At 41.6% G+C, this 144,179-nt stretch overlaps 1 protein-coding gene across 6 annotated transcripts; it reads right to left on the reverse strand.

Moving 5' to 3' along the window:
- Positions 1-15,884: 15,884 nt before the first annotated feature.
- LOC127574629 (sterile alpha motif domain-containing protein 12-like) lies at positions 15,885-118,485 on the reverse strand. Of its 6 annotated transcripts, none has more exons than XM_052023787.1 (6): positions 118,024-118,485; positions 83,258-83,433; positions 75,093-75,228; positions 58,064-58,204; positions 31,454-31,567; positions 15,885-20,641 (listed from the first exon to the last, which is right to left on the reverse strand). In XM_052023787.1, the coding sequence occupies exons 1-6, from the start codon at positions 118,034-118,036 to the stop codon at positions 20,619-20,621; spliced, it is 603 nt and encodes a 200-aa protein (XP_051879747.1). In that variant the 5' UTR covers positions 118,037-118,485; the 3' UTR covers positions 15,885-20,618. The 6 variants fall into 6 exon arrangements, 5 of the variants coding, with proteins under 5 accessions (XP_051879747.1, XP_051879748.1, XP_051879750.1 ...); XM_052023788.1 differs by having other exon boundaries at positions 31,454-31,564; positions 118,024-118,421; XR_007956939.1 differs by having other exon boundaries at positions 20,632-20,641; positions 58,039-58,204; positions 118,024-118,421.
- Between the last annotated feature and the right edge of the window lie 25,694 nt (positions 118,486-144,179).

Here is a 144,179-nt window from a genome sequence, read left to right on the forward strand (position 1 = left end):
TTCAGTGGAGGTGTCTGTGGTGATGAGGAGCGGTTTTCAGCTTGGGAGAATGACCTTCAGCAGACTGCAGAGGTTTAAAGTTTCAGAACAAACAACGCTGCACAGCCCTTGAGGTTTGTGACTGCAAATATCATTTGTTCCTTGGCCTAATGTTATCTGATTTATATTGGCAACTCTGTTAAACTGGTGCTGCATGAGGGTTGATATCATTTAGTGGTGCCTGTGCTGTGAAAAGCACATCAGATTTACAAGTATATCATTATGACTGAAGCCCCTGGCTGAATATCCAGAGTGATGCAGCCTGACCTGGAAATGGGTGCAATTGGATTCCACTTCAATCGTCCATTTTCAGTCACAGCACTGAGAACAACAATGCTGGATGATCTAACTCAGCCGTTGCTCCTTGCTGAATCCAGGCAGGGCAACAGATCATGCAGTGTAAATGGATTCTTCTGTTGAATGCTCAGCTTCAGAACTCACTGGCTCCTCCGTCTTCCAGCAGCTTGTCTGACCAGCTTTCACTCTGCTCCCTCGAGCTCTGCTGCATTGCAAGGGGAATGTCCACTAATATTGCCTTTCTGGGAGTAGGAGATGTGCAGAAGTTTAGGTCAGCAAAAAGAAACATGAGCACTTCCATAGACTTCCGCAATTCAAAACAACTACTGAAGACACCAAAACATAAGTAGACATGTGGCATCAGAAGCAGAACTACATCTAACCTGTAACTACCTGTATCCAGGTCTGGAGCCTATGGCAAGGTTCAGCTGTGGAGAGGCCATTAGCAGGACTGGTCAGTTATTAAAGGGTAAGCTGGTTTATTATTGTCACACGTACCGAGGTAGGGGCAGGCACAGTAGTGTAGCGGTTAGCGTAACGTTATTACGGCGCCAGCGACCCGGGTTCAATTCCGGCCACTGTCTGTAAGGGGTTTGTACGTTCTCCCCGTGTCCGCGTGGGTTTCCTCCGGGTGCTCCGGTTTCCTACCACATTCCAAAGACGTACAGGTTAGGGAGTTGTGGGCGTGCTGTGTTGGTGCTGGAAACGTGCGACGCTTTGCGGGCTGCCCCCAGAACACTCTACGCAAAGGTGCATTTCACTGTGTGTTTCGATGTACATGTGACTAATAAAGATACCTTATAGAGCGAAAAACCTTGTTTTGCATGCCATCCATACAGATCATCATATCAGTGCAGTGAGGTAGTACAAGGGAAAACTCTAACAGAATGCAGAATAAAATGTTACAGTTACAGAGAAAGTGCAGGCAGACAATAAGGTGCAAAGCCATGATGAGGTAGATTGTGAGGTCCAGAGTCCATTAGTACTGTTACCATACGTCATGATTTGCCTACTTCAGTGCATCCACTATCACCCCTATAAGCAAGTGTCCAGTAAGATTTGCACATGTTATGGAAACCATTCAGGTCCCAAAGAAGCAGATCTGATGCCCAAACAAAGGATGATACCAATCCACATTCTGTACTTTCAATCTGACTGGTGAATAGTTAACCCCTTAAACTTTAGCACCAACATGCAATTTTCATGTTCCTGCTTTATAAACGTATTCAAAATCCAGAAAGCAGTGGGTTTGGATTTATAATGTAATCAGAAACCTTGGACCTCTGTGTGAAAATTTGACATTTAATGTAAGCCTTCACTTCAATGCCTCCAAAACCACACCCCTCCATCCCAAAAGCACCATGAGATTTTTAAACTGCATTTCTTCTTTAGCTTTAGGATAAATAGAAACAATTTAAAAATAATTGTGTAGCTGTTTTTGATTTCAAAGGATTTAAAATATTTGGAGATTTAATTGGATTAATTTGTCTTTTGAATTTCATGTATTTCAATAATTGTTTAGTTTGATTGAAACACAAAATGAAAATTTTAGCATCCACACTCCAGAACCTGCACTTTAAAATGTTAAACCTTTGCTAAACCTATTGCATAAATTTTGTGGTTAAACTAAATATCAGCCATAAAGGTACTTTCCACTTACGAATCCAATTACCTGTAAAATCTCTTGAAGAAATCTAAATCTCTTGTTGAAAGCAAGTCATTAATATCCTGATTAACATTTCCATCTGTCAAAGGGAATAATTTACCTCATGGTATAATTATGTGATATAAAATACAGCCAAGTACTTTTTTGACGTGTTACTTTGGATTTTGAAGTTTTTCTCCACCATGCAGGATCCTTAATGTCCCGGAGCAAAACACAATCTGCTGGAGGAACTCAGCAGGTCGAGCAGCATCTGTGGGAGGAAAGGAATTGTCAACATTTTAGATCAAAACCAAACCTTGTGCAGGGTTTTGACCTGAAACGTCGACATTTCCTTTCCCCCCACAGATGCTGCTTGACCCGCTGAGTTCCCCCAGCAGATTGTTTGTTGCTCCAGGCTCCAGCATCTGCAATCTCTTTTGTCTCCTTAACGTCCTGGTTGAAGAACAGCTCAAAGAGTGCAGCAACAGTAATCTTTTTTAATTCTACCCTTCATGTGTATAGAGAAAACCTGCTGTTCTATTTGCGGTGCTGGGATTGAATTCCTATTGCCTTTATGGGTTTCTTTGTTGTTGTAACAAGGGCTATCACTCCAACTGGACAAAATTAACAACAGAACATCCTTCGCTGAAGGCAACCATTCTGAAACAACAGTGCTTGGGACAAAAATGTATCAAGGTGGTATATTGGTATTGATATTGGTTTATTATTGTCATTTGTACTGAGGTACAGTGAAAAACTTGTCTTACAAACCGATCGTACAGGTCAATTCATTACACAGTGCAGTTACATTGAGTTAGTACAAAGTGCATTGATGTATTGAGGTAGTACAGGTAAAAACAGTTACAGTACAGAGTAAAGTGTCACAGCTACAGAGAAAGTGCAGTGCAAATTAAGTGCAAGGTCACAACAAGGTAGATCGTGAGGTCATAGTCCCATCTCATGTATAAGGGAACCGTCAATAGTCTTATCACAGTGGGGTAGAAGCTGTCCCTTAAGGTCTGGTGGTACGTGCCCTCAGGCTCCTGTATCTTCTACCCGATGGAAGAGGAGAGAAGAGAGAATGTCCCAGGTGGGTGGAGTCTTTGATTATGCTGGCTGCTACACCAAGACAGCGAGAGGTAAAGACAGAGTCCAAGGAGGGAAGGCTGGTGTCCGTGATGCACTGGGCTGTGTCCACAACTCTCTGCAGCTTCTTGTGGTCCTGGGCAGAGCAGTTGCCGTACCAAGCCGTGATGCATCCAGATAGGATGCTTTCTATGGTGCATCTGTAAAAGTTGGTGAGAGCCAAAGGGGACAAACCAAATTTCTTTAGCCTCCTGAGGACATGTAATATGTAAAGGATATGAGGATATATGCGGATATGTAATTCTTAAAGTAACACTCAGAGTCATCTACACTTCACTGCTTCCCCCAAGAAAAGTAATAATCAGAACATTAACTATTGACATATACAACTATCTACAGATATGAACTCACACTAATAATTATTTGTAGAGATGTATCTATATACAGTTACAAATGTAACCAAACATACACTTACGCAGTTTCTCAGTCCTCCTGGTTATAAACTCTGGTTAATCCTGTTAATTGTCCTTGTTCCATTGTCTGTCACCCGCTTACATCAGTCTTCATCGTCGACTTCCTTTCATCCCGGCTCCACAGTTCTTTCCGGTCCTGAGGCAGCCGTGCTGTTCCCATTCCCGGAATCTTGGTTGGGATGAGGCCACTCTTGCCCACAACCTGTGGTCAGCTTCGTTGCTTCTGCTTCTTTTCTCAGCTGGTATTGTACACACGGTATGCACGGCTGTTCTCCATTCCATCAGAACATCCACCTCGGGTGTCATAAGCATCCTGCAGTCCTGCTGGGTTTGTGTTATTCATTGTCAATATGCTGTACCAAACCTGGATAAACAAAGACTGAAACCTCTACCTCCAAACCTGAATCAACTGTGGCATCTGTTCTAACGCAGATGCTGGAGCTGATTCACCCTCATATTCAACAAACACGTGGAGATTCCAGAGCCTGAAATTCTAATATCTGTGACATCCTTGAATGTTTCCTTGCGGTCAGCCGTCATCATCTTGTTTGGAAGATTCTTAACAAACAGTTTTCTGGAATCACTCTCTGATTGTTCTGCTGGTCTCCCTTCATGGCCTTCTCTGGTTTAATTGTGGAGCTTGAAGTTCTCCTTCACCGCCTCATTTTAAACAAGAAGGGAGAATGTTGGAAATGCCTTGCAGGTCAGGCAGCATCTACAGAGACCAAGAGACAGAGAGAGAGGGAGAAATAGATATATATAGAGAGATATAAAGGGAAACAGAGACAGTAAGAGGGAGAGAGAGAGAGAGAGAGAGAAATAGTGACAAGGATAGAGAGAGAGAGACAAAGAGAGAGATGGAGAAAAGAGAGAGAAAGAGGAAGAGAGAGACAGTAAGAAGGAGAAAGAAAGAGACACAGAAACAACAAGAAAGAGAGAGACACAAAAACAGAGAGAGAGAGAAAGAGAGAGCACAGAAATGGAGACAGAGAGTGAGATGGAAGAGAGAGAGAGGGAGAGACAGAGACAGAGAGAGTGATAGAGATATATATATATAGAGAGAGAGAGAGATAGTCAGTGAATGAGAGACAAAGAGACAGAGAAACAGAGAGAGGTCCGACAATAAGCAACAAAGGAGATATGCTACATTTGAAAGAGGTACAAGTAAATTGGCGTTTAGGTCTGTGGATGATGGCATGGGAAGAGTGAAATTTGCAGGAGTTGCATCCAGGAGTTGTTTGGGAAGGAGCTGAGAGAAAGGGATTTGGGAAGTGGAAGAATAAACTGAGCCATAGCAGAGGAAATGGTGTCTTCTGAATAGCAGCATTGCATCCTTGCCTGTCTGGCATGACAAGGTAGCAAGCATGTTACATGTGGGTACTCTCAGCTCTTCTCCTTCATGGGTAATACCTTGGGATTGGGATGACCTCCTGCCACTCCAGTTCTATGGGGTCTGAGGTGGTTAATGGGGCCAATATGGGAGCTGTAGACTCTTCCACAGTTGGGGCAGGGGGTGGCTGTTGGGACAGGAACACTCAGTCCTTAAAGGTACACTCGCAGTTACACACCATGATTTCCCAAACTATGTTGACTATTCTGTGAAGATGGTAAACTGTAAACAAGTAATCTATTACCTTTCTTTTCTGTGTTTTTTTACTTTATCAGAATAAATCTTTTATCCTTGCCACAAACGGTGTTTCTTCCAGGTGGTCTTCCATATTGAGGGGTGCTGATTCATCATTTGAGGGGATTGAGGGTGAGGAGGTGAGGTGATGAGGGAGGTCAGAGAGGTGGTGATCTATAGTGGTTTCACTCGGTGCCATAAGACATTAAGGGGTTCAGAGATAATGTCAAAGATCCCAGGACTATTCTCTTTTAGACCCATGAAACTGTGCCTCCACCTCTGGGCTGATGATGGAGGAGTTTGAGACATTGGCTGAGGATGTAATTCAGTGACTTTGACTGTATCAGCTGGTTGCTTTCCTAATATTGACACAGATTTTATCAGCGAGGACTTTGCAAGGTCAGCTGGACTCTGCTTGTCAAATCCAGTGCTGAGATTGTTACCAGGTAGTGTATCTAGTTTATTGTCACCATGAACAACAGAAACAGATTTATAAAAATAATTGGCATGTAGGACAACTTCATAGGGCAACTGAGTCAACCATATTGTGTTGGACTGGAGTAAGGAATGAGATTAGGAAGCAAGTTGGGTTTTTATGACTTGACACATACAATGCTGGAGGAACTCAGCAGGTCAGGCAGCATCTATGGAGGGAAATAAACAGTCGACGTTTTGGTTGGAATTCCAGCATCTGCAGAATCTCTTGTGACTCCATTTTATGACTTCAGGTAGTTTCATGGTCTATGTTACTGACACCAACCTTATTTCAGATTGCTATGATTGAATTTAGATTCCCCAGACAATGAGATAGGATTAAACTCCCATTACTGAGCCATTAGTCCAGTGACATTACCAAGTGAGGTTGTTTTCAAATATCTCCAGAGCTTGCCCCTCCCTATTCCTGTTCCCTCCTCCAGCTCACCGCCATTTGAGATCTCAGGGTTGATCTTTTACTCAGCTTCGGTTTCATCACTAATCCATCACGGCCCCATGTCTTCAGACATACTCATCCCTGCGCTCTGAGCCACATCTCCCAAGCCTTTCAGCTTCCTCTAGCTGTCTTTCCTTCCTCAGGATAACTGTTTGGACCCACCTCTTTGTCCTCATCTAATTTTTCACTTGATTCTAGATTTTGTTGGATTTTGTTCCTGTGAAGAATTTTGGGATGTTTTACTATGTCAAAGGAACAATATAAATGCAAGTTGTTAAATGTTGGCTTTCCCGATGTAGATCTTTGTACCTACTCTGTCTCTCTTAGACCTGTTAGTATCCCATACAGCTGTAAGAAGATCTACTTTCAAAATTCAACTCACATTTTGTCTTCCATAGGATGAGGGAAAATGCTCCGTTACTTCTTCTTGGCTTCTCACCGGAATTATTATTCTGGATGTTTACAATTTTCACCCAGCAACAGGTGGTAATTATCTATTAATTACACTGGGGCTCTTTGCTGAATTGCATTAAGCATTTGCAAATCTCTTGTGCGTTAGTAACCAGACCTCTGTAAAGGGTGCGACCTTTATAATCAGAGCACTGTAAAGGTTGCCTCCGTCTTGTATTCTACCATTATCTTGTATTCTAGCTTGTCCTGGTCCAACCACATAGATACCATGGCCAAGAAAGCTCACCAGCACCTCTACTTCCTCAGGAGGCTAAAGAAATTTGGCATGTCCCCTTTGACACTCACTAACTTTTATCAATGCACTATAGAAAGCATCCTATCTGGATGCATTGTGGCTTGGTATGGCAACTGCTCTGCCCAGGACCGCAAGAAACTGCAGAGAGTTGTGGACACAGCTTAGTGCCTCCCCTCCATGGATTCTGTGTATACCTCTTACTGCCTTGGTGAAGCAGCCAGCATAATCAAAGACCCCACCCACCCGGGTCATTCTCTCTTCTCTCCTCTCCCATCAGGTAGAAGATACAGGAGCCAGAGGGCACATACCACCAGGCTCAAGGACAGCTTCTATCCTACGGTGATAAGACTATTGAACGGCTCCCTTAAACGATGAGATGGACTCTTGACCTCACAATCTACCTTGTTGTGACCTTGCACCTTATTGTCTACCTGCAATGCACTTCCCTGTAGCTGTGATATTTTACTCTGTATTGTTATTGTTTTTACCTGTACTTCCTCAATGCACTCTGTACTAACTCAATGTAACTGCACTGTGTAATGAATTAATCTGTACAAATGGTATGCAGGACAAGTTTTCCACTGTACCTCGGTACAAGTGACAATAATAAACCAATTCCAATTCCAATACCATTTCCACTGTTGTTCAACGTTACAGCATTACATAGAGCTTGCAGCAGAGAAAACAAGCCACATGGTCCATCTAGCCCGAGCTCGCATTCATTTACCATTCCATTCCATCTACCACATCTGGCCTTCCAATCTATCTCCTCATCCTGTTTTTTCTTTATCTATCTAAATCCCTTTTGAAAGCATTTATGACATTTGCTTCCACCACGTGTGATGGTGCATTCCATATTCAGATCATTCTCTGAATAAAGAATTTCTTCTTACTTGTTATTGAGACTTTAAAAATCAGTTGATTAGTGATGCTCGGCTTTTACAGTGTTTCACAATGAAACATTCACTCATATCTACCAACTTCAACTCTATCATCATTTCAAAGACGTCTATCAATTACCTCTAAATCTTTTATTTAAAAAAGCCTGCCTGCTCCTCACTTCACTCCTTCCAATGGGCAGATTTTTTTCCTCTTTGAGCAAGTGATTAAGAAAACACACTGAAAGTCTATTTTAAAAATCTGGCTGTTTCTAATTGATAGAACTTTGTGAAAATGTCGCGGTTAGCATAACGCTACTACAGCGCCAGCGACCCGGGTTCAATTCCCGCCGTTGTCTGTAAGGAGTTTGTATGTTCTCCCCGTGGCTGCGTGGGTTTCCTCCGGGTGCTCTGGTTTCCTTCCACGTTCCAAAGACGTACGGGTTAGGAAGTTGTGGGCATGCTTTGTTGGCGCCAGAAGTGTAGTGACACTTGCGGGCTGCCCCTAGGACACTCTATGCAAAATACGCATTTCATTGTGTGTTTCGATGTACATGTGTCTAATAAAGATATGTTATCTTATCTAATGATAACAATGCATTTTGCTTAAAGAATATGTATTGATATTGGTATTGGTTTATTGTTGTCACTTGTACTGAGGTACGGTGAAAAACCTGTCTTGCTTAACAATCGTACAGATCAATTCATTACACAGTGCAGTTACATTGAGTTAGTACAGAGTGCATTGAGGTAGTACAGGTAAAAACAATAAGAAAACAGAGAACAACAAGTGTCACAGCTACAGAGGAAGTGCTGTGCAGGTAGACAATAAGGTGCAAGGTCACAACAAACTAGATTGTGAGGTCAGAGTCCATCTCATCGTTTAAGGGAACCGTTCAATAGTCTTATCATTGTGGGATAGAAGCTGTCCTTGAGCCTGGTGGTATGTGCCCTCTGGCTCCTGTATCTTCTACCTGATGGGAGACGAGAGAAGAGAAAATGACCTGGGTGGGTGGGGTCTTTGATTATGTTGGCTGCTTCACCAAGGCAGTGAGAGGTAAAGACAGAGTCCATGGAGGGGAGGCTGGTTTCCGTGACGCGCTGGGCTGTGTCCACAACTCTCTGCAGTCTCTTACAGTCCTGGGCAGAGCAGTTGCCGTACCAAGCCGTGATGCATGCTTTCTAAAAATTAAAGATGTGTAGAGATTACAGACCAATGTGAACATGTAATAGAATATCCTTGTTGCTGAGTGGAAAGTAAAACAGATCAGTAAAATTGCAGGCAGCAGTGGATGAACTTGAGTGTGGAGAAGTACCGTCTTCCTGAGAGAAGAGCAGCTTTGTGATCCCCTGAGTAACTGTCATGGAGCCTGAGCTTTCACTGCAGTGCTCACATTTTATAAGTCTGCTGGTTACCCTGCAACAGAAAGAACCAATGCATCTGCTTCTTTCCCTACGTACCTCCCCACCTGTTTAAGGTCTTAACCGACCTACGTCATTTTTCTGTTGAGTTGCTGGTTCTGGGGGAGCCCATCCCACCATGCGTGACCTTCCACCTAACTCCCCAAATTCATGTTGCAGGACCTCATCCCTCTTTCACTGTATGTCATTAGTACCATGACCTCCGGCTGATTCCCCTCCGCTTTCAGAAGGCCCTGCAGTTGTAGTGAGACATCCCTGACCCCCAGGGAGGCAACATACCATCCAGGAGTCTCGTTCACAGCCACAGAAGCGCCTGTCTGCTCCCCTCACTATTGAGTCCCGACCACTATTGCTCTCAAGGTCTATTTTCCAGCTGAGATAATCACCGTGCCACAGACTTAGCCCTTGCTGCTTTTCCCTGAGAGGACAGTCCCCCAGTAGTAGTCAGACAGTATTCCTGTTTGAGAAGAGGATGGTCACAGGAGACTCCTGTGCAAGCTGCCTGGACTTACTGCTCTCCCTGGTCACCACCATGGCCTTTCTGCCTGTGTCTCTGTTTGACCAGCTCACTCAATGCGTTATGCATAACATCGTCAGCATCACGAATGCCCCACGGTGAGTTCACCCACAGCTCCAGTCGGTCAGGAGCTGCAGACATGGTCACCGGGGACATTGGAAGTTTCCCTACTACCCCACATTCCACAGCTAAAGCATACCACGGGGCTGAGTTCTCCTGCCGTACCCTTGGATTAACACTCAGTTACTTCTTATAATTTGGAATACCACATTAGTGACCTCTCCCTCTTTAAAATACTACTCTGCTAATGATCTTTCTTCATAAACTTTATCCTAAATCCCTGAGTTAGAGAGAAAAAACACCACCTGACTGATGGTCACCAATCAGCAGCCGCTCATCGCGTCCCTACCAGTCCCGCTGGTGGTCTCGTGAGGTAGGTAAGTGAGTGCTCTCTTTTATCCTCTTCCTGCAGCACTGTTTTACTCCCAGGTTTGCTCTCTCTCTCTCTCTCTCTCTCTCTCTCGTTCTCTCCACTCTCACTGTGTAGGCCGTGCTGAAGCCTGGCACACTTTTATCCTCTTCCTGTCACACAGTTCACACCTTGGTTTGCTCTCTCTGTTCTTGGTATCACACTCTTCTCTTCCAACTTTGCTGTTCTCTTTTGGGCTGTGATTAATCTGAAGGTTTCTCTAGTCTTCAGTGATTCATTGCTTTTCCAACTATTTAAACCTCAGCTTGCACTCTAGGACAGTGATTCTTAGTGGCAGGGACTCAGGCTGATACGTATGGGGATCTAAGACAGTCTCACTGAGCACAACCCCCTACATACTTTAGTCCTGACACTTAGCCTGTTACTTCTTATCTTTGTTCATTATATGCACAGTTTATTTCTAGCACAAATGAAAATCTTTTTTTTGTGATAAAACTGGAAATGCTGGAAACACTCAGCAGATCAGGCCACATCTGTCCAAAGACAAACTGAATTAATGTCTCTGATAGAAGACCCCTCAGAACTGGGAGATGGGCACCAGGCAAAAGTATTATTTCTTTCCATCACCAATTGACTTTGAAAAGGTCAGTCTGGTGAAGTTATTTCCACCATGCTGGTAAACTGGGGATTCTATCATTCTGACCCAGTAACATCGAGTTAGTAAGTTAGTTATAAGTCAGGATGACGTGAGGCTTGGAGATAAACTTGCAGATGGCAGTATTCCATCTGCTTGCTGCCTTGTCTTTCTAGGAGGCAAAAATCATGAACTTAGGATGTGTTGTCAAGGATTTTGAAAAGAGCTACAATGAGATTCCAACCTGTAAATGTAAAGTAATTTCACCTAAGTTTATTTTGGATGCCTAGATGATCTGTGATTAAAAAGTTAATGAGCTAAAGAGCATAAAACCAGAACCCAGCGCTGGAGGAACAGCACGCTGACTGGGCCTGACCAAGCATGACAAGCGATAAACATCTGAGCTCTAAACTGCTGGGAAGTGCAATGCAGCTCATTTGTTTACTGTGAATTTTTCCCTTGGCCATGCTCTTGAGCTTTAACAGTCCACCGTGGAGAATGTTTTAGTCCAAACTCTCAAAGCTAGAATGCAGGAAGGTAGTTACAAATTATTTAGTTAGGTCAAGGAATTGTGAGATGTAACAAATGCATTTGCTTTATATGCAGAATAGTTGCAGTGCTTCCATTACCTTTGATCAATTCCTGATAACTTGTTATGTTTGGTTGAAGTCTGTGAAATAAGGTAGCTGGGCAACAACATCAGGCCAGATATGAATCATGCATTTTCTTCCCCCGCCTTTGGAAAAAAATTGAAGAGATACAAAGTGGGACCTTGTGTGGAAGATACAGATCTCCAGTTTGCACTTTGATTGTTACACTTTTGGTTTCCAGGATTGCTCCACAAGATTTGGCAATAAGGGCACACCCTTAAATGCGCAAAACTGGAGACAACTAAAAGTTCAGTCTGTAGGGAAACAAAGGACTGCAGATGCTGAAATCTTGATGAAAAAACACAATGATGCTGGAGGAACTCAGCAGGCCAGGCAGCATCCGTGGAGAAAAGCAGGTGGCCAACGTTTCGGGTCAGGACCTGTTCTCCCCGTGTCTTCGTGGGCTTCCTCCGGGTGCTCCAGTTTCCTCCCATGTTCCAAAGATGTACGGGTTAGGAAGTTGTGGGCATGCTATGTTGGCGCCGGAAGCGTGGCGACACTTGCGGGCTGCCCCCAGAACACTCTACGCAAAAGATGCATTTCACTGTGTGTTTCGATGTACATGTGCCGCAAAACATCATATGTCAGTGATAATAAATCTGATTCTGATGGCTAAGGTTTTCTAAGTCTGCAGTGAAAGACATCTCTAATCTTCTGCATGAAGAGCTTTAGCCACACCCGTGCATGTACAACTTGAATTAAGGTCATTAACACCCAGAATCTCCTGGTCCCCTGATCATTGCAGCCAGCCAATCCCATCACACATCTAAGGCTGCAGTGCTCCACACCCTTAGGAAGGGCATTGGTGCTCTTCACCCAAGGAGGAGAAACTTTAGCCCTCTTTTCCTGGTGCAGAGGCCATCAGACAGTGTGGGCACGTGGATCTGAGAGGATTGCAGGTATCTCAAAGGTTCACAGAGTGTAAACTCCCCCAAATGAAAAATAACACTGATGATGGAAATCTGAATAAAGCCATAAATACTGGAAAGAGTCATAAAATGAATCATGTGGCGAGAGAGCCAAAAGTTAACATTTCAGGACAATAACTTTTCATCAGAACCTGATGCAGTGATGGGATGCAATTCTGGTGCTTTGGGCTTCTCTTGAGGACCTAGAACTCGATGGAAATCATTACCATGACCAGAGCTCATGAACAACCAGGGGAGAATATCTCTGACGGATGATGCCATGTATCCATAGAATTCACAAGAGCGACTGCCCTCACTCATAGGAGGGCTGGATCTTTGGAGTTTGAAGCCAAGGCCCTTGCCTCCTGCCTGGAATTCTGCTTAGAGAAATTTCCACAGTGACAGCCCCAGGATCACCAGGAATGTGATTCCCATGCCTGCACTGCTTCAGTACACCCCGAATACTCTCCAGAAAGTGTTGGATATTCCTTCCTCATGTCCTGCATGCTTCACAACCTTGCCGTGTACAGAGTTCTGCGCTTAATTCCATACCCGGCAGGCACGGTAGTGTAGCAGTTAGCGTAATGCTTTACAGCGCCAGCGACCCGGGTTCAAATCCGGCCACTGCCTGTAAGGAGTTTGTACGTTCCCCCCGTGTCTGCATGGGTTTCCTCCGGGTGCTCCGGTTTCCTCCCACGTTCCAAAGACGTACGGGTTAGGAAGTTGTGGGCATGCTATGTTGGCGCTGGAAGCGTGGCGACACTTGCGGGCTGCCCCCAGAACACTCTACGCAAAAGATACATTTCACTGTGTGTTTTGATGTACATGTGACTAATAAAGAGATCTTGTCTGGATTTGAAATTCAGTGGCCAAGGTCTCACAATAAACGTGTGCCTTGGACGACGTCACCTACAGACACCTGCCAAGTCACAACAAACGTCTATGGTGAAGGCTGCACCAGATCATACCAAGCATGACGGCAAATGGTTTCCATCCTCGGGAAGCTCTGGAGCAGTGCTGCTTTTCCTCTCTGATTTCCCATAGGAGACATCATTTCCTCACCTTTAAACGATGCTCCACTTCAAGCAGCCAAATAGTCTTAATGGTTCTAACTTTATAAAGGCATAGCCTTATCATCAGCAGCTGTGCTTGAGATTTCCTCAGTAAAGGACCCTGAAGGAGAAGTGTTTTGACTGAAGCTTTTACACCTGCAACTGGGCTGCCATCTGCACGCAATTCATACGCTTCTGGTGGAAGCAGGAAGACCAGATTAGTGACTCACTGAACTTTGTTGTAACAGAATTAGCAGCTGGGTCGCTCTTCTATTTGCTAGGTTAGAGGGTTGTGGAGAGTTCTAAGGAATGTCTTAGCACATGGAGCAGCAAAGTGCAAAACTGTGGCAATCCTTGCCCTTGGCAACACTCCAACATGAAGACCATGCTTGCAATTGCATGGGGCCAATGTGTCAATAAAGCGAGGAATGGAGATAATGTAGATCCCAAGGCACTGGCATCTTTGTCTCCTCTCCAAATGCAGGAGAACCTGAAGAGCTTGTGGGAATTCCGATTCAGTCAGTGAGACTGGAAGTTAATGGATAATATACTTTAGAGGTAGTTACACTGCAGCCCAAGGAAAGACAAATCAGAGAAGGAATAGGTGACCACCAGGCAGAGGAAAGGAGGCAGGCAGATAGTCAGAGAAACCTCAAAGTGCATCTCACTCCAGAACAGTTTCCCTGTATTAGAAAATGCTGGGAGCTGATGCATCTCTGAAGAGCCCAGCTATAGCCAGACACCACACTGTGGTTGGCTCTGCTGCACAAGAAGGGAAGAGCATGTGTCCAAGGGCATTTGTTGGGGAATAGGGAGGTGCTAACGTGGTTGTATATGAGAGTCCTGGAAGGTGTGTTGGCTCACTGGTGTCTAGGTCAAGGATGTCACAAAAATGGTTGCAAGGCATTCCACAGGGGGAGGATAAACAGCCAGAGATTGTGGTTCACATTGGTACTAACTACATTGATATAAAAAGGCCCTGCAACATAAATCTAGGGAGCTGGCTGGCAGAATATAAAGCAGGATCTCCAAGGCTGTAATCTCTGGATTATTTCCAGTGCTGTGTGCTTGGAAATATAGGAATTAGAGGACAGGTGGCTGAAGTGATGGTGTAAGACAGAAGACTTCAGATTTCTGGATTGTTTCTTGGGAAGGTGGGACCTATACAAGCTGGCTGGGTTGCATTTGAACTGGAAAGGGTCCAACGTCCTTGGAGAGGTTTGCAAATGCATTGAGAAGGGTTCAAAACTAATTTTGCAAGGCAATGAGCATAAATTTTATGTATGGCGGGGGGAGGAGGGTTGGTGGGAGAAAACAAAGAAAACTCAGTCCAGTAGCAGAGCAGAAACAGGTGTGGTAAAGAACATGGGAAAACTGCAAGGCTAAATTGCATCTATTTTAATGCAAAGAGTCTGATTGGCAACACAGATAAATTTAGAGCATTGATTAGCACTTGGGAATACGGCATTATTGCAGTCACAAGAGACAAGACTGAAAGAAGGGAAGGGCCAGCAACTCAACATTCCAGGGTACAGAATGCTTAGGCATAGCAGGGGGAAATGTAAAAAGAGGTGGCATTGCAATGTTGATTGAGGAGTCCATTACTGCAATAAGGAGGGAAGGTATAGTGGGAGGCTTTTGAAAGGAGGCCATCAAGGCCTCCAAGGCCTCCTTAGAAACAAAAAGCGAGCACTACGCTTGGGCTATGCTAGAGTCAATGAAAGATAGAGCAGATACATAGGCAAATCACAGAGAGATACAAGAGTAATAAGGTTATAGTAGTGCAGCCTCCCTATTATTGACTGTGATTGCTTTAGTGTGAAAGGTTTAGAGAGAAAGTGCATGCAGGAGAGCCTTTTGAACCAGTATATGGATGGTGCAATTAGAAAATGGGCAGTACTGGACCTAGTCTCAGGGAATGTAACCAGGCAGGTGGTTGAAGTGTCAGTGGGAGAGCACTTTGGAGATAGTGAGCATAACTCTATAAGCTTCAAGGTTGCTATGGAAAAAAGGCAAGGATGTTCTGGAAATTAAGGTCCTGAATTGGGCGAAGGGGTAGGCTGATTTCAATATCATAAGAAAGGACCTGTAAAATTGGACAGGAGGAGCAGCTACTTGCAGGTAATTCTATATTCGACAAGTGGGTGATCTTCAAAAGTGAAACTGTGAGAATTCAGCACCAGTGTGTTCTTATACGGGTGAAAGGCAGGAACAGCAAATCTGAGGATGTCAAGGGATAGCCAGTGTTGGGTAAAGAAAAATGTTGAAGCATGTGCAGGATTAGTGAACTGAGAACAGGGGAGACCCTTCAAAGTATGGAGTGTCATAAGGTACTTGAAAAGGAAACTAGGAGGGAAAAGAGGAGTATGAAGTATCACCAGCAGACAATATTAAGGAAAATCACAGAACATTTAAAGGAGGATAACCATGGAGAGAGTAGGACCCCTTGAGAACCAATGGAGCAATCTGTGCATGGGGCTAGAGGATTAAGGGATGACGTCTTAAATTAATGGTTCTGTTTTCGCTGAAGATGTGTGAATATAAATGACAAGTATAAGTTTTGTCTATTGCAAGGAAACAACAAACTCACTGTCTGAATCACTCTACTTTACTTGAAATTAATGAATATTAATACATCTAAAAACAAATATTAAAATATTTGGTACTCTGGAAAATGCATATACAATATTAAATTCCAGCCACTCAACATGAAAAGAACTATTGATGCTAATTATAAATACTATAACCATTACATCTTTGTGAACATCACATTTTTATACATGCATAAATAAACAGTACATCTTTCTTCCTTCCTACAAACTGCTCTCAGATATTAATTTCTATTCCCAGAGCTTCACTGTTCTATTTCATCACTTTTTAGTTTGCACATATTTCATATAGTTATGTCATTGAACAGGATAAATTGCACCACAGTATTTTAAATCTTTGTTCAAATAAGACATTTACCAGAGCAATATAATTCTTAATTGGATTGAACAGTTTTCCAGTTTAATAGGAAAACACAAGGTGCTTTATTATATTAACAATTGGCATTAGCAAAACGTTATTTTAAAAACAGTCTGTAGCATAATGGTATGTCCTAGTGCACAAGAACAAACGCAGTTTGTCTTTCTGGAAACAAAATGCATACTTTCATTCGATAAACTTGCTATGATTTAATCTTTCGATGCTGTTGCCAACAGCTGTCCTGACATGCACTGTAAAGAAAAACTTAAACTACTATCTACCAATTTCATAGACCAGGAACTACAGCAACCAATTTCCAAGCAGCAACCGTGTTCATGTAGATGACTATTACAAAGTACTCAAGCAAAATTTTTCTCTATGAGATTACTGCTTGGTAACTATTTCTATGCATTTGTTCTTCGCTATAATGGCTATTGAAGAATTCTGTTAAAGAGAATAGTGAAAACAACTGGTAGAAAACTTAGAAACCGCTCATAACCCAAGATAGAAAAAAATCATTATTTTCATTTGTTCAGTGTACTGCAACTTTTGAAATTAAAAAGTTTAGAAATGATTATACAAACAGAAACCACAATTATTGTAGAATCTTTTTCAAAAGTGCAACTGTGTAAAAAATATTTTAGAGCCTGTTAAGTGTTCAGGGAAGTGGTCTAATTAACACTTCAAGTCATTATGTTAACAGCACCAATACTATAGGGTTAACAGAACACTGAGGTCACTTAAATTCACTTAAAATGAAGTGGTTAAGGAGACAACCAGAAGGAAAAGACAACAGAGGGGAGGTGGAAGCGAGGCAGACGATAGAGATGGTGGAAATTGGCTCTGAACTTAATCACCAATTTTCTTCAATTTTAACTTTTCAATCAAAGTTAGCAGATTTGAAATAACATTTCATATACGTGGTGGCATTATGGAATTTTTATTGGGCTTTCCATCTCAAATAAAAATTTCAATTAAATTTGAGAGTTCCTTTTTCTACTTTTGTTTGGGGTGCGGAGGGTAATGAAAATTCAAACTGTTAAAATTCTGGTAAGCCGTAAATGGAAAGATGATATTCAGCACCTTTGCCATTGCTTTTCAAAACAACCTGAGCTTTATCGGACTTTCAAAATCACTTTGTTGAATCTAATTCAACCTTTGAGTTAAAAAGAAACCATTGCCCAAAGTCATGATTCATGTCAACCTATGGTAACAGGTAACATACTACCAGTACATATTATTGACAATGATCACAAATAACTGATTTACATGTTTAGCTTTGGAGATCTCTATGACCCAACCCTGCAAAGATTGGCTATCTCAATTCTGAACAGATGGCTAAAACATGGGATGTTTCATACACAAGTCTGATGCTAGTGTGTTTAGCCATTGAGACATGTCAAGAATATTCATTTCACTTTTGGATTTAGCTCCTATATCTGTTCCTAATAACACTTACCCTTGATTTATGCATTAATTGCTTGGCTGAAGAATTTCATAAACTGCAGGTAAAAATTGGCAGTCTTTATCATTATTGAAATATTACTTTTCATCTCGTCAGGTTATTCAATAGGACTATATTCACATGGAGCAGCTCTGCACTCCTTTCCTCGGATGCTAGTATATCTTCAAAGGATGATTGGGGCGGCACGGTAGCGTAGTGGTTAGCGCGACACTATTACAGCGCCAGTGATCGGGGTTCAATTCCCGTCACTGTCTGTAAGGAGTTTGTACGTTCTCTCGTGTCTGCGTGGGTTTCCTCCGGGTGCTCCGGTTTCCTCCCACATTGCAAAAACGTACGGGTAGGTTAATTTGGGTTTAAAGTGGGCGGCGCGGACTCGTTGGGCCGGAAGGACCTGTTACCATGCTGTAAGTAAAATTTAAAAAATTTAAAAACTTAATTTAAATTTAAAATAAAATTAAAAAAAAAATTTAATTTATGATTTGAAATACACATAATTTAACAATGCGCACCATTATTAATGTATATGGGAACTAAAGTTGCTAAAATCCTTTTCCCTATGCAGTGAATTTTCTGGATAAAGCATTTGGAATGGAACAGAAATCATTGCTGTACAGTGTGCAACTGTCCCAAAAATAAAATGCCTCCTGTATCTGCCAAATTTCATAGGAGGACCTCAAATACTGTATGGAAAGAGGGAGCAGGAAGGATTTTCAATGTATTCACTGGTAGGGAGCACAATCTTGTTTAATAATTCCCAATGTCTGTTTGTTTTTTCTTTCTAGTATGAGCCAGGAGTTTCATTTCAAAGTAAAGTCAGAGGAGATGGAATTTAATAGTGCTAATTACCAATTGTATCTGCCAAATGCGCTTTATTTAGGGCGTGCTTTCAGATTATAATTGACCCACATTGTATATTGGTATATTCAACAGATCAAAGGAACGTAGGAACAAAATTAGGATATTTAACCTCTTGATTCAATCTAATCGTGGTCTGGTGTGAAAATTCGGGGAACAAAAATTCATCAGTCCCAGATTTAAAATTAACAGTTGACCTAACAGCAATCGACTTTGGTGAGAGTTCCTAATCTCTACCATCCTCTGTTTCCCAATTTCACTCATGAAAGATCTAGCTTTTTTTTAAATAATGCTTTCTCCCTGAGCAAAATATGCTTCTTAAAATGTGTTGTTCAAAAATGCTCAGTACTCCTAGTTTAGTCTAACCAAAGCTTTGCATAATTGTGGTGAAATTATCCCTTTATAGTCCAGTCTTTTCGATGTAAATGCCAATGTTCCATTTTGAAATTATCCATGACACTTCAATTAATTATCCAGATGCCACAGTCTTGCCATTTGTTCAATTTGTGAATAATCTTTATAAATTAATGTCCCATTTACACTGGTTATATTCTTGCTCATCTTCGTATCATTGGTAAACTTAGATATGTGTCTTTTGATCCATCATCCAATTTACATAAGTGCAGTTATTAATTCTAGCCTTCACACAAAACCTCGTGGTACCCCATTAGTTATATCCTGTCAATTTGAGTACCTACTTCAATCTCAGTGCTTTCTCCTGTGATTTGGCTAATTTCCTAGCCAGGTCAGTAAATTTTAGGGGTCATCCATATGCAAGTCACCACATGCAGATTATATTAAAGTGAAAACAAGAGAAAAACATTAAAGAGTAGAACTCTGTAATATACACTAAAAATACTTGAATCAAACAGATGGTTATTTGCAAGCTGATTTCATATGAATTATGCATACTTCAATTCAGAAAATAAATCCAAAATGCTAGACATTACCTTTAGACTATGGAGTAAATTAAAAATCACATTTATATATTGGATTATAACATTGCACCATATTGGGTGATTTACAGCTTGTTTAAAGAAGGAACACATTATACAGTTCAGTTTATGGTAGCAAGACTACACTCTTAACGACCTGCAGCAAGCATTTTAGGAAAAATTGATATTATTTACCTGCTGTCTATTTTTTGGATGGCATATTGCTGCAGACCAACACTTTTTTCACCACGTACGAATGACAAAATGTCATGCCAATTTAAAATAAATTGAAGTTTTCTGTTTTCGCTGTGCAATTTTACTTTAAGTAAATGTCAGTATAAATCCAAAGTTCTCCAATTCTGTTTATGTTCCCAGATGTTGCATCTAATTCAATGAAGTGGTTTAGATGATGGACTTCTCTAAAAAGCATAATGGAGAAGAGGAACACTGGGGATAAGTGACTAATCTGTATTAATAGTATGAACATGAATGCATGTTAAGGAAAGATTTTACACCCCGCAACTTCAGTTTGCAAAGTAATATTATGTCCTGTGAAAAACCCTGATTGCGGAGGATGGTATCACTTTGAATTCAACACTCCAACTATCATGCAGCAAGTGCAAAGGCAATAGCCACTATCCTCTCACCTGTGCTCCTTCCATTGGTTGGTATTTCTCTGCACACAGTCATTACAGAACTTCATTTTTATTATATTATTTCTAAAATAAGTATCAACTTCTGGCGTCAAAAGGAAGAACTTATGGGTGCAATATTTGAACTTCACACAAACTGAACCTTTATCACACAACACCACTGGGATAATCAAAGGTTTTTAGTTAAATATCTAACTGCTTAAAAAGATTGACCATTAAATAATCAAAGTTCTTAATGAGTCTTTGAATGTGGAAGGGTTGAACAATATACATGATGTACATTTGGGTCCCAAATTCCATCAGTTCTCAAAAGCTTCTGGAAGAATTGCTCAGAATAGTGGTTTTCCAGTAGTTGATAGCTACCATCCTGCAGTGGGAGCAGAGATTGGAAAGCCACAAGTTTTCTGTCCTTGTGTCAAGAATGAGAAACAAGAGCTTCAAAAACTTGAAGTTATGGCGAGTTTCCCAGAGAGGCTGCAGGAAGAAAAGAAAAAAATGAAGTCACATCCAAGCACAAAATATGGTAGAATGTATATGATCTAAACAGCTGAAGTTTAGAACAGAACTCAGGGCTAATCTCCTCTCCTCCCCCTCCCCATCCTTTATTCCACAGTCGACTGCCCTCTCCTACCGGATTCCTTCTTCTTCAGCCCTTTCCCTCCTCTACCGATCACCTCTCAGCTTATTATATCTTTTCTCCCTTCCCCATCCACCTACCTTCCTCCTCTCACCTGGACTCACCTATCCCCTGCTTGCGTGTGCTCCCCCCCCCTCCCCCTACCTTCTTATTCTGGCTTCTGCCCTCTTCCTTTCCAGTCCCGACGAAGGGTCTCGGCCCGAAATGTTGACTGTGTATTTCCCTCCAATGATGCTGCCTGACCTGCTGAGTTCCTCCAGCACTTTTTGTGTATTGCTCCAGATTCCAGCATCTGCAGAATGATTTGTGTCCCAGTGATAATGTGACAACTTACATTTGGGATTGGTATTGGTTTATTATTGTCACTTGTACTGAGGTACAGTGAAAAACTTGTCTTGCATACCGATTGTACAGGTCAATTCATTAAACAGTGCAGTTACATTGAGTTAGGACAGAGTGCATTGAGGTAGTACAGGTAAGAACAATAACAGTACAGAGTAAAGTGTCACAGCTACAGAGAAAGTGCAGTGCAATTAAGTGCAAGGTCACAACAAGGTAGATCGTGAGGTCATAGTCCATCTCATCATATAAGGGAACTGTTCAATAGTGTTATCACAGTGGGGTAGAAGCTTTCCTTAAGTCTGGTGGTACGTGCCCTCAGGCTCCTGTATCTTTTACCTGATGGAAGAGGACAGAAGAGAGAATGACCCAGGTGGGAGGGGTCTTTGATTATGCTGGCTGCTTCACCAAGACAGTGAGAGGTAAAGACAGAGTCCAAGGAGGGGAGGCTGGTCTCCGTGACGCGCTGGGCTGTGTCCACAACTCTCTGCAGTTTCTTGCGGTCCTGGGCAGAGCAGTTGCCGTACCAAGCTGTGAAGTATCCAGATAGGATGCTTTCTATGGTGCATCAATAAAAGTTGGTGAGTGTCAAAGGGGACAAACCAAATTTCTTTAGCCTCCTGAGAAAGTAGAGGTGCTGGTGAGCTTTCTTGGCCGTGGCATCTACGTGATTTGACCGTGGCTGTTGGTGATAGCATCTTTAACAAAATTATTCCAAATACACCAGAAAACTGCAGTGACATGATATCAGCAGGTTGGTGCGGGGGGGGGGGGGGTGGTGATGTACAATACTAAAACTTCCCCAAGCAGTGAGCTTCAATCATGATGAATTTAAAGGGGAAAGCCAAGAGAAGCTGAGTGTGGTGAACCTTTGTAATTCTCTTCCCTGGAACATTGTGGAGGCTGGTTCATTGGAGTATTTAAAGAGATAGATACAATTTTGAAAGATCAGGGAATTGAGAGCAGGTTAGAAGGGCAAGGCAGCCTACTCCTGCCCCTAGTTTCGAGTGTTCTTATGAATGTGCTGTCAGGAAGTGATCACAACCAGTCTGCTTTCTTATGGGAAATTCAAGTTCAGGCAAGCCAGAAGGGGAGGAATAAAGAGAAAAAAAATTAAACCATGATGTTCTTAATCATTTTTTAAATTTAATTTTTTAAAATAAGTACTCCTTATAATTTAGTCACCAAAGCAAAGTAAAATTCAAAATACTTTATTTGAAATAGTTCCTTTCATTAGGAAAGACATCAGATCTACAGTGTTCCATGTTTAGCATAAAAGCATTGGTGAAAAGTGATGTTATTTCTTAAAAATGTCACTTGGTTGACTGATGTCAGATTTAGGCAGTGGAGTTAAATGATAGAGTGATATATTTTCAGCAAGGTATCTTTGCTTTCGAATGTTCCTACTTCCTGTGCGTAACTGTAATTGTCAACGACACTCATCTCTAATTGTAAACCTATTAGCTGTTTCTTTCCTGGAATGTTATAATGTTATAAAATAGTGAAAAATAAAGAAATGAAGAAGTTTTTGACATGTTAAATTTTCCTACCCTCCTCCCTCTCCCCCCATGACAAGATGGTAGTCTTAATTTTGGTTCCTCTCAAACAAGCTTTATTTAAATAGTATCTTAAATTTAAATATTCCAAAGAAGAAACACAAACGTATTCCACAGAAACATAAACACGGTAGGCCTGGTTTTAAATGGCTCCTTCAGGAGATGAACCTCAATCTCTTTAAGATTTGGCTGTTGAGTTGAAGTGGCAGTTTATGAGAATATACAGTATTATAAAAGCCTGTGGCGACAAGGGCTGATGGCTAGAGGACTATTAAAGAGCTGACTGCCATTCATGTTGCTGCTAACAAGGCTGAGTGACATTTAAGAAATGGGACTTGATGTGACAGTCTCCCAACAAATAGATTATCTGGAATAGATAAATCACTGCCGAGTGTTCGAAGTGCTACATGCAGAAAGATCAACTTTTATTATTTACTTTCTGCTGGAGGTTTGAAGACAACTTTTGAAACTCATTGGTAGACTGTGTGACACTTTTTCCAAGACACCTACACTCTACCAACATTTATTCTGACATCTTTCACCTAAAAAGTGAAAGCTGTGGTACCCTAAGTTACCAAAGTTAGTGCTTGGTAATGAGAATTACACCAAGTGTGCTCAAGGTCTGCAGTGGCATTGGGAGGAGGAAATGAAAGCAGGTACAGTGACATCAGCTGCTCAAGGGAAGAGAGTGAGATGGCACCTTCTCCCTCCGGATCGAAGATCTTCTGAAATGGGATCTTCTATGTTATAGGAGAACCAGTGTACCTTCCAAAAGCAAATAATTACTGATGCTGGCCAGACAGCATCCGCAGAGAAACAGTTAACATATCAGGCCAATGACCTTTCATCATCTCACAATGTGGTCATCTCTACAGTGGAGAAACTAAATGCAGATTGTATGATCTCTTTGCAAAACAGATCTGTCCAGTCTGCCTGCACTTCCAGTTGCTCTTCAGTTTAATCCCCCTATCCCAATCCCATCTGTCCTGGGCCTCCCACACTGCTCCAGCAAAGCCTATTACTAGCTCAGGGAGCAGAATCTCAGCTTCCAGCTAGGCACCTCACAGCCCTTGAGACTCTACAGTGAATTAGATAATTTCTGATGCCCAATCTTTCCAGATGGCGTCAGAATCAGCGCGTTCTGAAGAAAAGTCACTCATCTGAAACTAATTCAGTTTTTCTCTCTCCACAGATGCTGCCTGACCTCCTGGTCAGCATTCTCTTTGATTTCACATTTTCAGGACCTAGAGTTTTCTGTTTCACAGCTTCACCGTTTTTTTGTTTTCTCTCTCTGTCCTACATACACATGTGAATTAGGAGCAGGCATGCAGTGGCATGCAAAAGTTTGGGCACCCCTGGTCAAAATTTCTGTTATTGTGAATAGCTAAGTGAGTAAAAGATGATCAAAAGGCATAAAGTTAATGATGACACATTTCTTTAATATTTTAAGCAAGATTACTTTTTTATTTCCATCTTTTACAGTTTCAAAATAACAAAAAAGGAAAAGGGCCCAAAGCAAAAGTTTGGACACCCTGCATGGTCAGTATTTAGTAACACCCCCTTTGGCAAGTATCACAGCTTGTAAACGCTTTCTGTAGCCAGCTAAGAGTCTTTCAATTGTTGTTTGGGGGATTTTTGCCCATTCTTCCTTGCAAAAGGCTTCTAGTTCTGTGAGATTCTTGGGCCGTCTTGCATGCACTGCTCTTTTGAGCTCTATCCACAGATTTTCGATGATGGTTAGGTTGGGGGACTATGAGGGCTGTGGCAAAACCTTCAGTTTGTGCCTCTTGAGGTAGTCCATTGTGGATTTTGGGGTGTGTCTAGGATCATTATCCTGTTGTAGAAGCCATCCTCTTTTCATCTTCAGCTTTTGTTTTACAGACGGTGTGATGTTTGCTTTCAGAATTTGCTGGTATTTAATTGAATTCATTCTTCCCTCTACCAATGAAATATTCCCCATGCCACTGGCTGCAACACAAGCCCAAAGTATGATCGATCCACCCCCGTGCCTAACAGTTGGAGAGGTGTTCTTTTCATGAAATTCTGCACCCTTTTTTCTCCAAACTTTCCTGTGTCCTCACCACAAAATTCAGCATCAGAAGTTTGCAAAGGAACATCTAAACAAGCCTGATGCATTTTGGAAACAAGTCCTGTGGACTGATGAAGTTAAAATAGAACTCTTTGGCCGCAATGAGCAAAGGTATGTTTGGAGCAGCAAGCTTGAAGGGCCACATCATCAACCCCTGTCCCTACTTATACTGCGTTTGTTAATACCACCATTATTGAAAGACTTTTGGAGCTTCATCTTGGAAGTTGATTGCAGTGGACAATATCTGTTCATCGGGAGAGAAAGGAATCTGGATGTAAATTAGAAGTCTGGGAAACTAACTGGAGCTGCAGCATGTCTGGCTCCAATTCATTCTGCTGGCATTCATTGGTACAGGACAATCATTAAACACCCTTTTGATTGTTTCATTTGTTTGGCGTGAAGTCCTGTGAGAAGTTTTACTACATTAAAATCGTTTTACATTAATACTATATTAATGCAAGTTGTTACATGTGATTATATAGAAAAGTACAAAATTAAGCTTCTTATAAACATTGTGACTTTTGAATTCTGTTTGAGGCCTAATAGTTAGCAAACATTTTAAAAAAATTGCAGGCTAGTTAGCCTTGCATTTGTAGTGGAAAACTACTTGAAAGCTATTCTGTAGAATCAGCTAATGTGCATGTAGTACAGATGTCATGACAAGTAATCAGTGTTGGTTTCAAAGTGAAGTGGATCACATCCAACTGATCTAGAATTTTTTTTTCCCTGGGGTAAACTGAACATGTACTTTGAACTAAATAGTGTGGAGTTGGGTTTGACGGCATGGAAAATTGTGGAAAACATTGAAGGGAAGGAGAGGTTATTAAAGTCTCCAGAATAAAAAAAACAGGATGGAGAGTTTAGAAATGGTTAGGAAACTTAACTTCAGGCAACGTGGGGATGTCTTCAGAATCAGTTTTATTATCACTGAGATATGCAGTGAAATTTGTTTTTTGTAGCAGCAGTATAGTGCAAAACATAAAAATTACTATGTTACCAAAAAAATAAACAAAATAGTGCAAGAGAGGAATAATGAGGTAGTGTTCATGGGTTCATGGACCGTTCAGAAATCTGGTGGCGGAGGGAAAGAAGCTTTTCCTGAAACATTGAGTGTGGGTCTTCAGGCTCCTGTACCTCCTCCCCGATGGTAGTAATGAGAAGAGGGCATGTCCCGGGTGGTGAGGGTCCTTAATGATGGATGTTGCCTTCTTGAGGCACCACCTCCTGAAGACGTCCCCGATGGCAGGGAGGGTTGTGTCCGTGATGGAGCTGACTGAGTCTACAACTCTCTGCAGCCTCTTGTGATCCTGTGCATTGGAGCCTCCATACCAGGCTGTAATGCAACCAGTCAGAATGCTCTCCACCGTACATCTATAGAAATTTGCGGTGAATACAGGATTGCTCTATTTGAAATGCACACAGAATATTAAACAAGGTAAATGAGTTTATAGCGCAGATTGAAATTGGCGGGTACAATGTCGTGGGCATCACAGAGACGTGGCTGAACGGAACAGAGCTGAGAGATAAACGTCCAAGGATACACATCCTGTTGAAAAGATGGGCAGGTGGGCAGATGGGGAGGGGTGGCCCTGTGGGTAAAAAAATGAAATAAATCGGTAGCAAGGAGCGATATAGGATCAGAAGATGTAGAATCTTTGTGGGTAGAGTTGAGGAACTGCAAAGGTAAAAAGACCCCGATGGGAGTTATGTACAGGCCTCCGAGTAGAAGTCAGGATGTGGGGTACAAAATACACCAGGAGATAGAAAAGGCATGTGAGAAAGGCAACATTACAGTGATCATAGGGCAGGCAGATTGGGAAAAATCAGGTCAGTAGTGGACCCCAAGAAAAGAAATTTATGGAATGGCTACGAGATGGTTTTTTCAGAGCAGCTTGTGGTGGAGCCCACCAGGGAACAGGCAATTCTGGATTTGGTGTTGTGCAATAAGGCAGACTTGACCAGGGAGCTCCAGGTGAAGGAACCCTTAGGAGGCAGTGACCGTAATATGGTAGAATTCATCCCGCAGTTTGAGAGGGAGAAGTTGAAATCAGATGTAACGGTATTACATGAGTAAAGGTAACTACAGAGGCATGAGGGAGGAGCTGGCCAGAGATGATTGGAAGGGGGCCCTAGTAGGGAAAACAGTGGAGCAGCAACGGCAGGAGTTTCTGGGAGTAATTCGGGAGACACAGCAGAACTTCATCTCAAGGAAGAAGCAGCACAGCCATGGGAGGACAAGGCAACCGTGGCTGATAAGTGACGTCAGAGATAGCATAAAATCAAAAGATTTTATATGGCATACAATATGGCAAAGATTAGTGGGAAGCCTTTAAAAACCAACACAGAACAACTTAAAAAAAACAATGTGGGGAGAAGGTGGGAAAATTGCAAATATATCATCGCTGTTTAAGGAGGGAGGCAAGCAAAAGACAGGAAATTCTAGGCTGCTTAGCCTGACCTCAGTGGTTGGTATGATTTTAGGATGAAATTTCAGAGAACTTGGAAGTATATGATAAAATAAGGCAAAGTCGGCACAGTTTTGTTAAGGGGAGATCTCATCTGACAAATCAGTTAGAATTCTTTGAGGAGATAACAAGCAGGTTAGACAAAGGAGAGTCAGTGGATGTTACTTACTTGGATTTTCAGAAGGCCTTTGACAAAGTGCCGGAGACGTGGCTGCTAAACAAGATAGGAGCCCATGGTTTTAGAGGCAAAGCACTAGCACGCGTAGGAGTTACTAGTATGGCTGACTGGCAAAAGGCAGGGAGTGGGGATAAAGGGGTCTTTTCAGGATGGCTGCCGGTGACTCGTGAAGTTCCACAGGGTTTAGTGTCAGGAACACAACCTTTCACTTTATACGTTAATGATCTGGATGAAGGAACTGATGCTTTGCGGCCAAGTTTGCAGATGATACAAAGATAGCTGGAGGGGCAGGTAGTGTTGCAGAGGCAGGGAGTCTTCAGAAGGACTTTGACAGGTTGGGAGAGTGGGCAAAGAAGTGGCAGATAGAATACAGCGTAGGGAAGTGTGGGTTTATGCACTTTGGTAGGAAGAATAAAGGTGTAGACTGTTTTCTAAATGGGGAGAGAATTCAGAAATTGGAGGTGTAAAGGGACTTGGGAGTCCTAGTGCAGGATTCCCTCAAGGTTAACTTGCAGGTTGAGTCAGTAGTAAGGAAGGCAAATGCAATGTTAGCATTTAAGAGGATTAGAATATAGAAGCAAGGATGTACTGCTGAGGCTTTACAAAGTGTTGGTCAGACCACATTTGGAATATTGTGAGCAATTTTGGGCCCCCTATCTAAGGAAGGATGTGATGGCCCTGGAGAGTCTACATGAGGTTCACAAGAATGATCCTGGGAATGAAAGGGTTAACATATGAGGAGCTCATGATGACCCTGGGCCTGTATGTGATGGAGCTCAGAAGGATGAGGGGGGATCTTGTTTAAACCTATCGAACACTGAAAGGCCTGGATAGAGTGGATGTGGAGAAGACGTTTCCATTAGTAGGAGAGTCTAGGATCCGAGGGCAGAGCCTCAAAATAAAGGGACGTCCATTTAGAACTGAGATGAGGAGGAATTTCTTCAGCCAGTGGGTGGTGAATCTGTGGAATTCATTGCCACAGAGGGCTGTGGAGGCCAAGTCATTGGGTATATTTAAGACAGAGTTTGATAGGTTTTAGTTTGGTTACTGGGTGAAGACGGGAGAATGGGATTGAGAGAGAAAAAATAATCAGCCATGATTGAATGGCGGAGCAGACTCGATGGGTCGAATGGCCTAATTCTGCTCCCATATCTTATGGCCTTATGTACACCATGATTTGCACACATCGAGTTCACAAAGCAAAACTGGGTTGCATGGAAGTAAAGCCAAATTAGCTAGCTGAATTGACAACCCGCCTGGGAAGAGGAAACAAAGAGGAATAATGAAATAGGAAAAAAGCCATCTGAGTAGTGACTAAATGAATTAGAAGAGTCCGTTTCAAGTCCCCTGCAATTTTGAATCTCTGGAGTTGATTTGGGAGGCAAGCAATTTATGAAATCCAGCAATGCCAGGCGATACTATAAAAAGGGTCAATAAATAGCACTCAAAAATTCAGAACTTAATCACACAGACAGATGAGCAATGTCAGATGAATTTTGCCTGCAGATGAAAATGTAATAGGTTGCCTTTGGAAATAAACGTGCACGATAAAACAATCCCATTTTCCACACACCACGACTGTAGACCAGGACACATCCATATTGGGTTACATCAATGACTGCTTTCCCATTAAGGAAGGCTACCACATTTTCTTAAATTGCCTCCTTTTGTTTTTGAAGTGATCATGGCAAATACTTCCATTCTGTTGCTGGACTTTCAAGTTAGTCATGGCAGGGTTGTAACATTTTGGGATTAACATACATTCTATGCATTAATTACGGTTCTCCTTCATCTTCCCTCAGGGTCGAGGATAATTGCTTCCACTGCAGTTCTGTGGGTCTGAGGTGGCTGATGAAGCCATTGTGGGATCCATAGTCTTCCAGAGATGGGGCAAGGGGAGCACAGCAGAACAGGTGTGTGGGGTGCATGGGAGGACGGGTACTCCTTTGCCATTTAGATTTGGCTTCTGCCTGCTCCAGACTCAAGGTTCTCAATTCAACCACAGATGTTCCTTCTTCATTTTGAGTGATCTTGGGCCAGGGATTTCAGTGAGTTGGTGAAAATGTGACATTTTTTTCCTGACAGTCTACAAGGAGCCCTTGAATAAAGTAGACCCAATTTGTTTGAGCTTTTTATGATTCACATGGATACGTCTCTATATGCACCATTCAAAGTTAGGAAAACATATACTTCACAGGTGAGGAACTGGACGATGGGGTGGGGACAAGACCCGTAGGAGGAGGACTGGAACTCAAGTTCAGTTGGGAAAAATTGAATGGGATAGATTTGTGGACAAGGATTTCCCACGTGGCTGCAGCAACTGTTGGATTGCGACTCGAACTGACACAGAGGGTAGCAATCACCAAAAGGTGAGCATGTGAGCTTAATGTAGGTAAATAACGAAAGATTCATTCCATCCATGGGCAAAAGCAGAATTAGGAAATAGAAAGCAAGGATTCTCATCAGCACAACTGAGAGGGGAGGAGGAAAGTTCTTGAGCAAAACACTTTTAGAAAACAGATTACGACAACTTTATTGCAAAGGAAGTTCAGAATCAGGTTTATTATCACTGACACATGACGTGAAATGTGTTGTTTTGCGGCAGCAGTACAGTGCAAAGACATAAAAAAATTTATAAATTAAAAATAAATAAATAGTGCAAAAAAAAAGGAATAATAAGTTAGCGTTCATGGATCATTCAGGAATCTGATGACAGAGGGGAAGAGGCTGTTCCTAAAATGTTGAGTGTGGGTCTTCAGGCTCCTGTACCTCCTCCCTGATGGTGGTAATGAGACAAGGGCATGTCCCAGATGGTGAGGGTCCTTAACAATAGATGCAACCTTCTTGAGGCACCACTTCTTGAAGATGTCCTCGATGGAGGGGAGGGATATGTCTGTGATGGAGCTGGCTGAGTCTATAACCCTCTGCAGCCTTTTGTGATCATGTGTATTAGAGCCCCCATACCAGGCTGTGATGCAACAAATCAGGATGCTTTCCACCGTGCATCTATAGAAATTTGCAAGAGTCTTTGGTGACGTACCAAATCTTCTCAAACTCCTAATGAAGTAGAGCCGCTGGCATGCCTTCTTTGTGACTGCATCAATGCGTTGGGCCCAGGATAGATCCTCTGGAGATGTTGATGCCCAGGAACTTGAAACTGCTCACCCTTCTCACCACTAACTCCTCAATGAAGATTGGTGCATGTTCTCCTGACTTCCCCTTCCTGAAGTCTACAATCAGTTCCTTGGTCTTGCTGACATTGAGAGGTTGTTGTTGCAACACCACTCAACCAGTTGATCTCTCTCACTCCTGTACGCCTCCTCATCGCTGTCTGTCTGAGATTCTACCAACAGTAGCGTCACTGGCGAATTTATAGATGGCATTTGAGCTGTGCTTTGCCACACAGTCATGAGTGCAGAGAGAGTAGAGCAGTGGGTTAAGCATGCATCCTTGAGGTGTGCCTGTGTTGATAGTTGGTATAAATTTGAAAATGAAGACAAATTCTTTGAGAAGGGGAGGAATAAACAGAGTTGGGAATAACAACTTCAGGGGCTAAATGAAACTTTTGGAAGTCTGAACTGAGGGAATGGTTCAGGATGATGTGTTTGAGAAGTCCTCTCAAACACCAAGCACATGACCTTTTGTATGACCTTTGGATTTAGTTCAGGTCAGTCTGAACTGCAGTTGACCCTGGAAACCTAAGTACAGATCAGCTCTAAAATGACATCACCAGTTGTCACTTTCAAAACGAGCCAATTCCCAAAATAGTCTCCAAGGAGAAAGTCAGCTTGAGCCTCTGGAAGCACAACTGACCGGGGAGCTTTACCATCCTTGTGAAGTGCAGAGTGATTCTGGTGATGGTTTATAGAATTATTACTAGTTACAGTAGTACATCTTTCTTCTGTTACTATTAATTGCAGACCAACCACCAGCTATTGGTTGAGGGAGGGTTTCCTGTTGTTGTTATTATTAACTATCAGCAAAATTTCAGTGAATTATCAGATTATCAAAGTTCCTCCCACCTCTGCGAATTGTTCCTCTGTCTTCGGGTTCCCCAGGTTCACCGCTCAGAGTTTCCCTCTTTTGCACACTGACAGATGGCCTCCTGGTTCTTGGCGTTTGTTGCACAATACCTGCTGGGTGACCACAAATAAATATGCTCAACTGCAGGGACTTAACTTTATAATAGCTAACATTTTTGGATGTTACGCAATCAAATATCATGTGATTGGATATCAAATCATTATACAAGATGTGCTCAGTACATCCAGTAAAGGTTCCACAGTTGGCAACCCAGATATGACAGGGAGGCTAGACAAGTACAAGGACAGAGAAGATGCTGCAAAAGAGTCTAGTGTAAGCATAACATGTTACCTCGGGCTTTACCTCACAAAAGAGGGCTTTCTTTTAAATGGAAGTCATTAATGATGAATTTGCATATCCCAAGATCAGCACGGTAGTGTAGCGGTTAGCTTAACGCTATTACAGCGCCAGCGACCTGGGTTCAATTCCCGCCGCTGTCTGTAAGGAGTTTGTACGTTCTCCCCGTGTCTGCGTGGGTTTCCTCCGGGTGCTCCGGTTTATTCCCACATTCCAAAGACGTACGGGTTAGGAAGTTGTGGGCATGCTATGTTGGCACCGGAAGCGTGGCGACACGTGAGGGCTGCCCCCCAGAACACTCCACGCAAAAGGTGCATTTCACTGTGTGTTTTGACGTACATGTGACCAATAAAGATACATCATCATATCATCAGTGTCAAGAATTCTGAATGCAAATCTACAGTTTTCAGGGACTGTCATTCCTTCTACATCTCACTTATTTTAAGGTTAAAAATGTTAAAAGTTTTATCCTTGGAAATAAGGGCAGACCATTCAAAGCAATGTGCAGTTCCATACTCAAGCATATTATAACATATATTCAAGTCAGGATCAAAGCATTGAAACAATGTTCTCAAAGTCTGTAAATCAATGGAGATGCACTGCAATAAATCTGAAACTGTACAGATAGGACAGCAACTGCATGAACAAAAACATTCAAATGTTTACAGAAGTTGAATGCTAACAGGTCTTGGTAGAAGGGAAGCAGCTTGCAAAATCCATCTCGTTGTAGGAAGCAGCAAAATTAATTGTATTTTGATTCAGTTCTTTCTGGAGACGGCATTATTTTCACTGGATTTATTTTAAGCAAGTAAACATCCTTTTCTTGGTAATGTTTCTCGTAAGGAAATATCTGTTTTTTTAAAAAAATTAATTCTATACTAATATGCTGTTCAAGAAAATGCCTGTTCAAAATAGCAAAGATTCTCTGTATCCACTTCATATTATACTTGAATCAGTACAGTATATTATTTCTATTTTGTTTGGTCAATTTCTGCAAAGATTTCAAATTATCCACTATAACTTTGGAAGAAACACATTTGAAACCTCAGGAAGATATTTATGTCATTTACATCAATTTTCCTGGGGCTTCAGCAACTCTTGCTGGATTACCAGGGTAGGATCCCTGCAGGAAGCCATCCTCTATAATTTCTGCTGCCTGTGTCTTGGTACATGATTTCTGTAGATTTGCTTCACATCTTATACAAATTGTGCACATCAAACCTTTGGTGCTTAAATGTCAAATTCTCACCAGTTAATTAATTATTTAACTCACTAAGCAAATCCATACCAATGTTTCAATAGTCTTAGTTGGGCATTACTTTTAAAACACTCCAACTTCCAGAAAACACAGCAGGGCAAAGATTTTACATCTCATCAAGAGGGCTGTTAGCAGCTACAAATTTCAATTTTACACATTTTCTATGTAACTGTAATTTGAAGTCAGCAATATTTTAAGTTGCAAAGCAATAGCTCTCAAAACAGAATTAAAAACAAAGGATTCTTCTTTGTTTTTGTAAAGAAAAAAATAAAATTATAGTGGCAAGGGACTAGGTGCAAGGATTTTGAAAGACCTTTCTTTAGTTGAAATTCTAAACTCCAAAGTCTACTCCTAAAGAATGAAACTAACCTGGACATTATCAAGAGAAAAGATCAATCAATTGATTAGAGCAAACACTCCAGCTCAAGTGGATTTTGTCCAAGAAGGTGAGGAATTTTCTGTGCCAAACAAATGCAAAAAATTAGTTGGAAATTTCTACTTTGAAGTTAGTTGTGATTCAGGAAGCTAATCTAAATTAAATTAGCTAATGGCTTTTTCAAATGTGTTTCATCAATTGTCCACAAGTATACATGAATATATGGTTAGATTTTTATCAAACACCTAGTTGGAGGTCGAGATATCTCTACACAAAAGGTAATTATTTTCAAACACTACCTGATTTTTATATTAATATTTATAAGCTTTGTTAGCACAACATAGTCAAATCACAGAAATGGTATTTATCTTCATGATGGAAAACTTGCCATTTTCCTTTAAATGAAGTAGTCTTGTATCTTGACAAGAGTGAAAGGACAACACCAAACAAGGTGCAGAGAACCTACCAACCCATATTTAAGAAATTACTAAGTAACAGCATGAAGAAATGAAATGATTGATTGGACTATCTTGAATCAAAGTCAATCAGTTAACTGTATTGTTTCTCTGGATGCCATTTCACACCAAATACAAGCAAGAATGCCCCCTACTGATCCTGCACAATTAGAATTTCAAAGAAAATTGCATAATTATGGACTTAATACTAGAAAATCCAGAGTGAGAAATTTAGCCAGTCCTGAGTCCATATGAAACAATCCTTCCATTTCCTATTTCATGGCATTTCCTTCATGATTCTTGCCTCTTCAATGCTCCTGTTAAGTGGTGAAAATTTCAGTTTGTCATCTAAACCATCTCCACAATTTGTTGAAGGAAGCCACATGCATTAAAGAAAAACTTGGAGTATTCATGTTAAAGCAACCAAGGCCAAAGTGGCATGAGAAATGCAATTTATTTTGGCAATGAAGATCAAGTGCAGAGGATTTGGCTATTTAAAACAGGTAAATAAAGTACCTGGACTTTGATTTTGAAAAATCTGGGGCAGAACAGATTTTGACCATTCCAAAAGATACAAAACTTTATTTAGGAAAGACGAGGGAAAGACAGGGGAAAAAATAATAGAAACTGGTTTTAAATAGTCCATATAGCTTCAATGTTAGTAACTCTCTTGCCAAATTAAATAGTGACAATGATAAATATCTTCTTCATGTTGAATGATTTATACTAATGATGTGATTCCTGGAATTGGTTTGAAATAGTTTATGAGATTCATTGTGAGAACTCAATTAATAGTACAATAAGTTTCCTGAAGCAGACTGGTTTAAAGACTGATGATATTAATTTATATTGATTGCCCTATAGGGCTTAGGGACTTATTTGAGACTTATGTCTTCAATATTCACCAAGTAAAATAGAACATACAAACCAAAAAGAACCCTGAAGTTGGTTTTCAAAGGAATACTAACAACAGCAGTTTCAACAACACTCAAGGAGCTCGACACCGTACAGGACTTAGCAGCCCGCTTAGGAGGCACCCCATCCACAACCGTTCACTCATTCCACCACTACAGGAGGCACCACAGCAACTCACGAAGACTCCTTAGACAACACCTTCCTAACCCATGACCTCTACCAGCTAGAAGGACAAGGGCAGCAAAAGCACGGGGAGCCCCACCGTCTGGAAGTTGCCTTCTAAGACACACAGCATCCCATCTTGGAAACACATCACCGTTCCTTCACTGTCGCTGGGTAAAACTCCTGGAACACCCTCCCTAACAGCATTGTGGGTATATCCACACCTCAAGGACTGCAGCAGCTCAGAGTGGCAACTCACCACCACCTTCTCAAGGACTATTAGGGATGGGCAATTCAATGTTGGTTCAGCCTGCAAAGCCCACATCCCTTGAATGAATAAAAAGGGTCGCTGTCAATTTGGATTTAACTGCCTTACACGAAAAGATGGTGCTAATTCATTGTGCTTTGATTTTATTTTGATTCAAATGATCATCAACTGCTTATTTACACCTTGTGATTGGTTCGATTCTGTCTGGATGCATGAGACAGATCAGTGCTGGGCAACTGGAAGCATTCCTTTCCAAAGGATAAACCTTGTGCTCGATTGAAGAGTAGCTCTTTAATTCATGTTACTGCGTGTGATTAAATGCTTGAAAAACGGATGAAAGGCACTGCACAAAAAGTTGGCAAAAGCTGTCATACAGTGAATGAAGGCTGTAATGTACAAGTCAGATCAGAATGGGCCACAGACCCTAATGTTTTCCTTGCTGTACAAGAGCTTCGTTGGGCACACAGCCAGAAATGGTCTCCCCAACGTGTCATCTGGCATTAGGCTCCTGCAGTCGATGTCACTTCTATAGGGCCACTTCCCCTTCGTCCTTTTCAACACACTTTTCCTTTGATCATCTCTCTTGTTTCTCCCCTTGATGTACGCCCTCAGGAAAGCCTGGGCTCATCTGATAGTTAGACTGCAGAATTGGTAGCAGACGACCCAGGTATGATACTTTGGCTGGTGTGCACTGTAAAGAAAACTATCCAAGTTTGTCCAGCCTCTCCTTATAGCTAATACTCTCCAATCCAGGCAACATCCTGGTGAACCTCTTCTGTATCCTCTCCAAAGCCTCCACATCCTTCCTATAGTGTAGCAACCAGAACTGCATAAAATACTCCAAATGTGGCCTAACCAATGTTTTATACAGCTGCAACATGACTTCCCAACTTTTATATTCATTGCCCCAAACAGTGCATGCTGTACGCCTCCTTTACCACCCTATTCACTTGTGTTGCCACCTTGAGAGCTACGGACTTGCACCCCACGATTCCTTTGTACATCACTGCTCCTAAAGGTCTTGCCATTTACTGTATGCTTTCTGAATAAGCTCCACTTGCCTGCCAAGCTTTGCAATCTTCTCCATTCAGATAACAGTCTGCCTTTAGATTCCTGTTAGCGAAGAGCATGACCTCATCCTTTCCCACATTAAACTCCATTTGCAATGCAGGCAAATGCAGGTCTTCCCAATCTAGTCTAACCACTGCTTTGTAAAGCTGTCACACAAATTCTACCCTCCATGTTCTGGTTCTGTCTACACATTTCATTTTCATTGATTTCTTTCTCTACCTGCTTGTTACATTTTCTATGCACATGGCCTCTTTGAGCAAGTCTCTTTACACCTTTACTTTTTCTATCACCACAACTTTGTGAGAAGTTTGATGCCTATTTTTTCAGGTCCACAGAGTACAACCTCATATTTTTAAGCTATGAACCGTATTTGCTATAGTTTTCCATTCAGTTAAACTATAAATATCTTTGTAATTCAGTGATTCCATCTATAATCCTGTCTCTCCTGATATACTAGCAAATTCTAGTATGTGGCTTTCTAATTTATTACCAGAGATACAAGAAATTCTACAGATGCTGGAATCTGGAGCAATACACCAAAAGTGCTGGAGGAACTTAGCAGGTCAGGCGGCATCCATGGAGGGAAATAAACAGTTGACGTTTCGGGCCAAGGACTGGAAAGGAAGAGGGTAGAAGCCGGAATAAGGTGGTGGGGAGAGAGGGAGGAGCACACGCAGGCAGGGGATAGGTGAGTTCAGGTGAGGGGGAAGGTAGGTGGGTGGGGGGGGGGAGATGTAATAAACTGAGAGGTGATAGGTAGAAGAGGCAAAGGGCTGAAGAAGGAGGAACCCAGTATCAGAGGGCAGTGAATAAAGGATGGGGGAGGGGAGGAGAGGAGATGGGCAGGTCATCAAGGTGGGGGAAGGGAGCCACAGGAATAAGGGAAGACAAAGGAGTGGGGGGGGGGGGAAGAAAGGGTGGGGTTACTGGAAATTAGAGAAATCGACGTTGAGACCATCAGGTTGGAGACTCCCAAGGCAGAATACAAGGTGTTGTTCCTTCAACCTGCGTCTGGCCAACAGAGTCATTTGCAAGTTTGGCGAACAGTTGACACAGATCTTTGTGGGACAACACCAGTCGTATCATGATGCTCAAAGCAGTTGCTCATAATTCCGGGTGGTACAGTTGCACAGCAGGTAGTGCTGCTGTCCTTCAGATCAAGCAACCCAAGTTTGATACTGACTTCCGGTGCGGTCTATGTGTAGTTATATCGTCTCAGTGATTATGCTGGTGTTGCCTGGGAGCTCCAATTTCCCGACTACTGTAAATTACCCAGACTGTAGATGGGCAGCATAGTATCAGTGGAGGTTGATGGGTGCATGGTACAGAATAGGTCTTGAGAACAAAGTAGGGGAAATGTGTTTCTTAGGATTGTTCCGAGAGTTGACATGTACTTAATGGGCTGAATGGCCTCCTTCCTGATTGTAAAGTAATACAAAATATGAAAGTCCCAACTTCCGCCACCTACCAATATCCTACACAGGTCAATAATTGGCCTTCAATTTCATGACCTTCAACTTTCACACAATTCAAAACAAAAAGAGAACAATACTTGGCACTTTCTTTAATTGAAAATTGTTCAAGGTTTATTCACTTAAGTTTCTCAATATTGCATTGTGTCCTACAAAAACAAAATGCAAGTCTGCATTTCAGAATAACTAAATAGGAACATGATAAAAAAAAACATAATTAGCCTTTCAGAATGGTCAAACCATGAGAATGACAAACCATTCTAATTATGCCCAGATACCACTGCAATCACCTGAGACTATGCAGAAGAATCCCGAACTGAAGTGTAAGATTTATGCACAGAGCTGCTTGAGCTTCCAATCTTTTATGCTGGTTCAAAAGTCATTCTGCATGCATGCAGTAATCCCTACCCTCAGTCTGCAGAAACTCACCAGTTAAACCTGAATTTCCATAGATTGCATATCATCCATAAGCATTAAATTCCATTGTCAATGTCCTGTAACAGACGTGACCAGCAGTCTGACCAATTTAAGTCAAGTCTGCTCTTGTACTGATGTCACTAGGTAACTTTAAATTCAGTTTAAATGCAAATCAGCCAACACATTTGAATCTCTGGAACTGTGAGCAACCATGAAGTTAAAGCACCGACTTTTCTGATTTTTCACTACTGCATTTATTTGGATACATTTTCAGATTAAATGAGTTTCATTTAGTAATGTCTGATCATGTTGTTTAATTGTGCTCATTCATGGGAATTTCTAAATTATTAAACTTGTGCAAATGTGTCTGCACAGAAACCTGGGCATAACTACCATCCATTGCATTCCCTGCATGGCAAACCTAACAGAAACTCCAGGCTCCCAACTATGATGAATTCAATAATAAACTTGTTTTATTTTGGGCAGTAGTTGAAAGTTGCAGAAATGTGATAAAAGAAGTATTGCTTGCTGACAGGCAGAAAATGCGTCATTGCCGCAAGGTAGCACAGAAAGAAATCTTTATGCCTAGGCCAGTTCCTCGTCACACCCATTTGCCAGTTCCTCCCTGTAACACGACAATATTTTCCTTTTCAAAATTAGTTCCAAATCTTTTCAGAAGTCACCACTGAACCCTCAGGCAGTTTATTCCAGGTCACAACTCACCAAGTAAACACTCCTACATGCTCTCACCAGTTCTTTTACCAATTACCTTAAACCAGCATCCTCTGATAACTGGTAATCTTACTATTAGGAATTTTTATTTGCTTTATTAAAACTACTTATGATTTGAACATTGCAGCAAATCTCTAAACTTTGTCTAAAGTACACCACTACCCACTTTTCCAATTTGTCCAGATGAATGAACCTCATCCCTGGTACTAGTCTGGTAGATGCTTTCTGGACCGTCTCAAAGGCCATCACCTAAATTCTAGCTCTGTGAATTTAACAGTACTCTGGCTGAGGCCCAGTTTGTTTTTTTAGAAAAAGGTGCAGCACAATCAATTTGTCATCAAGGATGTATCAACGTATAAACCAAATCTTCAAGTTCAAGGACATTTTCTTGTCAGGGAAAATGTATTGATTACCAGTTTTACATTCTATAAACCACAGAAAGGAACACAGGAAAGTACAGGGCCTGAAAAAGTCATGTTATTCAGATCAACACCAGAATATATTGATCACTCATTTTCTAGTGAAATGTTAAGCAATTGGTCTTAAGGTCATCAACTGTGATCACATTCCAAACATTCACCACCATCTATGTAAGTTACATTGGTTCCATGCATTCATCTTCCTTGTTCTATGTTTAACCACATCCCCACTGGCTTTGTGATCACTACAAAAAAAAATATAAAAAGGGATCAACATTACTTAAGAATCTTGTATAGCTGTGAGGACTGTTTCTGCTCTTAACCAGGGCAATCAAACTCAGTTTCCATTGTTGGTTCTCTTTTCCAATGCAATGTTCTCTCTACAATGCAGCAATCCCCCAATCAATGCCAGGATTCCCAAATATGATCGAACCAATATCTTGCGAAGCATCTGCGCAGCCTGCTATGACATTCATGAAGGCGAATGTGCAATTTCACTACTGCATTTCCTACTTCATAAACTATACCAGTGAGAAACACTTTGGGATATCCCAAGGTTGTGAAACATGTTATATAAATGCACATCTATCCATCTCTTTGCAGCTATTTTAACTATGCAGTGAAAGAACTGTCCACCAATAACCACAAAATCCTGATGCAGGATCTCAGTCTGAAACGCTGACCCTTCCTATGCCTCCATAGATGTTGCTCGACCCACTGAGTTCTTCCAGATGTTTGGTTTTTGCTCCAGATTCCTGCATCTGCAGTCTGTCTGTCCCCACAGAACCCTCCTCTGCTGCTGTATTGTGCACAGCAGCACCGTTTTTTGCTGTTGCTACATTTTCTCCTACAATGGTCTCATCTTTTGACTCTTTTCAGTGTTACGCTTTTTGGTACATGGAAGTTGTTGCCTTGGAGTAGCTCAACGTTCTGATTAATCCAAAATCCTCTACATCAACCTATATCATAGCTTTTAAATAGTGTTCCCTAAATTAACTGCCATCTGAGGCAAGGTATTGAGACACCTCTGACCTCAATTCTTTGTTTTTAAAACCTTGCCACTTGTTGAGAATACACATTCTCCTTAACAGCTCTGCCTTCAATACAATAATCCCAAGCAAACTTGTCACCAAACTCTGAGACCTGGGACTCAACAACTCCCTCTGTAACTGGATCCTTGACTTTCTTCATCAGTGCTGATTTCCAACTTCCACATCAGCTACCTTTTATAGTATTGGCCATTCCTGGGTAACAAAAAGGTTCTGTTTTTACAGAGGTCTGTATGTCGATTTTTGGTCTGTAAGGCGGGAAATACATGACTGATAAGAAAGACTGATAAGGGCTGTCAGAGGTTACAGCAGGACATAGGATGCAAAGTTGGGCTGAGAAGTGGCAGATGCAGTTCAACCCAGATAAGTGTGAAGTGGTTCATTTTGGTAGGTCAAATATGATGGCAGAATATAGTATTAATGGTAGGATTCTTGGCAGTGTGGAGGATCAGAGGGATCTTGGGGTCCGAGTCCATAGGACGCTCAAAGCGGCTGCGCAGGTTGACTCTGTGGTTAAGAAGGCATATGGTGTATTGTCCTTCATCAATCAGGGAATTGAATTTAGGAGCTGTGAGGTATTGTTGCAGCTGTATAGGTCCCTGGTCAGACCCCACTTGGAGTACTGTGCTCAGTTCTGGTCGCCTCACTACAGGAAGGATGTGGAAGCCATAAAAAAGGTGCAGAGGAGATTTACAAGGATGCTGCCTGGAATGCGAAGCATGCCTAATGAAAGCAGGTTGAGGGAACTCGGACTTTTCTCCTTGGAGCGATGGAGGATGGGGGGGGGGACCTGATAGAGGTATATAAGATGATGAGAGGCATTGATTGGGTGGATAGTCAGAGGCTTTTCCCCAGGGCTGAAATGGTGGCCACAAGAGGACATAGGTTTAAGGTGCTGGGGAGTAGGTATAGAGGAGATGTCAGGGGTAAGTTTTTTACTCAGAGAGTGGTGAGTGTGTGGAATGGGCTGCTAGAAACGGTCGTGGAGGCGGATACGATCGGGTCTTTTAAGAGACTTGGATAGGTACATAGAGATGAGAAAAATAGAGGGCTATGGGTAAGCTTAGTAATTTCTAGGTTAGGGACACATTCGGCACAGCTTTGTGGGCTGAAGGGCCTGAATTGTGCTGTAGGTTTTTCTATGTTCTAGTAAAAGTAGAGAGAGAGAGATGAAACTAGTTCTGCTGTTTGCAGGAATGAACATGTGTACATATGTCGGACTTTTGAATTCAGTGATATTTATGGGAGCTTGTTTATATGTAGGGTATCCTTAAGTCAGACCTTCGTAACCCGGGGTGACCTGTACTGAGTGAGATTGAAATGTTCTTGGATTTTGTGCCTGAGGAACTGAGTTCACTGTGCCTTTGGAGGTGATCTCCTAAGTTTTATGGCTTGCTTTGTTTAAATGTATGCTGACAGCATACCCTTCTGTGTATTTGATTACCAGCTTAATCATGTAAGTATTGCACCATGACAAGAATGACCGAACTATCGGTGCAAGATGTAATTTCTTTTTAAAAATAAAGCTGCACAGCTTTATTCTGTCAAGGTTAGTGTGGTAGTTTCATCATGCTGTAAACTTCCTCTCTCACTGTCAGTGCCAGATTATTAAGGATCTAAACCTATTACTATGTTTAACCTTGGGATGGGCGGGAAATATATACAATGCATTTAGCTATGACTGCAACTTTGTACATTTAAAAATAACTCTAGTAATACAAGAAAAAAATTATTGTTGGTGTTCTATTTTTAATGAATTAACTGATCATTGCATTGAATTTGTAATTATGCAACTTGTCATATGGGTACCTTATTATCGATAATAGATGCTGTCGATCCCGGTAGATGGTTCTGTTTAGACTTTCTTCCCTCTACTCTTTCAGTCCTGATGTGGGGTTGCAACTCAAAACATCAGCTATGCCTTTGCCTCCACAGATGCTGCTTGACCTCCTGGGTTCCTCCAGCCAGTTTGTTTGTTTTTGCTCTGTTTAGACGATTTTTGCAATTTGGTAAATGGCTTCACAGCAGGAGTTATTGAAAACACTGAAATGTCTTCTGCGGTGTTGATAAAAGTGATGCGTGTTAAGGGATAAATCATTAAAGTCAAAATTGATGAATAGGCATCTAGGCAATTTGGGCCAGTCGTGTTAGGAGTGTTGTGTTCTATCTTTGCAATTTCCTTTCTCTTTTGAATTGCTGCTTTTGCAATGATTTTAGGTTATAACATTTTAAATGAGATTATAATCAACTTTTAATATTTGTGGCAATATAGCTCTGGCAGTTTTTTTAATTTCAATTTTATGACTATTTTCTTCCCTCCCTCTTGAAGTCTTGACCCTTTGCTGTTGTATTTGCTGCAGGCAGTGGGCATCTCTGGTACACCATTTGACCTTTATCCTTGTGAATATCAAGGCCCCTTTGCTGCAAAATTTCAATGGCAAATTCAGTTTTGCAATTTCCAGCAGGAGAGGCAAGACAGTGAACAAGAACAACACTGTGTGTTTCTCTTCTACTTGGTGCAGTTACAGTGCTCCTTGCATACTTGAGGCTGAGGCAACTCTGCACAAAGAATTTGTCCCTCTGGCTAATTGCACTACATGACAATTGAGTTCATTTTCTTTCACATGCATTTTATTTTGATGGGTGAGGAGAAAGATGGGTTATTTTAAAGTGGTTTTGGAACCACATTATTTTATTATTGAGATAAATAGCCTTTAATGGATGTCAGGCATCCAGGGAATATTGTGCGGGGGGAGGGGGGGGGGGGGAAGAGGGTAGTCAGCTTTGGAATCATCTTGTCACATTAAATAAGTATGCAGCATATTGTAGTTTAAATGTTTTATTCTGTTTTTATTGTCAGTTTAAAAACAAAATTAACTGATCAAAAGGTAGAGGTTGATTTTATATTTGAAAGACCAGTGAATCTGTGCACTAAAGCTCACCAACCAGACTGAGTGCTTACTGATTGTAGCATCAAGTATCTGGAGAATGATGTGTGTGTTACATTAAAATGCATTGCTAGTAATTATCAAATGTATCTGTTCTTGCTAAGCCAATTTTTTCCCCCAAAAAATCTACTGATATAGATGTTTTGAAATTGCACTTGTCCAGGCTGACACTGAAACCTACAAATTGTATGAGCAAATACTGAAAAAGCCCTTTTGATTTGAACCGGCTAATCCCCTCAAAAGTCCAATACCCTATATGGCATAGTAGACCATTCAACCTATCAAGTCTCTGCCTGCTCTCAGTGGAGCAGTCTCTTTGGTACCTTTCCCCTGTCTTTTCCCATAGACCTACAAAATATTCTGTGAAGTGCCTGTTCTGTTTTCTTTTGAAAGCACTGCTTCTGTTCCTGCCATCCTTACAGACTGTGAAAGTGAGATCCTAACTATTCTCTGTATTTTTTTAAAAAATCCTTGCATCTCCCTTGTATCTTTTTCCTAAAATCCACACCCCTTGGTCTGCTAATCAGAGTGGCTTACACTTGCTTGCCCTAAATCAAACATGGTCTTTCACACCTGTCTGTAAAATCCTGTCAAACTCCTTTACTCCCAGGAGATAAATCACCAGGGAAACAAGGGACTGCAAATGCTGGAATCTAGATGAAAATCACTACGATGCTGGAGGATCATAGTGGGAGATCTGCTCTCCCCTCCTCCCCCACACCTGCCTATCATTATCTCTTACCTGCATCTGCTTATCACCACCTTGTGCCCACCCCGCCTCCCCTCTTTTGTCCACCTATCACTGCTCTGCTTTTCCTATCTTCAGTCCTGAAGAAGGGTCCCGACCTGAAACGTTGACCACCTGCTTTTCCTCGAAGTGTTTTTCCTCCAGCATCATAGAGAAAGCACCAGTTTGTCCAGGCTTTACAGCTGAAATCTTTCATCCCTAGAATCATTCTAGTAAATCTTTTTCTAAACCATCTTTGGGATATTTTGTATCTTTCCTAAAGTTGGGTGATCAAAATTAAATGTGATATTCCAGTTGTAGCTTAACCAGAGTCTTCTACAGGTTCAATGCAACTTCCCTTCTTGTACTCTGCATCATTTTATGAAATCTAAAATCCTGCATGCTTTATCAACTAGTCTCTCAACGTGCCCTGCCACTTGCAAGGATTTGTGCACATAAACACCCAAAGATAAGGCATTTACTGTTTGTCACTGAATGCCCTTTAAATGTCAGTTTTGAGAGATTTTAATCAGTATTTTGCATTCAGCAGCTGTGCCATTGTACAGCTAAAATTGTAAACTGTGATCACTTGCAGGGAAGTAACCAATACATTGAAGACACTGAAAGAGGATATGATCCTGAGATTATGATCAGTGTTCTTTAGGAAAGCATTATGATAGTTACTTTTATGCAAGGATTGGAGAGGATGAAATATGATAACTTTTTTTTAAACTAAATATGTCTGTCAGCAGAGTGTTATTGCTTGGCCTGCAGAACTCCGGCCAGTCGAGGACTCCAAGCCAAGAGCAGCTTTGCCATGGAGCAGCTCCTGTTGCTAGAGCTACTGAGGGTGTCCCCTTCTACCCGGAACCCCTCACCCTGCCATGTACCCACAGAATCATTCCACAGCACAAAGGCTTTAGCATGGTGGGGAAGAGGACTGGGACATCAACAGCCAAGAGGGGCAGTTCACATGGAACATTGATCTCCTAAGATATTGCAGTGTCATCCAAAGCATGCTGCCTTGTTTACGTTGAGAGTGCCACGTACAAAATCTTTAGAAAATGTTGACAATAGTACCTTCTCAAATTTATCCATTCTTATTCCTCTAGTAGCTTTAATGTTTGGAAACTTGTTTTTTTCCTCCTCTTGGTTAGTTAATTTAAGATTAAGATCTTTATCAGTCACATGTACATCGAAACACACAGTGAAATGCATCTTTTGAGCAGAGTGTTCTGGGGGCAGCCCGCAAGTGTCGCCACACTTCCGGCGCCAACATAGCACACCCACAACTTCCTAACCCATACGTCTTTGGAATGTGGGAGGAAACCGGAGCACCCGAAGGAAGAACATGCAGACATGGGGAGAACGTACAAACTCCTTACAGACAGCAGCCGGAATTGAACCTGGGTCACTGGCGCTGTAATAGCGTTACGCTAACTGCTATGCCTCCGTGCCTGCCCATAACATGTAAACAAAATATGTACTTGGTCGTAATAACATTGTATAAAATGAAGAATCGCCCAATACGGAAAGGTGTTACTTAAGAAATGGGAAGAGAAAGGTGAGTAAGCAGTGGAGGTTAAAGTTGCTGTTTTACTTCAAAAGATGTAAGTGATTGCTCATTATTTTAATGAGTGTGAAACAGATGACCACAAAGATTACAATACCGGTTTGACAGACTGTTGCTGACAGTGTCAGCCTCCAACACAATGATGAAGCAACAAACTGTGGACAGTGGGAATTAAATGAATTGAGATCGGGTTATGCGGATGAAACAAATGCAATTGAAGCAGACAAGAAGTGCTGGAGGAACTCATCGGGTCAGGCAGCATCTATGGAGAGAAATTAAACAGTTGACGTTTTGGGTTGAGACCCTTCATCAGTGGTTTTGATCAGAAGTCACTCTTGGAGTGATGTCCTTGGGTGTGTTGTGAAACTCGATTAAAGGTACGCATATGTTACTTGAGCATAATGAGCAATTGGATTCGTCACACAAGAAATTATTTGGGGATTTTGGAGTTGATCACACAGTTTAAATAATTTTTGTTCAGATCACATGGCTAAATTTGGGTAGCAATCATTATTGCTGCTAACCAAGTATTCATTAATTTGATGGAACAGAGAGTAAAAAAAACAATAGTTGTATTACTGGAACAAGCCAAATATTTTCTTGATTGTGGATTTGACAACATATTTATTGCATATTGATCACCTAACTTTTGTATTCAGATTTGTGAATTCCGAAGGTGAAAACTGTCAAATAGTTACTGGCTCGTATTCAATAAATGACTCTATTGATGCAAGCCTTCCTGACAATGATGAACAGCTGGGTTAGACATTTCTAATTGCCGTGGACAAACATATCACAAGGGTAGCATTATGCTGGGTCATTACAATGGTAATCAGGCACACCTAAATTGAATAAACCTACTTATTTACTACAATCCTTGTATTGTCTTTCTTTAAATTTAATGGGGATAACATTACTAACAACAACTATTCAAATAATGTTAATATTTTCTGGTTTCTGCAATTTGTGCCCTTTAGTACTTAACCTTCACATATATCTCTGTAAACAGACTTTCCACCGATGATATAATCACACATCCTTGACATCAAAAGTCTTGTCAGACATAAGATGGAGCAGTAGCACAAATTCCACAAAAGCCTTGTGTCAAAACTGCAGTGCAATTCAGCAAAGCCCGGAATAGCTGTCAAAAGATGTGACCCTCTTGTGTGACACCTAACTGAAAGCTGCGTCTCTTCAGAGCAAGATGAAACAACTGAAAACTGCCTTTACGGTGAAATTTTTGGACCCAATTCTTTAACAGTTTAAAATGATCAGTTTGCAGTTGCAGAGACATGAATTTGCCCTGAATGCAGTAGTTCCTGTCTTTATTCAGTTTCACTTTTTTATTTGAATATTGTGCCAGGAACGGATGCAAACGACTTGAAAATGCAAACGGTTTGCAGATGAATTGTAGAATCTAGATTTTTTATATCTAGATTCCAGCATCTGCAGATCTTTGTTTCTGTAGAATCCGAGACTTTGTAAGACAGAGGCTTTGCACTGGTCAATTGCCATGTGGGAGTTTTCAGTTATTAGCCTGTCTTCATCGCAGACACTGACATTCAGGTGTGTGCTGCTCAACTGGCTGCAGTTCACCCAGACAACTTGGAACCAAACTTTCCTGAGAACTCTTGCAATTCAAATTGTTTTTATAGAATAAGCCAGAGAAACCACCTGCAAAATTATGGCAATTTTAAAACAAAGTAGCCCTAGGTCAACACTCTAGAAGGTAAACACTTAGACTTTTCCTGACTTGTCATTTACCAGTTGTATTGGTTTATTATTGTCACTTGTACCGAGGTACAGTGAAAAACTTGTCTTGCATACCGATCGTACAGGTCAATTCATTACGCAGTGCAGTTACATTGGGTTAGTGCAGAGTGCATTGAGGTAGTACAGGTAAAAACAATAACAGTACAGAGTAAAGTGTCACAGCTACAGAGAAAGTGCGGTGCAATAAGGTGCAAGGTCACAACAAGGTAGATTGTGAGGTCAGAGTCCATCTCTTCATATAAGGGAACTGTTTAATAGTCTTATCACAGTGGGGTAGAAGCTGTCCTTAAGTCTGGTGGTACGTGCCTTCAGGTACCTGTATCTTCTACCCGATGGAAGAGGAGAGAAGAGAGAATGACCCGGGTGGGTGGGGTCTTTGATTATGTTGGCTGCTTCACCAAGACAACGAGAGGTAAAGACAGAGTCCAAGGAGGGGAGGCTGGTGTCCACGACGCGCTGGGCTGTGTCCACAACTCTGCGGTTTCTTGCGGTCCTGGGGAGGGCAGTTGCCATACCAAGTCGTTATACATCTAGATAGGATACTTTCTATTGTGCATCAATAAAAAGTTGGTGAGAGGCAAAGAAGACAAACCAAATTTCTTTAGCCTCCTGAGGAAGTAGAGGCACTGGTGAGCTTTCTTGGCCGTGGCATCTACGTGATTGAACCAGGACAGGCTGTTGATGTTCACTCCCAGGAACTTGAAGCTCTCAACCCTCCCAAACTCAGCACAGTTGATGTAGACAGGTGCATGTACACCACCCCCTTTCCTGAAGTCAATGACCAGCTTTTTCGTTTTGTTGACATTGACGGAAAGGTGGTTGTCATGACACCATTCCACTAAGCTCCCTATCTCCTTCCTGTACTCCGACTCATCACCGTTTGAGATACGGCCTACAATGCTGCTATCATCTGCAAACTTGTAGATGGAGTTGGAGCAGAATCTGGCCACGCAGTCGTGAGTGTATAGGGAGTAGAGTAGGGGGCTGAGGACGCAGCCTTGTGGGGCACCAGTGTTGAGAATAATCGTGCCAGAGGTAGTTCTGCCTATCCTCACTGACTGCGGTCTGTTGGTTAGAAAGTCAAGGATCCAGTTACAGAGGGAGCTGTTGAGTCCCAAGTCTCATAGTTTGGTGACAAGGTTGCTTGGGATTATTGTATTGAAGGCAGAGCTGTCAAGGAGAATGTGTATTCTCAACAATGGCAAGGTTTTAAAAATAAAGAATTTAAAGAAATAAAAAACAAAGAATGCTCTTTGGAATCTGAAGTTATAGCTAAAGTGCTTAATTGAAACAAAGTAATGGAAACCATTCTGCAACTGATGATATGGAATTGGATTCAGAAGTTTATTCAGTGTGGGAATATCTCGACCAATAATCTATTGTTATCATAAATTTAGCAAGTTTGTTAAGTATACTTTAACAATATCAGTAATATGTTACATGTATAATATACATTAAACTAAGTGACATTAAAAGTGATAAGAAATTAGGGAACACGATTGAATGTATGAGATTATGTCAATTTTCCCCAAACACTGAACTACCTTTTTCATGTGCAAACAATTACTATGCTCCCTAACCAATGGAAAAATGCAGATGTAAACCATGCATTTCTTGCAGGAGAATTATGACAGAAATTACAATGAACATTACCAATTACTTTAAAGTGAGTTCAACATTTGTAGTTTAATAACATTTATTCAAAGAGAAACTGTCTAGGCTTTTAAGGAACTAAAGAGAGTATGCATTCATTAAACACCTTTTGCATCCTTGAGAAATTTCAAGTATTTAAGTCCAATACAGACATCCCCCAGGTTACATAACAGTTCTGAAGAATGGAACCCTTAATTTCTCCCCAAGTTAGAAATGTCTGTTTTCTATGGTAACCCATATCATATTGCTTTACATACATTTGCTATATTTCTTTCATTTCATTGAATAATCACCCCAACACTACCCATAATAAAACTAATGGAATATATTCTATATCCAGTTATCAATGAATACCATTAAACATTATTATTACTAGCTTGAAAAATGCTTTCAAACATGCATAGGAGAATTTGTGCAAAGTCAGGTCATTTGTAACACAGGGAGCCCTTGTGATTGATTCTGAAGAACAATCACACCCAATTTACAGAGCAATGTCCCAGAAACAAAACTGCAGGGAGATCAATGATAAACGACCCCTTAAATTTTTGATCTGGATGAAATTTATGGAGATTTAATCTTACAAGACATTTGTTTGAGGTTTAAGAAAAAAAACTGGGAAAGTTTAATATGACTAGCCAATCTCTTGCTTGAAAAGGGCAGGTATGGTAGTGTAGCGGTTAGTGTAACGCTATTACAGCGCCAGCAACCCGGGTTCAATTCCGGTCGCTGCCTGTAAGGAGCTTGTATGTTCTCCCCGTGTCTGCGTGGGTTTCCTCTGGGTGCTCCGGCTTCCTCCCACATTCCGAAGATGTACCGGTTAGGAAGTTGTGGGCATGCTATGTTGGTGCCGGAAGCGCGGCGACACTTGTGGGCTGCCCCCAGAACACTCTACACAAAAAGATGCATTTCACTGTGTGTTTTGATGTACATGTGGCTTACGAAGATTTCTTTTCTAAATGGAAAAGTAGTAGCACTGGATTTGCTGATTCAGTAAAATGCAATTGGATTGTTTCTGCATATTTATGTCCAAAATTCAGTTGATTGACAGGAGGAAATATTTGCAGTTCTGCAGTGAAAATATTCAGTCTTGCATAAACAATGTTAAGTCTTGGATAAATTAACTGTGTGGACACGAGTTTTTTTATGCCTCTTATCAGCATAAGTACACAGTGGCACTTTTTCAATAAAAACAATGCTGAAATATTCTGCATTCTAACAATATTATTCAGTGTTGAAACTTCTATTAGTTGGTTTAGACTGACCACAGAATCTGCTTCAGTTACTGCTCAAAAAGAATCAAATCCACATAAAGTGAGAAGTGCATAGGAACAAAAGTAGTATATCTGCTTGAAGCAGGATAAAATGTTGGCACAACATTGTGGGCCGAAGGGCCTGTACTGTGCTGTAGTGTTGTAAGTTCTATGTATGTATATTTTGCAAATAAATACTAAACCAATCAACACCAATGGCAGCAAACAGCACTTGCAACAACCTACTGACCAATCCCCAGTCTGGGCTTTGTCAGGACCAGACCTCATCACAGTCTTGTTCCAAACACAGAGCAGAGCTGAATTCCAGAGGTGCATGAGCAACTACTCTCGACATCCAAGCAGTAGCTGACAGATTGTGGCATGAAGGCATCCTAGTAAAACCAAAGTCAATGGGCAACAAAGCGAAACCATTCCAGTGTTTGGAGTCACACCTGGAACAAAGGAAGACTGTTGTGCCCACTAAGTCAATCATCCCAGCCACCACAGGAGTTCCTCAGTGTAGGGTCCTAGGCCCAGCTATTTTCAGTTGCTTCATCAAGTCATAAGTGAGGAGGTTTGCTGATGACTGTGTAAAGTTCTGTTGCATTTGCAACTCCTCAACAAATGGCCCATATGCAGGAAGACCCAAACATCATGCAAGGCACATGCTGGTAAGTGACAAGTATCCTTCATGCCACAAAAGTGCCAGGCAAAGACCATTTTCAACAAGTTGTTGTCCGACCACCTACCCTTATTATCATTGCTGAGCCCCACCATCAATATCCTGGTGGTCACTAGACCAAATATTCAGCTGGATCAACCACACAGACAGAATGGCTACCGGACCAGGTCAGAGGCTACATATCATACAGCAGGTGACTTGCCTCCTGCCACTCCAAAGTCTTTCCACAATCTACAAGGTGCAAGTCAGGAGCAGAATGAAAAGCCCCTCACTTGGATGAAGATGTGGAAGGGTGGGTTAGTAAGTTTGCTGATGATACAAAGGTTGGTGGTGTTGTGGATAGGTTGGACGGTTGCCGTAGATTACAACAGGATATTGATAGAATGAAGACCTGGGCTGAGAAGTGGCAGATGGAGTTCAACCCAGATAAGTGTGAAGTGATACACTTCGGGAGATCGAATTTGAAGGCAGAATACAAGGTTAGTGGCAGGACTCTTAGCAGTGTGGTGGAACAGAGGGATGTTGGGGTCCACGTCCATAGATCCCTCAAGGCTGCCGTGCAGGTCGATAGGGTTGTTAAGGTGGTGTATGGAGTGTTGGCTTTCATTAGTCAGGGTATTGAGTTCAAGAGCCACGAGGTGATTTTGCAGCTCTATAGAACTCTGGTTAGACCACATGGAGTATTGTGTTTAGTTCTGGTCATCTCATTATAGGAAGGTTGTGGAAGCTTTAGAGAGGGTGCAGAGGAAATTTACCAGGAATGTTGCCTGGATTGGAGAGCATGTCTTATGAGGATAGGTTAAGTGAGCTAGGGCTTTTCTCTTCGGAGAGGAGGAGGATGAGAGGTGACTTGATAGAGGTGTACAAGATAAGAGGCATAGATCAAGTGGACAGTCAGAGACTTTTTCCCAGGACAACAATGGCTAACACTAGGGGACATAATTTTAAGGTGATTGGAGGAAGGTATAAGGGGGAATGTCAGAGGTAAATTTTTTTTAAAAACACAGAGAGTGGTGGGTGCGTGGAATGCACTGCTGGCAGAGGTTGTGGGGGCAGATACATTAGGGACATTTAAGAGACTCTTAGATAGGCACATAAATGATAGAGAAATAGTGGGCTATGTGGGAGGGAAGGGTTAGATAGATCTTAGAGCAGGATAAAATGTCGGCACAACATTGTGGGCCGAAGGGCCTGTACTGTGCTGTAGTGTTCTATGTTCTTTAATAGAAGAATGCAAAAAAGTAAAAAACTGGAACATGAAAAACATCAATTATTCTAGAGAAACAAACTATAGTATTTGGAGATGTGGTTTTAACTTTCCTGTAATAGCAAAGCTGATGAAATAGTAGTGTTTGTAAGTTATTGAAAGCCTGAGTTACCTGGCATGACTGAAATTAAGAAATAACAATGAAAATTCTTGACTTAAAATAGAAAGTGCTGAAAGTACTTAGCTGGTCAGACAGATTCAAAGGAGGAGGAAACAGAGCTAACGGGATGAATTGACCTGTCTGGCAGTCCTAGCCTTCTTTCACCTACATGCATACTCTGTGTGGACCATCTGATTAGTTTCAGCATGTTCTTGTTTTATTTTAGATTTCTAGCATCTGCAGGATTTTACTTTGCACACTGGTTTGCACCACCTTGTACGTACAGGAATATTCCCCAAAAGAATATAGATGTTGATTAAAATGTTCAACACTCAGATGTTTGTTTGGGTCAGACAAGGATATCAAAGAGTACATGGAAAAAATGGAGGTCAAATTATTTAAGTCTGATCATGGCCAATTTATTCCTTGAGTGGCAGAATGGTTGTGAGAAGTAAAGATTGTATGGTCCTCTCACCTATTTGTGGGAAATCTTCACACGGATACACAAAATCCATACATTCTTACACATCAGAGAGTAGGCATTTCAAATAGAGTTCCTTGGGTAGGAAATTGAGTAACCTAAAATTTGAAAATATTAGAGACAAAATTGAGCACAAGAAAAACAGAATCTCAAAACTGCAGAAGGAAGGTGAAGAGGTTAGAAGGGCTAAAACTGGCATAGAAAACCCAAATGATATAAAGGAAAGTAATAAGAACTTAATGTAAATAGTAAAACAAATACAAACAGAATAGGATTGTTCCTCATGAAAAACATAATAGTGAAATTTAACAATTGTTAAGGGGTTTTAAATATATTGAATTTTAAAAATCATGGAGAAATGATTTTAGCTTAGGAAAGGATACACTAGTGATCATAGGACAGGACTCTACTTCATGTACGACATAATGACCCTAGCAGGAGAGACCTGCTAGTCTCACAACAGAGTATGCCTGTCTCTAAAATGCCAAGGCTAAGTAACATTTCATATTAATTTTTTTTTGAAGATCTGAGGAATAGCCAAGGTCATGTGCAGTGTGTTCATCCCTTCGTTTTCTGAGAAAGTGGACAGAAAAAAAAAAATCACTTTTGCAAAACTGATCCCAGAGCGTGACAAGGTGGGATGAATTCAAAATTTCCCCACCTCTTAGGGGAAAAAAGTACATCCAGATCAACACAATGCAGGATTTGGGAGGGTAGCAGGAGACGGCTGCAAATGGTGAATTAACAAGAGACTATATTTTAAACCCAATGGCTCTAGACATTATTACACTAAAGGATTCATTTATCTTTGACAATTCATACAAGTTGTGGAATAGATGTACATCAAGCAAAGAAGGTTATCTGCCAAGGTTGATGTTATCCAAAAAATTAATAAAGATGATCCATTGAGTAAACCCTTTGAACACAATATGGTTAGAAAAAAAACTGGTTAAAAAAACCCCTGGTCTTAGTTTCCATTTAAAAGTTAAACAAAGTGAGAGGGAAGAGTTTTAATGCTGAGAAAGAGCAAATGAAAACTGGAGAAATCTTTAGAACACCTCATCTGTAGCACTGTCAAAAAATGCTCAAAAGCAGAAATACGTTGCGTAAAAACACTGCAATGTTCCTTAAATGTCAGAAACAATATTTGCAAATGCTTGCTTTACAAAAGAAAGAAACCTGGGACTCAACATGTTGATCATAGTCTTGACAACTTCTAATAATCATGATATATCATCAAGAATTGTTGAATACGTATTGTAACTTGATAATAGATTGTGAAATCCCTTACATTGCAGGAAAATACTAGGGTCAATTAACTTCTAATATATGGTGCTCTCTCTTGCATGCATCTATGACCCAGTCCCTTTACTTAGGCCAGTAACAAAGAATATGGTAAGTTAGGGATTCAGGGCGAGTTAGCCAATTGAATACAAACTTGGATTAATGGAAGAAAATAGAGAGTGGTAGTGAAATATTGTTATTCATATTGAAGGCCTGTGACCCGTGGTGTGCCACAGGAATTGGGACACTGTTGTTTGGCATCTACATTAATAATTTGGATGACAATGTAATTGGCATACACACACACACACACGAAATGCTGGAAGAACTCAGTAGGTCAGTCAGCATCTATGGAGGGAAATGAACAGTCGACGTTTCGGGCCGAGATCCTTCATCAGGACTGGAAAGGAAGAGGGCAGGCCACACACACACACACACACGCGAAATGCTGGAGGAACTCAGTAGGTCAGTCAGCATCTATGGAGGGAAATGAACAGTTGACGTTTCGGGCCGAGACCCTTCATCAGGACTGGAAAGGAAGAGGGCAGAAGCCAGAATAAAAGGATAGGGGGAGGGGGAGGAGCACAAGCTGCAGGTGATAGGCGAGTCCAGGTGAGGGGGGGGGGGAGGGACAGTAGAAGTGAATGATGTGTGAAGCTGGGAGGTGATCGGTGGAAGAGGCAAAGGGCTGAAGGAGGAATCAGATAGGAGAGGACAGTAGACCATGGAATAAAGGGAAGGTGGGCAGGTCATGGGGATAGGGGAGGGGAAAGAAGGTGTGAAGGGGCCACAGAGAAAGGGAAAACAAAGGGAGGGGGAAGGGAAACAGAGGGGGGTGGTTACTTGAAGTTAGAGAAATCAATGTTGAGATCTTACATGTATCTGGCATGGTAAGTTTGCAGATGATACCAAAATTGGTGGTGTAGTGGGCAGTGAAGGTCGTCTAAGATTACAACAGGATCGAGATGGACTGGAGAAGTGAGCCAAGGAATGGCAGATAGAATTTAACTCTTGACAAAGTGAGCAGTGTTGCAATTTGGTCAGTTAAAGCAGGGCAGGACTTGCATAGTAAATGGTAAGGCCCAGGAGGGTGTTGTAGAACAGAGACACCTAGGAGTACAGGTACACAATTCTCTGAAAGTGGTGACACAGGTAGACAGGGTGGTTAAGGCAATGTTTGGCATGTTTTCCTTCAACGGTCAGGGCATTGAGTACAGGAGTTGCGATGCCATGTTGCAACTGTACAAGTCGTTGGTGAGACTCACGGAGTATTGTGTGCAGTTCTGGTCACCCATCTACAGGAAGGATGTCATTAAGCTGGAAAGGGTGCAGAAAAGATTCGAGGATGTTATGAGGGCTTGAGTTATAAAGAGGCTGGATAGGCTGGGACTCTTCTCCCTAGAGTGGAGGCAGCTGAGGGGTCTCCTTATAGAGGTATACAAAATCACGAGGGGGTGTATACAAGGCAGATGGTCACAGTTTTTTTCCCAGGGTAAGGAAGTCTAAAACTAGAAGACATAGATTTAAGATGAGGGGGTAAATATTTAAGCGGGACCTGACGGGAAACTTTTCCCACACAGAGGGTGGTGGGTACATGGAACTAGCTGCCAGAGGAAGATGTAGAGGCAGGTACATTAACGATGTTTAAAAGGACAGTTGGGCAGGTACATGAATAGAAAAATGTTGAGAGGGATATGAGCCAAATGCAGGCAAATGGAACTAGCTCGGATAGACATATTGGTTGACATGGACGAATTGGGTTGAAGCTCCCGTTTCCATGCTGTTTAACTCTAGGACTCTATATTTCCCTTGACTTGAAGGTCATTTTCTTTACATACAAATACCACTTCCAAGTACATCTGGCTGGGATTTTTTTTTCTTACAAGGCTCTGCAGGTTCATAAAATACAAGCAGTACAAAGCCCAGAAGAGCCACTGGGCAAATTCCCAACTGTGCTGTCAGTAGCAGCGGAAAGGTTGCCACAAGTGGACTCGGCAACTATTAAGCATAAAACTATTGAGATAAAGCAGCTAGGGTTCGTGCTACTAATCACCACCATTCTGAAAGTGCACACTTTGGGAAGATGCACCCACAGAAACAAACAGCTAACCAATAAATTCCAAGAAAGATCACAAAGAGAAAAATAGGCTTTTAAGCAAAGTACCAGCTGTCTGTGGAAGTATATTGCAGCAAGTAGACAATGATTTCAGAAGGGAGAAGGGAAATTAAACTAGCAAGAAAAGCAAAACCTCTTTGTGGCTAATTTCCTTCCACATTTTCCAACAGACCTGATAATAGGCGGATGCTGAAAAGCTGACTGCACCATCGCGAAAAGAAAATCACAAGGCAAACCAAGCTGGGCTACAAAAAATCAGTCATTCAGAAAAAAATGTCAAAGTGTGGATAGATTTATTCTATTAATTATAAAATAAAATCTCATTGAACCAAGTATATATACAGACAATATTTTATGGACAACTATATTTCAAGTTTGGTCAAAAGCTTTGAATTTTATAGATCTTTCCCTGTTGACAAATCATTTGCACAAGTTCATCAGTCAACATTACCAAGGGATACTATTATCTTACTTCCCCCAAAGGCACAACTAAAAAATGCTAAAGCAGGCATTTGGCCAGAACAGCTGAGAAAGTGGGCTCCAAACTCTGCAAAGGCAAAATACCAGAACAATAAATCGTAATTGATCTGTCTCACTGGAATATTTAAAGTATTTTGGTTACTCTGCTACATTACCACCATATTTTACTGCTATACTTTAAGGAAAATTCAATATGTATCGATCAAATTATGCATTGACATAACTTAAAGTATGATTAATTTTCATGCAAATAAAAGTAATTAACACTTCAATCATTGTGAAATTGTTGAAGACAAAGGCAGCTAGAGATTGTTTATCTAAGTATTAATTTGTGGTGGCATTAAGATGAATATCACAATTCCTCAATCATATTTTAACTCTCAACTACCAATAAACATCCTTTATAACATGGTGGATGAAAATGATTGTACGCTAGCACTATCTTACTTGAATTTATAATTTCTACATATTAAGGCCAACTTGGTGAATATGATTCTTAAAGCTTCACAAACTGTTGCAATTGCTTTATTAATCTGACATTACACTTACTAATTATGAGACCCATCACAAATACAACTTCTCTACCATACTCTAACGTAGATAGGCAGATTTTTAAGTCAGAACGCAAATGGATATTTTGTATATGCTAATTCAAATACAATCTCTTAAATTAATATTGAATCTTTTAGAAAAAGTCAAGGCATTTCACATCAATGTATTCAGAAAATAACAGACCAAGCTAAAGAAGTCAAAAGAAGAGCAAATAGAGTTTGGTGAGAGACGGAGGTTTTAAGGAAGGTCAAGAAATGAGAGACAGAGCAAGGGCACAAAATGGAAAAATGCAATAGTGCAGGGTCTAGATATCTGTAGGTACAACTGCCCACAGAAAGTCAAAGGAGAGGGAGGGGTAAGAGGCTTGAGATGGAGGAACACAGTGTCACAGGATGGAGATGAAGTGTAGTACAATGAAGTTAGCAGTAAGATTTGGAGACAAAGGGGGAAATGCCACAATAGTTGAAGAATGTATTGGCAAAAGCATTTCAGATTGTCCATAATGAAACAAATGTTTCCGCTCTCTTCTACTGGCATTTCTCAAATATCCAAAAAAAATAGAGTATAATAACAGTTAACAAATGTATTTCTATGTATCCTAAAAGGTAACAAAATTTAGACAACAACACTAGTGTTATACTGAAACTTAATTTGACTGAAAACAACTGCACTTTTGTGCAAAGGACCAAAATGGTAGCTAGTAACAAGGACAAATATATATTTTAAAAGTTTGATTTGGCCAAATACCTCTATCCAAGCCTGTATTCTGTACCTTGAGTAAGTAATTGCAAATTTCGAACTTCTTCTCGGACTCTCAGGTGCAGGACTTGCTGCAGCACGTGCTGTCGTTGTACTTCTTGGACGATACCCATCCTTTCCAGCTTCTTGTCGGTCAGTCGCAGAAGCGCTCGACCTGAGAACATATAATTAACTTGTGTATTTATAAACAAATTGCAACTGGAATTGTTAAAGTTTGCACTAACAGAAAGCAGTCTGCTCAAGTTGTGAAGATTAAATTCACATCCTGTGACTAGCTTTACCCTGTTGAATTGCAAATTGGAAGTTCAAAATGATTCTCAACTAAAGTACAAACTGAAATTTTGAAAGCTTATTTTAAGAGAAAAGTCAGAGGCACACTTAAAACCATATTACTTTAACCCAAATTAAATTAAATTAAATTGAATTTTGATGTACCACTGCACTTATATTTGACCCTCCCCCCACCCCGCCAATGAACAATATTCCAATGCAAGATCAAATCTAGTATGCCTACTGGTCAGAAAGACTTTAGCATATTTTGTAAACATGCCTGATCATCAAGAATTTGAAAAAGATATGTCCCAACCATTAAAAGACAACACTTTGGGAACAGACAGTACCCCTGCTGAAATCTTAAAGCTCAATGTAGAGCTTTAGTCACAAATCCACAATCTCATTGTCCACTTCTTGGATGAGGAGGATATACCAGGAACCTCGGATGTCATAATTGTGACCATCTTCAAGAAATGTAATTGTCATAACTACACACAGGTGGCCATGCTGTCTACCACAGGGAAAGTCATTGCGGTGGGGGGGGGGGGGGGGGTGGAAATCCTTCCAAATCACCCAATAGCTGAAGAGCTGATCCCCAATTCTAGTGTGGATTCCGTCCATCTAGAAGCACAATGGACAATTATTACAGCACAACTACTTCAAGAGACCTGATTCAGGGTTTTAGTGGAACCTTATCAAATGCCTTCCCATTATATCCCTTTTATCTTCTGTTACATACTCAAAAAAAACACTCCTGCAAATCAAAACTCCCCAGGGAAAAAAAATGCACACCACCACACTCTGGAGCCCCATCAAGAGAAGGGATCACCAGGTAAACAGAGGAAAAGATACAAGGATGTGCTCAAAGCCACCTTGAGAAAAATGCAACATCCTCAATGGCCCTTTGGAATCCCTGGTCTATTACTGCTCAAAGTGGAGAAGGAGCATTTGGGATGGTATTGAGAATGTCAAGTGCCTGCATTGGGAGCACAGCATAAACGATGGAAGGAGCAAACCTCATGAACTGCCCAATCAACCACCTGATCAGTAGAACAGTCTGGAATCCTGCATTGGCCTTATCAGTAATCTCAGAACCCACAAACCCAAAGTGGATGCAAGTTATCATAGAATCAGAACAATACAGGCGCTTTGGCCCACAATGTTGTGCCGACCTTTAAACCTCGCCTGAGACTATTCCCCCCTCCCCCACATATCCCTCTATTCTAAATTCCTCCATATGCTTATCTAGCAATCTCTTGAATTTGACCAATGTACCTGCCTCCACCACTACCCCAGGCAGCGCATTCCATGCTCCAACCACTCTCTGGGTAGAAAACCTTCCTCTGATATCTCCCTTGAAGTTCACACCCATTACTTTAAAGCTATGTCCTCTTGTATTGAGTATTGGTGCCCTGGGAAAGAGGCGCTGGCTGTCCACTCTGTCTGTTCCTCTTAATATTTTATACACCTCTATCACATCTCCTCTCATCCTCCTTCTCTCCAAGGGGCTGCCCAAGAATAAACTACTTGTACATCAAAATTAATGTCTGCATCTTTGTGGCTATATTGTGAGCTTTACAAATCAAAACATACCAGTTTGGGAAGCTCACTCAATTAAATATGAAAGATTGGGATCTTGTTTGCAGTAACATTGAGCTGAAAGCTAGTTATGGAATTAACAACAAAAGCACTTCAGATTTAGGAAAATAAAATCAGCTGCAAATGCAGAAGCACTGGAAACAATCAATCAGTCAATGACAAGCAGCACAAAGCCTGGGATTGGTCCATCAGACAAAAAAAAAGGGACGTGGCAAAAGGTATCACCCATATGGTATTTGGCATAAGCAGCAAGTTTATTAAAGTTACATGGTTATGAACAGAACTGTCCAAAACTCTGTCACAAATTCCCACAGCAATATTTCCAACTTGCTGGACCTGATGAGTAAACCTGACCCTCCACTAAAGGTAGTTTAGTGGTTTATGTTAATTGAATTTATTAGAATTGCTGCCCTGGATCTGTAACAGTGCTGACTTCATTCATTTTGAATACAGTAATTTTCTTTGTTGCTCATGATTCATTTTATTTAGGGGGAAGATCAATAAACTCAAATAGCAAAGCAGCGCAAAATACAAACAGTGCATTTAAAAGTCACTGTAAATAATCATAAAATTTATTCAATAACCTGTTAAAGAATAGCTGCAACATAATCTTGTAAATAGCATCCAAGATTTATTAGTCAAAGAAAATTAAGAAAGGAAGATTACTGAATGGCAAATTCACTTTCAGCCTTTAATCTTTAAGGTCTATCGACTTCACAGTTTAACCAACGTGAGAATTTGATAGTTTGCAAGTAACCTGTCAGGATGTGGCATAATTTGCACAAATGGGGTGATAATTAGAATCACTTTTACTACAATTGTATGGCAAGGACAGATTTTTCAATTTAATAATTCAAAAGGCATTTGAATTTAATATCATCAGCATTATCTAGGGCTTAGGAAACTCATCTGTGAAATAGTGGATTGCTCGAGCTGCACAATCTTCACATTGCCCTTGGTGCTTACAACTGTTTTGAGAGTCAGTTTCTTCTAATGGCTATTGTGCAGTGTAGAGATGAGAATTTTGTATGGTTTCAAATGTTCAAAAGGGGACTGCAGATATTGGACAGGAGGATACAACAATCCCCAGTTATGCCATGTTTAGGAAAGATTTGCAGATGAATTTAGTAAATCTGGTATCAAAAAAGAAATGGAAAAAAAAAATCAGGCTGCTGAAATTTCCTAAGTCCAATTTGTTTGCCAGTTCTTCCAGGGGGAATCGTGTCATCTGACTAAGGCAGGACTTTGATCTTACAGCACCTGGTTGAGTTATTACTTATTCTTGGTTGCCTTTGGTGTTAGCACAGAATTTACAGCCAGTGACAAAGCCTCGGCAATTTCCACCAACCTGCAAAAATGCTACCCCAATATCCATTGGGATCTTGCATCTTCCATTACCTGCTGTTCGTGAGTGTCAGATCAGAGGGATCCTAGAGCCAACAGCTGTGATATCATCAGACTGGCTGAACACCAATCGCATTAAAGAATTATCAAACAGAAAAATCTTTATTTAGCACTCTGTATTTAATGTTAATTTAAAGATTTAAATACATGCACAACTAAACATTAAAATATTTTAAGAACCCTTTTATTTTGAAATCCTCATGCATGATGTTATTTTGAGAGCCAGGTAATTAGCTAAGCAGTAATTATGGTTTAGCAGAATATTAAAAACTCAGACTTCCTGCAAATAAGCACAAGATTTTCAAAGAAATTTACAGTGGGATGAATTTGCATAAAGTGAAAATCAATTCAAGTTATTTCAGTTGTTTGCACTGTAGAACATTTTAGATTTTCGTATCAAGTCAAATATATACAGAAATGCCAATGCCTTGCAAAGAGCGAGGACATTAGACACGACTAGCTTCACCATCATTACAAGTGAAATATCTTGGTCATTTTCTTGCCTTTGTTGCACAAATTTCAAGATCATAGCTGCCTTTATGAATGTGTCTAGATGTCCATCTTTTGTGCTAACTTTTTGATGTCTTTAATAGAACAAGAATAATAAAAGAGAAATATTAATTGGGCCCCATTTCATGAATGCCTTTTCAATCGTATAGTCATAGAAATTGCATAAAACTGACAGCAACTTGCAAGAGAAAGGCAAAATGTGTCATCTTTAATAATACCCTTCCACATTTCAGCCAAGGATGCGTTCGGCAAGACAGCTTTTAAAGATAACCTAATCATACCATTCCCAATAAGCCCGTTTATACAGAATAGGTTGACGAATGGGGTGTGTTGCATCCCTGAAGTGCAATGGAGAAATACAACTGAAAATGATAGTCAGTGCAAACTTGGTATACTTGTATAGCATTTAATTTTCAGTAAGCCTGAATTATTTGGCAGAAATTAAAGTTACTGCAACATGAATAGAGGATGTTATTGAATTTATCTTCCTAAAATCATCAGTACTGGCACAGGGTGAACAGAGTACTGAAAACTCCTTTAAACACAAGACTAATTTGGTGGAATTAGAAGCCATCTTCCTTTCAAAACCAAAAGTAGCATCAGGTTCTCAAGAAAAAATCCAAATCTTATCTGCAATGTTACAATGGTGTTGAATAAAATAATTTCTCTACATTGCTTAGTATCTCATAATCAGAAGATGGTTTTTGAATAGAGTATTTAGTCATCTTACCTTTTGAAGATTGTACTATTTTTTATGTCTTCAGGAATATATTTTTCCAATGAATGTGTGAAATGAACAGTATGGAGAGAGATTAATGAACTACTCGAGAGTCTTCAAACACAAGAAAGGAGGAGGTTTTATTTTATTGTAAGCATACATTATCTTCTTCTAAGAGAATTGTGTAATAAGATTAGCCAGCCTTTAGCGGAAAGCTCCCAGCTAATTAATATAACTACCTTCAATCAAGCATTGCATGATGTATATTTTTTCACCTATATTGTCAACCACAATTATGATCCCATTACTGCTGCAGTGTACCTTACAGTAATGGGATCATAATTGTGGCTGACATTGGAGAGTTACCACAGTTAGCTATCTGGTTATCCAAATCATCTACAAATATCCCCATGGATTCAAAAGGCCAAGAAACATTTTTTTAAAAATTGGTAAATTTTCAGTGTGGACCAATTTCCATGTGCTTAAAAATGTTAATTTTTCATCTATTATCCAAAAGAATATGTAAATAGACTCAAATGATCCATTTAAGGCAGGCATTTAACACAATTTTTATAAAAAGATTAGCCATCCCAACATTCATTCCACCACCCCCCCTCCATGCCTGAAATCTGTCAAAATTCATTGATGCCTAGTATTTTCCCTCTTCCCAATAAAGAACAACTGTCCCACTTTATTTTCAGGGCTTGATGCAAATATCCCACACAGCAACTAACAAATACATCTTCCTTTTTTCTTTTAAGGTCATAAAAACGAATAACTAACACAAATTTAGAAACCCAAATCTAGGCGTCCATGATGACTTTGGAAATATAGTCTTATCTCTGACACATGCTTCATTCTTTCATTGCCAAGCTACAAGACAACCCCTAATTCAATAGTTTGCCTGAAGGCAAAAAATTTAAAAAAAAGCAGAAGGATAAGGAAACAGCATCTTATAGCAAGCCACCAATTGTCTGGTGATTTGCTGGACATTTTCCACTATTCTTGAGAGGATGGAGAAGTACTAGATTTTGCTGAACATTGGTAAACTGGTTCACTATTGTCACATGTACTGAGGTACAGTGAACAACTTTGTATTGCGTGCCTTCCACACAGATCATCACATCAGTGCATTGAGGTAGTACAAAGGAAAAGCAATAACAGAATGCAAAATATATTGGTACAATTATAGAGAAAGTGCAGTGCAGGCAGACGAAAAGGTGCAAGGTCATAACGAGGTAGATTGAGGGGTCAAAGGTCCATTTTATTGAACACGGGGACCCTTCAATAGTCTTATAACAGTGGGATAGAAGCTGTCCTTGATTTGCTTTTGATACTTTATATACAGATGACATTTCAAAAGAACAAGCTATAATGTGTTGAGCAAAATCTAAAACTTTTACATCATATCAAGAATAGTACACAATATCCAGAAAATCCCCAGGACAAGGCTGCTCCAACATGTATGCTTTGACTGTAGCAGATGACTATATTGAGCCAATCTGGTACATCCAAAACCATTAAAAACTACAAGCCTCATCAGCATTGAAGACTTATGCCGCTGAGCCAGCTGCTTCCCAAAGATAAAATAGTTCAATAAAATTATGGTACCATTATTATCAAAGCAAAGAAAAAAAGATCAGCAATACCTCATCTCCCATTAACAATAAAGGGTACTTTCTCAGCTGAGTCAGACTTATCCTATCAGCTTTCTCTCATATGTAAATAGCCAAAGGTAGTCAGCAGTTGGACACTCAATGGTGATTAGAGTCAGAGCACTACAACATAGAAACAGGCCCTTCGGCCCATCTAGTCCATTCCGGCCTGATCTTTTGCCCAGTCCCATCTACCTGCACCCAGACCATATCCCTCCAAACCCCTCCCATCCAAACTTGTACCTATCCAAACTTTTCTTAAATGTTACAACTGAACCCGCAGCCACCACTTCTGCTGGCAGCTCGTTCCACACTCGCACCACCCTCTGAGTGAAGAAGTTTGCCCTCAGATTCCCCTTAAATATTTCACCTTTCACGCTAAACCTGTGTCCTCTAGTTCTAGTCTCGCCCAACTTGAGGGGGAAAAAGCCTGGATGCATTCATCCTATTAGGATGGCAGCTCATCAACACTGGTTCTGGTGAAACCAAAATTCACTCAGCCACAAATCTCACCATAAAACCCCCGACTTCATCTGATTCTTTTGCCAGTTATCTTATTCTGATTACTAACTCACCTAACAGTAGTCAAGGAATAGTACCAGAGAAATTGACGAGCTTGAAAATTGATAAATTCCAAGGACCCACTGATTTACAGTGTGGTGAAGAGATGCCTTTAGAAATAGTGAATGCTGTGGTTAAAATTTTCCAAAGTTCTGCTGATCGGGAAGTATCCTTCTGGGTCGGAGGGGAGCAGATGTGACCCAACTACTGAGGAAAGGAGGGAACTACCAACCTGTTCTCCTGACAGAAAGTGCTGCAATCTATAAGGAACAACGAGGGAAAAAAAATGTTGGGAAGAAAAATAGGATTGAGCAGACCCAACACAGATGTATGAAAGGAAAACCACATTTAACCGATTTCCCAGAGTTCTTTAAGGACGTAACTGGTAGAGTGGATAAAAGGGAAAACTAGTGGATGTGACGTATTTGGATTTTTGGAAGGCTTTCCATTAGGTTTCATACAGGAGGCTGATCAACAAGGTTAGAGAGGACATGGAATTAGGGCTCATATATTGACGTAGGTTGATGCAAAGTGTTCATTTAGGACCTTGCCCACATCCTCCACCTCCAAGCACATGTTTACCCTTTATCCTCGAGTGGTCCTACCCTCTCCCTAGTTATCCTCCTGTTCCTGATGTATGCATCTCATCAAAACAAGTGGCATTTTTCAAAAGACTAGATGCAGGACATATTTACCCCTGGCTGAGTCCAGAACCAGGGGCCACAATCTCAGAGAAGGCTGTTAAACCAGAGATAAGTGATTTCTTCACTTAGTGAACGGTGAACCTTTGGAAATCTTTAACCAGTGGGGTTGTTGTGTAATACAGAAGTGAGATTTCAGGTCGTTAAGGGAATCTTGGAACACGGGGACAGTGTCGGAAAATGTTGCGGAGATGCAAAATCAGCCATGATTTTAATGCATGGCAGAGGAGGCTTGAAGAGTAGGTGGTCTGCTCCCAGTTCTGGATGTTCTTAATGGAAATAATTGCTTGATCACAAAAGATCATTTTGAACAATGAGTAAATGGTTTAGTGTCATCTTTACAGATGAAATTATATCACAAGATATAACTGCTGAAACTGACTTAAATGGCTATGAAAATCAGTTCACCTAACACCTATCGAGTTGTTTTCCACCGCATCATATTTTGTTGTCTCCCCAGATATTGCACAACAAGCATCACAAGCCTGAGGTGTTTGGCAATAAGGAAAGCAGTCCAAGATGCAACGTGTGGTGGTGTTGTGGATAGTGTAGAGGACTGTCGAAGATTGCAAAGGGACATTGATAAGATGCAGAGCTGGGCTGAGAAGTGGCAGATGGAGTTCAATCCGGAGAAGTGTGAGGTGGTACACTTTGGAAGGACAAACTCCAAGGCAGAGTACAAGGTTAATGGCAGGATTCTTGGTCGTGTGGAGGAGCAGCGAGATCTGGGGATCCATACCCACAGATCCCTGAAAGTTGCCTCACAGGTGGATAGGGTAGTTAAAGCTTATGGGGTGTTAGCTTTCCTAAGTCAAGAGATCGAGTTTAAGAGCCGCAAGGTAATGATGCAGCTCTATAAAACTCTGGTGAGACCACACTTAGAGTACTGTGTCTGGTTCTGGTCACCTCATTATAGGAAGGATGTAGAAGTGTTGGAAAGGGTGCAGAGGAGATTTACCTGGATGCTACCTGGTTTGGAGAGCATGCATTATGAGGAGAGACTAAGGGAGCTAGGGCTTTACTCTTTGGAGAGGAGGATGAGAGGAGACATGATAGAGGTGTACAAAATATTAAGAGGAATAGATGGAGTGGACAGCCAGCACCTCTTTCCCAGGGCACCAATGCTCAATACAAGAGGGCATGTCTTTAAAGCAATGGGTGGGAAGTTCAAGGGAGATATCAGAGGGAGGTTTTTTTTTACCCAGAGTGTGGTTGGGGCATGGAATGCGCTGTCTGGGGCAGTGGTGGAGGCAGGTACATTGGTCAAATTCAAGAGATTCCTAGATAAGCATACAGAGGAATTTAGAATAGAGGGATATGTGAGAGGAAGGGCTTAGATAGTCTTAGGCGAGGTTTAACGGTTGGCACAACTTTGTGGCTGAAGGGCCTGTATTGTGCTGTACTGTTCTGTGTTCTATGTCTGGTAAAAAAAAGAATGATATGTACATAGATGTTTAGGCATTGCAGGATAAGACCACTTTTGAAACCAGTAAATATGAAGTGGGTTAAATTTAGTATCACGTGAAATTATACCAGCAATTCTTCACCTATGAGAATCTCCAATCTGATGGCACTTAAAGGAATTCCTGGCTTATTTTCAAAGGCTAATTAATTTAGTCATTTGATGTGGACTGATCTTTCAATGCATCCACAACTAAACACTCCCATAAGGAGTCAGCAGGTAGTTCAACGATGTAGCAATTCCTCAGCACTTATTTTAAAGGTATCTACATGAACAACCTGTTCTGGTTGGACCTGAAGCAAGGAGTTCTCTCCACAGATTTCAGAACATCTGAGAGGAATTAAGCTAGTGTGAATGGTCTAAATTCTGCCAAGAATTATCAGTAGTTACCTGTGTAACTGACATTTCCCTACACAACAAATAATTGTCCATAAAGTATGATTTCTGTGGGCAATGTGTTGTACGTTCTCCCCATGTCTGCGTGGGTTTCCTCCGGGTGCTCCGGTTTCCTCCCACATTCCAAAGACATACAGGTTAGGAATCTGTGGGCATGCTAAGTTGGCACCGGAAGCGTGGCAACACTTGGGGGCTGCCCCCAGAACACTCTACGCAGAAAGATGTATTACACTGTGTGTTTCAATGTACATGTGCCTAATGAAGATATCTAATCTAAATCTGGTCATGTCTTATCCCACAGGCAGGACAGACCCAGCAGAGGTAGGAATAGCTCTTGGAATCCTCCAAGACCAGACCTCATGAAGAATCATGGCATTGGGTTAAACATGGGCAAGGAATCCTCCTCCTGATTACCATATACCATCCTCCATCAGCTGCTTAAACAGTCCTCCATGTTAGACAACACCTGGAAGAAACACTCAAAATAGCAAAGGCAGAGAACGTGCTCTCGATGGGGGACTTCAATGTTCATCACCAAGAGTGGCTTGATGGCACCACTACTGAATAAGCTGGCAGAGTCCAGAAAGGCATAGCTGCCCAAATGCTTCTGTGGGAGGTTCCAAGTGAATCAACAGGGATAAACCAGCCGACTTCATTCTCACCAATCTACCTGCAGCAGATGCAGCTGTCAATGATAGCCTTAGTATATGTGACCATTGCACAGCTCTTGTGGAGATCAAGTCCTGTCTTCACACCAAGGACACCACTGATCCTGTTTGTGTACCACTACAATTATGCTAAATGGGATAGACTCAGAGCTGGCTGCTCAAAACTAGGCATGCATGAAGCAATGTGGATCACAGCAGCAACAGAAATGTACACCAGCACAATCTGTAATCTCATGGCCTGGCACACCCCTTGCTCTACCATCACTATCAAACCAGGGGATCAAAGTTAGTCCAATGAGTGCAGAACCCTTTGACAAAAGCACCACCAAATCTATCTAAAAGTGAAGTGCTAGCCCAGTGAAGCTGCAATACAGTAGTAGTAGGAACAGAGTAATAGTAATAATAATAATTTGGTAATGGTAGTAGTAGTAGCAGCATGTCTACCCACCGGCAAAAATAGCATGCCACAGGCAGAGCTAGGCAAGCTTACGGCCAACAGATCTGATTGAAGCTCTGCAGTTCTCCATCTAGTTATCAATGGTGGTGGACAATCAAACAGCCATTTAGAGGATAAGGCTTTATTGGCACTTCCTCAACCATTCATTCCCTCCACCAGCAGTACACAGTGTCTTCAATGTGTACCATCTACACAATGCTGTGCAGTAACTCACCCAGGCTACTCTGACAGCACCTCCCAAGAACAAGGGAAGCAGGCAGATGCAAACATCACCACTTATAGGTTCCCCTCCAAGTCACACCGTCCTGACTTGGAAATATATCACTGGGACTACAGTAGTACTGCAGGTACACCTTCACCCCAAGGCAGCCCACCACTTTCTTCCCAAGAGGTAATTAGGTTGCTGACCTTGCCACAGACACCCATATCCTGAAAAGTGAAAAAAAAATTCCACATGAAAACTGGGATCTCAAATTTACTGCCAACTGTCTTTCACATTTAATTTTTTTTTAAAAAGCATGGGTTCCACCAATGAAATCCTCATGAACTCCAATATGGGAGCACAAAGTTATGGAGGTGGCCCAGCATGAATGCTGGGGAATCCACTTGGATAACTTGCAGCAGGTTAGACTTGGTGCAAAAATAACATTGCTATTGCTTTGTATGGAGAGAAATGGCTACAAGGATTAAGGCAAGTTTTAGTTAGTATATAGTTCCTCAAATTGTTTCAATTTACATTCTTTAAAGGATTTAATTTTTAAAACTGTAATAGTTCAATTAATTTGTAATATTTTTGAAATTTTCAACTCTTTGGAGAGCATTGGTCCTGCACCTTGACCGAACCATCCATCCCTTCTGCAGACAGCTTTTACATGCTAAAGGCTATGCCATGACATAGATCATCATCAATGAGTTTGGAGCTGCCTCTCTCCAGTAAGTTCTCAATGGGGGATGAGAGACTTAAATAGAGCTTAGTATGGGGTTAATCATCAAGTGCTGGTGGCTTTCCACAGTCTGTAAAGTGCAGGCCAAATTTTTATTTAATTAGTTTTCAATACAGGATCTTCTTTTGATTCTTAAGACATTATTTGGTCATAAAATTCTAAGGACTCACCGTGATTATCATCTCATTGACAGTCTCAAGCAGAAAAGCACAGTTTTTGGTAAATAATTTAGTGAGTCCATGGGCTGGATCTTTGCGCACAATCACCCCCTGTCACCCTTCTCAGCCATACTTGGTTTTAGCAGTCCTGCAGGTTCAATCACCCTCAAGGGCCTGGCAATTATGGTTGCATCAAGAAATAACAGTTCACAAGTAGTAGATAAACCACAGGTGGCTCTTGAAGTACTCCAAAGGCCTTTGCTGTCAAAAGCTTTTGAAGAGGTTTTAAAATGCATATGACCAAATACTTCAAATAGATTTAAATAATTGAATTTTTAAAAATTACTTCAAAATTGATTGAAACCATTAAATACCAAAAAATAACCAAAATGGATGGGGCTGCACGACATACACCAACTATTCTGACATTAAATTGAAGGACCACATTCAAAGTGCATCTCACCCCCACCCCGCAGAGGACGTCTGTGCTCCACTTTTGGAATCAACAAGTGCAACAAACCGAAAGTTCAGATGGGCTGGCATTTCTGCCCTGCAATGGACAGGTGCAGAAGTCAGAACTGAGCTGACTTGTACACTGCGGTTAGTCGGTGGTTCTCTATGCCACAGCTAGCTGAAGATCACTATGGTTCAGTCAATTATTACCTTTTTGCCTTGCAGCATCATTGCTTTAGTTCACTGCCTTTAACCATCCCTCAAGCCTTCCCTTGCTTGCTTTTATAAACCGCTGCCCCCCCCCAAACCTTTGCTTTACCTCTGTACTTAAAATCCATTACAAACACAACTTCTTCCAGTTCAAGGTCATCACCCTGAAACGTTAACCATCTCTATCCACAATGCGACCAGGCCCGAGTGTTTTAAAATGGAAGCAGGCAGTTCTAAAGTTGAGCAAGGCAGTGGAAAAAAAGTCGGGGGAGGCTATAAAAGAAGATAGAAACCAGAGAAAACTTTATTAAATTATCCATCTTAACCTGTCAAGGGAAAGTCGAAAATGAAAAATTGTTTCACAGCATGAAAATATAGATTTAGTGGAACTCAATGCCATGTCAATTTTATGAATGATAGAATAATTATTGCAATACTATTATGCAGAATTTTAAAATAACACAGAGCCCAGGTACCTCAGTAGAATTAGGTACAGCATTTTTCATTTTGGGATATTGTGCAAAGAGAAACCTCTGCCCAGAAAGTGCATCATGTAAAGCTGTATCTTTTCAGTGCTAAACAATCCAAATATTGACTTTACCCGAAGTAAATAATGTGAGAAATCATTTCTGCTTAAAAAAAAAATCACACCAGTTATGGAATTAACCAGGCACTTCCAGTCAGGACCCTCATTAGCATGCCAGAAATTTTCTCTGTATCAGATGCACACTTAATCATAATCAATCATTGTTCAAAGCACATCTTAGCCTGTTATGACATAAATTGCAGCCCAAAGCTCCAGGCAAAGACAGTCAGCAAACTAGGAGTATAGCACACAGTATTTTTATTTTGCTTGCGATTTAAAAAGGACATTGGACGACCAAGGCCATTTCAGAACTGATTGCTTAAACACCTCCAAAAATCCAGTGTGCTTAAACCAGCAGGGAGTGCTTGCTGCATCATGTGGCCGCTGAGTTAATCAACCTTGGTGGCAATGCCGCTTGATGCACTTCATTACTGAAGGCTTCGAGATAGGGGTAGAAGACCACTGATGAAGGGTCAAAAACCAAAAGAGGCACAGAAATATCCATCTGCAAATAATCCATACACGCCATATTTTTTTAAAAAAAAGAAACAGATACTAGATTGAACAATGTCTTTGCAAGCTTAGGTTTAAGGCTGCATGACAACTCTGCCACATTCTTGTGTCTGGAACTGCTCTCTGGGGAGGGGAAGGTCACTGGATCATTAGAGGCAGCCGTCACTGACCCCTGCCATTAGCTGCTCACACAACATTACAGATCATGCAAGCTCTGTATTCATGGAGAAATAACTTCATTTACTTTTGGCTTCAACAAGAAAAAGGTGGCAGCATATCAGGCATTTGGCCAGTTTCCCCACAATTGCAGGCAGCCACCAACTTCACTCATGCACCCACAAGGGCTCCTTTGAATAACCCAGATGTCTTACATAGAATATAGAACAGTACAGCACAGAACAGGCCCTTCGGCCCACAATGTTGTGCCTCCTACCTACAGGATGCCCATATCTCTCCATTTTACTCTCATTCTTGTGCCCATCCAAGCCCCTCTTAAAAACCCCCAATGAATTTGCATATGAATTTCTCTTCATAAAACATTTTCATTACCTTAGTGTCCAAGGCATCGTGGCTCATAGAAAGGACTTCATGGTGAAAAACCACATTTTGACAACTGTTACGACTTCTTCACCTCTGCGGTAATCCACATGGCCTGACATTTTCAGCACTTACACCCAGCCAGAGGGATGGATCCAGTTAAAGGGCCGTCATCCCCTTCCAAGGCTTTTGACACCTATATTCATTACAACCACACCACCTGAGCTCCAATATAACAGCACCCCACTCAAGTTGGATAGAAGCAGAACTGCATCTTCTGGAGACCAGTAGCATCCTACAATATAGAACCATAGAACACTACAGCACAGAAAACAGGCCATTCGGCCCTTCTAGTCTGTGCCGAAACTTTATTCCACCAGTCCCATTGACCTGCACCCGGTCCATTACCCTCCAGACATCTCCCATCCATGTATCCATCCAATTTATTCTTAAAACTTAAGAGTGAGCCCGCATTTACCACGTCAGATGGCAGCTTGTTCCATATATGCGCAGTAAGTCCAGAGGCTCCAGCACAAAGCACTGCACACTGCATAACTTGGTAAAGAGAAGACGATAGCTGGTGCCAGAGGGAGAGCAGTCAGTGGATCTCAGCCCCAAGGCCAGCAAGTAGATGTAGAGAACTATTAGGAGCAAGAGGACAATGAAGACTCCCAGAAGGATGTGGCTGCTCAACATCAGCAACTTCCTCTTCCAGATGAATGTATGAGGCATCGTCTGGATGGGCAATTTTTTTTTAATTTAAAAATATTCAAGAGATGTGGGCTTCACAGGCTGAGCCAGCATTTAATTGCCCCTCCCTAGTTGCCCTTGAGGTGGTGGTGTTGGTTCTTGAACCACTGCAGTCCGAGGTGTGGGTAAAGCCACAATGCCACAAGGATAGAACTAACAAAGTCCCTTATAGGGAGATGCTTCTGAACAGTCTGCACAATCAGTAGCTACCACTTCCACAGTACACCAATAAGCACCAAGAAAACAAAGATGCTACATATTATGCCCCCATATACCACTCTGCAGGTCCACCTGCAGCATTTGTATCACATGAACAAATTAGTCCCTGCTCCAATTACTTTAACAACCTGCAACATTTCTACCTGAAGAATGGCATCTCCAGCTTTAAGTGATGCTGCACTGAAGGCCTTCTTTCTGTTCCTCACTGTTTTAGGCTAATGGAGATGATGGTGATGACATCTTGTTATCCTATATCTGGAGGCTTGGCATGTTTGCAAGAATACCTTTTTCTTCAAAAACCTCTCTTACTCAACCCAATATATTCTGCAAGGTCATGAAATTTCCTGCAACATTGTTCAGTTGAGAATGGACTCTTATTTCTGGAACACAACTCAAGGCTCCTCCTGCCAGGTTTTTATCATGGTGGCCCTGGTGATACACAGGATCTTCTTTCTGGTAAGATCTCACTGATGAGCACTTCAAAGTGCCATTCTGCACATCTGGGAGCTCTCTTCGTCTCCACTGCAACCACTCTGCTCAACACCAACCACAGTGTGTGATGCCACTGTCTAGTTGCCAAGGCAAGCGTGTCTATATGGGCTGGAATTTAGATGGGTTCCACTGGGAACTGTGCCTGTGATTTTTAGTGCTTCCTTCTGGGTGTGAAACATGCCAACACAATTGCACATTATTTTTAACAAATTTCGTAGTTTTTTTTCAGCGGGGGATCCCATTTAGTGTTAACATTAAAACTATCTTGGTACACAAAATAAAAGATGGAATCAATTTTTTAAAACATTTACCCCTTCAGGTAGAACTTGTTACTTTAAATGAATTTAGGCTATACACATTTTTCTTGATGTAGTCAACTGCATCCAGTAGGAATTAAGGACAAAATAGTTATACACAACTAACGCAGAAAGTCAGCTAACAGAACGTTATTATTTATTGCTAGGGGAATTAAATACACAAGTAGGGAAGTGATCCTTCAGTTATACTGGGCATTGGTGAGAACACACCTGGAATACTGTGTAGAGTGCTGGTCTCTTTATTTAGGGAAGGATATTAGTGCATTTGTAGCAGTTCAGAGGAGGTTTGCTAGACTAGTAGGTGGAATGGGCCAGTTCTGAAGGTTGGGTGGGCTAGGTTTGCATCATCAGAAGCTTAGAAGAGGGACAGGGGACTTGATTGCAACATACAAGATCTTGAGGAATCTTTAAAGGTTGGATGTGGAGAAGATTTTGCTCTCTCAAAACAAGGGCCATTATTAAAAAAAAGGATTGCACAAGACAGAACTGATGCAACTTTTGGGGTTTTCTTTTGTGTCACGAGTATTTAGGACTCTCTTCCTCAAAAGGGTGGTGAAAGCATGGACTTGGAATATTTTCAAGGCAGAGGTAGATAAGCAATGATGTGAATGGTTACCACAGACAGCTGGGAATGGGCTGGGGTTACAATTATATAAACCACGATCTTATTAAATGGTAGAGCAGGCCTGAGGGACTAAGTGACTTACTCTTGCTCCAATTTGCATGTACATGTGCTCAGCCAATTAAAAATGATGAAACAAATCACTCTTACCTGTGGTCTGGAAGCAGAAACTTGGATCAATGGATGCATAGAAGCAAAATTCATCTTTCATTCCTCCCCCCCCCCCGCCACCAAAGAATATAAATGCTTGATGAACTTGGGAGAAGTGTACATATGACTTCATTACAAGCAATTTCAGGAGAATACAAGGTCATTGCTGACAGTAAAGAGAAGAAGAACTCACAATATTTTAATCTGGGTACTTCAAATCTCAGAAACAGAGCAAACACAACAAAACTTCATTTTCAGCCAAAATATTTCCCATAATCATTATGTATAAATAATAAATGTGAATAATTTAATTAAAAGTGGCCTCTACTCAAAGCTGCCATTGAAACAGTAAAATACAAATTTAGATTGGGTGTATATCACCAATACAAAAGTACGATAAAATAGAGGCTACACACAGTTCTCAGTTTGTGTACTTAATTTCCATCATTACCGAATGCAGGGGAGTACAAGAAAAATCTTGCTAACAGCAACTCCTGGACAACCCAAGAGTGACCAAGAGGATCCCCTCAGCAAAAATGTTGGATGACCGGAAAGGAGCACTGGGTGAAAGAAAAGCTCGGGAACACGTACATGTCTTCAGATCATGAGGTACCTTAAATGATTTTTTTCTCTTCCCCCACCTCCCCCCCCACCCAACTCATTAGGATTTTTCTATTTTTACATTACCTGTTATATCATGTTGTTTGAAGGACTCACTGTAAGTCTGATACTGATTGGGACAGTGTTTCTTGAGCCATTTACAAACTTCCTGCTGAGTCCATAAAGCCACTGGTTTGCTTAGCTTCACTTGACCAGGGTTTGACTGGAAAAGAATACAAATTCCATGAATATTAATGAAAGTGTATTAAAACAAACACAACCTTTCTTCAAAGAGTTTAGCAACCTAACATTTTGCTGGTGTTCAAAAATTTACACCAAGCAGAACTAGCTTGAAATCATCTCCTTAGACAACTGTTTGTGAATACAAGTGGAGGGCCAACCCAACCTACAGAAACAGGATTATAATGAATATCAGAATAAATTAGATCATAAAACCAGATGCAAATTCCAATAAGAATGGAATTCTCCAAATGCCAATAATTGATCAGTATAAAGTAACTGAATAAATGTGCTTAAGTCATTCCAGTTCCTCAACTAACATACAGGGTTAAATGTTTACTTGGGTCTGCTCTATCTTCTCTAATAATTACTCACACAAGTTTCTACAAACGTAACAGATACAGTCCTAAGCTTCAAAGACTGGAACAAAAGCATTCGCACATACAGAAAAACGTGCATGAGACATAGCTAAGCAAGCTCTTCAAAGATAGTGAGGGAGCTGTTCCTGGACTCTTTAAATGCCTCTGCTGCATCCTGGGAATACCAGAATAAGCAGCATAACACACACGTATTTGCATTTCATTTGTGCACTGACAGCACATGTTTACAAAATGGACAAGACATTAGTGGACTTAAACTGTTGCAACTACACATGCCGAGCTTTTAGTATCCACTTTACAACATGCCAAAATTTGTTTTTACACAAAACATTTTGTAATGTTGTGTTATGGCATCATTACCCATGAAAGGTGATCATCTTGGAAATGAACAATTTATCTTGCAATCATTAGTTATCCTAGGTTATGCAAGAATATCCTTAGGAAGTCAGAGTCATTTTTCCCCAAACAGATCATATATGAAAAATGATATCCAAAACATTGATAAAGATTGCAATTGGTCTGCAGAAAGAACAAAGTTCAATATCTAAAAGGCTTCTCTCTTTGCCCCTCATTACTGCATTGGGTTAATCCAGAAGCTATGTAGAGAAAAATGCTATTAGAAAATATACAACCATAGGAAGTCATTAATTCCCACTCTGTATGGCATAATTTGAATAGCAATATTAATTTCTCCACTATGTTTAATATTCATGCAAAATTGCTTTCACACAATCACAAATTGGAGCCACAATCCAATCATTTGCTCACATTGTAAGTAGTGTGTATAAATATTTTAATTTTTTTTCAGAAACTATTAGGACATAAGAAGTACATTCATTATATCATTCTGAATTTTACAGAATAATATACTTCAAGAAAAAAATGGAGAAAGTATATTGGTGCAATCATACATGAGAAAGGATTTAAAAAAAATATATTTTTTAGATTTGATAGGGGTCCCAAATCCAAAACAAGCATTTGCTGGACCCAACTCTAGCAAATTGATTTCAGATTTACTCAGCCGGTAGTGAGCAAGTCAACAATGCACCAATGACTTTGGCCGCAGCACTATCACGGGGATTGCAGTTGGCTGCAAGACCAAGTAATTAGAAACCAAGTCTTGCTGCTCTTATTTCCCAGCTTCTGCTAGAACTGCATACCTGCATTTCAAATGAAATAAAGTTCATTTAATTGCCAAGATATATGAATGGTCACTCAAGAATAGTAATTCAAGCAAAATACTGATGAGTATCCCACAAACCATCACTTTCATCAGAAGTTAAGTGAAGATCAAAGAGACCTGGGGGAGTAAGTATTTTAATTTTAGTTGAAGATTGAAGATAAAAAAACATTTTCATAGCTTCAGGTCCCATAGGACCTTGCTATAGAGTACTGTCTAATGGAAATATTTGGAAAATTAGATTCTAGCAAGTGTTTTCAAACAGTGCCTCCAGAAAAAGTCATCCACTTCACATGATCAGAGTGGATTACAGGTATGAGGAAAATCTGTCTAGGATAGGATTTTGTTTTGAAACAAAAGGGGATGGAGGGAGACCTAATTAATATAAAATGATGAGAGACTAAGATAAAGAGAACCTTCTCTCCTTAGTAGCAAGCTCAGTAACCTGGGGGCACAGATACAAGCTTTATGCATGTTTTGTATAATTTGTTATTAAATTTCACTCCATTTTTAATGTTGAATAAATCATTTTTCTTTAAGCTTCAAATTCCGTGTGAAATTAAAAAAATGACGCAGAACAACAAATGCCTATGCTCAATAGAGATGGAATAATGCATTTAGCAGTACATTCTCATTAAAATCCAGAATATTAACATTTGGCCTGGTTATGTAACATGGTGATAGCTTTACAACATCAAAGAGGGCAGCTTTTACATTTTGCTTTCTCAAGGCATGTTTACAATTGGAAATTGGGCTTTTAGATCTCAAACTCGGTAAGTAGTTTCAAATCAAACTAACAAGCTATAATTAGGTTATCAACACTTTCTTCAGTATTCATTAAAACCAAATTTGTACTCGTGTATGCTATTATACAAGGCAAACTAATTATAGCACGATTGTTTTTACTATGAGAAGAGGAAACTATTATTTACATAATCAAAAGTGAGCATGCAATGTTATCACGATCTACAGAATTTCCTTGCATCATTATTGCGAGTTCTAGAGCACAACAATCACTTTGCCTGTTAAAGCTAGCAAAACACATTTTTGATCAAGTAGTGAGACTATGTAGAGAATAAATGCATAACCTGTCCTCAATTCGTGACAACTGGATGCCTCAGCAGGTTGTCAAACTTTATCAATTTGGATTCCATTTCTTGAGATACAAGTGTTAAATACTACAATGCTTTTCATTCTGAAATGTACAATTCAACCTTCAGGTCCTTAAAGTCATCCTTTGACACTCACCAACTTTTATCGATGCACCACAGAAAGCATCCTATCTGGATGCATCACGTCTTGGTAGGGCAACTGCTCTGGCCAGGACCGCAAGAAGCTGCAGACAGTTGTGGACACAGCCCAGCATGTCACAGACACCAGCCTCCCCTCCTTGGACTCTGTCTTTACCTCTCACTGTCTTGGTGAAGCAGCCAGCATAATCAAAGACCCCGCCCACCCAGGTCATTCTCTCTTCTCTCCTCATCCATCAGGTAGAAGATACAGGAGCCTGAGGGCACATACCACCAGACTCAAGGACAGCTTCTACCCCACTGTGATAAGACTATTGAATGGTTCCCTTATACGATGAGATGGACGATGACCTCACGATCTACCTTGTGTTGACCTTGCACCTTATTGCACTGGACTTTCTCTGTAGCTGTGACACTTTACTCTGTATTGTTATTGTTTTTACCTGTACTACATCAATGCACTCTGTACTAACCCAATGTAACTGCACTGTGTAATGAATTGACCTGTACGATCGGAATGCAAGACAAGTTTTTTTTAACTGTACCTCGGTACAAGTGACAATAATAAACCAATACATTTAAAACTTAGTGCAGTTTGATGTGGTATGGACTCAAAAGAAAAGGTGCTGCTTTTGGATCCAATTGCTTAGAAGTTGCAGAGCAGTCCACACCTACATGCAGCAAAACCATGACAACATTTAGGCATGGGCTGATATGTGGCAAGTAACATTTGTCCCAAGCACTGGTCATCTCTATTAGAGTCTACCACCTACCCTTGATATTTACAACTCTTCTCTCCCTTTTCTGGATCTCTCCATCGCCCCCTCAGGAGACAAACTATCCACCGATATCTGCTATAAACCCACCGATTCCCACAGCTATCCCAACTACACTTCCTCCCATTCTGCCTCCTGCAAGGACACCGGCCCCTTCTCTCAGTTTCTCCGTCTCTTCCATATCCATTCTCAAGATAAAGCTTTCCCTTCCAGTACTTCTGAAATGTTTTCTTTCTCAGGCAACTGTAGGGGATAGAGCCCTCACTCGCATTTCCACCATTTCCCTGACATCTACTCTCACACCCCTCCCCCCCAGTCAGAACAGGGATAGAGTTCTCTTTATCCTATCAGCTTCCACATCCAGCACGTCACCCTTCGCCATTCTGGCCAGCTACAACAGGATCCCATCCTCAGCCATCTACCCACCTCTTCCCGTGCTGCAACTCCCTGACGACTCTCCCCAACCACTCCTCCCAGTCTCCTGGAACTTTCCCCTGCAACTGTAGAAGGTGCAATACCTGTTCCTGCACCAGCTCCCTTGCCACCCTGGCCTACCCTTCCTATCCCCGTCCAGGTGAGGCAGCGATTCACATGCACCTCCTCTGTCTTGTCCATCACATTCAGTGCTATTGATACGGCTTGCTCTACATCAGCGAGACCAAGCGTAGACCAGGCGACTCTTTTGAGAAGCAACTGCACTCTGTCTGCAACAGCCATTGAGTTTTTAAACTGCATGTCACCAACTCCCCGTCCCATTCCCACACTAATCTGCCTGTCCTCAGGCTTCTTCATTGCTACAGTGAGCCAAATGCAAGCTAGAACACTACCTCTTATTCCCCTTGGGTAATCCACTTCCCAACGGTATGAGCATTGAATTTTCCAATTTCAGGTAACCTTTTATTTTCCTTTCCCACTCCTACCAGTGCACCTAGGCTCTCTACCCCTTTGTTTACCTGTCTCATTTTCATCTGCCCATCACCCACACACCCATCTGTGTTTTTCCCTCCCTGTTCCCTCCCTGATCTGGATCCACCTTCTCATCCCTACCTGTCTAGTTCCACTCACCACCTTTCAGCCTCTGTCCCTACCTTCCCCCTCCCCTTCCCCCCACCTGGCTCCAGATGCTCATCTTTTTATCCCTTCGTCCATTTCCACGTCACTCACCAGCCTCTGTGTATAACCTAACCCCTCCCGGCTCCGTCTGCCTATCATCTTCCACCTCAGCCGGTTCCACCCATCACTACCAGCCCCTGCATCACCCATCCCTCCTGCCCCTTCATACTGGTCACCTTTCTTCCACACTCTCAGTCCTAACGCAATGTCGACCATCCCTTTGCCTCCACAGATGCTGCTTGACCCACTGAGTTTCAAGCAGGTTCTTTTTAACCCTTGACATTCAATGGTACAATCACCGTCATTAAATGGGAGTCACCACTGCCCAGAAACTCAGCTGGACCAGCCACAAATACCAGCGCTAAAGGAGGAGGACAGAAGCCAGGCATCCTCCTGCGAGTGACTTACCTCCTGATAACCAAATGACATTCACTATCCACAAGTTAGAACTCAGGCGTGTAATGGAAAACACTCCACTTACCCAGAAGAGCACAGTACAAAAACCCTCAAAGAGCTTAATAAAATCCAGGACAAGTTAGCCCACTCAATTGACACTCCATGAACCAAACTAAAAATTCACTCGCTACCTCTGGCATAAAGTGGCTACAATAAGAGTCAACCAAAAATGCACTGCAGTTACCTGCCCAGGCTACCCAACAGCTCCCCTCAAATCTGCAGCCTTCATCACCAAGAAAGCAAGGACAACTGGTGCATGGGAATGCCACCATTTGCAGATTAATCTCCAAGTCCTGGCTTGGAAATATCGCTGGTGCTTCAGTGTCTAACTCCTGGAGCGTGCGGGAGTACTTTCACAAGGCTGCAGTGGTTCATGGCAGCACCTCACTACAACATTCTCTCAGGCAGTTTGGAAGGGGCAATTAATGCTGGCCTTGTCAGCAATGCTCACATTTTAAAGGTGAATTTTAAAAATTCCCTGGAAAGACCAAGAAACCATTCAGTCCACTGTGTCTGCACCAGTCCTAACAGAGCCACTTGGCTTTATTCCACCTTCCAGAAAGAGGTCTATAGCTTTGTCAGTCACTCATTTCAGATACACACTCAGGTACCTTTGTTTTAAATAATACAAGGTGGGTTTCTGCCTCTGTCCTTCACTGGTTGAAAAGATTTTTCCTCATCTCCCCTCTAATGTTTTTCCAGTTACTTTACGTCTATGTTCCCTGGTTCTTGACCTCTTTGGCAAGGAAAATAGATCCATTCTTATAGATCCATTGTCTTATGAGGTTGAGTGAGCTAGGGCTTTTCTCTTTGGAGAGGAGGGGGATGAGAGGTGACCTGATAGAGGTCTACAAAGATGATAAGAGGCATAGATCGAGTGGACAGTCAGAGACTTTTTCCCGGGGCGACAATGGCTGGCATGAGGGGGGCATAATTTTAAGGTGATTGGAGGAAGGTACAAGGGGAATGTCAGAGGTAAGTTCTTTACACAGAGAGTGGTGGGTGTGTGGAACGAAATGCCAGCAGAGGTTGTGGGGGACATTTAAGAGACTCTTAGATAGACACATGAATGATAGAAAAACGCAGGGCTAAGCGGGAGGGAAGGGTTAGATAGATCCTAGAGCAGGATAAGATGTTGGCACAACATCGTGGGCCAAAGGGCCTGTACTGTGATGTAGTGTTCCATGTTCTATTTATGTCCCCTCACTGTTCCAAAGAAAACCACTCGTGTCTCCAATCCTTTTCCCCCACAGCTACACTTTTCCAGTCAAGACATCTTCAAATGCACTTTCCACCCTATCCAGTCAAATCACATCGTTTCTGTAATGTTGTGACCAGAACTCGATATGTATGGAATCCTACAACACAGAAACAGGCCCTTCGGCCCACCATGAAAGTCAATCCCCCTACCATTATCTAGTCAGGACAATGTTTGCCAGCCAAACTAATATTCAGAGAATGGTAAATATTGTAATAGATGTGATCAGTTTCTACATTTGAAAGCTCTAAGTTGACAAACTTTCCACAAAACAGATGACCACATTTTTTTTTTAAAAAGGTGCTTTATCATGCTTTTACTCATGCACAATGTTCACCTGCTCTTTGTGCAAAAATCAAATGTGACCTTGGTTTACTTCTCTCCTCTTGAAAAGGGCAAAGGCACTAACCAAATATTTTCATTAAATAGAATCATAGGGTCAGTCACAGAAATGCATCCCTTTGGCCCATCATGCCCATGCCAAACTTTTTGTCCATCTTCACTGTTTGTCTGCATTAGGATCATATCCTTCCATGCCTTGCCTATTTAAAGTCTGTCTAAATGCCACTTAAAATGCAGTAATTGTATCCAATTCCACCATCACCTTTGGCAGCACGTTCCATATCAACCACTCTCTGGGAAAAACTTGCCCCTCAGATACCCTTAAAAACTCTTTCCTCTCACCTGTGCCCTCTTTTAGATACCCCTTCCAGGGTAAATCAAATCTTGTTTCCACATCTATACATCTGATAATCTTATATACTTCTATACCCCTTAGCCTCCGTAACTCCAGCGAAAAGAAGTCCAGCCTATCCAATTTCTTTCCATAACCAAATCCTCCAATACAGGCTACATCTTAGTGAACGTCTTTTGCACTCTTTCCACTTCAATCACATCCTTCCTATAATATAATGACCAGAACTGCACACAATACTCCAAATATGGCCCAACCAGTGTTTTGTAAAGTTGTAACATTACATCCCAACTCTCATATTCTATGCACCAACCCATGAAGGCAAGTATGCCATATGCCTTCTTCACCACACAATCAACCTACATTGCCACTTTCAGCAAATTATGGACATGGTTCCTGAGGGATCTCTGTTCATCAACATTCCTTAGTGCTGTATAGATCCCACCCCTTTTGACTTCCCAAAAAGCATCACCTTGCACTCATCAGGATTAAATTCCATCTGCCAATGCTCCACCCACTTTTTCATGTGATCTTTGGTCTGCTGTAGCCTTAGCCAACCTTCTTCACTATCCACAGATTGGGAAAAGAAACTTTACTGTAAAAGGCTCGGCAAATTTTAAGTTAATCAATTCTCTTCACTTTATCATATGAATCTCTGCTTGTGACAGATTCTGACTCGAGGCACGTGCTTTCTTCTCTTCAGTTAATACAGCAGCCTAGTTACCTCACTTACCAGTTTCAGAATAGATGGTAATTTTTAAATTCAGTTTTCCTAGATGTTGGCCAATATTAGGGGGTACAAGATGGATCATGCAAATAATTATTTGGCTAAGTACCCCATTTTCCAAGATCCTTGAATTTTGTTAGATAGAGGAATACTGAACCATACATCCAATTGCACTTACCCTCACCGATTCTGTGTCTGGCACGGGAAGATTCTTTGGAACGTTGTTTGATTCCACAATTCTTATTATCTTTTCATCATTTGAATTCAAGACCTCTGGATCACCAAGTACTTGTAGGCTTACATCTTCAGTACAAACGGCATGATCCACACCATTCTGGTTATTACAATGAACAGCTGTGAAATGGAAGTTTGAGACACAAGTAAACATTTCGATCTGGCTGCCATCACTGGAAAAGCAAGTTGTGTGAAAGTTAGGCTAAAAGAAGAAAAATCTCCATTGTGGAAATCTCTTCACATTCCTGCTTATAGGCATGGCAAAAGGGTGCACGAACACTGCAGAGACCAAGAAATCAAGACTTTTATTTAGTACATTTCAGAACCTCTGATTTCCCAGATGTTTTTACACTCTTTTAAGTCTAGGCACTGTTGTAATGCTGGAAATGCAACAAGCAATTTGATGACAGCATGTTCCCATGAATAGCAATATAATAATGGCCAAATAATCTGTGTTTAATGATGTTTGCTGAAATATTTATTAGCCAAGACACCAGGGATAGTTCCTGTGTTCTTCAAAGCAACATGACAACGTAAAATAAAAACAGATGCAGCCTTAGATTGGTATCTCATTCCAAGACACTCTTGCCATCTAGTTCCCTGTCTGTACTTTATGGAATAGTTTAATGTGAAACAATACAACATTAAGAGAGTATTGAACTGCCACTCTAACAAGAGTTATTTCCACATTCTCATCTTCTGTTTCAGTTTTCCTATGATTGTAACACCACACACTTTATAAAGGAACTTCCAGTTTGTGCTATTGTAATATTTAAGAAATAAATTAAATGGTCAAGTTTCCCACATATTCCTTTAAAGATTTAAGTGCTAGAAAGATGTTAATCTTGTCACTATGCTTGAGCAACAAGCAATTTAGAAATGCAAGGGCACAGAATGGAAGCAATCAGGTCAAGAAGTAGTTTAAAGCTCAATAATGAGGGGAGTTGCCCAGACACCACATTGTCATGTCAATTGTACAAAATTAAACTGGAATGCCAACTTAAGTAGGACAACCATCTTCTGAATTAAAGCCCTTTTTCATGATGGTCTCCAAGACTAATCTTGCCAACATCAGCTAGCAGAAGTAGCATTCCCATAAATACTTAATTGATATCCAAAATACTGAAATTTCAAGGCATCCTATCCTGGTGACACTCATGATCATACCCCTCTGCCATTTCCTTATTCTCCAATATCAGTTCTTGTATTGTTACAAGGGTCCACATGCCCACATTTGCTTTTGCTAATTTTTTCTTACATACCCTTGGAAGTTCCTACAGTTTTATATTGAGTTTCTCACTAATTTACTCACATATTTTCCCTTCATCAATTTTTCAGTCAACCCTTGTTGCAAGCAGATTTGAGTACAAGGTGCCTTGCATATGGCTTGGTGAAACTACATCTGGAATATTAGGTACAAATTCGTCTCCTTACCCAAAAAGGGAGAGATTTACTACAAAAGGGAGTACAGTAAAGGTTCACCTGTCTGGTTCCTGGGATGATGGGTTTACCACAGGAGGGTACATTGAGTAGGCTAGATTTCTATTCTTTGGAGTTTGGCAGAATGAGAGGTGACTTCATGGAAACATACAAAATACTCTGAACACTTAGAGTAGACAGAGGAAGGATGCTTCCTTGGCTGGGTAGTCTAGAATTACAGGTCACATTCTCAAAATGAAAGGTCGACCACGTAAAACTGAAATGAAGTGAAATTTCTTCAGTCAAAAGAGTGGTAAATCTTTGGACTTCTCTACCCTGGAGGACTGTGGGGGCTCAATCATTGAATGCATTCAGAAATGAGATTGACAGGTTTATGGATATTAAAGAAAATCAAAAGTATGTGGGGATAGGGAAAGAAAATTATCCTGAGGTAGAAGATCAGCCATAAGCTTGTTGAAGGGCAGAGCAGGTTCAAGGGGCTGAACAGTTTACTCCTGCACCCATCTTTTCTCAATTATTTCTTTGCTGGATCAGTCTGCATCAATTACCTGCCTTCCTCTGCACCTCTAACTCTTCTGTATACAGGGAATACTTTGCTCACATTTAAAAGGCTTGGCAAAGCACAAGATCTCACAAAGATCGAGTAAGTTACCAATCATAAAGTCGATACATATCCACATTGAGTAAAAGCATTTATCATGCTCACGTCAGTATTTTTATACATCTGCTCAACAAAAATGCAATACCACTATGCAAACAGAAATATTACCTCCAGTTTTGGAGCCAAATGTACATTACTTACAGATTTTAGATTGCTACAGACAATTTAGTGGTAATGCTTGAAAAGGAAAACCAATAAAGACATTGGTCTGGAATTAACAATGAGAATAACTGAAGCTACAGGTTCTCAATGTTATAATGCAGGAAAATGACAATTTCTAGAATATGTAGATTAAAAACTTGGACTCCAGAAGCTGGTATCAGGACCTTTCTGCTCCTTCACAGAGTGCAGGATCTGAAGGCTTTCTTCAGTACAGGCTGCACGGAAAATGACAATATATACAACTATTCAAATATAACAGAAATCACTGGTCCAAAATTTCTGCAAATAATTTGGCAGTTTCTAGCATAACTGTCAACATTTATCACCATAACTGCAAAGAAGTTTGGTCCTCCTGTCCAGTAATGTCCTTAAACTTCCGTATAGCTAATCACTGCTGTCAGGCCCAATGTGCTCCCAAGCTGGACTCCCAAGGAGTTTAAAAAGGTAGAATCTGAATTTCAGCAGTTTTGTATCAGTTACCTTGGGAAACCTGCCTGTTAATCCTATGAACAGTTAGAACTGATTTAGTAACGCCACTTACCGCAAAGAGGAATAGCCAAGGGAGACAGGCAAGTCTCAGTTGATTTACATTTCTTTGAATTGATCAATTTAAATGCACTTAATTTCTTTGTATTTCTAGTGTCTTATATGTTTATTTTTGTTTATTTAAAGTGAAAACTATGTTTAGTACTTTAGTTTTGCTAACATTTTTAATTCAAGAGCTTTGCACTTCAATAGCCAAGAAGCATGGTTTAACAAGCTGCAAAAGATTTCGGTATAATTTACATTCCTGAAAACTCTGCAGTGGCAAGGGCCTCGCCCATCAGATTGGAATCTGCCTTGTTCAGGAAGTTCATGCCAAGGAACTCATGGTCACAGCAGGGTAACTGAATGAGTGAATGGCAAGTTGCTCTGAAGAAATTCCAGGCTATTTAAATTTTGTTGAATGAGGCAAGTTTTAATAAACCATAATTACTGATCGACAATCTCTTGGCCCCAATTTTGTACGTACGGAATGTTTCCCCTCTAATTTCAAGTTTCCAGCTTCATCTTATGTGAAGGCTCTAATGTTTATCGCGCCATATATTAAATGCTTAAAAAAATATTTTAAGACCTTCGTTTTAAGCTTGCGGTTTGCTGTCAGGAATCCTCAATGCAACTGGCCCTCAGCCAGTTTTGTGACACTGTCACCAGATGTCAGAGATCCCTTGGAACTCGCACCACAGCGCTAAAAGTAGTATCTATGCGCAACTTTCTTCAAATAAGATAAAAGATTTCTTTATTAGTCACATGTACATCGAAACACACAGTGAAATGCATCTTTCGCATAGAGTGTTCTGGCGGCAGCCCGCAAGTGTCACCACATTTCTGGCGCCAACATAGCACGCCCACAACTTCCTAACCTGTACGTCTTTGGAATGTGGGAGGAAACCAGAGCACCCGGAGGAAGCCCACACAGACACGGGGAGAACGTATAAACTCTTTACAGACAGCAGCAGGAATTGACCCGGGTCGCTGGCGCTGTAATAGCACTACGCTAGCCAGCAAGCAACTTCACCACCGACTGCAAAACTGGTCCTCTCTGGCATTTTAAAAATCAAAACTGCAGCTTAAACTTCAGATGTAGGTCACGTTTTGCCAAGTAGAAAGTCAGTTCAGAACATTTTGAATCAAATACACTGCTGCCACACAGTGGCCAGAGATGGATTGACGCTCAACTCCTACTTCGATCACTGAAGGAGCACATGTTTAGAAAGAGCAAGTCATTAGAAGGAAAGCACTGGGTTGTGTTAAGACAGTAGAACTCCTAGACTGAAATAAAAACAGATTATAAACTAAATGAAAAGGTGTTCCACCAAAATATTTAACATTCAGTTTCAGATTATATTAGAGCAGGGAGAGGACATTATAGCTAATAGAAACAATAGATAATAAGCAAACACCGGACTTCAACCCATTTCTATTGCACCCTGTATTGATATCACAGAATCCCCAATCTTGTATTGATATTGCAAATGATAACTGAAATCACCAAATACATCCCACTACACTTCTGTGGACTGCAGCCAATTGAAACGAGTGGCCCTCAGCACAAACCACAACACGTGCCCAGACCCTGGTTGGTGAAGTGAAGTGCAGCAAGAGAAATCCCAATCCTGAATGTGTACATAGATTTACGTTTGTTCATTACAGGCTGTCCCCAGGTAACAAACGGATTCTGTTTTACAGACATCCATAAGTCGATTTTGTTCCAAGTTAGAAAATCAGGTGCAAGACAAAAGACCAGATAGAGATGAGTCAAGACAGATCAGGTGATAAGGAGCACGAGTGCTGACTGTTAACCAAGGAAACAGTGAGAAAGCAACACAAGCATGATAATGGGAAACAGCGAGCAGATTACCTGAAGTTGGAAAATTCAATGTTCATTCTAGAAGGCTGCTAAGTGACTAGATGGAAGATAAGCTGTTCTACTAGTTTACATTGAACATCACTATGGCAGTGGAAGACACCATAGACAGACAGGTCAGAAGGGGAGTGGGATTGTGAATGTAAGTGACCTACAAAAGCAGCTCAGGATCATCCATAAAACAGTCCCACTCCCCCATTCAGTGTTGCTTGGTTTCCCCAACAGAGAGGTGGCCACATTGTGAACATTTAATGCCGTAGACTAGATTGGAAGAAGTGCAAATGAACTACTGCTTCTCCTGGAATGGTTGTTTGGGCCCCTGGGTGGTGGGAAGGGAAGAGGCAAATTGACAGGTCCTGAAGATGAGGCAAATTGAAAGGTGCCGTGGGATGAGGGTAGTGGGTGGGAATGGAAGACCGGATTAGGGAGTCACGAAGTGAGTGGTCCCTGTGACATGCGGGAAGGGGAGGAGAGGGAACGATGTGACCAATGGTGGGATAACGTTGGAGCTGGTGGAAATTGTGAAGGATAACACGCTGAATGCAAAGGCTAATGGGGTGGAAGGTGAGTGTCAGGGGAATACCCTGTTCTGTCCCGGGGAGAGGCGGTGAGGACAGAAGTGCAGGAAATAGAAGAAAAGTTGGAGAACTCCACCCACTACAGAAGAGAGGAAGCTACTTTTCAGAGGTACCAGAGCGAAAGGACACAATCACTAAAGCAAATGCGACAGAGACAAAGAAACTGGGGAAAAGGAATGCTGTCCTTACAGAGAACAGGGCGAGAGGATGTGTAGTCAAGAAAGCTGCAAGATTCCATGTTGGTAATAGATGTTAATGGCTAGTCTATCTCCTGAGATAGAGGCAGAGATCCAAAAAGGGGGAGCATCAAGGATAGTCCACAAATGTGGGAGCAAGGTGGAAGATAGCAGGAAAAGGTGATGAAATTGTTAAGTTCTGTATGCCTGCAGAATGCTGCGTCAATGCACAAGAGAAAAAGTTGGGGGAAGTGGTCCCAAATCAGCCTGCAGCAAGGACTGCTCAATGTACCTAACAAAAAGACAGGCACAGCTAAGGCCCATGAGAGTTCCCATTGCTACACCATTAATCTGGAGAAAGTGAGTGGAATCGAAGGGAAAGTTGTCGAATGCAAGAACAAATTCACCAATAGAATTAGCTTGTTGTGGGAGTGGAACTGGTTGGGCCTCCATCTGAGGAAGAAACAGAGTGCCCTCAGACTGTCCTGATGTGGGATAGAGTTGTAAAGGGATTAAACATTCATGGTGAAGATGAGTCATTTGGGACTAGAGGATTGGAAGTTGGCAAAGCGGTAGTGAGAAGAGCCAAAAGCTGCCGCCTCAGGCATGTTCTGAAGCAGAAGCCAAGCCTGCAGCAGGGTAAACTCACATCAATGAGGTGAGGAACCATGCAACTTTTTAAATAAACTTTTAAAACAGGCCATCACCTGAAAGAGTCATTCATATCAAAAATGTCCTCAGAATTCAAGTCAACAGGTAAGTGTGTACAACAGTTACGAGTTCTTTTCCTCCCCAACCTGTTAAGCTCAGTCCTTCCCAAAGTTTTCTATGAAAACTGATGACAAGGAACAACTAAACTAACAATATATGGACGATCTAGAGGGAGACATTTGCATCAATTCATTATCACCAGTATTTTCTTATGATAACAGGGGGTGTTGTGTTTTGGGGCTACAGTTTAGAACAACACGAAAAAGAAATAGTGGGTGGGATTGATCACCTTTATGGGCAGGTATGGTAGTGTAGCAGTCAGCGTAACGCTACTACAGTGCCAGCGACTCGGGTTCAATTCCCGCTGTCTGTAAGGAGTTTGTACGTTCTCCCCTTGTCTGTGTGGGTTTCCTCCCACATTCCAAAGACGTACGGGTTAGGAAGTTGTGGGCGTGCTACGTTGGCGCCAGAAGCATGGCGACACTTGCGGGCTGCCCCCAGAACATTCTATGCAAAAGATGCATTTCACTGTGTTTCGATGTACATGTGACTAATAAAGAAATCTTATTAAAAAAACAAGCTTCTTCGAGTGGTTTGTGTTCAGAGTCAGAGTTAGGAGAGCATTACAGATGAATTTGAGCCACAGTTAGAAGTTAAAGCTGTGTAAGGTCATTGGAGTTCAAAAGGCACCATTAGTCCGTGGCATTTTGTCATATTTTATATATATTTTATAGTATGCAATTTTTGTTATATTATTTGTAATGTTTTATACTATATTAGTTCTCATGTTTTTAAAAAGTTGAAGATAAGCAGCCTGCAAGTGTCGCCATGCTTCCAGTGCCAACATAGCAATGCCCACAACTTCCTAACCTGTATGTCATTGGAATGTGGGAGGAAACCAGAGCACCCGGAGGAAACCCACACAGACACAGGGAGAACGTACAAACTCCTTACAGACAGCGGCCAGAATTGAACCTGGGTCACTGGTGCTGTAATAGCATTACACTAACCGCTACACTACCGTGCCTGCTTATTAAAACTAAGTTCTAGGTTGTGCTGCTTTATATCAACTATTTTGCCCCATTTGGATGGGTGCAAGCTAAATTCAGAAGAGGCATCAGGTACAGACCCATGATCTTTACCACTGTGGGTCTTCTATTTCGCCTTCCACCATTTCAGGGAGCGGCTAAATGAGTTGTCTGTTGGAAATGTGCCACATCTTACGGTTTAGGAGGAAAGGTGAAGGAGCACAGGAGTGAAGGACAGCAAATACACCAGGATGGACTGTAGATGTAGAGCGTTCATCCACAGCAGAATCATACATTGTGCCACACAGCACTGAAGGAAGTTCTTCTCAGTAAAAGCTAGCCAATTGACCTTACTCCCTGCCTCTCTGCCCACAGCTCTGAAAATCTTACCTTTTCCGGTGTTCAAGTCGAACCAGTACTTTGCAAAGAAGTGCTCAGTGAATTAGGTCACATACTGCAGTCAGTTACGCTGGCTTTCAACACAAGCAATATTTCAAGATGTTACCAGGAACAAACTCTGCCAACTCTGGGACACATCCTGGGATGTCTCTGTTCACAAAATGCCTTGCCCATTGGAGGACTTTGCTGGCTTCATTAACGCAAGGTCAATGCATAGAGACAATTAATGGAGTTCCTTGGGAAACCACAGAAGTCAGTCAGAATCTGCCGACTTCTCTGTGGGTGAAACAGTGAACTAAAGGACTGTGCACTTGGCATGGGCTGCCTTGTGGCATCCCAAAATGGCAATCATGGTCCTATGATTTGCACAGGACATCTCTTTGCATACCAAAACAGAACCAATGCCGGTGGATGCTTTGGACATTGAGCGACAAACTCTTAAGTAGGTAGTCATGGCAAGAATTGAAGTATTAAGCCATGTCCTCACCATTACTGAGCGCTACCATAAGACCTCATCGAGAAAGAACGTCAGAGGTTTCTCTTGGTTGTATTACCAGGTACGTTCATCATGGTGTTGTCTGGGAGATTAAGATTAATTCTGAGAACTGCAGGATACTTTGAGAGGGCTGGCAATTCTACCAGGAGGATCAGTGTTACATACATGCAGACTATAATATTGTAAACAGCTTTGTCTGATTCATAGGTTTGGCAAGAAAACTGCAATTTTTTTTAAACAAGGGCAGCTAGATTCCATAAATTTCAAAGAATTATTCATTGCATACATGGAACCTTCTGCGCTCTTGCTCAATTCCTACACCTACTCCAAAGGCAAAAGAATTCCACAAGCTCAAACAAACATCTTGTCGAGGCAAAGGAATGCTCACATTCCCCGATGTTGCAACAGTGCCTTTTGTTTTAAGACATTCCTAAAAAGATGAAAGTACCATATTCTAGGGCATCCGTGTCAATAGAATGAATACTGTTAGTATGAATCTGTCCTTCACAGTAAACATTAGATAATGTAGCACTAGGAACGCCCTGGGATTGAGATGGCCTTTGTACCAATGATATCAAATTCACGTGATGAACCTCTGGAAGCCACAGCTGATGCGATTCTGGGGGGACCCATTGCTCCTATTTGGGCAGGACAACCCCAGTTTACAAAAGAATCCAAGCCTGCTCCACTGCTGCAGGACTGGATTTTCCCTCTAGTCCAAGGTTCAAAAGGCACTTCCCTCAAATAGCTCTCTAGGGGCCACAGCTGTATGTTCCAGAGGTGGAAACTGGATCCAGGAGTTGGCAACCGGCTAGAGGGACTACTTCCAATATATACTCTATGTGGATTAAATTAGGTGGAATATTAAAAAGGTCTGGGAAAGTGGAACGAGCAAGTTTAGACTGTATAGGTTGTTAAAGGGAATTAGGAATGAAGCTAGGTGAGATGTTGAAGGATGTAGGGAGTAAGGAGAGAGTGGGATTAGAGTGGATAATTAGGCCCAGGGAGCATCTATTGAAGTAATCAAAACACTGTTGACAGTGTTACTTTGTCAGTCTCTCGAGGTCAATCAAGGATGACTTGAGTGCTGTGTCCAGAGATGGGTGAAGATAAATCTGCAACAGGTAGGGCAGGTGGTACTTAAAAGGACAGGTGGACAGGACAAATTCAGCCATTGTAGGTTTCTTCTACTGTTGGTGTTTTGAGACTCAAAGCACACAGAAAGTGCTCAGCACCTTCCAAATATTTCTCCATTAGTTTTTGTTGTTTTGGGATATGGACTCGCATGTGCTTGTGTTAACATTGCATTTCTTCACCACCCCCAAAGAAGGAGGTTTCAAGAATAACCAGAATGCATTTTCTTGCCATGGTACACATTTGAATAGAGAACTTGCTTCAAAAACTTGGTGTTGAGTATTAGACAATGAATCTCACCCAACAGAGAGGACAGTGTTGTCAGCGAGTTGACGGATGCGTCAGGGCTGCTCCTCCACCACCTTTTGGTACTCCCAGAGATTTTATCTGCTCCAGAGGCCTCATTTTTCAGCTGCTGAATGCCTTTTCAACCACTCACTGTCCTAGAGTTATGCCAAGACTGTATCAGATAGTATGCAGAGGCATGGCATCAAAAGATTCTCATATCAAAAGACAAAGCATTGATTAAGTAGCATTGGCTGCCTCTCAGTCCTCATTGAGAAGCCCGCCAACACTGGCTCTCAGCAGGGTTGTCCCACTGATGTATGGGCCACAAATGGCCTTGATGGCAGTGAGAGATCCATGCACATCCTGGTTGAGGATACGGCTTCAGAGAAAATTTTCATTGGCTCTGATGCTTTTGGATAAGGCAGGAGGTGAAAGAATGGAACAGGGTGACTACTCTTTCTTATTTGGTTAGGACATGACTGAAACCAAAAAAAATGCAGTCCCAGTCACAAGCTAAAGTGATCAAATGCGGAAGCTGCGGGCAATAGTGTAAAGGGCAAGAATGAGTAACAGTAGTAACAGAAGTCATCAATCTTGCCTCTGCTTGTTTGCTTCCTTCCAAGGCAGTGGTCAGCCAGCCAGCCTGCCTGCCTTAATTATTTGCTGCAATGCCAGGAACGGCACTTGGTACAGCCAGTTCTGCATTAACTTTCCCACTGCTTAACCCACAGGAACCTAACGCTGTGCAACACACCAGTGGTAAACATCAATAAATTCTGGGGGAAATATTTCTTATACTTCTTGTGCTTTCTTACAGCATAGAAGGTAGCCATTTATCCATCAAGTCCACAGCAGCTCTTGGAGTAATCTCATTCTCCCACTTCTTTCTGTCACCTATTCTCTCTCATGTGCCCAATTCTCCAGCACCCACTTACGCTAGGGATAATTTACACTGTCCAATTAACCTACCAACCACATCGTTGAGATGTGGGAGAAACCCACGGGAGACCTTGCAAACTACACTCAGACAGCACAGGAGGTCAGTGGAGCTGTGAGGCAGCAGCACTACTTGCTGCACTGCACTGCTACCTCCTGGCAAAGTAAATTGGTGCTCAAGGCCCAGAGTGCATTCTGACCCTTAGTGGAGGTTCTGATGACTGTCTCGTTTGCGCCATATCACTATCTATTGAATTGGACCAAAACAAGCTCTGCTCTTTAAGTGGCACACATGCAATAATCATTTTGGAAAGGTACCCATTAGGTTCACAACAACATGTTCTGACTCAGTTCCTTCCTGCCACTAAGATGCAGTACGGCAGATGGGAGTGAAAGCACGGTCGAGTCACTTGTCACAATCTCAATTCTGCTCCTTTAACCAGTGCTCATAGTACTAGTCCATTCAGTTCACCTGATCAACGTTAATTCTTGGGATTTGCTGCTTAGGGTTTAACAACTGTGCTGCCATTCTAGGTCAGGTAAGGCAGCCAAGACTTTTGTCGCTTGGTTGTAAGAATGTCCTTTTATCCCCCCCCACTGGTCAACCTAAGCATAACCCAGGGCCAGACACATCACAAAAAGTGTCTGGTTTAGCCTCAAGGGAAGATGAAGCTGGTATCTGCAGAATGGAGTTTGCAGCAGGAACAGAAGACAATGACTTTTGCCTTCCTAATAGTTACAGGACATTTCTCCTCAACCCCTATAGGCGATGCAGCTTAATGTAACAGGAGGAAGCGAGGCAAAAGTTGCAAGGTAGAAGTAGTTGTCAGCCTATGTACAGAACCCAACATTCTGTTTTGAATGAAATTGCAAAGGGCAGAATGAAAGATCAGTAAAAAGTAGGGGCCAAGATGGATCATTGTACAAAGTGCCCTGTATCCTGGCCAGATTTTATTCTTCTACTCACTTATAGATATTAGTAGTATGTTGCCTGTGATTAAAATGTGAAAGCTTCCAATCCACAATACTGCGTGCTCAGTAGGCTGATTAATGCCAGAAATAAAGTGGAGTACCATTTTATATACAGGCAGTTAGGCAAAAATTGACAGTTCTCAATTGGGAATAGAACAAGAGCTACAAAAGCCTCTGAAAATCCTTCTGGCAAGAAGGGAGCAGTCTACTCACAAGGAGTAAGATATAAAAAGGCATGTTGCAAGTCTTCACAAGACAAATACGCTTACATCTTAACTTAAGTAACCCACATAAATGCAATATTCTAGGCAGAAGACAGCTAACATTAACCATACTTCTCACTGCTTTTCTTGCTATACTTGGGGCGGGGGGGGGGTGGGGGAAGAGAAGATGGGTGGGGAAAGATGTTCTCTTATTCAATACAACTTATAAAACACATGCAACAAATATAAGGTATACAAAATGTACAAGTTAGGAGTAGGATTAGGCTACTCAGCCTCTCGAACTTGCTTTGCCATTTAATAAGGAACGCAGTTGGTCCAATTGTAATCTTAATTCCACACTTGTCCACCCAGCGTAACTTTTCACCCCTGTCTTAAAATCAAGCATCAATCCACTTCTGACTTAGGATATTCAAAGACGCTGCTTCCAACACCCTTCATGGGAGAGAATTCCAAAGGCTTATGACTCTCAAACAGAGAAAAAGTAATCTTATCTCTGGCTTAAATGGGCAAGCCATTCTTTTATTTAAAAAAAGGTGGCATCTAGTTCTACATTCTCACACAAGAGAAAACATCCTCTCCACATCCACTCTGTCAAGCCCCTTCGCAATCTTACATGTTGCGATCAAATTCCCATTCGCTCCTTTAAACTCCAGCAGATACAGGACTAGACTGCCCAACTTTTCCCCCACAATACAACCCATCCACTCCAGGTATCGTCTCCCAAACTCTGAACTGTTTCCAATGTACTTGCATCCTTCATAAAGCAAGACAACCAGTGTAGTACACAGTACTCCAGATATGGTCTCAGCAATGCCCTATATCATTAGGAGCACAAAGACAGTTTGCAATGCAGTTATAACCAACTTTACTCCAAACATTAGATGAAGTAATTTTATTTCCCCAAAGCAGAGCAAATCAGTTTTGAAGAATGCAACTGTTATTAGACTTGTAAATTCTTGTGGCTTCTAACCAGCACAAGCCTTCTGAACTCCACGACTGCTCAACAGTACTGAGTAGCCAAAGATTAGTCCTTCAAGTGATTTAATCAAGCTAACCGCTTCTCATGCAATGGCTTGCTAGGCTGGAGCAGAGGAGAAAATATTCAATTGATTTTCACAGATCTCATTGGTAAGCTGGCTTGCCACTCACCACTCACCAGCCTCCAATCTGGTTTCACTATTGGATCATCAGATCAATGATATGATTCTTGTACCAGTCCCAGCACTTTTGGGACACCTCAACTGAAGACAAGTTTCCACATCACAATCCACTAACCAATGTTCACCAATTCTTTAACTTAGTACTTGTTTTTGTTCCCCAATGGATTAAAGAGGGAAACAGAATGGGAAAACATACAACTGGAGGCGTACTAATACAGAGCATTAACAAAGGTTGAGAAGCATAAAACCAATAATCAATCAGAAATAGGCTATGCCTGCAATTCATGTTAAGAAATGATAACACAAATAAAAAGGTGGCTTACAGATTATATTTCAAAGTCAAAGGAAGAAAACATTCACTAAAAGGTTAAATTATGATTACCTGTAAATTCACGATTGTTTATTTTGACAACTGAAATTCAGCACAAAACAAATTTGGAAGAACAGTATACCAACCGAACAAGGCAATTTAGGAGAAAGTGGAAAAAAAAACTTTGAAGATATTCGTGGGCAGAAGCCAAAACATGGAAAACAGGTGGTCCAGCTTTCTTTCACCTTTTTTTAAATCATTTCACTTCTTTGCAGGCTCTTCATCCCTTTCATTGACTTTGTTGTCAAGAATCTACATTAAGAAATTGTCCAGTAAAAGAGAAAGCAAAACAAAATGATGTACTCATGCAAATCATATCCAATTAATACCCAGGTCTTTCATGTGCTATCTTGTAGATATTCTCCAAGGTTAATGCCAGGTTGCTTGGGGTGATAGGTAGAGGATCCACTGGTGTTTGAATCTTCATCTTCCCATGGGAGTGATGGCTAGAGTCAGATTGTGTAGCTGGTCCAAAGTGCTAAAATTAGCAATGGAAAGCTGTTGCAAATTTAACAGCTTGTCAAGGGCTGGGATTGTTCCCAATGACTAGAGAAAGACCCACGCATATAAAATGTTACCAGAAAAATAGAATTAGCCCCATCAGGTAGAATAGAGGATACTAAAATCTCATTGCACAGAAAGTTTCTCAGATAATCCCTTTGGAATTCTAAATGGCCTATTCAGTCAAGATAATTCACAAGTGTTGCTGGAGTTTCATAGGATGACCTCTGGCAAGTTTTCCTACAAAATCTGCAGGTGCCCACTGATCATGAGAGGAGAATTAAGGTTCATTACAGATCTCATAATTAGTTCCATTCCAATTTGGAACAAATAATATTGTGCATTTGGGAAGAAATATCCATCCAACAGTTTGGTTTCCTAGAACACATTTGATTATGGGAGGCCATGGATCAGAGGAAAAGTAAATAAGATATTTAATCATGGTAGTCAATACAAAGAGAAACACCTAACTGTTTGTACATTTAGAATACTGTGACCAACGCTGACTTCCTTACAAGGGAAAAGATAACAGCACTGGGAGAAGGTCATTACAACATTACTTTGACCATGGACTCTTTTCCAAGGATGGGTTCAGTTTCCTGAACCCATTTCTGAACTTGGAAGTAGATTCAGATGCAATACAATTCCAAATTTTAAAATAATGGAGAATAGAAGGAACCAGATGATTTTTGCTAGCCAATGCCAACAGATGCAGGACTTCATGTTCAGTCAAGTGCAGAAATTCCATGTTCACTCAGCAAAACTCTGTGCACATGTCCCTAGATCTGGCTGGCACAGAGTCTGTGACCCTCAGATTTCAGGAGACTGTGGGACAGTGGGGGGGGGGGGGGGGGGGGGTAAAACAAAAAAAGGAAAGAGCAAGTAACTTTAAAAAAAAGTGTTGATTAAAAAGTGTTCAATTTTTAAAAACGTTTAACCACTTTAAAAGTAGTTCTTGATTTTTTAAATAGTTTTACATTCTTTGAATGACAATTGTGCAGAAACCTTTAATATTCCCCGACAGCCAGTAAAGCAGGGAGCAGGTCATTGCTCGCTGTCAATGGCATTTTACCAGGAGCTTCGGGAGCAAGGCTCCTCCAGCGCACAGTTGAAGATCCTGCTGTCACTCAGACATCACCACAAGTCTAAGTGTTTCAGGTTAGCAAGATATGCTCTCCACATCTGGATAAGATAGGTTTGAGCAAATATCAGAAAGAAGTTATACGAAGTAGACAACCAACCTGCAAGAGATGGAATGAGGTGGCTAATAAGCAGTTCAGTCTTAGTCAAAATGTTAGTCCAGGGATTGTATGGGATCCACCTTGAAAAGTCCCCTCTTCCTCCTCTCCCCTTATCCCACTGATTCTGCTCAGTTGGTTTTAGAGATAGGGAAGATCTTCCAAAATCAATTATTGCCTCAGGTACACCCTTTACCTTCTAACTGAAGGAAAACAGCAGCAGTGTGGACCCTCATCCCAAGATACCTTAGTCAATTACTCAAGACCAGTTATAGAAAAGGGTCTGAACATCATTGGCCGCAATCCCTTACAAAGCTGAAGTATGCACCACCAAGGCCTTAAAAAAATACACACACACACACACACGTCACTGCCCCATTGATAAGTTCCATAAAGAATTTTATACTGCAGCGTCCATGGACAAGGTTGTTGGTAAGTAAAATGGGCCTTTAACTGCCCAAGTATAACCTGGTCATGAACAAGAGGAATGAAGGAATTTGAATACTTTGGTACTAAAATCCTGCTGCAAGGAATCACCAACAACAAAAAAAAATGCGAAAAAGAGGCCAGAGAAACATTTCAAAGCCAAAGATTCTATCAAAAACATAAAAATAAGGCTTCAGTAAAATTTCCAATCAGGAATTCAGATCTTGGCAAGAAAACTTGTCTGAAGACTCGCTGCTACTTTTCATGACAAAAACAAATTCCAGATGTATTAGTTTCTAGGACAACGTACCAGCCAAATTTCCAGATATCACAGATAAAAAGACTTATTTCAATGAGCGAGTAAATGGTCTCTAAGTTGCACAGCCAAAAGCAAGCTGGTACTGTAGATTCAATGCTGAATTTCTACAGATGTACAGTGGAGAGCATTCTGACTAGCTGCATCACAGCCTGGTGTGGAGCCTCCAATGCACAGGATCAAAAGAGTCTGCAGAGGGTTATAGACTCAACCAGCTCCATCAAGGGACCACCCTCCCCACCATCGAGGACATCTTCAAGAGGCAGTGCCTCAAGGCAGTGGCATCCATCACTAAGGACCCTCACCATCCAGGACATACCCTCATGTCATTACTACCATCAGGGAGGTGGTACAGGAGCCTGAAGACTACTCTAGAACATCTTCTTCCCCTCCGCCATCAGTTTTCTGAACAGTCCATGAACCCATAAACACTACCTCATTATTCCTTTTTTGTTTGCACTATTTATTTTGTAACTTAAAGTCATTTTATGACTTCGCTCTGGACTGCTGCCACAAAACAACATAAGACAGTGATAATAAACCTGAGTGATCCCTTACTATCCACTTCAGCAACAATCCATCACAATCCCAGTAAACTGTGTAAATAACCAGGTAACTGATTGGTTTTCAAAACTTAGGTTTTGAGATATACGCATTATGAGCAGGACCAGCATTTAGTGCCCATCCTGAATTTCCTTTAAGGTGGTAAGGTAGGGAATTCCAGGATTTAGACCCAGTGGTAATAAAAGGGAAAGCAAAACATTTCCAAGTTGGGACACTGTACAAATCAACAGGGAACCTGCAGGCAGTGTTGTTCCAATGCTGGGCTGCCTTCATACTCCGTAGACGTTACAGGTTTAAGCAGCTACAGTGCATTTTGCAGATGGTGAACTACATCGCAATCCTTGCTTATATGTGACCAGTAGCAGAGTTCTTCCCAGAAGGGTTTTAATAATTCCAGATTATTAACTGTATTTAAATTCCACAAGATGCCATGTGAGATTTGAACTCCAATCTCTGGATTGTTACCACTGTAGCAAGACTATACCTGAGGCACAAAAACTGTTCAAGCACAGCAATACAAGTTGTGCAACTACAGGAAATTAAAGGACAGCAAATATTACAAGCTCTTGCCCTTGGCATTTTAAATTCTTTAAGGGTTCATTTTCAGAAGACAAAGGGCACTTTGTTTGATCTTGAAATTTAACACCAAAATTGCAAACAAATTGCATCCAGAAACAAAAAAAATTTCTCAAGATAAGCAAACACTCACTCAATAACCATAAGTTACCCTCTTATATTTTATTAACAAGAGTGGAATTAGTACCCCCAATTAGAACTGCTTGCTTAGGACGTCAATCATTCTCAGCGCCACATGTACAAGTGCCATCTTCCATCCAAGGCTTTTGAGGGAATGGAAATGGTTAGTCATCTTTTTCTTCAATGTGGATTAACACTGCAAATCAGCCTGACTCCTAGATTGTTCGTAGAACAGTACAGCACAGAACAGGCCCTTTGGCCCACAATGTTGTGCCAACATAACTAATCCCTCCCACCTACAGAATGTCCATATCCCTCCATTTTCCTCTCATTCATGTGCCCATCCAAACCCCTCTTAAAAGCACCCCCCCCCCCCCACCCTATCAGGCAACCCATTCCAGGGATCCACCAACCCTCTGAGTAAAAAACATACCCCTCACGTCTGTTCTGAACCTACCCCCTCTCACTTTAAATGCATGCCCTCCGGTATTGGATCGCTCAATAATGGGAAAAAGTTATTGCTTGTCCACCCTATCTATGCCCTTCATAATGTTATACTCTTAAAATTTCCTATCCTGTAAAAATCAAAATTGTTAGAACATCCTTTACAATGAAATCCTCATTTAAAGTCTTTGTTTAAATGACTTTCTTCAAATTTCCAGTTGCAGGTACATAGTATTGAATTTTAAAAAAAAAGGTCTTTACAAATCCAAGCAACTTCATTTGGTTATATTTTCAAAATCTAAGGTTTTATTTAATCCTGCTGCCATGACATTTTTTTTTAAACAATACGAAAATGAAAAGAATAGTGAAGTGCAGGTCCCCACAGTCAGAAACAGAGGAATTTGTAACGGGGAATAGTGAAGTGGCAGATCAATTGAACAAATACATTGAGTAAAGACAGAATCAAGAGGATAAGAATAACCTTCCAGAAATGTTAGCGATCCAAGAATCCAATCAGAGAGAGGAACGCATGGAACTTAATATTAATGAGAAAATAAAGCTGGAAATGTTCTTGCAGATGAAGGCTGGCCAACATACACCACTATTTAAAGCAAAATGGAGTGAGAAAGAACATAGAAAACTACAGATCAATTAGCCCAACATCAATATTGGGGAAAATGATCGAGGCTATTGTAAAAGGGATTTCTGATAACGAAAATGTATTTGAAGAACCTTCTGGAGGAAATGTTTGAGGATGTAACTGGCAGATATTCAGAATGTTTTTGATCAAGTCCTACATTAAATATTAGCATGCAAAATCAAAGTGCATGATTTTGGAGATAATGTTTGGCATAGATTGAAAATTGTCTTACACAGGAAAGGGAAAATATAAAATAGACCGTTTTCATGCTATATATATAGTAACTAGTTGGATACTGCAAAGATCAAAGCTTAGGTCTTAGCCACTCATCCAAATTATTGATATGTATTAGGAGGGAGCCAAATGCAGTATTTTAAAGTTTTCTAATGACACTAAATTGTATTGTGAACTAAATTGTATTGTGAGGAGAATGCAATGAAGTTTCAAGGCCATAGATAGATTGAGAAAAAACGTAGTCGATGCAGCATAACAGGACTAAACATGAGATTATCCACTTCAATAGAAAAAGCAGAAAGGCGTAGCACTATTTAAAAGGCACCATACTGGGAAGTGGTGATGCAAAAAGAGACTTGGGTGTCCTTATACAGTAGTTACTGAAAGCAAACATTCAAGGGCAGCAAGTAGTAAGAAGGTAAACTATATATTGGTGTTCATTACAAGAGGATTTGCACATGAACAAGGATGTCTTGCTACAGTTACCTAGGACCTTGACAAGGCCATACCAGGAGTAGAGTGCGCAGTTTTGGTCTTCTTACCCAAGATATACTTGCCAAAAAGGGACTGCTATATGAAGAGAGATTAAGGTTTATACTCACTAGGGTTTAGAAGAATGAGGGGAATTGAACCTTACTTAGATAGACTGACTGGATATGGGGAAAATGTTTCATTCAGAATGGGAGGGAGAAGGTTGTCTCAGGACAGAAGAAATTTCTTCATTCAAGGGGTGATGAACCCCTGGAATTTGCCTCCACAGAGGACTGTATGGGCCAAGTTGATGAATATTTTTTAAGTAGAAAAATTTCTAGATGCAAAGGACTTCAAAGGGATATGCAGAGAGGAGTATATGGTATTGATATACTCATGATGGCAGTGAATTGTGGAGGAAGTTTAAAGGGCCATTGACCTACTCTTGATTTCTGTGTTAAGAACACATTTTATTTCCTGACAATCAAATGTAGCAACATGGTCCAGTCAGAATCAATAAAAGGTGTGGAGCTGATGGGCTGGAGTTCTGGGAGTACACATTCCTTGATCATATCCCATTCACAGCCCAAGAACATAAAGGAAGTAAGTCGGAAGAAAGATTGAAAAGATTAATGTATAACCACTGCCACCTGCTCCCCCTTCCCACTAACTCCCATACCCTCCTCATTTAGAGAAACTGGCAGAGTATTTGCTAGTTGGTCCTGCAAAATCACTTCCAATGGAAGTAGTTCTGCAGTGCAGCAAGGACAATAGACCTCAAATTCACCTCATCTACACAGAAGAGCCGATTTAAAGTACAGGTGAAAATTGTAGAAATAAGCAAGTCATTAACACCCGATAACACATACGCAGCCTACAACGAAAGGCTGAACAGTTGGTCCACTTGCTACCAAAATGTGAGCCAGTATACCATTAGATCATCTGACACTCCTCTGGCAGTTACAGTAGTAAGCATTCAGGTTTCTCCAGCTTTTGGTTGACCTCACATCAATCCATGGAGCTCAGTGACTATGATACACATCTGCTTTTGCATCACCATACATTTCTGCTACCAGCAATCAACAGCTCACCTGGACAATCAAATGGCCATAGTCCCATAACTCATGGAGGTCCGGAAAACAAATAAAGATACATTTAAGATCTGGTTCAGTGAAACCAGAGGAGAGGAACTGGGATTAAACTTCCAGCTGCTCACCTGCCATTGAGAAACAGCAGTAACCCAGCATCACTACCATAAGTGACCATTTGCTTTCCATCATCTTGGAAACTTTGCCAACTCCCAAAACGATAAGACCTCAAGCATGGCCAATGAGTTTGGGTTTGGGGGCACAAGGATGAAAGAATGAAAGCTTGATTAAGGCAAAGTGTTACATGGAGGTCAGAGGGAGCTATGAATGCTTAGTCCTCAAGTATATTCCAAATTGAGATCAACAGATGATCTTCAAGCCCAAGTACAAACAATGATTTGCAGATGGAAAAGGAAGGTAAAGGAAGGTAGAGTTAACGTGAGCAGGCTCATGAAGTACAGTAGCCTACTTATTATATTCAAAGTGACTAGCTTGAGAATTTTCCCTCCTTAACACTACTGTTAAACAGTCATTGGTACTCCCATTTGATCCATCCTTTTCCAACTGAGCTCGAGATGTTCTTCAGTTCCCCCACACCCTAGCCCAAATTCAACTCCCAACTTCTGTTCAGATCTCCACAGAAATGATTCAGGACTCAGCATGTGGAGAAATGCAGGGAATTGGAGAGCTCCAATACACTGACATCTTTTTTTTGAAATAATAACCTACCATTAAAGGCCATGTCACCTCTGTCATTAAAAACAAGCACCCACGCAAAGCTCACATATAGCAGAACTGCACAAAAATTCTTCCAATGATGCCTTGTTAAAGTTTCAATTACATTAGGCATTCATGCAATTGCATACATGAAAAATTAAAACTACAATTTAATGGTATGTGTTATAGAGGAATGCTTTGTTGATTAAAAATGCTTACAGTATATACAAAGCTCCATTTATAAAAAAAAACTACAATGCATCCCATAGCCAACCTGAAAATGACCCAAAATTGAGGAATTGCAGGTTAATACCACCTGCAAAATCATTGCTGAGAATTCTGACATGCCACAGGTCAATGGCTTAAGCTGGCATGCCAAGCTCCCATGTTAGAGTTTTAAAACTTGGTCTCCATTCCAAGCCCCAAGGGGAAAAACACATTCTTTCTCCTCTCAGTCAAAACCAGCAGCTCTTCATCTTATAGAGTCCTCCCAAATCCAATTTGCATCTCCTGCTTCTGGCATGATCCGGCCAACCCACTGAGAGGAACTTCACCCAAGGGACACCCTTGGTGTCTGAGCGGTGACCTTGTAGCCTCCTGCACTACCTTAGGCACCTTGCAACAGAACAACATGTTTCAATAAATGATAACACTTCACTCAACTTGAACTTTGTTTAAACAGGAATTTCTGGAAACTCCATGAACACCATTTTGTGCACTACTTATTTTGTAATTTATAGTAGTTTTATGTCTTCACACTGTACTGTTGCCACAAAACAAATTTCACAACATACAAGTCAATGATAATAAAGCCAATTATGATTCAAAAAGATGCTGACTTAACAATTTTAACTCAAAGAGCAATTCATACTTGCCAAGGTATTGATGGATGTTCAGCTGTACAAGTGGATGAAGTTAGGGCACAGATCAACCATGATCTCAATGAATGGCAGAAGAGACCCAAGGGACTGAATAGCCTACTTCTGTGTTTCATTTTAGAAAGAATTCTCAAAAACATACCTTTGGTCTTCCCCTCCAAATTCTGTCTTCCATTATTCCTGTGGCTCCCTTCCCTGCCTTAACATAGAACATATACAACATTATAGCACAGTAAAGGCCCTTCGGCCCACAACATTGTGCCGACATTTTATTCTGCTCTAATATCTATCTAACCCTTCCCTCCCACATAGACACATGATTGATTGAGAAATGGAGGGCTACCTAAGAGTCTCTTAAATGTCCCTTATGTATCTGCCCCCACAACCTCTGCCGGCAGTGTGTTCCACGCACCCACCACTCTGTGTAAAAAAAAAACTTACCTCTGACATCCCCCTTATATCGTCCTCCAATCACCTTAAAATTATGTCTCCCCCCTGTGTTAGTCATTGTCACCCTGGGAAAAAGTCTCTAACTGTCCACTCGATCTATGCCTCTTATCATCTTGTACATCTCTATCAAGTCACCTCTCATCCTCCTCCTCTCCAAACATCTGTCCATCTCCTCTCCTTCCCTCCCCCATCCTTTATTCCATGGTCCACTGCCCTCTCCTACTGGATTCCATCTCCTTCAGTCCTTTGCCTCTTCTACAAAACACCTCTCAGCTATAACATCTTCTCCCCCTCCCCCTCCCATCTATCTACCATCCCCCTCTCACCTGGACTCACCTATCACCTACCTGTGTGCGCTCCTCCCCCCAATCATCTTATTCTGGCTTCTGCCCTCTTCCTTTCCAGTCCTGATGAAGGGTCTCAGCCTAAAACATTGACTGTTTATTTCCCTCCACGGATGCTACCTGACCTGCTGAGTTCCTCCAGCACTTCTTGTGTGTTGTTCCAGATTCCAGCATCTGCAGAGTTTTGTCTCTCCCCTTTGGTCATGTGTTCCTCTTAAACTGCCGAGTGCCCTTTGGATGGCCACACAACTGTTATTTTTGGTAAAAAGCTTTTCTTTGAAGGACCATAATCCATACTACTAAAATGCTTACTGCTACAGAGCAATTTACTGTGAAAGCACCCAAAATTAGAGTATGAACTATTTTCACACGAAACAATTCTATTTCCCATGACAGTAGATTCAGAAGTAGCCTCCAATTGATCATGAGCTTCCAACAACAGATATGCCACAACTATTTACAACTTTAACACTGCCAAGGGTTTGGTGTGATCATGACAGGAAATTTGGACACACCCCAGTTTAAGGCAAAACAAAAGGAGACCAAACTGTGTGTTGGGGTTGTTCAGTCCATAAACAACAAAGGGATCAAAAACCAAAAGAGCTGAACCAGAAGAACTGGGTGTTATTATGGAGTTAGAAATAGGTGGTCTTAATGTGACATGTGCCAGCATGCTGTCTGTAAGGAGTTTGTACATTGTCCTCGTGACTGCGTGGGTTTCCTCCAAGTGCTCTGGTTTCCTCTCACATTCCAAAGACGTACGGGTTAGGAAGTTGTGGGCGTGCTATGTTGGCGCCGGAAGTGTGGAAGATATCTCTCTTTATTAGTCTCATGTACATCGAAACACACAGTGAAATGCACCTTTTTGTGTAGAGTGTTCTGGAAGCAGTCCGCAAGTGTCGCCATACTTCCGGCGCCAACATAGCATGCCCACAACTTCCTAACCCGTACGTCTTTGGAATGTGGGAGGAAACCAGAGCACCCGGAGGAAACCCACGCAGACACGGGGAGAACGTACAAACTCCTTACAGACAGCGGCCGGATTTGAATCTGGGTCGCTGGTGCTGTGAAGTGTTACGCTAACTGCTACACTACCGTGCCTGCCCTTACATCTTGTATACAGCCCACACCACAACTCAGGGTCAAATATGACATCAAGGCTTGTTCATTTTCACTAATATGCCAAGAAGGAGAGATAGAATTGGTGCTAGAGAATGGGGTTTGTGAAAAGAACTGAAGGCGTGTCAATGTTTCCAATATTTAGTTGAAGAAAAATTCTGTTGATTGTGCTTTACGAGACTAGTAGTCTGAACATTTAGAGACAGTGTGACAAGTTGGAACTGAGCATTGTCAGCAAACACAAGGAAACAGACACTGCTTTCAGATGGTATCAAAAGGGGTAGCTTGTAACAGAGAGGGCGGCCAAGAAGTCAAAAAGAAAGAATTCTTGTGTTTGCAGCAGTTGTAAATGTGTGGGCACAAAATGAGAAGCTATTGCAGGCTATTCCCTGGCCACGCTTGAATAGATAAGAGCAAGGCAACTGTGTTTCCACCCCATAAGGCAATTGTGGAGGGGTACAGCAGAATACTAAAATGTATAGTTAACAACAGGTGATCTTAAAATTATGAGGTAGTTTAACAAATCTGGTATTCAGTGCATCTCACTGCAATGGCACTACAAATAGTAAAAAGGCTTCTGAACTAAAAACTTAATTGACAAGACAAAAATACTTCCTGCCTCAATCCTTTAGTGTTCAAAAGGCATCGTTCTCAGAGTAGAATGCATCAAGTAACTGAGCGTCCATAGTTGTCTGGGGCACAGCAAACCTCAAAAAAATGCACAGCCTTCGGGTGTAAAATAATTCTTGTCAATCCCAAATCCCCCTTTTGCTAGTTCTAGACTCTACAGCCAGAGCAAACAGCCTCACAACAACTACCTAGTCAACTGTCTCAAACAGACCCGCTTAAATGAGATCACTTCACATTCTTCCAAATTCCAGGGAGCATGGGCAAATTCTCCTTTTAGGACAACTCATTCACCGGCCCACTCACCCAGAAATCAATCTACATTGCACCAAAACAATTACATCCTTCCTTTGATCCTGATACCAAAAACTGTGCAGTACTCCAGATGGGGTTTCACCACAACCTGTTTTTATCTACTCCAATCCCCTTGCAGCAGACCAATAAATTTGACTTCATTACTCCTTGATGTCACATACTACCCTGTAGAGTTATTTGTACTTTAGAACAATCAAAGATGGTGATTGTAGAGATCTGCAGGACAGCAAATGTAGAAAAGTTAAATTTGAAAGATCAAGTTAAAGCTTAACTGTAGAGTTGACTGGAACATGTTGAAATATGAAAAACAAATCTTATCTGGATGCATCACGGTTTGGTACGGCAACCGCTCTGCCCAGGACCGCAAGAAACTGCAGAGAGTTGTGGACACAGCCCAGCGCATCACAGACACCAACCTCCCATCCTTGGGCTCGTCTTTACCTCTCATTGTCTTGGTGAAGCAGCCAGCATAATCAAAGACCCCACCCACCCAGGACATTCTCTTCTCTTCCATCGGGTAGAAGATACAGGAGCCTGAGGGCATGTACCACCAGACTTAGGACAGCTTCTACCCCACTATAGGACTATTGAACGGTTCCCTTATACAACGAGATGGACTCTGACCTCACGATCTACCTTGTTGTGACCTTGCACCTTATTGCACTGCACTCTCTCTGTAGCTGTGACACATTAATCTGTACTGTTATTGTTCTTACCTGTACTATACCAATGCACTCTGTACTAACTCAATGTAACTGCACTGTGTAATGTGTACCTGCACACATAACTGCACTGTGCCTACCGTGGACAGACATGGTAGGGTAGTGGTTAGTGTAACACTTTACAGTGCCAGCGACCCAGGTTCAATTCTGGCTGCTGTCTGTAAGGAGTTTGTACATTCTCCCCGTGTCTGCGTGGGATTCTTCCAGGTGCTCCAGTTTCCTCCCACATTCCAAAGACGTACGGGTTAGGAAGTTGTGGGCATGCTATGTTGGCACCAGAAACGTGGTGACACTTGCGGGCAGCCCCCAGAACACTCTACGCAAAAGATGCATTTCACTGTGTGTTTTGATGTACATGTGACTAACAACGATATCTTATAATGAATTGACCTGTATGATCGGTATGCAAGACAAGTTTTTCCACTGTACCTCAGTACAAGTGACAATAATAAATCAATACCAATACCAAATTAAGGGCTGATGCAAGCCCTTTACAAAAATAATTAACACTGAAAGCTAATTCACAAGCTAATCATGGAAGCTGAAAGAAAGCTTAAATGGTTAGATGATGTGAGGTTTGTAGCTTCTCTTGAATCAGAGACACAAGATGAGTTGATCACCTTCCTTAATTGTAGGAACTTCCATGTTTTTTAGTTTTCATAACTCTTTTGCAAAGAGATTTTGTAACAGAGCTTCTAAACCACAAGTATTTAAAAAGAGGAACTTAATTACATTGGACAGTTTCATGAAATGTGGTTTTAATGTTTAAATTAACACTTGTCAAGAGCTTAATTGTAAATATTTAATCGATTGCTACACATAAAAAGCTCCTTACGAGCAAGAAGCTCGAATAAATATATTCAGTGATGTCCATTTCCTCATTTCTCCCCTCAAAAATACTGTCCCTGCCAATATACTCTGTCCAAAGTAAACCAACAGTGTTTTAATATGTTTTGTAAATGATGCCTCTGTGTCTCCTGACTTCTCCACCAATGATGGTGCCTGGTTCTCATGCAGGGAGTGAGGGGATTTCACTCTAGAGACTGTGTGCATGCTCGGGAAGCTGCGATAGGGCCTGTAAACTTAATTTGAGTGGGAGGGCGAGGGCAGGTAAAACTGCTGCCCTCCTCCCTCTGCCCCCAAGCCACAATCGCAGGTCATAAATGCAAGATCCTGTTGGTTGTACAAACTGGGGACAGTTTTAAAAAAATTTTGCCAATTTTATTTGGTTCACAGACACTAATGAGCCATTTTAAAAATACTTAACCCAAAATCTTTAGTAAGGTTAATTGGCCACTGTAAATTTGCCCCTAGTGTGCAGGTGACTGGCAGAGTTAATGGGAATGTGGCAAGAACACATGGGATTAGTGTAGGGTTAGTGTAAATGAGTGCTTGATGACTAGCACAGACTTGGTGGGCTGAAGGGCCTGTTTCCATGCTGTTTGATTCTATGACTCCTTAAACTGAATAATGTGCAACTCTTAACTAGTTAAGTAGTGTTCTTCAAAGTCATCTTAAGTGTATTGTAAATTAGCCTACTCACAGGAGGACTGGACATATGGGGCAAGTCTTCCACCACAATGCAAATGCAGGGACTGGTCCTTACACGTTTCTCAGTGAGGAGGGCCTGATGCTCACCATGGGGCATCTTCCACTGTCCAGCTGGTATCAGCACCAGGAGACTCCAGCATGGCAGCACAAACTTCTCCAGGATTTCCAGCTCTCAGGAATACCCTTCTTGAGCTTGCACCAGGATAACAGCCCCATTCAAATGAATGGGAGACACCAGATGCCAGGAAAAAGAAGACATCTTGGTTTATTTGATTGTTAATTTAAGAATTATAATTTTAACATTAGTTCTTTTTATCTTTTAAAAAGGTCCAGCATGATTTTGAATGTTTGTTCTACCACCACTAGCCAATGTGGGAGAGCAGGGCTCCCAGAGGATGTCTGTGCCCAGAGCAAGATCACAAGACAAGGGAGCAGAAGTAGGCCATTCGGTCCATCGAGTCTGCTCCAAGGAAAAGGGAAAAAAGAAATGAGAAATGGTGGGGGGGGGGGGGGGGGGGGGGGAGGCAAAACAAAACTATTCTAATCCCAATTTTCCACCTTATCCCCATATCCCTTGATACCCTGACTATTTAGATATCTATCTCTTCCTTAAACACATCCAATGATCTGGCCTCCACTGCTGTACCTGGCAAGGAATTCCACAAATTCACCACAAATTCAGAGGCAACACCCTGGCCTGGACGCTGGCAACCTTAGACAGCAAAATATTTGCCCCAATAATATGGTTTATGTTTTCTGATAAGGCTATTTCAGCTGTATTAATGAAAACTAAAGCAGGTTCCCACTCTTAAATATCTGGAATGAACACAAAATATTCTCTCACCATGGTCTGACTAACCCAAGCTGGTGCTGTGCATATTTGCGGTGTCTTCTAGTATTTTGACCACAGAGGGGAGGATTATAAGCAAGTTACTCAAGGAGGGATGGTGAATTAATCTCCTGCTCCTTGGGGAGAGAGCAGAACAACAGTGTACATGCAGGGACATGTAAACATTGCAGGATCCTCAATGGGACAAGCTATCATTAACAACCACACCAGCTTAGGAACTTCTGTGTGGAACTGTAATTGAGTCACAAGAATTTTCACTCCCTCAATATGCTAGTTGTCTGGTAAATGTCAGTAAGCTGGCAAGTTCACAATACATCTTCTGACAGCCACCATGTCAGACCAATGAACAACATTTGGGGACAAGAACCGCCATTCTTAACCCAAGTAAGGGCTATGAAAACGAGAGACTACTGCTCTTACAACAATGTAGTTAGTCAGGATATTGTAGGAGGCAACCACTGGTGTGTTGAAGGAATAACTCCAGCGTCTCTACTGTTCTGGAGGCATATACACAGCCTATGTTTGAGGGTGGCAGTGAGGATGGGGAACAGCACAGTGGCTCACTCTGTCTTTCATAACCCTGCCATCACATAGACACAAACCTTGTCCACAGTTTTGCAGCAGGAAGAGACTGAGATGCAGACGCCGGTGGCTTTTGCTGTTCTGTGCTTTAATACCAGAACTAATGCACTTACAGTTTCAATAGGGAGCCAGAGCTAGAAGACAAACCTTCACCATGTGTGAAGCAAAATCCTGGAGAACATTCAGGCCTAGCCTAATATGCCAAGAAATCTGGATAGTGCACAAGTGCCTGACAATGCATCACAGCTTCGAATGGCAACTGCTCTGTCCGGGACCACAAGAAACAGCAGAGAGTTGTGGACACAGCCCAGTACATCAGGGAAACCAGCCTCCCCTCCATGGACTCTGTTTATACCTCCCACTGCCTTGGTGAAGCAGCCAGCATAATCAAAGACCCCACCCACCCGGGTCATTCTCTTTTCTCCCATCAGGCAGGAGATACAAGAGCCTGAGGCACACACCACCAGGCAAGGACAGCTTCTATCCCACGGTGATAAGACTATTGAATGGTTCCCTTATACGATGAGATGGACTCTTAACCTCAATCTACCTTGTTATGACCTTGCACCTTATTGTCTACCTGCAATGCACATCCCTATAGCTGTGACACTTTACTCTGTATTCTGTTATTGTTCTACCCTGTACTCCCTCAATGCACTGTGTAATGAATTGATCTGTACGAACGGTATGCAAAACAAGTTTTTCACTGTACCTCAGTACAAGTGACAATAATAAACCAACACCAATGACCATTTTTGGTTGCAAGTGTTTAAACACCTCTGCTTGACATTAATTGTCATCGCCATTGCCAAATTTCAATCTTCAAAACCTTGCTAGTTGAGATTAGCTAGGAAGTTTCCTCAACACCAACATACATTTTGTGCTGCAAGAGCATGTCAGATGCTGGGTTTCCTGCAGAAAAAGACTAAGTTGGTGACCATTCAAATCTTTTTAAACCATCCACAAATGAACATCAGAATTGCAGTAAAAGTACTGCATTTGTCTACACAAGTGCCACTCCAACAGGAGTTGAAATCATCAGAAAAAAATAACCTCCACCTGCTACTCCTAAACATTCCCTCCCCTACCCTAGGGGTATCTCTGTTACAGTATGTATCACTGAGGGGAGGGGAATTACACAACAGCAATTGGGCAAAGCTTTCATAGAAACTAAAATTCCAAGACTTTCACTGCCTTGAAGGGCAGGGGCACTAATTTGCATTGAACACCAGCACCTGTTCAGCTGCAAGGCACACATCCTGACTTGGAAATGTACCTATACATCCTCCTGGAGTCAATACCTCAGAGCTCCTTCCCAGCAGCGATCTTGGATACGTGCATGCAGGAAGTCAATACAGCAACTCACCCTCACCTCCCAAGGGCAATCAAGGATGATCATTAAATGATGACCTTAATGATACCCACACCCCATAAAATATTCCCATTCCTCATTTCACCTTCATCCAGCTGTCAATTATCTCAGCATCTACTTAACAATTACATCCTTATTCCAAACAATATTCATACTTTCAATTAAGACCATAATTCTTAATGGATTCCCCTTGTCCATTGTTTCATTAATATTCTGGGTTTCACCAACCAGGTCTCACCTCCCTAGAAGTTAGACATGGGCTTGTCTCAAACTGTTCTGCTTCTAGCCCCAGTTAATGTCAGTTTTGTCTGCAAATGAAAAGGGCATCAGCATCTCTGCACAATGTGTTTAGGTGACTCTAATAGCTGGTGCGTAATGTGAGATGCAGAAAGGAAGCTTATGACAGAAAGTATACGTTGTGTGATGGGTCACAGGAATATTGTGCAAGAGCCCCGAATGATGGAGACCGTTATGAGCCAAGTCATGCATTGTAATTCTTGCACTGTACCATTGCAAATTTCATGACATATGTCAGTGATAATAAACCCGATTCTGACTAGGCAGTGTGCGAGGCAAGTGCTGCCAATTTTGATCAGTGGCATTCGATGAACCATTCACTGACCCTGACCAAGTGTGCAAGATCATTAGAGTTCTGACTCTACAAATATCTGCGGTGCTTCACTCCTAATACTGACCTTATGTACACCATCTCCTTCCACTACTTCATTATAGTTCCAAAAGGCATCTCGAGCACCTGCAACTTAAGGGCTTTCTCCTCCCCATCTCGGTAATCAGGTCATGATCTGTCAGGGCTTTCACTAACCTTCCCAACCACATGGAATAACCAGATGCATGCAATGAGTATTCCGCAGAAAGAGGTGTCAGCATGGCTTCAATTATGCCAACAAGCGTGAAAAATGCTGGCCAGATGATGAAATCACGATAGAGAAAGTCAGCAGGAAAATTCTGGGCACATCACTTCTGAAAAGATGTAAAGGCCTTAGCAATGCAGAGGAGATTTGCTAGAATTCTACCAGGGATAAGGACCTTGAGTTGCAAGGAGAGATTAGACAAGTTGGCACTTTTCCTTTTGGAACATGAAGATTACTTTGCAGGTTGGAGTGAATTTCAAATCAAAGTTTTGATAACAGGCAAAAGTTATTTCCTCTAGTGAGTTGGTCAATAACCAGTGGTCATAGATTTAAATTCACTGGCAAAAGAAAAAAAATGTGGAGATCTTTACTTCCCAGCTACTGAATTTGGGAAACTCTACAAAAAAAAGGCAATTCTATGAATAATTTTGAAAGAGACACAGATACTGGAGGATGAGAACCTTGCAGAATTTATGGAGCTCGAATAGCCTCCTCTTATGCTGCAAGCTTTAATGATGGCATGAGCAAAATACCACTGCATGATTTCCAGCAATATCCTTTTAGTCCCCTTATGCAAATGAATTTTATCAAAGACAAATTATAACTCTGCCAGTTCACTTTTGAACAGAAGTAAAGCAGAAATTCTACCCCATAACAGAAATGGTATCCAAAATCAAGTTTCTTTAGAGCTTAGTTTACAACAATTTATAGCATTGAGCCATCTCCTTGAAGAAGGATCAGTACAGCAAGTGGATCCAACTAATCATATTAGAAGGGGAGGAGTGATTGGCTGTATTGTAGCATTACCCTCAGGCAAATTCCTAGTGGACATTTTAAATAAAACAAAATCATCTCAATGGAATGCACAAGATTCTTGCAGGTTTCACAGGGTAGATGGAGAGCTGATGCTTCCCCTGGCTGAGGTGTCTAGAACCATGGGTCAATCTTAAATTAAGAGGTCGCCTCCATCCTGAATGGACAACAGATCTCTTCACCCAGAGGGTGCAGCATCATTAAAATTCATAAACTAGGAGAGTTGTGGAGATTCAGTAAAAATAGTAAGACAGCATGTCAGATCAGTCAATGTATTCTAAAAGATCAATCCTTGGCAAAATAGAATCCTATTTCACTTGGTTTGGGTAAGAAAAAATATACTCAGGAGGAATTTTCCAGTGGCATTAAAATGTACAGTACACAAGGACTCAGCAGATTAAGTACAGAGATTAAGTAGGTGAGAAAATGTCACAAGTTTTAAATATGCACAAAATAAAGTTACCTCACCGAGCATAACCCAGGGACCATGTTCATACTTTCACCTCATCACCGTAAAAATTCAAATGACTGAATTCAACAAAATTCAAAAATTAAAGAGATCTATTTACTCAAACTTTTAAGTAGTAAGATTGTCACATCTCATTTCAATTTTTTTTTAAAGTTGTTATTTCACACACCGATATAACATGAAGATCTGATCCGTTCATCATTAAAAAGAAAATTCATTTACATAGCACCTCAGAACACTTCACATAACATCTTAAATCATCTAAAACAGGAGATGACACTCACCCCAACAATTCAAGCCTCTTCAGCATCTGAGGCTCAAATCAGGCATATGATTAGATACTTGTTGTTTGTGGCATCACTGAAGAAACCAAATACACTCCACAATACAGGGACTCATTTGCACCACACCTCTACAACTGAGGCTGATGTACATCCCTTCCACCACTAGTGCACTGTGAATGCAGAACGCAGTGCAGCAGCTCAAGGTTACCTCAACAGTACGCTTTTCTGTTGCTACTTATCACCAAGAACAGCAACAAGAATTTTGTTGGACCAGCATTGTCTACAAGCCACACTATCCAGATGTTCATATTTCATCTTCTATAATATTCCCCATGCTACACCCTCAGAGAACCACAGTAAAAAAAAATGGCCTACCAGGAGTTACCATAGGCAAAAGAGGAATGTTACCTTGTCACATCACCAACATGCTAACAAGAAGTTTAAAATAAAGGCAGAGATTTAAGTAGCATACACTGCAGCTATAAGCTAAATATCATGAAAACAAGATGAATGACCTGTTCGTCCACATTGTAAAAACAGCCTAGAAGAATCCTGGGAAGAACAGAATTCCTTGTTCTTCGAACAAGGTAACTAAAATGTTTACCATCCACCTTGGCATGGAACTGAATAATTTAAACTTAGTTCTGTTCGTAGTCATGAGTGTTCCAACACTTTCTGACTGACCTCATTATTCTATCTTCCACAAACTTGACTTCATCCAAAACTCTGGGACTTTTGTCCCGATTCATACCAACCACCCTTCATCCACACCAATTCCTGGTTAAACAATGTCTCCACTTTTGACATTTTCATCCTTGCTTTCCAACATTTGTCAATCAGCATCATCCTCAGATAAAATAAACACATTGGAAGGCCGAAACAAAGGTGGAAAAACTCAGAAGGTCAGACAACATCGGGGACTGAGGAGCAAAGTTAACATTTTTGGTCAAAGATCTTTCATCAGAACCAGGAAAACCCTTCATCATTACTTTCCCAGTTCTGATGAAGGGCCTTTGATGCTGCTTTTCTCTCCACTGCTGAGCATTTCCAGCATTTTCCCTAGAAAAAAAACACCACTGGTCACGTGCACAAGTATCCAGGTGATCACCATTTCTCCCTCTCACTTCCCCACCATCCTTGTTCATGTTTCAGCAGATTTCTTTAAAAAAATAAGATAAAAAAGGAGAGTTTGGAGAGCATGTCTTATGAGGATAGGTTGAGCGAGCTAGGGCTTCTCTCTTTGGAGAGGAGGAGGATGAGACGTGGCTTGATAGAGGTGTACAAGATGGTAAGAGGCATAGATCAAGTGGACAGCCAGAGACTTTTTCCCCAGGGCGAAAATGGCTAACATGAGGGGGGCATAATTTTAAGGTGATTGGAGGAAGGTACAAGGGGGATGTCAGAGGCAAGTTGTTTTTTTTCTTTACACACACACAAACACAGTGGTAAGTGTGAGGAATGCATTGCCGGCAGAGGTTGTGGGGGCAGATACATTAGGGACGTTTAAGAGACTCTTAGATAACCACATGAATGTTAGAAAAATGGAGAGCTACATGGAAGGGAAGGGCTAAATAGATATCAGAGCAGGATAAAATGTCAGCACAACATTGTGGGCCAAAGGGCCCGTACTGTTCTATGTTCTAAAAACAATACTGAATGCACGCTCACATGCTCAAACCTTTTTCTGTTATATGGAGACAAAAATTGCACAATCGACTCCGAACTGAGGCGTAAGCATGGATCTTTGTATGTTTTACATAACTTTTCCACTTTTCAATCTGAACCTGCATGCAAAACCAGAGCTAGCCTGGGACTCCTGTACTCACCGAATTCACTAAAGTCACATTGCTTTTCTTTGGATGGGGGTGGGGGGAAGGGGGTGTGGTGGAGGAAGATGTTTTGGTAGAGGGGGAGATGTACTTCGTAGATCATTAAAAGGTTGAAAATATTGCTTTATTGATATTTTCCAAAACAGTGCTGAAATGATAGTCTCCTTGTATCTTGATAGAGACAAGAGACTGTAGATGCTGAAATCTGGAGCAACACACAAGATGCTGGTGGAACTCAGTGGGTCAGGCAGCATCTATGTAGGGAACTGGACAGTCAATGTTTCAGGTTGAGACCCTTCATGAAGGGCCTCTACCTGAAACGTCAACTGCCCATTTCCCTCCATAGATGCTGCCTGACCCACTGAGTTCTTCCAGCATCTTGTGTGTTGCTCCCTGTATCTTGAAAGATGATGTGGGAAATTACTCTTTAAATATGTTAGCCTTCTTTAACCAGTTGTTTTCTAACATTGCTAGAAGACTGTCATTAAGTTTTAATAAGGCAGATTCAGTAGCAAGAAAATACTATGAAAATTAAATACATAAATAATTTAGATTCTGTAGAGAGTGCTTCAGTTACTTGCCTATTAAAGGGACACTGTTTGGGAAACCTCCATTGATTTATGGACACTTTCAAAGCAACAATTTAAAAATGCTGCTCCCCACTTTTTCCAAGGCCACTGAGGGCTGGGTAAAGAATATTGTCCTTATCACTGATGCCCACAATGAAATTTTAAAAAAAAATCACACTGGAATACATCACTGCATTGCTTAAAACTAACATCGCAAATTCGCCACAGCACCATCGTAGAGATTTGGCAATTCGTTCCTTTAAAAACAAAAATCACACATTTGAAGATAATGCCAATTCTGCCACAAGCAAATCCAGATAGTTTACCGAAAGCGCTGTGTATTTACAGCGGCTTTGCTTTTGGAAATAAATCTAGGTCACTCTCCCTCTACAACAACAACCTTAAAGCTCAGGCTTAGTTGCACTTCTGCACAACCACACGGCCAGCGAGCCTGTCCTTCAATGTGCATGGGGAAAAAATCACGTGAATGGACAATCAGGAGCTGCTTTCTCCTGTCCAACCCAAGAGGAAATCAAATAACCCCCTTACTCTGCTTTGTTGCAACAAGATACACCAACACGACCTACCTTCAACAGCCATTATATCAGGCGGCTCCTTAATTCGAGCATTATTTCTTCAGTGGTACCTTGAGCTGAGCGACTCTTCCGGAACACAGGCTGGACTCTTGACTGGGTTGTCACTCAGGTCCGACCAGGTTCAGCGCAACCTGCACCAGCCGGCAACGCTACGCATGCGCGCACTGCCCGCGCAGCGCCCCGGGACTTGTAGTGCCGCTTGAGTGACATCTCCGCGCTTGCTGCGACCCAGGGGCCAGCAGCCCGCGGCTGTCTCTAGCTCTGGTGTGCAGATTGCAACCCTACCAACGCCGTGAGAAGCCCAAAAGAGCCACGCAACCACAACGTGCAAATGCTTCCCCCCAACCCGACAGAGATAAACTCTAATTCCCGGTGTGCCTTGTAATAGAAGCAGGTTGCTAAGGCTAGAGGGTGGTTCAACAAGCTAGCAAGTCGTTGACAATTTCAGCAGCCAATTGCGGGCTGATTATTTTAAGCATTTTGTATTGCCAGTAATGACGTGATGGATTTGCAGAAAGCAGCAGTGAAACCTACCAACACATTTTATCTCCCAAAGTAAATTTTATTTTCCTGAAGCAAACAAAACACTCATTAATCTGGGTCCAATTCTCTATAATTATTTTCATATTAAATTTTAAATTTATGTTGAAAATATTTTAGAATTAATTCCTTCAGAAGAAGAGGCACCCTTATTAGAGGAAGTCTGACTGATTACGCCACTTACTTAAAAGAAATATAATTTGCAAGCTATTGTAATAATCATTTTGACATGAATGCCACCGATGTGTAAAGTTTTAGACTGCTAAAACCTATGGCAATTTAAACTTGATAACAAATAAATAGAGCAATATTATAAAATGTAATTTTGTTTACAAATAATGTTCTTCTCATGCAATTCATTATCAGCCATCAGTTGCATTTGGCTAGCACATTAAATAACCCCTAGAATTTTGTATGGTTTATAATTTCAGGAAAGATATGGAGAAAATCTATATTCATCACAATAAAGCATTTTAGTATTGGTATTGGTTTATTATTGTCATTTGTACTGAGGTACAGTGAAAAGCTTGTCTTACAAACCAATCATACAGGTCAATTCATTACACAGTGCAGATACATTGAGTTAGTACAAAGTGCATTGATGTAGTACAGGTAAAAACGATAACAGTAAAGTGTCACAGCTACAGAGAAAGTGCAGTGCAATAAGGTGCAAGGTCACAACAAGATAGGTCGTGAGGTCACAGTCCATCTCATTGTATAAGGGAACCATTCAATAGTCTTATCACAGTGGGGTAGAAGCTGTCCCTAAGTCTGGTGGTACGTGCCCTTAGGCTCCTGTATCTTCTACCTGATGAGAGAAGAGGGAATGTCCTGGGTAGGTGGGGTCTTTGATTATGCTGGCTGCTTCACCAAGACAGCGAGAGGTAAAGGCAGAGTCCAAGGAGGGGAGGCTGGTGTCCGTGATGCACTGGGCTGTGTCTGCAACTCTCTGCAGTTTCTTGTCTGAATTTAGTAGAATCATAGGAAGTTTACAATACAGGATGCCACCATGTTCATATTAGCTGAAATCTACTGAGTCCCACCTTTCACCACGTAGTCCTGCAGGGCACAGCTCTATAAGTACAGTTCTTTCTAAATGTGATGAGGATTTCTGCCTCTAGCACTGAGAATTCCAACCCCTTCCATTTCTTTCAGTATGTGTAATGTGACTAAGATGCTTGTTGAAGTCAATCTACTGGTTGAATGATCTGTTTCCCCAGACAGTGAACCTGATTTTCCATCCAAGATCTCGCCAGACCTGAATATGTACAACTGGATACTCAATAGCAGGGAAACAAAAGAACAAATCCCCATTATTCAATCTGTCAACACAAATGTTTTCTCTCTGGCTTTAGGTGATAGTACGGTTGAGATTTTAAAATGTATTGCTTATTTTCAGTCAGGACATAAAATGTATTTTTCTGTCATTATTCATGGTCAATCTGTAAAGCAATAACTTTTATTGCAGGCACGGTAGTGTAGCGGTTAGCGTAACGTTATTAGAGCGCAAGCGACCCGGGTTCAATTCCAGCCACTGTCTGTAAGGACTTTGTACGTTCTCCCCACGTCTGCGTGGGTTTTCTCTGGGTGCTCCAGTTTCCTCCCACATTCCAAAGACGCATGGGTTAGGAAGTTGTGGGCGTGCTATGTTGGTGCTGGAAGCGTGGCCATGCTTGTGGGCTGCCCTCAGAACACTCTACGCAAAAGATGCATTTCACTGTGTGTTTCGATGTACATGTGAGTAATAAAGAAATCTTATCCTATCTTGTGTTTGTATGATACTGCTTATATCCTCAGGAGAAACCGAAACATTTAACACTTTATTTTTGAAGTGCATTTATTAGTGTTTCATAAGCAAGTGACACTACAAATACAGCTGCTATTGGTTATAGAGTCATAGAGGTGTATAGGGCCTTCAGCCCAATCAGTCCATGCCGGCCACATTGTCCGCCTAGCTAGTCAAATTTCCCGCATTCCGCCCATATCCCTCCAAGCCTCGCCCCTCCATGTACCTATCCAAGTGCTTCTTAAATGATATGATTGTACCTGCCTCACCCACTTCCTCTGGAAGCTCATTCCATATACTCACCACCCTCTGCATGAAAAAGTTGCTCCTCAGGTCCTGTTTAAATCTTTCCCCTCTCACCCTAAATCTATGCCCCCTAGTTTTGGACTCTCTACCCTGAGAGAAAGACTGTTACTATCCACCTTATCTATGCCTCTCATAATGTTAAACACTTCTATAAGATTGCCCCTCATTCTCCTACATTCCAAGGAATAAAGACCTAGCCTGGTCAACCTCTCCCTATAACTCAGGCCCTCTCGTCCTGCAACACCCTCGTAAATTTTTTCTGCACTCTTTCCAGTCTAACCACGTCTTTCCCATGACAGGGTGACCTAAACTATACACAGCACTCCAAGTGCGGCCTCACCAACGACTTGTACAACTGTGACATAATGTCCCAACTCCTATACTCAATGCCATGACTGATGAAGACTAGTGTGCTAAACACCCTTTTCACTACCCTGTCTACCTGTGACGCCACTTTCAATGAACCATGCACTTCTCATCCTAGGTCCCTCTGTTACATTACACTGGTGCTTCGAGAGCTATAATTGGTTAGAGTTTCTATACTCACTCCCAATGTTCTGCCTCAAGCTCTTTTCAGTCTGTGATCATACTCTGTGGCCTAGTAATGCGCTTGTGCAATTCCAAAACAAAATGGTGATGTGCAGTTGAATATTGTGTATATCCTGTGTGTCTCAGCTGTAGATAGCTGACCCACTCCTCCCCTCTGATAATGTCATTCCTGAATTCAACCTGAACCAGTCCAGAGTGGGGTGACACTTGTCAAGAATCATAAAGCAGTACAACTCAATTTTTTAAAATAATTTACTGCACTTACAATTACTGGATGAATATTAATCTGCTGTTCCGTTTAACTGCTGTTTCCTCTAACTTTAAATACTACTGACAGGCAGAGCTTTCTTTAACTCTACATAGTTAGAACTCAACTCTCTTCAATGTTCATTGAGAGGAGTCTGTCCTGTGTGTGCAAGTGATTAAATCTGTCCGCAGCTCCTTTGCAATTAATCTTGAATGCAGCTCGACTTCATTAGGGGTTTGATGAGATTTGGTATGTCTCCAAAGACTCTTTCAAACTTCTATAGATATACGGTGGAGAGCGTTCTGGTTGCATCACCGCCTGGTACGAAGGCTCCAATGCACAGGATCGTAAGAGGCTGCGGTGGGTTGTAGACTCAGTCAGCTCCATCACGGGCACAACCCTCCCCACCATCAAGGACATCTTCAAGAGGCGGTGCCTCAAGAAGGCGGGATCCATCACTAAGGACACTCACCATCCAGGACATGCCCTCTTCTCATTACTACCATTGGGGAGGAGGTACAGAAGCCTGAAGACCCACACTCAATGATTTAGGAACAGATTCTTCCTCTCCACAATCAGATTTCTGAACGGTCCATGAACCCATGAACACCACTTCGTTATTTCTTTTGTTTTTGCATTATTTATTTGTTTTGTAATTTATAGTAATTTTATGTCTTTGCACTGTTCTGCTGCCGCAAAACAACACATTTCACAACAGTGATAATAAACCTGATTCTGATTCTGAGATACAAAAATCACATCTGTGACAATTTCATTGATGCAATCCTTCCCTTTGACTGTGCCATCTTTATCCTGATTGTTTGTTGTTAATTCCATGGGTTGGTTGATTTAGTGGGATTGGTATTGGTTTATTATTGTCACTTGTACCGAGTTACAGTGAAAAACTTGTCTTGCATACCGTTCGTACAGGTCAATTCATTACACAGTGCAATTACTTCTGTTGATGTTTAACTATTATCACAAAAAAAGCACCATTTTGAGGAAAAGTTCTAAGTTTATCTGCACATTGATAGGATGATGAGTGAGTTTCACTACAGGGATGACTCTGATGTTAGCAATTACAAAGGCATTTGGGGATAAATCCAGACTTGGTATAACCATGGTCACCTCTTGTGTGTTGCCTTATAAATCCTGTTGCCAGACACACCACGTAAATTCTTGGAAAGAAAGCAGACATTTAAATTCCAACAAAAACATCATTGTGTGGTCCAATTATTCTACTTACTTCCTTGGGTTTGTATAAAGATTGTTGTATTTGTGTTGCTGTGTAAATAAGTTCTCCTGTGTTTGTTCAGCTCACACACTACTTTAAAGGTCCAATTAAAAGTTCCACTGGTTCCCGACAGGATCAATTTGTATGTGTTAAGATCACAGAACTACCTTTGCAGTGCAGCTGTCTTATCCCTGCAATGTAAATATAATGTGAGTTAAATCTTTCCTGCTGCAGGCCTATCACACATGTTGCACCACAGTACCTTTGGGAAACACAGCTCTAGATCTTTTGATAGGATTTTTGTTTGTTTTAGTACCTTTCTTCTGAAATTAAACACCCATTATAATGCCAACGATAATGCAACAAGCAAAATTCATTTCCAGTGAAATTGTTAATCTCACGGATCACATTTACTCATGGAACAACAACATTTTAAGAATTCTTTTACCTCTGAATCTGTGCTATTTAAAGGGCAACACTCTTCGTCCTCACTGATTCCCTTTACCCTCAAATACAAGCTCCCACGAGCACCTGGGCTGCTTTGCCCAATAAAGTCGAGGTCACGGTCACTCTCAGCTATCTAGCCTCATGGTCGTTCTAGATAAGACTGATCTCTGACACATCTCACAACCTGGTGCATTAGGGAATTACTCAAACTCCACACTCAGGGAGAGGAGACTTCATCTACTTTCCCTTCAGCCCAGGGAAATAGGCAGGGTACACACAGGCATTGTAGGCTTCCCCAAAGTTCAGGAAGTCATAGACCACAGTCAGGTCCTTGCAAGGAACTCCAAGGAAATCTCCTGCCAGGAACACCTCGCAGTAACCCCAGAGGCTCCCCAGGGACACTTGTACAAAGTACTTGCTCTTGGTAGGGACTGTTGTTCATCAGCCTGCCCAGGTCCCTCTGACCCCCATCCTGCCCACTCCCATGTAGAGTTGCTCAATTATCTAGTTACACACTGCTCTGTAACTGAATTTTTGTAAATCCTCTTCACATCCGGCTGCAATGATCACACCTTAGTGTAAAAGCCAGCAGTTCTGACATCTTGCCATACCTCAGGAACAAAAAGTGCCACACTGAAATGGAAACCCCGTTCCATGAAACTTGCAAATGGAGATCTCTATCTTTACGTCACTTTCACAAACAGGATGACCCATATTGCTATTCCAGCAACATCTAAAGAGAGAAAGCAAATTCTAGACCTTTATCTCCTTCATTTTTATTTTTCTTCATAACTCATTACCATTTTCACAACTGCATTATGACTTGCTGTGCACTTACACTAAGTTTGGTTCTTTTTCTTCTCATTACTCCTCTATTTCTGTTCAGTCTTTTGGGGACCTGGGCATCACTAGCAAGGCCAGCATTTATTGCCTGTCAATAATTCCCTTCAAACGGTGGTGGTGAGCCACCCGCTTGAACTTCCATCATCTCTCTGGTCAAGATACTCCCACAATGCTGTTGGGCAGGTTGTTCCAGGCTATAAGTTCAGGGATGATGAAAGAATGGCGATGTATTTCTAACTCAGAATGATGTGTAACTTGAGAGGACTCTGAATGTTCTACTGTTCCCATGTACCTGAAGCCTTAATATTTTCTTGATGGTAGAGATTATGGGTTGGGGAGGTGCTGCCAGTATAGACTAGGCGAATCACTGCAGCCACTAAATGCTGGTGATGGAAGGAATGAATGTTTAGGGAAGTGGATGGCATGCCAATTAAGCAAGCTGTTTTGACTTGCATAGGGTTGACCTTCTTGAGCATTGTTGGATCAATACCCAATAACTTCATCCAGGCAAGTGGAGAGTTGTCCATGATGCTCCTAACTTCTGCCTGTGGAAAGACTTGGGCAATGTCAGAAGGTCAGTCATTTGCCACAGGATACCTGGTCTCTAACCTGGTTTTGTAACCACAGTATTTATCCGGATGACCCTGTAGAACACTTAGTCCACAATGTGTATCTGGAGGATTTGGCAAAGGTGTTCTCACTAATTGTCAAGGATAGGTATTTTGACTCGCTCTTATTTGAGATGCTCATTGTTTGGCATTTACTGTATGTGGCAAGAATCTTACTTCCTACTTATCAGCCTATGTTTGAATGTGGTGTAGGTTCTTGCAACATGAACAGTTTCATTTGCTGAGGAACTGCAAATGGAATTGGGCATTGTGCAATCATCAGCAAATATTCCCACCTCTGACCTTGCACTGAATCAACTGAAGATAGTTAGGCCAAGGACACCGTCCTGACCAATTCCAGCATTGATATCATAGTGTTGGGATGACTAGAACAACAATCACAAATATCCTCCTTTGTGTGAAATACGACATTCATCAATGGAAAATTTTCCCTTAATGCCCATTGATTTCAGTTTTACCACTTGATGCACACTTGAACGAATGTTGCCTTAACATCAAGAGCAGTCACTCTCACCTCCCATCGGAAATTCCGCTTTTTGAGCCTTGCTTGGAAACTATGATGAGGTTGGAAACTATGATGAGGAAACTATATGTGGAAACTATGATGAGGTTTGGAGACGAATCGTCCTGGCAAAATTCAAATTCTGGAGGCATCCAAGTTGGTTCATCCATTCCTTGCCTTTCACTCAACATGGCCGCTTGTAGTTCAAAAATAACATTTTAAAATCAAGAATGTAGGAAGCTGGTTAGTATATCACACAGTGATACCTCTGAAGAGCCAGTTCACTGATGTGTATCATTTGGAAGGATTAAGGATTTAAAATGTTTAAACACCTGAAAGAGTGTGTGTGGAAAGTTAAAAATCAAAAGAACTGCGGATGTTGGAAATCTGGAATAGAAACAGAAAATGCTGGTAAGGCTGATCATCTGTAGAAAGAGAAACAGGTAATGTTTTGGAATGTGATCCTTTGTCAGAATTGGGAAAGAGAGATGCAAGTTAGTTCCCAGTAGGAGAGAAGGTGGGGGAGGGAGACGTAGAATGAAGGGAGGATGAGTTGAAATGTTCCAAAGGGGGCAGTTACCAGCACATAAGATTCTTGGTCTGTTTAATCTGAATCATTAACTGTTTCGCTTTCCACAGATGCAGCTTGACCTGGTTAGCTTTTCTAGCATTTTTTATTTTATGTTTCTATATCATGTTGGCTCAGTGTTTCTAACCCTACTCATTTTAGTCTAACCTGCTGGGCAAGTCCCTTCACTTTACCACTGACAACACATTGCACAGACCAAGAAGCTTAATGAGCTGGTAATTGTCCTATTGAACAATTTCAATTCATTCTTTCACAGACATTCCCTTTGTTCTACACATCCCTCCCACACTTTCTCTCCTCCTGCAAACTAACTTGCATCTGTCTGTCCCAGTTCTAATATAGAGTCACAGATCCAAACCTGTGACTATTTCTGTGCTGCCTGACCTGCTGAGATTGTCCAGTGTTTTCTGTTTCTATTTGTGGAAGGTTGTTGGATGAGATTTATCTGATTAACTTCCTGAACATATTAACTTATAAAATTAATTGTAGAAACATATATTGGAATGGGAGTATATAGCATATTACAGAAAGTAGAAGTTTTCACGAAATTCTGGGAGACAAAATTGAAATGGTGAAGTTGATAGCATGAGACTGAGTATGTTTGGTTTATGTTAGTTTATTAAAATAGAGAAACATATAGAGAAGATCAAAATCCATGGTCCTCCTGCTGTGAATCCAGTAGGAGTCAGCAGAAGGCCTGTGAAGTAGGCTGGTGTGGATATAAGGTAAGATAAGATTTCTTTATTAGTCACATGTACATCGAAACACACAGCGAAATGCATCTTTTGTGTAGAGTGTTCTGGGGGGGCAGCCCGCAAGCGTCACCACGCTTCCGGCGCCAACATAGCATGCCCACAACTTCCTAACCCGTACGTCTTTGGAATGTGGGAGGAAACTGGAGCACCCGGAGGAAACCCATGCAGACATGGGAAGAATGTGCAAACTCCTTTCAGACAGTGGCCGGAATTGAACCTGGGTCGCTGGTGCTGTAATAGCGTTATGCTAACCGCTACACTACCGTGCCTGCCATACAGAGTGCTAGCTTTGCACAGGAGTTCTGGAGAACCTTGTAAGGGGCAGAGCTTCTGCAGACTTCAGTGTCAAGGGCTGTGTAACTGCTGTGGGATGGAGTTAGGCATTGGGACCTCCAGATCGGAAGTTCCCATATTTCTGACCCAGTAAAGAGCATCAGTGCATCAAGTGAAGTTAAGTATAATCTCTCCCATCAGGCAGAAGACACAGGAGCCAGAGGACACATACCATCAGGCTCAAGGACAGCTTCTATCCCACTGTTATAAGACTATTGAACAGTTTCCTTATACCATGAGATGGACTCTTGACCTCACAATCTACCTTGTTGTAACCTTGCACCTTATTGTGTACCTGCACTGCACTTTTTCTGTAGCTGTGACACTTTATTCTGTATTCTGTTATTGTTTTTACCCTATACTACCTCAATGCACTGTGTAATAAATGGATTTGTACGAACAGTATGCAAGACAAGTTCTTCACTGTACCTCAGTACAAGTGACAATAATAAACCAATACCAATACCAAACTTGTACACGGCCTAGGTTGGTAAGATTTGGTCACTGTTTGGTTATCTAGAACTGCAATTGGTCAGCAGCAGTGATCAACAGACAGATCCTGGCTTTTATACCAGTGTCAAGTCCTAAGCATTTCAGATGAAGGGTCTTGACCCAAAATGTGGACTGTCCATTTCCCTCCACAGAAGCTCCCTGACCCGATAAGTTCCTCTAGCACCTGTTCCTCTCATTTTTGCTACAAGTCCTAAACCTGTGACTTTGGGCCTAGAAATGCTTAACGTTCATGCGAAGCAAAATACATGTATTCTTAAAGGTAAGCTGTACGGGTGGACACTTCCCATCATCAGTAACGTAAAATTAGCAGTGGTTGTGAAATAAAAACAATGCAGGATTTGTCATTATTGCATCTTAATTATGTAATATGTATTTTTTTTGTTTGTTTCCAAACATTAAACTTCCACCATCTTAAGACATTATTTTAAAGGACCTTGGCATGAAAAATCATTCTGTGTGCAAAAACTTTGTACATTAAAATTTCACTGGCTCTTTTGAACACCCCTTTTTATGCAGAGACCTGGCAGTTGATGCTACTGTACTTGCATCTGGTGGAACTGAATTGCTGGCATTTGGTGAATATAAAGAAATCAGGGGAGATGATGCACTATCTATAGGTAACATTTCAATGTTAGGTGGGGTAGAACACACATGTGTAAGTGACACTGCTTGAATTTTTATCCATTAAATTTCCCTGTGCAATTTTCTTATGGCCACTGCATGGAGACAATCTAAATGATCTAAACTCAGGAACAGGAAAATTTGACCTTAACACCAAATTTAAAATTATGTGGAATACTAATACCATTATTATCTCACTGCAGTGAAATTTGATGGCTTTAAAGAAAACAAAAAATTCTCTTATATGTTGTTTCACAACAGTAGTTTACCACGTTAAACAAAGTAATAAAGGACTTGGAGTAGTAACTGTATTTATAATATTTAGACTGTTGTTCAACAGTGATTCAGTGGCTAAAGACATTGCAGGCATGGTAATGTAGCGGTTAGTGTAATGCTTGTACAGTGCCAGCGACCTGGGTTCAATTCCGGCCGCTGTCTGTAAGGAGTTTGTACGTTCTCCCCGTGGCTGCGTGGGTTTCCTCTGGGTGCTCTGGTTTCCTCCCACATTCCAAAGACGAACGGGTTAGGAAGTTGTGGGCATGCTATGTTGGTGCCAGAAGCATGGCGACACTTGCGGGCTGCCCTCAGAACACTCTATGCAAATATGTATTTCATTGTGTGTTTCGATGTACATGTGACTAATAAAGAAATCTTCATCTTAATGCAGAACAGTAGGTTCAAAGTCTGATCCCTCTAAATCAAGTCGGGATGCTTATAGGAACCCTGCAACATGTGGTCCTGTTCCAGTTAAAGGAAAATTGGCTTCTTGAAGGTCCATCTGGGGTCCATGCCTGACTTAGTTGTTTAGGAATCTAATTGAGCGCAAGATGATGGCAATAAGCACTTTTTTTGGCAATTCGGTTAAACAAAGCATGTTAATGTCATCTTGGGACTTAATGATGAAATTGTGTTTTATCATTGTGGGAACAAACTGAATGAATGTTTTCAGAAATCTTGTACCTTAAGTGGATGGCATGATGTAATCAAAATATTCTTGGTACTGCTAAATTTTCCAGTGAAAATTCAAATGTTGAATTGACAACTTCCTCTCATAAAAGCATATTTCTATCTAAAACCATTTCAATTGTATTTTGCCCAAACCAATGGCTCTGGAAACATTGTCTAATGATATCCTAAATTACGATGAGGAAGTTAACTTGCGTCCCTTGACATTCTTGTCTGGCCGATGGGCTTTGATATGCATGACCAAACCATTGTCCTTCAATGAATTCAACTGGGTTAATCTACATTCAACTGCTTTCAAGGAATCACCCATAACAGTTTCCATTCCCATTATCTCTAATGTTTTAAAAGAAATCCAGCTTCCTCTATATCTACATGCTGCCCCTTGACAATATAATCTGGAAACACAACGTCAGTTTCCACTTGTGTATTGACGACATCCAGTTTAAAGTCACCACCACAACTCTTTATCCCTCCACTGTCTCTAAATTAGGCTAAATTTGTCCAACATCGGTACTGTACGATGATAAATTTCCTCCAACTAAATATTGGGAAGATCTAAGTTATTATCTTCAGTCAGCATCACAAACTCATTTTCCTATACATAGGCTCCTTGAAAATTGGCTGAAACTGAACTCAACTGTTCGCAGCCTTAATCTCACTTCAGGTGATAATTTGGACCTCACATCCATGCTATCAGTAAGACTGCCAACTTCCACAAGTGTAACTGCCTGACTGACCACTCTGCCTTTGCCTCAGCTCACATAGTGTGAAACCTTCGTCCACCCCTTTGATGATGTTCCTATTCTAATCCACTTCCTCTTTCTGTTCTCTCTAAACTTTAGGTCTCCAAAGTGCTGTTCCAAACTCACATCAAGTGCCATTCCCCCATGACCCCTTTGGTTGCTAACCTCTGCTTGTTTCCATTTAAATAGTAACTCGATTTTAAAATTTTCATATGTGTTGTTAAATCTTTCCAGGGTCTTGCCAGACCTCTGCAATCTCCTTCAGCCCTTTAACCCTTTGAGATGTCTGTATTCTTCCAATATTAGCCTTTTACTGATTTCTGAGTTCATCTGTCAAAGCCCTAAACTCTGATTTCCCTTATTAAACCTCTACAGCTCTCTTCCCTTCCTCAGTACACACTTCAAAACCTAATTTTTGGTTTTATATTTCATTTTCAGGATCTGGGCACTGTTGGCAAGGCCAGCAGTTACTAGTCATCCCTAATTTCCCTTGACATGGTGGTGGTGAGCTGTCTTCTTGAGTGGCTGCAGTCCTTCAGCTGAAGGTACTGCCACAGTGCTGTTGGCAGGGACTTCCAGGATATAGACAAAGCAACGATGAAACTGCAGTGACACGTTTCCAAGTCAGGATGGTGTGTGACTTGGAGGGGAAGCTGCAGGTGATGGTGTTCCGCATCTTTTTGACCAAGAATTTTGCCATTTGCCCAAATATCTTTGTATGCAGCTTGATGGCATTTTTTTCTTTGATTACATTCCTCTGAAGTATACTTGCTGTTAATCATATTATGTAAATTTGAGTTGCTGTCTTGCCATGCTTGGTTATATCCTTGTAATTGTCTTACAAACTGTCTTTTATTGTCATTATGACTATTTTAGAGCTGGTACTTTCATGATAGCATTGCAAAACAAACATTCTCTTTTAAGTTGACAGGGCAAAAAATTGGACAGGACATGACTCAATAGCAAGAGAAAAAGATATCAATTCAAATCAAAGGCAATTAACAGGAACAATAAATGATGGATTTTATTGAGATTTTATTGAGACGTACCCCACCCCGCTTTACACACACACAATAACAAAGCTGAGAAATGCACAGGAGCTTCAATGTCAGTCCTCTGGAACAAAGCAGAAAATTAGAAAAAAAAGGCAAATATTTTAGAAGTGTGAAATGATAGCCAGCTTCTTCTTCTTTACGTTATTTGTTTCAAGTATCTCTGTCCTATTGAATGGTATTTTGGGAAAACAATTATATGTGCAATATTAATCAAATTCACTTTCACCACCATCCACTACCTTCCCCCAGTCCAAGCATCCCAGAGTAAGCCAGAGACACCATAACTGTCGGTCCACGGGTTCCTCAACCTGGCCCGATGGTTCGGGTCACTGACCTGTCGCCAGACCTTGGAAGGTTAGAGATAGTTCTTGTGGGGAAGCAAGGTGGGAGGGAGTTGGGGAGGGGAGAGTTAAGAACTAAAGGGAGACCTGTGGTAGGTTGGAAGGCAGGAGAGAGCAAGGGACAGAATGGTTGATCCGGATTTGTTTCTTTACGTGTCACATTACCACTTCTTTCACTTTGCATAATCAAAGACCCCACCCACCCGGGACATTCTCTCTTCTCTCCTCTTCCATCAGGTAGAAGATACAGGAGCCTGAGGGCACGTACCACCAGACTTAAGGACAGCTTCTACCCCACTGTGATAAGACTATTGAACAGTTCCCTTATACAATGAGATGGACTATGACCTCACGATCTACCTTGTTGTGACCTCACACCTTACTGCACTGCACTTTCTCTGTAGCTGTGACACTACTCTGTACTGTTATTGTTTTTACCTGTACTAACTCCATGTAACTGCACTGTGTAACGAATTGACCTGTACGATCGGTTTGTAAGACAAGTTTTTCACTGTACCTCGGTACAAGTGACAATAATAAACCAATACCAATACCATTGTCCTCCTTTTTATCATTTAATCTCCCCTACTACCCACTCCATCATACAGCCTACCTTCACTTGGAGACGCAAGAGGCTGCAGATGCCGGAATCTGGAGTAACAAACAACCACTGGAGGAACTCAGTGGGTCAAGCAGCATCTGTGGGGGGGCAAGGAATAGTCGACATTTTGGGTCAAAACCCTGCTTCAGGACTGCCTCTCCCTTCAAGCTAAAGCTGTTCACATTGAACTTTATCCTGTTCTGATGAAAGATTATTGATCCAGAACATTGTTTCTCTTACCACACATGTTGCCTGACCTACTGATTATTTCCAGCGTTTACTGATTTTATTTTAAATCAGTCTTCTGTTATATGTCCAAAAACATGGGTATTTAGCATTGATGTTGAAAAGCATTCTTCCTGTAACTTAGACAAAAATTTTGTTTCACTCCTATGAACAACTGCATATTTTGTCAAAGTTTTTGGTTGTGTTAAAATGGGGCCTAACTAAATACTTTCCCATCATATAATGACAGTTCATTTAGATTGTTTATTATTTTTGTCAAGTTTTCTTTTAAAGGAATTATCTGTGAGAATAAGTTTTCAACAGCTTCTCAGCAATACCTTAGGCCAACAGGTCCTCAATCTTAGCTGAGCAGACAAACAAGTTTTGATATAAATTTTGGGAACTGGTATGATAGTTTACAGAAAATAAAACTTGTTGTACCAGCTACTTAGAATTATTTTTATCAAGACACTTCTGTTGTTTCCTGTAAACCATAATTCCATTATGTACCACCAAAACAAAACATCTGGTGAATTTATTTAAAGTCACCAAGTTACTGTTTTGCGGATACTTACTGTCTGCAGCATGATCTGCATTGTGAAGTCCATAATGCGGTGTATGTGGTCTTTCAGTTAAAGGTGCATTTATACCGCAGATTCTAGTTATAGAGCAGTTTGAACCAAGCAGAAATTGGTTCATATTGTCTGGCTGTAATCTTTGAGCATTAAGTAAGCTGTCAGCCATGCACATAGGGGCTGGTCATTTTACTAATAACATGTTTCCCTGGGCAAACCTTTGACCAGGGCAGGCATCAGGTTGCAGCTAGGAAACTAGCAAGCATTGAAGACTGAGTGGCTGGAAGGTCAACAGTCAGTAAATCATGGAAATTTATGGATGAGAGAAGATCATTCAGTCCTCCTGTTCATGCCTGTCAAAGGAGAGCTATCTAGCCTAACCTGACAGCCCTTGGTCCATAACACTACAGGTTACATTTTAAGTGCACATCCTGGTATTTATTTTAATGCACACCTTCAAGTACAAATTGCCAGGCCCTTATTACCCACTTAAAAGAATCCTCTTTTAACTCTCCTTTCACACTTATATAATTTATTTAATTCCAAGCTCCCATGTCAGGGACCCTTCTGTTAAGAAAGGAGACACAAGAGACTGCAGATGCTGGAATCTGGAGCAGCGTGATGCAGGGTTTTGATGCAGTGTTTTGACCCGAAACGTGGATAATTCCTTTCCTCCCACAGATGCTGCTTGACCTGTTGAGCTCCTCCAGCAGATTGTTGCTTTGCTAAGAAAAATAGCTCTTTCCTATTTGTTCTACCTCGTCCCCTTATTGAATGTTCTATATTTCGATTTAATCTTCCCTCAACTTCCATTGCTCAGCGGAAAGCAGCTCCAGTCTATCCAATCTTTCCACATGATTATAATTAAGCTACATCCTGGAAAATCTCCTCAATGTCCTTTCTAAGGTAACTCACCATGCCAGCCTTCAACTGGTGAAGACTAGAATGCTGGAAGACCATTGGTCATCGGATGTGAAGAGCAGAAATATAATTATTCAGTAATCCAGCTATGGTTTACCTGGTGTTTTATAAAGTTTTAGCATAATCACAGGGATCAGTGCTTGGGTCTCAGCTATTCACTACCAATGACTTGGCTGAAGGGACAGAATATCATATTTCCAAGTTTGCTGGCAATACTAAATGAGATGGGATTGTGAGTATGCAGGACGATGTAAAGCGGCTTCAAGGGAATATGGACAGGCTAGGAGAGTGGATGAGAGCATGGCAGATAGAATGTAACGTGGAAAGATGTGAGCTCATCCACTTTGGTGAAACTCACAGAAAAGCAGATTATTTGTTAAATGGTGAGAGACCAGCTGGTGATGATGTTTAATGGGACCTAGACAAACTTGTGCACAAGTCACTGATGACCAACATGCAGGTATAGTAAGCAACTAGAGGAGCCAATGACATGCCTTTATTAGGAGACTATTTGATTACTGGAGTAGGGAAGAACTATTGTATAGCGGATTAGTGAGACAGCATCTAAAGTATTACGTACAGTTTTGATCTCTTTATCCATGGAGAGAGTGCAGTGAAGATTTGCTGGACTGATGCCAAGGATGATGGGTTTGCTATATAAGGAGAAATTTAGTAGATTGGGACTGTATTCTCTAGAGTTCAGAGTGAGAGGAAATCTTATTGAAACTTACAAAATTCTCAAGGGGCTTGACAGGCTATTTGCGGGTAGGATGCTTGACTGAGGACTAGAGGCATGGTTTAAGAATAAGGGGTAAGTCATTTGGGACTAAGATGAGAAGAAATTTCTTCCACCAGAGGGTGGTGAACCTTTGGAATTCTGTACCACAGAGGGTTGTGGTCGCTCAGTCACTGAGTTCATCCAAAACAAAGACTGATACATTTTTGGATGCTGAGGGAATCAAAGGAAATGGGGATAGTGTGGGGAAACGGAACTGAGGTGGAAGATCAGCCATAATCCTGATGAATAGTGGAGTAGGCTGACTCTGCTCCTCTTTCTTATGTTATTTTATATTCTATGCATTAGACAATAGCCTTCTGCTTTTACTTCTTATGCATCTGAACTGCAACACCTCAGATTTGCAATACATCCAGTAATGAAGCAGTGTGTATGCACCAAGTCCTGAGCAAGTTTTAGGCACAGGCCAATAAGAAGTAAGTAACAATTGCAGATCATATCTGCCGGGCAATGACTTTCTCCAACAAGAGAAAATCTAATCACTTACCCATGACATAACTGCACCATTGTTACAGATAAACCCCCCACAATAAATATCAGCAAACTTAAGAAGAAGCCACATCAATACTCTGACTAAAAGATGTGGTCAGTAGCTGGGTCTCCTCTGTGACAACTGCGAAAGCAGCAGGTATAGTAACTGGAGTGACCCTGCAGTACTATGATTAACCAGTCATTCATTTATCTATACAATTGGGTGTTCTGTTAACACCCACCTTGAGAAAAAGAACTTTTACAAATTGAGTGAATGGGCAAAGCTCTGGGAAATACTTTGGATCAAAAAGGCATGGAATAGGGTACTCTCTGACTGCAACGGTTGTTCAAGGAATCATGGGGAACATGTATATTGATCCTTAACAAATAAATAAATTTATTTATTTATAACAGACCATATCTATTTATTTATCTATCTATTCATTCATCCATTCATTTATCTATTTATTTGTTTGTTTATTTATTTATAATAGAGATAGAAAATAATTAAAACACCCAATGGAATGCTGACTTTTATATCCAGAGGATTAAAATGCAAAGAGGTGGAAGTTATGTACAGTTGTACAATTTAGATTACTCTTGGGGTTGTTTTGGTCAATACAGCTTATGAAGAATATCTTGGTCTTGTAGAGGTATTGGATAAATATGGTCATCAGGCTCAAGGTGCCTAGTGGCCTACCTCTGCTTCTATTTCCACTGTCATATGTTCATACAATCCCCTGTAAAACACGAGACATATAGAGTAGCTCCAGTTAATCTTTCACTCGGGGCATGGGTAATCCACCAGAACTGAAAGCCAGATCTAGATGACAACGAATAGGCTTAAGCAAAGGAAACTTCTCGTGGGGTTTTGGTAACATAGCAAGACTACCGTTCTGATCATTGTTTTAGCTTTTAGAATTACATTTTTATTGGTTTTTTACACTTTAAATCCCACTTACCCCTCTACATTTTCACCTAACTCAGAAATAAAAATAGTAAAATGCATTTTAAAAATTAACACAACACTGTCAGCGGTTGCATTGCAGGTTTTTGAGGGTTTCTGTGGAACATTGGCTGATTGTTTTTTTCAAATCAGTATGCTTATCTATGGCAATGAGAAAGGCACCACACTGATTATTCTTGAATTCGTGAAGTAATCTGCTCCTCCCAGATTTAATGGATCTGAAAAATAATTTAATTATGTCCATCATGAAGTCTGGGAATCTAAAATATACTTAGTCCATTCATAACAAACATAGAAAATTTAGGGCATAAAATAATCTCCTGAAATGTGAAAGAAAAATCCTTGTTATAAATTGAACAATGATAACATGTTTAGAAGACTGGAAATGAATAAAATCTATAGAAAGGAGAAATAATCAAATATGTGGAAGCATGAATTTTCTGTGGCCTAGCAGATAACAAATCAATAGAGTAAATATATGTGCATACTTGAAATTTAATATAGAAACAGAAAATACTCAGCAAGTCAGGCAGCATCAGGGAGAGTAAAAAGGAATTAACGTTTCAGGTCAATGATCTTTCATCAGCACAAGCAGCAGACATCAAATCTGGGAACTTATATCTGTATTAGAACAAAAAAAGAACAAAGTCTATTTTAGTGCAAAGTGATTGAAATGGTCTTAGTGTTGCTGAACTGTAGTGATTAGGGTTTTGCCGGTTGGTTCAAGAACCAAATGGTTGAAGGGAAGTAGTTGTTCTTGAACCTGGTGGTGTGGGACTTCAGGCTTCTGTACCTCCTGCCTGATGGTAGCTGCGAGAAGATGGCACGGCCATAAGTCAGTGAAAGATAAATTAAGAAACATTCTTCCAAGCAAAATAATGGAAGAATATGAAACCTAAGATTAAAAAATATATTGAACGTCCCCTAAGTACGTTAACTACAAGTTAGTCTTATTTTCACAGCAAGAGCTTCAGTGGGATATGGGCAGGAATATTTTGAAACTACACCACTGCTGAGAGCCCTGGCATCCTGTCAGCCCACCACTGGAAGTGCATAATAAACCTCTCCTCCCACACTTCACATATAAGTCTTTCTAACTTGAGAAATGTCAGCAATGTTACAATCTGTAAGAAAAGAGATAAGTTAGCATTTGGAAATGATTGAGGCGTTATCTGCTTTCTATCGTAAGAAAAATCCTTGTCTGTATTTTGAAGCTGATTACTTCCCTTGTGGAGGAAATCCTGCTAGAATTTCACTGCCTTTTCAGATTAGCTCATGGGACAATTGACACAATCTTTGTTATCCGCCAGATCGGGGAAGGGAGTCTAAAACAAAATCAGGAACTGTGCACAGCCTTCATTGATTTGACGAGACATTTCAATCAGTCATTTATGAAGCCCAGTGCAGTCTGTTAGCCAGATTTGTAACTCCTCCAAAATTTATTAAGGCCTCAATATTTCTTCATGATCAAGCGTTTCACACTGTAATGGCCTGGAGGCCGATCCATTTATCATCTGGATCCAATTTATTTCACATGGAATCCAAATAGAATTCCACCCTGCCCCCTGACACACACATTTCCAATCCACCCATGATTCCAGGAATGTTCAAGATCTCCAGCATTGCTTCTTGAATCACTATTCCCTTAAATCCACACTTAAAGCCATGCAGTGGTATATGCACTCTCCATCTCTCTCAGCAACAGAACTGGCTCGCTTTTTCTCAAAGCAGTCTTGGCCGATTGTTCCATTACATCCTTGCCACAACCAATGCTGTAACAACAGACTATTTTCCTTCCTTCTTTTTGAGTGTCCAGGTTCACCAACAACTCTTGAATTCAATCATTCCTCCAGATCTTTCTCCCTCTTCATCTCCCTCTGGTCTCACCTCTTTCCCAGTCTTACCCTTTTCTGTATTTTTACTATCCCACACATTCTACCCCTTCCTGTTCCCATACCATCTGCCTTCAGTGGAGGGCTCTGCCTCATCCCCTCAAAGTCCTTACCTCAATGAATTCTGAGCCTAATACAATGTTGAGCTCTCCTTCCACCTCCTTTACCCTCAGCCTCATTACTTTGGCCAACAATCTTCACCCTCAGAAGTGGATCTTTCCTCCTGTTTGCAGAATTCCCAATTCACCTGGACCTCTCCCCTCAGGCTCTTACCTTTCCTAGATCTATTCATCGCAAACAACTGCCGTGACATTGGTGGTCTGAATTTTTTCATTCCACTTACTCAGTCTAATCTAATCCCCTCAGAACCAGAGATTGATGGAAACACTCAGCAGATCTGTGGGCTAGTAATGTTGGCTGGTTTGTAATGGATGACCCCACAGGCTCCCACAGCTATCATGACTGTATATTTCCACTTGTGCTGCCTCCCACACAGACTCCATTCCCTTCTCCCAGTTCCTCCGTCTCTGTCACATCTGAAGATGAGCCTTTCCATGTAGGTGCCCCTGAAATGTTTTCCACCTTCCTGAACCGTGGCTGCCCCTCGACTATAGTGGGAAGAACCTTTGGCTGATTCTCATCTAGTTCCCACATCTCTACTGTCAATCTCTTTCCTCAAGAACAGAACAAGAACACAGTTCTCCTGGTCCTTACATTCTACCTCAGCAGCTTCCACATTCAACAGATCATCCTTCACAATTTCCACCAGCTCCAATAAGATCCCATGCCCAAACACATATTCCTTCTCCTTTCTGCATTTTGAATAAATCATTCCCTTCGCAACTCTCTGGTCCACTCTTCTACTCCCACCAACCACTCCCCATCTTGTGGCATTTTCCCATGCAACCACAGGAAATACAAAACCTGTTCTTTCATCTCTTTCCTTCCCACTAAGAGTTCCTCCAGATGAAGCTACAATTCACCTGCACTTCTTCTAACCTAGTGCATTGCATTAAATGTTCCCAATGAGGCCTACTCTACACTGGAGAAACCAAACACAGATTGAGTGATTGGCTTGGTATGGCAACTGCCCTGCCCGTGACCACAAGAAACTGCAGAGAGATGTGGGCACAGCTCAGCACATCATGGACACCAGCCTCCCCCCCATGGGCTCTGTCTATACTTCTCGCTGCCTCGGTAAAGCAAACATTATAATCAAAGACCCCACCCACCCCAGACATTCTCTCTTCTACCCTCTCCCATCGGGCAGAAGATACAAAAGCCTGAAAGCACGTGCCACCAGGCTCAAGGACAGCTTCTGTGCTGCTGCTATAAGACTACTGAATGGTTCCCTAGTATGATAAGATGGACTCTTGACCTCACAATCTACCTTGCATCTTATTGTCTACCTGCACTGCACTTTCTCTGTGATGGTAACACTTTATTCTGCACTCTTATCGTTTTACCTTGTACTACCTCAATGCACTGTGTAATGAATTGATCTGTATGGACGGTATGCAAGCCAAGATTTTCACTGTACCTCAGTACAAGTGACAATAATAAACCAATTTACCAAATAACTTTATGGACCACCAGTTTTCTGTCCACAGATGTGACCCTGAGCTTTCAGTTGCCTGCAACTTCAATTCCCGATCTTACTCCCATCCTGACCTTCCTGTATGTAACCCTCTGCACTGTTACAATGAGGCCCAATGTATGCTGGAAGAATAACACATCATTATCCATGTGGGCACATTGCAATCTTTCAGATTCAATAACAAATTCTCCAGCTTCTGTATGTATCAGAACTGTCCATCTCTACCTGTCATTATTTTGGTATTGGAATTGGTTTATTATTGTCACATGTACCGAGATACAGTGAAAAGCTTCGTTTTGCAAGCCATCCACACAAATCATCTCACAACATAAGTAATTTGAGGTAGTACAAGGGAAAAACAATAACAGAATGCAGAATATGGTGTTACAGTTACAGAGAAGGTGCAGTGCAGGTAGAAAATATGGTGCCAAAGGCACGATGAGGTAGATTGTAAGGTCAAGGGTTTATCTTTAATGTACAAGGGGTCTGTTTAAGAGCCTTATAACAGCAGGATAAAAGCTGCCCTTGAGCCTGGTGGTATGTGCTTTCATGCTTTTGCATATTGTGCCTGATGGGAGGGGAGAGAAGAGAGAATGTCCAGGGTGGGTGGGATCTTTGATTATGCTGGCTGCCTTCCGAGGGAGCGAGAGGTATAGTCAGAGTCCATGGAGGGAAGGCTGGTTTTCATGACGGACTGAGCTGTGTCCACAACTCTGCAATTTCTTGTGGTCTTGGGCAGAGCAGTCATTAAGGCACATTATTTGTCTTTGGTATCGGGATGATACTGGTCTTCCTAAAGCAGGTGGAAACCTTCGATTGCAGTAGGGAGAGGTTAAAAATGTCTGCAAGTACTCCCACCAGCTAATCTAAGGACACGGCAGGGGACACCATGTGGGCTAGGTGCTTTACCTGGGTTCACTCTCCAGAAGACTGATCTGCTGTCTGCAACGGTGACCATGGGTACAGGTGCATTGGAGGCTGTCGGGGCAGGTGGTGTCATTTAATTGCCCTTCTTTTCAAATCGTGCATTGAGCTCATCAGGGAGGGATGCCCTGTTGTCAGTGATGCTGCCTGACTTGGTTTTGTAGCCCGTTATAAAGCCCTGCCAGAAGTGATGGCCAGTCAGGGACTCAATTTTGGACTGGTATTTTCTCCTGGCACTGTAGTGTAGTGGTTAGCATAACGCTATTACAGCGCCAGTAACCTCGGTTCAATTCCGGCCGGTGTCTGTAAGGAGCTTGTACTCTCCCCATGTGTCTGCGTGGGTTTCTTCTGTGAGAAGCTCAGAACCATTATTTTTCAGATGGAGACTTTGCTCTGCATGGGTTAAGCTGCCTTTCAAGAAGAGAATTGTGTGAACAAATTTCTCACCCTATGAGTGGAAAAAATTGGTGGTGGGGGGAGGTGGTTAAGGGAAAAGTAGAGCAGTGGGATTAATATGTTGCTCCTTCAAAATGTGAACACAGGTAAATGAGCCACAAGGAGACTGGACCTGTAGATGTGAAAGGTTGTTATTCTGCATAATGAGCAGGTATTCTGGAGAATCTATCTCTTTTTAAATTTCAAAATAATCTTTATTTGTAGAAATAAATACAAGAATTACAACAAAAAAAAACGAGACACAAGACACTGCAGATGCTGGAAATCTGGAGCGACACACCAAGGTCCTGAAGGAACTCAGCGGGTCAGGCAGCATCAATGGAGGGTAATGGACATCTGGCGTTTCAGGTCAAGACCCTTCATCCGTACTGTAAAGAAAGGAGCAGACAGCCAGTACAAAAAGGTGGGGGGAAGGGGTGGAGAAAGGGCTGGCAGGTGATAGGTGGATCCAGGTGAAGGGGGATGATAGGCAGATGGAAGACGGGAGAGCGGGAATGTTGTCAGAAGCTGGGAGGTGGTAGGCGGAAGTGCCAAAGGGCTGAAGACGACGGAGTCTGATAGGAGAGGAAGGTGGAGCCTGGAATAAAGGGATGGAGGTGGGGAGGGGAACCGGTGGGTGAAGGGCAGATAGAGAGGGAGAGGAAGGGGAGGGGAAAGAGATAGGGTGAGGGGGGACAATTGGGTCAGGAGGAGAGAGAGAAACAGAAAAACGGGGTGTGGGGAGAGACAGAGGGGGAGCAGTTACTGGACGTCTGAGAGTTTGATGTTGATGCGGCCACGTTGGAGACTGCCCAGGCGGAATATGAGGTGCTGTTCCTCTCATTTTCATTTGGACTCAACCTGGCAGGGAAGGAGGCCGTGGACAGACATGTCGTTGTGGGAATGGGAAGTGGAATTGAAATGGCTGGCCACTGGGAGATCCCGGCTGGTACAGCGAATGGAACAGAGGTGCTCGATGAAAGAAAAGCCCGTGGCTTTCTTTACATTCAGTGTTATTGGTTCTACACATTTGCAGCATGAGCCAACCATGTGGCCCCCTTAAGGCACTACAAAGCTATTAGTGTTTGAGAGGCTTTAACACAGGGCTCAGCCCCTCAAAGTCTAGTGGCAGAAGGACTTAGGCTGCAGTCCTTTCCCACAATGCAGCGACACAGATTCTGCAAATGCTGGAATCGGGAGCAACACACACAAAATGCTGGAGGAACTCAGCAGGTCAGACCGCATCTGTGGAGGGAAATAAACAGTCAACATTTTGAGCCAAGACCCTTCATCAGGACTGGAAAGGAAGTGGGCAGAAGCCGGTGTAAGGGATAATAGGGATCACTCTCTCCACGATACTTTTGTCCACTTATCCCTCCCCACGGATGAACCCCCTAGCACTTTTCCCTGCAACTGCACCAAGTGCTACGCCTGTCCCTACACCTCCTCCCTCACCACCATTCAGGGCCCTAGACAGTCCTTCCAGGTGAGGCAGAGCTTCACCTGTGAATCCAAAGGTGCCATTTATTTCACCTGGCGTTCCCGGTACGGCCTCCTCTACATCAGTGAGACCCGACGCAGATTGGGTGACCGCCTCGTCGAGCACCTTCGCTCCGTCTGCCGCAAAAGCCAGGACCTCCCGGTGGCCACCCACTTCAATTCCACATTCCACTCCAGTACCGACATGTCCACCCAAGGCCTCCTCTGCTGCCACGTTGAGGCCAGATGCAGGTTGGAGGAACAACACCTCATATTCCGCCTTGGGAGTCTCCAACCTGACGGCCTCGACATCAATTTCTCTAACATCTGGTAACCCCTCCCCTCTCCCCACCCCCTTTTTGCTCCTCTTTTCCCTCATTCCTGTGGCCCCCTCACCCCTTCTCTTCCCCCCACCCACCCTCATGACCTGCCCGTCCATTCCCCACCTTGTTCCCTTTATTCCAGGGTCCACTGCCCTCTCCTACCGGATTCCTTCTTCTTCAGCCCTTTTGCCTCTACCACCCATCACCTCAGCGTCTTACATCACTCCCTTTCATCCCCCCTCCCCCACCCACCTACCTTCCCCGCTCACCTGGACTCACCTATCACCTGCCAGCCTGTGCTTCTCCCCCGTCCCCCCAACCTTCTTATTCTGGCTTCTGCCCTCTTCCTTTCCAGTCCTGATGAAGGGTCTCGGCCCGAAACATCGACTGTTTATTTCTCTCCATGGATGTCCGCCATTTTGTGTGTCTCTTTCCCGCAGAGCCTTTGCATTGGCTGCACCCAGCTTCAGTGCATCCCTCAGCACGTACTCCTGCAGCCTGGAATGTGCCAGTCGGTAGCATTCCCTTACGGACATCTCATTGCACCGGAATACCAGCAAGTTTTGGGCAGACCAAAGAGATTTTTTTCATTGAGTTCATGATCTTTAAGCAGCACTGCTAACTTGTCTCCGAATGCTTCCCTGGGAACAGCCTGTAGATCAGAGAGTCCTCTGTTACATCTTGGATCCCCAAATAAAACAGAAGATGGCTTGAGTAACTGCCATGGCAGAGGAGCGGAGTACTGGCCACACCTGTGCTAAGTACAGCAACATCAAGAGCTCCTCGTACCTGATGACCAGGTTCTTGTCAGCCATCAAGAGGGAGTGCTGCTTCCACAGTCCCAGTTTCCCTTATCCGCTCCAGCCAATTTTTGTTGCAAACTTCAGCCCCTCCGAACCAGATCCCCAGCACGTTCAGGTAGTCAGACCTGATGGTGAAGGGGTCAGTTGGCCAAAGAGCATGGCCTCACTCTTCCTTGGAGGTATTCTGGAGAAACTCAGTTGAATCTCCCTGAATTTAAAGTACATTGACTTTTTATGCTCTTATGAACAAAGTTAACAGGAGTTTGAATACAATTTCAATAGCTACAATGACATCATTGACTTCAATATTTTGAGTCCAACAGATGGTTCCATTGAGTTACATATTTGCAATGGGAGCACATCGTCACTGATAAGACACCTCAGAATATTCAAATAAGATAAGATATCTTTATTAGTCACATGTACATCGAAACACACAGTGAAATGCATCTTTTGCATAGAGCGTTCTGGGGGCAGCCCGCAAGTGTCGCCACACTTCCGGCGCCAACAAAGCACGCCCACAACTTACTAACCCATACGTCTTTGGAATGTGGGAGGAAACCGGAGCACCCAGAGGAAAGCCACACAGACACGGGGAGAACGTACAAACTCCTTACAGACAGCGGCTGGAATTGAACCTGAGTCGCTGGCGCTGTAATAGCGTTACGCTAACCGCTACACTACCGTGCCTGCCCTCATTTATTTGCTGGGATAAAGAAATTCACAGAGACCCCAGACACCAAAATTAGTGTTGTGAGGTCTGACTCTCTGGGTACACAGATATCCCAATTATTGATAGACAGGGCAAATATGTTTGATGTGCTAAGGGACAAAATAATTCTTGTGTGTAACATTCTTTGTTCTCAGTCATAATGGTGCAAAATAACTTAGCTGAAGATGACCGAAGCCTGGTTTGATGTAGGCCAATTAATGCAGGCCCATTTGTTGTATGTTTGGCTGCTCCGTTCAAGAATGCCTCATGGTCGTTTAGTTTACAAACCATATCTCCTGAGTGACCTCCTCCTGCGGGCCAGAAGCCTGTGCCCCGACAGTTCTGTTTGTTTATGTAGTTCTCCTCTTAATTTCAAAGTGGATTACTGCTTCTAGTTTAGATTTGAATAGATTTTTTTGAAAGACTA

This window comes from Pristis pectinata, chromosome 9 (assembly GCF_009764475.1).
Source record: "Pristis pectinata isolate sPriPec2 chromosome 9, sPriPec2.1.pri, whole genome shotgun sequence".
NCBI classification, from domain to species: Eukaryota; Metazoa; Chordata; class Chondrichthyes; order Rhinopristiformes; family Pristidae; genus Pristis; species Pristis pectinata.

Bases quoted from the DNA above. Each gene is read 5' to 3' on its own strand.
- LOC127574629 (XM_052023787.1), bottom strand. The intron at 31,568-58,063 runs GTACAGAATACA...GTGGTCACCCAG, and splicing joins TTTGCAATTACTTACTCAAG to CAGGTATTGTGCAACAAACG. The intron at 20,642-31,453 runs GTGGGAGGAACT...TTCTTCCTGCAG, and splicing joins CAGAGGAACAATTCGCAGAG to CCTCTCTGGGAAACTCGCCA.